Source organism: Schistocerca piceifrons, chromosome 1 (genome assembly GCF_021461385.2).
Source record: "Schistocerca piceifrons isolate TAMUIC-IGC-003096 chromosome 1, iqSchPice1.1, whole genome shotgun sequence".
Taxonomy (NCBI): Eukaryota; Metazoa; Arthropoda; class Insecta; order Orthoptera; family Acrididae; genus Schistocerca; species Schistocerca piceifrons.
Window position 1 is genome coordinate 568,749,853 of NC_060138.1, and position 108,143 is coordinate 568,857,995.

The 108,143-nt window shown below is 39.2% G+C and overlaps 1 protein-coding gene across 2 annotated transcripts; it reads left to right on the forward strand.

Annotated features, from left to right (window-relative positions):
* Positions 1 to 30,627: 30,627 nt before the first annotated feature.
* On the forward strand, positions 30,628 to 89,322 carry LOC124801454 (protein-L-isoaspartate O-methyltransferase domain-containing protein 1-like). Of its 2 annotated transcripts, XM_047263076.1 has the most exons (6): positions 30,628 to 30,980; positions 31,120 to 31,473; positions 31,547 to 31,681; positions 70,589 to 70,692; positions 81,633 to 81,786; positions 87,643 to 89,322. In XM_047263076.1, the coding sequence occupies exons 2-6, from the start codon at positions 31,167 to 31,169 to the stop codon at positions 88,179 to 88,181; spliced, it is 1,239 nt and encodes a 412-aa protein (XP_047119032.1). In that variant the 5' UTR covers positions 30,628 to 30,980; positions 31,120 to 31,166; the 3' UTR covers positions 88,182 to 89,322. The 2 variants fall into 2 exon arrangements, with proteins under 2 accessions (XP_047119032.1, XP_047119031.1); XM_047263075.1 differs by having other exon boundaries at positions 30,628 to 31,473.
* Positions 89,323 to 108,143: the final 18,821 nt, after the last annotated feature.

The window sequence follows — 108,143 nt, forward strand, 5'->3', positions numbered from 1 at the left end:
GGTGCAATCGATGTTGATGTAGCATTCTCAACATCTACGTTTTTGAGATTCCCGATTCTCGCGCAATTTGTCTGCTCTGCTACTGATGTGCGTATTAGCCGCGACAGCAGCTGAAACACCTACTTGGGCATCATCATTTGTTGCAGGTCATGGTTGACGTTTCACATGTGGCTGAACGCTTCCTGTTTCCTTAAATAACGTACCTATCCGGCGAACGGTCCGGACACTAGGATGATGTCGTCCAGGATACCGAGCAGCATACATAGCACACGCCCGTTGGGCATTTTGATCACAATAGCCATACATCAACACGATATCGTCCTTTTCCGCAATTGGTAAACGGTCCATTTTAACACGGGTAATGTATCACGAAGCAAATACCGTCCGCACTTGCGGAATGCTACGTGATACCACGTACTTATACGTTTGTGACTATTAAGCGCCATCTATCACAAAGCGAAAAAAGTGGATCAACTAAAACATTCTCATTTCTTTACGTACTACACGAATATGTAATAAAAATGGGGGTTCCTACTTTAAAAAAAACGCAGTTGATAGCCGTTTGACCACTGGCAGCGCCATCTAGCAGGCCAATCATAGCGCCATCTGCTTTCCCCTTTGAAGCTAGACGAGTTTCGTTCTTTGTAGTTTTTTCGTTTGATGCTTATTTCGTGAGATATTTGGCCCGGTCACTATCAATGGACTGCCCTATATATATCATTTTGAACCAGAAACTAAATGGCAATCGGAATGGCGCCAGACCACCTCTCTCCTCCGAAGAAAATGTTCAAAGCCGCACCGCATCCGATGAAACCACGGCCGTGGTCTTCTGGGTCTCTGACGGGGGTTATTCTGTTTGATGTTCTCCCGCAAGGGGCAATGATCAGTTCTGAAGTGTATTGTGCTACCCTCCCGAAATTGAAGTAACGCCATCAGCGTGTTCATCGCCGCAAATATGCAAACACACTTCTCCTTGTCCTTGACAACGCAAGGCCTCGCAACAAGTCTGGGCACCTAAGAGGGGCTCACAAAACTACACTGGACTTTTCATCCTCATCCGTCCTTCAGCCCGGATCTCATACCTACCGACTTCTATCTGTTTGGCACAATGAAAGATGCAGTGCATACAAGCTGGGGAGGTTGTTATTGATACAGGAAGACGTTGGCTCCGACGTCGACCAGTAGAGTGGTGTCACGCCGGCATCTATGCCCTCCATGTAAGCTGGCACTAGGCCGTCGCATTGAACGAAAATTATGTTGAAAAATAGGGCTTTGCAGTCAAGAGAGTCAGGAATAATATAGCGTATTGAAATCCTGGATGAAACCAATCTGCTTTCAGAAAAAAAACGTGTTTTATTACTTACTGAACGCCCTTCGTAAGACAGATTATTAACGCAAATGGCTGTAATCTAAAAAATGTGGTAGAATACAGAAGGGGAAGCAGCGTGTTGCGAAAAGTGGACGTTTGAAACTAAGCTGTAACGTCTGAAACGCCGACAGGAGCCAGCTCACACAGAAGTACAAATGCTCGGAAGATACAGGCACTTCAGACAACACGGCAAGAAAACGCTGGAGACAACACAAGTCACGCAGGAAACAATGGAAGCGACGTTATGAAATGTTACAGGATTGTCAGGAAGACTGACTATAATTGGTACGACAAAAGTGTAAATATCGTAAAAATCCAACGAACCATATAAAACTGGTGACAGCCACAGCTGAGATAAGAGATGGCACGCAGAAATGGAAAAGAAGTTTATCAGTACTGAGAAACTCGCGGAAGCTGCAGTGGACAGAAAGGCCGCCATCCCTGGTTCCAACACGACGTCTGACGGTCAGCTGATTAATGTGACCACGCCTGATAACCTCCGATGTCGCGCTGTTATGTTACAAGCGGCATTAATGCCAAACAGCAGATCAGCTTCTTTCCAGTTGCACACAATCAGCCATATAATAGCAGACTTAAGATTTGTGTTTACATAAATATTAAACATTAAAATTGTTTTACGATGTTTATCAGCAAATGAAAGGAACGAAGCTTATAATTCTGAAACGGTATATTTCCATATAAAAGTCCCTTGATTTACCTTTCCGTATCACCATTGTCAACTACCGTACGTTTTTAAAAGCTAGGCGTCGAACGAGCTTTGTATTGCATCGCAGTAGAAGAAAGGGAGTGGGCAGATTAAAATTTAGAGCTGTTCCTGCTCCTCTTTCAACTACTTTATCAACATCTGTTGAACCTAATCGTAACCTTCGGAAGTCAAAACAGACTTATCTTTATTTGAGAAAACAATAAAGATTGTACGAAAGATGCGTGAAAATTTACTGCCCAAAGTACTGCAATTTATTCTATGTGCGCTACGTCCAGTGTACATATAGCAGGGTATAGTAAACGAATACCCCGCCGTAGAATTCATCGTCATTGTTCTCAAAACAACGATGCAGTTTTTGTAACTTCTTATAGCATCCAGTACATAGATTCGATATTGTGTACCCGAAGCAAGAAGTCGGCAGCAAATGATAATTTTCCAACGCATCAACAAATGTGTGCCGTGATGCTTCCGGATGACGTTGTAGCTCTGGATTTTTATGCTACTCGTTTGTGGCTTCGAGCCACTCATTCTCATGTAGTTTTGTGTGGAGAAAATGAAGTTTCAACATTCATCAAATACAATGCAGTGGAGAAAATAATAATCTTTCGTCACTGTCAGACTTTGCAGTAGGTACTTTGACAGCAAAACACTGCTCTAATGTCGTTTCCAAAACGCTAAATCGAAGTTTAGTAACGGAAAACTCGAGAAACAGTGGCACAGATACTGAAAAATAAAAATTGGTGCCTTATTTACAATCAAATAACTAATGTGCCGAGATACCACATTGTACATCACGATGACAAGCATAATAAACAGGACCTCTCTTGCTTCAAACTGAGCGAGACGCCATAGTGGTAAAATACTGGACTCGCAGTCTGGAGGACCAGATTTCAAATCGTAGTCTGGCCTCTAGATTTGGGTTCTATGCTGTTTCTCTAAATCGCTTAAGGAAAACGTCGGGTTCGTTCCCCTGGAAAAAAAACCGGTAGAATTCCTTTCCCTATTTTTTCCTGGCATAAGCTTTTACTGTTTCTAATGACTTTATTGTTGACAGGTATAATCTGCTAGTCTTTGTTTCGTGCTTCAAAAGGCAATATGAAACAAGTATCACATTAGTAATGCAACTGAGAGGCTTCGGCTCGCTGTAAGTATAACTGGAAGCTGGTGTTCATCAACTAAAGAGGTCACTTAAGGAACATTCATACAGTCAATATTGAAATGTGATCCGGTGGCTCAGTGGTCCTCTGTCACCAATAAACGAGGTGCTAATGAACAAAATGATTTTGTTATGTTAGCCAGTACAAGAAAGTGCAAGATACGCTAACCACAAAGAAATGTCGGATACGCATTACATATAGTATGCTCAAGAACAGGGGTTAAGACTAAGATGAGATAAATGCATGGAGCCTCGACTAACCCTTGGAGTACCAGTGGTTTCTGCCTGAAACCACTAATTTATTAATTTTTATTTTTGAAGTACCAGTGCCGTTTGCATTAAACCAGCGATGATATTGCAAGGTAGACATCTAGTGGAACACTGAAGTACTTCTACAAATGGAGTGCATTGTAGCAGTCATCGTGTGCAAAGCAACAGACGACACAGAGATTTCAAAGTGGTTCCAAAGTGAAACGAAAACTTTAAAACAATTGGTTGTTTCCTTTTTGCCGATTTCTTCTTGTATTCGTTGCTTGCTGTGATAATAAATATTAATTTTGTGAAAAATTTTAACATTATATTCCAAAGTGGAACCACCTCCTTAACAATTATTGATTGTTTACTTTTTGTCAATTTGTTCTTGTACTCGTTGCTTACTCTGATGGCAAAAATCAGTTTTGTGAGAAATTTTAAATTTTTTTATATTGTTGGTTAAAGACACTAAACACTGAATAATCTCGCCTCTCAAGGAAAACGCACCTGTAACCATAAAGTTGTAGTTCTGATAATAGATCAATTTAGTTGATTCGAATATAACGTTTCAATAGGAAGGATTAAGCTTAATTTCATTTGAAAAATATACACACATTAGGAAACGGAAGAGCTTCTGCTACCTAGGAAAAATAAAAATGTTTTATTCACATATTTGTTTTCTGTACTTGAGACTTGGTTTAAGATGCAAGAGGGTAGATCGCTTACCTTGAAGCAGCAATAAGGGCATGAATAGGTCCATAATACCATAAAGAAAAGAAAGAAGAAAATAATGAGAAAAACTGTAGGAAATAAAAGACAGATAGTATTTCAGTTACTAAATTTCATTGACAGGTCGTTAAAAAAGATTTAAGAGTATAGTTACATTCTCATGAAACTTACTTTTCAGGCGGCGGCAATTAATACATGTTGTATTCACCTAAACTAAACAAAACAAACTGTCTGGGCAAGTGAGCTCAAATGTCGGCGGAAAGCAGCGGCATGTCGCTTTCAACGGGACTATGCCCAGTAGATCGGTATTGAAACCTACCTTTTGGTTGATGATAGCATGTTCAGTATGACATTCTAACCCTCTGTGATCAGGTTCCTTGAGACAAACACTTCGGGAAACAGATACGCAACATAGAATACAAAGTGATTTTTGAGGAGTCTGAGAGCTACATTCGTATTATTCAAGGATAAATTAGAAACCTTCTGCGACAATCAAACGAAGATTGCTATACAAGCAAACGTTCAAGACATACGTTATCACGCAATAAGCCTTTACCGACACTACACCCGCCGTTTTGCAACTTTTAGAAAAAGGAAAGTTAGTGTTTAACGTTCAGTCTTCAATGAAGTCGTTGGAGACGAAGCAAAAGCTCGTATTGTTGTTAGGATGGAAATCAGTCTCGCCTTTTAAAGGAACCATCCCGACATTAGCCTGGACGATTTAGGAAGATAACGGAAAACGGTAATTTCGGTGGAGGACTCGCATTTGAACCATCGTATTCCAGAATACGAGTGCAGTGTGATGACCTCTGCGTCACCTCGCTCAGAGCACCTTTTCGCACCATGAAATTGCTTAAAACTTTGCAGTCGTAGCCTTGAAGGAATGACTTGTTAGAAAGCAGCAAGCAAAAAGCAATAAAAAAAGATCGCCTCAGTAAAAAGCAATCATCCTCATCGTTAACGCAGATATCACATTTGTAGGCGGAAACGAACGTGTCTGAGAGGTAGACAGCCCACAGTACTCTAGTACACGTGTAAACCGATATGCTGACAATATAGACCATTCAGCCAGATCTGGAGGTTAGTACGCCCATGCAATATTAAAAGTATTCCTCCTCACACCATAACTGCTGGACCACAAAAACGATCATGTTCGACAATGTTCCTGGTTGCATTACATGTTCCGTAACCCTCTGTTGAGCATTAAAGTATTTTAGAAACGATTTCCCGTGTACTAATAGTATTTGCTTTATCGTAAGCTGTTTCTAATTTATGATTGATAACAGATTTGAAGTCACTACCTCTCGGGTGTCTACCTCTTTCAAAAATCACTTTAGACATTAAAAACCTTCGTGGCATGGGTGAGATAAATCTACTGCCTGAGTACATATGCTGGGTTGCCTCCTGGAAGCACAGTCGTCACGTAACGAGACGAAGCTGACTGGAAACATCATAATTACCTACATTAATATCCATATACTGACGTTCAAAACTTAACGTCAAAAACGACTATCGCATGATGTAGCGCTGCCAAATAACACAGCTCGGTGAAACTTGGACCATACATACAAAGAACTGCTGCAGTATAGCACAGAAGGTGATTGACAGAAATAAGCAAGGAGACGAACAGAAATGACACGTTTATTCAAAGCCAACAATTAAACTGAAGTAAACGTAATTTTAGACGGTCCCCTCGGCATTACAGAGGGTGGTACGTGGTTCTTAATATGGTGAGTCAGTGCATGCACGTCCTGCAACGTGCTTCCACACTGGCAACAAGGTTGGTTAGGAGTATTTGCGGTAGGGCGTTCTATTCCTCCATCAGCACAGTTGACTCGTGGAGGAGGGTCGTTGGTGCATGTGGAACTGCTGCAATACGTCTATCCAAGGCATCTCACACGTCCTTGATGGGATTTAAGTCGGGGGAGCGGGCAGATCAGTCCATTCGCCGAATATCCTCTCATTCCAAGAACTCCTCCACCTGATCCGTTCGATACAGTCGCGCATTGTCATCCATAAAAATGAGGTCAGGTCTGAATGTACCCCTGAAAACAAGCACATGATGAAGGAATACAGTTTCACATTAACGTTGACTGGTGAGTACAACATGTTCAAAGATGTGGAAGGCAGCACTTTTGCAGCATTACGAATATGCCTCCCCACACCATAACAGCTGGACCCCAGAGACGATCAAGTTCGACATTGTTCCTGGATACATTACGTGTTCCCAACTCTCGCCATATGAGGGTACAGACAGAATCGCCGGTCACACTGAATCTGCACTCATCCGAGAAGAGCGCACATCCCCACTCCTCATAGATCCAGTCCCTATGCCTAATACAGATCTTGTGAGAGGCCGAAACCCTGAGAATGAATTCATGCCAAGACGAGTGGGACAACTGTGATTTGTTTTTTCCTTTATTGTAATTTCAAGTCTTGTACGAGGCGGACCGGCAGCGGCCTACATACGCCGCCCTTCGGCCAATAGATACAACAGATACACATAGAAGACATAAAACATAAAAAGCATGGTAATACATGATGATGAACATTACATGATAGATTAGAAGCTGTTCGACAGAAGGCACTGTGCACACAAAGGTGGTCAACAGTAGAACAGACAAAGACATCCAATTGGAGACACGAATGTAGGAGGAGACTGACGGAAACACTGTAGCACAAAACGAAGAAACACTGACGCACGGAAACACTGGTGACGATCATCGGCGAAGCACTCACAAACACAATGATGAAGGGGGGGGGGGGCTGCCTCTGGGTGGAAGGGAAAGGTAGGAGGATGGGAAGGAGGGGGGGATGGAGCCAGTGGGAGAAAGAAGGGAGAGTGGGGGGAGTGAGAGGGGAGGGGTTGGAAGCTCAGGGAGGGGGTGGAAGTGGGAGACGTAGGAGAGAGGTGGGAAGGGAGAAAGGAAGGTGAGGAGGGAGAGAGGGAGCCCTGGCGGGAAAAGGGGGGGAATTGGAGGGGAGTCAGATCTGATGACAACTGTGAAAAGGCCTATAGGGATATATCCATTCTTCCCCAACACCAGGAAGCGAGTGAAACATGTTAATCCCAGTCGGAACATGGTTCATTTCTTAACCAGTGGTGGGCCATACCCCCTTTCCTTTGCTGCATGTAAATTTCAGTCACGAGGCTGACTGTCCAGTGGGAGAGAGAGAGGGATCCCAGAACACATACTTTTGTACTGTGACCATTGGTCATAGAGAAGACGACTAGAGAACTCACGTGACAAAATAACACAGTCACTTAGAGATCAGACCTTGTCGGCTGATCTTAACGACTTTGCAGACAATATCTAGAGCGCTGCGTCAAGTGCACTTGCAGCAGTAAGAGTACAACAACAACAACAGGCTTAGGCAAAAAATGATTCGCAGACAACGCTAGCGAGACAGATGGCAGTAGTAGTGGCAGCATAGTCACTAAAGTGTCACGAAACGAAGTGCTCATATGACATTAAAACTATATTGTCAGAGAAATGTAGAAATAGAAGGCAGCACATGCTGCTGTGTAAAGTAACGTAACGTAGATGTATAATCACGTCATCTCAGGGCGAGAGGTTCGAAGTATTGTTGAGGTTCTCGTCCTCAGATGGCGAGTGGTAGTAGATCAGGCAGGAGCTGCCCAATAGGGGGATGCTGAGTGTCGTTCTGAGGGCAATCCTTACTGGACGGTGTCGGTGATGGTATTTTATAAATAAAAACTCATTTCTAATTTTTATAGTCTTAACACATACATCGTTAATTTTAAATATTTGCTGACCAGTTTTAAGTTTACAAGTATTTAAAACTGCAAAACTGTTAAACTTAGTTAAAATAAGAAGAAACCAAATATTCTATATGTCCTGTAAATATACAATTTAATTTTGTGGAAACTCGACCTGTGGAGCGTAAGATTGCGCGTCTTACAGTCCCGTCAAATGTGCTCGCAATTGCATTTGCTGTTTGACATGGGTTCCTTCTTGTCTGTCGCACAATGTAGCGATCATATGCTGCTGTTTATGACCATGACTGACCACCTCCTTTCCTCTGGGTAGCAAGCTTGTGGTCTGGAAAGTTCCCCACACCTGCGAAACAATGCTGTGAGCAATACCACACCTGGCCTACACTCACTGCTCTTTGTCCTTCTCCCATTTCCCGCAGATTTTTCCCGATGTGAAGCAATCTAACTGTTGTCTCAAGACCACACTCTGAAGAATACCATCACAAAGCATCATAGCTGCTTGCTAATTGACACACACTATCTTTTCCTGTTCCATCGACTGTCTCGTGTTGCTGAGCCAGTGCCTGATGCTGACCACACGCCATGTTATGTCCAGCTTCCTGTGGACAACTACAGAACTTGTCACAACACGCTCCTGCACTTTCGTTAATTTCAACCAGTTTATTAATATGTTACTTTATCTGCCTTATTAGATACACAAGGATTTATTAAGTAAACATTACTAATATCTTTTCCAGAGCCTTAGCACGGTATTACAAATGTCAGAAAGTTTAATACGTTTCTAGTTAGAGCATGTACAAACGTCGCACGACTGTAGAAGGAATATAAATGTGGTCATTGGTTCCAACAACACTACCAACTAATAAGGTGGCGTACCACTCTGCCTATACGCCATATCTTTAATAAGAAGTGAATGCCACCAAGTTACGGGTAAAAGTGTTCTTCACCCTCTTATTTTGGAATGGCTGTGCTGAGGTGCTAGCAGCTGAGTGGCTGGAAATCCTGTGTGGTCAGTGGAAGGCTAATTTTTCACTTTATTTGCTCTTAATAAGGACTGTGGACTCTGGGTCCTTTAGCCCTTATGATGTGTTGATTTTTCAAGTCTGATGGTATTGTAGAACTTCTAAGATGGCCCTTGGTGCTCTGACCTGTTGCCAGTGTCTGGGTCCTACTGATCCTGTACACTCGAGATGTCTAGCTGTAGGTCTCAGGGTGTCGATTTTGTCCAATAGCTTCTGCATCATCTGGATGATAGCTCCCAGGCTGCTGGTTGTTGTAGTTCTGGGTATAAATCCAGAATCCTTGCCCACCTGGGGCACCGAAAATAAGACATAGGCACCTGTTTTTCAATGTCTGGATCGGCACTAGGATACAATGGCAGCATCTGGAAACTTCTTGGGAGGGCCTGAGTGATGCAAGCACCGGAGGCAAGTTGGTCAGCTCCTAGCAGCTCTGTGCCCCTGCAGAACTGTGGCCAGCAAGATATATGGGCCCAGCAGCGTGCATCACAGTACTTGTACGAAATTTCACATGTTATGATTGCCAGCAGCCGTCTCCAGTGGGTAGAGAGCTACTGCTTCAGACAATTTTAATAATTCTTAACTGCCTGTTTAGATACATGCTAGCTCTTGATAACACCTGACATAGTTAACAGCCTTAGTGGGTACAGTCTCTCTGACTAACTGATTTCCCGAAGCCCTGCATGGAGCCGAGCATTCATGGTGTGTAGTGGGCAAGACCACTAGTGTGACGTTATAAGTTCATCATGGGCCCATTTCTTGTGGGCGCCGCAGAGAACCGACTGATATCAGATGGCGCAAGGGCTAGTGCAATGTTTGAAACTGCAGTTCCCATGGCCTTACGAGCATCAAGTAGCCATCTTTGCTTTTTCTCAATGTCCAAAGCTCACCTCCATTCCCTGCTAAGTGTGTACCCTTGGTCTTTTTTTAAAGTTGTTGCTTTTTATTCTAATTTCGCCGCTGCTTGTGTACCACAATCCAAATGTGATGGTGCTTCAGCTAAAACCCTCGTCTTTTCAAATCGTATTTTGTGCCCGTTTTCTAGGCAATTTCAGCCCTGAACATCATCTCAAGTTCCCTTTGTTTAATACATAATGAGTGCAATGCAGAATGTTCAGGAACAGTGTGAATGGTTGGACCTACGTAAATGCTACCACATTCACAGGGGACTCCGTAAACATGAAGACCTGTCTTGTCTTAGATGTGGGCCACAACACTAGTCTCAGTCCATGTCTCTTCAGCACGCTAGTAGTGGCTTCACAGTATGGAAGGAATGCTGCCTGCTTAGCCTCTTCCACTGATTCATGGTACGTGTTTCATCATTGACACCTGAAAGACTTTGCAATTTCTCTCTTCCTGTAACCATTTTATCTGAAGTTAAAACTATTTGCACTATTGCAGAGCATTCACGACATATTATGCAAAGGGAACTTGAGAAGCCGGCAATGGCTGAACATTGCCTAGGAAACAGGCATAAAATACAATTTGAAAAGACGAGGGTTTTGACTCAGACATCATTATATTGGGATTCTGGTATAAAAGAAGTGGTGGAAATTAGAATAAACAGCAACATCACTCTGGCCTTCTCTGGAAGATTCTAGACATCTCTTACAAGCAAAACACCATTCCAGCCCTGGTAGTCAGTGATTTTAAGCCTTGATGACAATGGCATTGACAGCTATCGAAAGCTCGAGTGTTTGAATAAGTCATGCAGCTTGAAAAGCGATAAGATTTTATTGACACAAGTGTAAGTAGGCTGTTTAGGTTTTTTTTATTGGTAACGCCACCTCTGTATGAAAATCACTGGCTGTGCTGTGTGCAGTCTGTGGCTGCTTTGCATTGTTGTAATACTCGCCATTGTAGCGTTAGGCAGCTGGCTGTGAACAGCGCGTAGCGTTGCGCAGTTGGAGGTGAGCCGCCAGCAGTGGTGGATGTGGGGAGAGAGATGGCGGAGATTTGTAATTTGTCATGAACTGCTATATTTATATATGATGATATCAAGGTAAATACATTGTTTGTTCTCTACTAATATCTTTCATTTGCTAACTATCCCTATCAGTAGTTAGTGCCTTCCATAGTTTGAATCTTTTATTTAGCTGGCAGTAGTGGCGCTTGCTGTATTGCAGTAGTGGGAGAAACGAAGATTATTGTCAGGTAAGTGATTTAGTGATTTGTGAAAGGTATAGTTTAATGTTAGTCAGGACCATCCTTTTGCAGGGATCTTTGAAAGTCAGATTGCGTTGCGCTAACAAAATATTGTGTGTCAGTTTAAGCACAGTCATGTATAATTGTTTTAAGAGGACGTTTCATATGTCGACCCTTAGCCTAGGATACCTCACTGGAATCTTCTGATTTTTTTTTCTTGTAGTTTGTGTAATTAGTGTAGCTATTGTTTATTGCTAGCGCGTAATTATAGAGAGAATTTCCTTTGTAGTTGTAGTTTTTCATTGTTGTACAGTAAAACAGTTGTGGCATGCATGTAGATTTGCACCAAGTATTTCGCAGCTGCGCTGGCAATTAAGTAGACATTATTTCCATTGCTATGTTATTTTATTTTGCTCTTCAAATTGCGCTTTTCTGTGTTATCGTGTGAAATACTGTGACAACAATGGCGTGTGAAAAACGTAATACTAGGCTCCAAAGTAAACTGAGAAATGACAGTGAAGACGAAAGCAGTGTGTTAGCGCCGCAGAGTAACGAATTAACTAATGTTCAAAGTAGTAATTTGGTAATTGCGCATAGGGAAATGGAGCGGCCGGCAAACAATGGTGTAGACAGTGAAACAGGTAGTGAACAGGGAAGCGTTATCGATCGATTGGTCGGCAACAGCTCGCCTCAGGAATCGGGAATGACAGAACACAATATTGCAAATACTGCAGACTCAGGTTTTGGGTTCCCACCGTTTTCTCAAATGAGTCAAGACACATTTTCCGCTTGTCAAAATGTGAATGTTGCCGGCGCAAATTCACTGCCGAAAAGCACTGAGGAACATGTTTCAGACACCAGTGCGTTGTTATTACAATTAATGCAACAAATGGGACAAAAGCTTGAAAAGTTAGACACAATGGAACAACATCAGAGACATACACAGCAACAGTTAGACACAATGGAACAACATCAGAGACAAACACAGCAACAGTTAGACACAATGGAACAAAATCAGAGACAAACACAGCAAAAGCTTCAAAAGTTAGACACAGTGGAACAAAATCTTAAAAAGTTAGACTCATTGGAATAAACACTTGAACAAACACGTGAAGATTTAACTACTGAGTTACATAACATTGAATCGAAATGTCAAAAAGTCTGTAATGACGTAAAAACACAAATTTGTGAGCATTTTTAACCTATTTTTTCGCGGCATGAAAATGCATTACAGAATCACGAAGCAGCCATAAAAGAACTGCAAATTTTTGTTCATGAAAATCATGAGACCTTGCAAGCTAAATTTGACTCAGTTGCATCTACCGATTCGGTTACGCAACTTGCAAAAACTCAGGAAAACTTTAAGGACACAGTAGATACTCTGAAACTTGGTTCAGAAAAACACACTGAAGAAATAAGGACACTATCGGAGAAAGTAGCCGAACTTTCGGATCAGGTCACTAACTTATCTACAAAGGTAGATGATGATCTGAATGACACAAGAGCCGTAGCCTTCACTGACACAGAAGAGTATGAACAAATAAGAAAATTCAAACAAAATCAGAATCAAATTAATACACAACACCAAAGAGAAATCCGGGAAGTACAAGATCAGCTGACACAGGTAATACAAGAATTACGTATTTCAGAGGACACTGGCGCTCCAACACGGGAAGAGGGACTTAGAAATACGGAAAAGCCGCAAAATAATAACACAGGGCATTTCGGAAGTTATGAAAGAAATTGGCAAGGTGCACCGAATTTTGAAATGGAACCGCCGAAACGACGTAACAATGACCGATATGCGACTCGCCGACATGATGATTTTGACTATAAGCTGTTCATTACTACACGTAAATTCAAAACATTTAAGAATTCTGCCAACGACATTCATCCACAAGCATGGCTCCATCAATTCTCTCATTGTTTTCCTCCCACCTGGTCGTTAGAACACAGATTAGAATTCATGTGTGGCTATTTAGAGAATGAACCAGCTGTAAGAATGCGATCGGTCATTCACGATTGCCACAGTGAAGGAGAATTTTACCATGCCTTCCTCTCAGCATATTGGTCTCAACCCACACAAGACCGAGTAAAACATGGTATCATAATGATGAAACATTTCGAACAATCTGAATTCTCCAGTCTTGTGAAATATTTTGAAGACATGTTGCACAAGAATCAGTACCTGTCAAACCCATACAGCCCCTCAGAACTCATCCGCATTTGCTTAATCAAACTGCCTGAACATTTACGACATATTATTTTGGCAGGACGTTGCAAAGACGACATTGAAGCATTTCAGGGACTCTTACAAGAATTAGAAATTGACACTGACAATCGCAGAACGCGAAACCAGGAACACAACAATTACAGGTCACATCCGTCGCAATTCCGCGATGAAAGAAGTAATAACTTGACACGACAAGGCTATTCTTACAACGCAAATCGTGATCAAAATAGACACCACCCGTACGACAACCGTTGGCAGAGTAGTAATAATTACAGGGAAAGATCACCTCTCCGCGGTAGTGACTATCACAGAGACTATCAGAGAAACAGGCAATATGGGAACCAAAATAATTATTATCAAGGGAGACAGAATAACTTCAGATGCAACGGTCCAGCTCGCAGTTACGATTCAGGGCGAAATTCTCCACCACTTAACCGACAAGAAAGAAACTACAGGAACTACCGACATGACGACAGACGATATATTCGTAACGACAGACCTGAATTGCATCAGAACTGGCGGGATTCAAACAGGGCAGGGCCTTCTCGTCAGAGTGAATTTGTAGAAGTTAGGTCTCCTAATCCCAATAACGACGCGCGCCAACAAAGGAACAGACAATGACTCGCGCCGCAGGCACCCACGTGCGCCGGCTGGCTCAGAGAAAAATAACATAGAAGCTAACCTTGAGAAAAATTCCAGTATTCTTTACCGATGTATACAACATGATAATTGCTTTGAAGTTGAAACTCTGTGCACTAGGAAGAGTAAAGGTTTACACCACATTTCACATGTAAAACCATTTATTGAAAGATAATCTGCTTTTTAACTTTGTCTTTGCCACAAAACTTTTCACTTTACATTGCTAGTATGCTTTGTCAGACTTAGAATCTGTTAACATGCAACAATGTTTGAAGTTAAATATCCAGTCTAGAACCTAGGGAACATTTTTAAACAGAAATTACGAATGCATTGTTATAGTGAACAGACCACACAGTGTTGCATTTGTACATTCTTGCTTGTTAGTTGCACGACTACGTAACGACTATCAGGCTTACATACTTAGGACACATACTGGTACTGCTAATGAGATTTTAATGCAACATTTTGGTTTACTTGAAAATACATTCTGGGTTTAATGTACTTTCTGTGAGATACCAGACGACACAGTGGTTAGTTTAAGTGACAACTACACGGTTTCATCACGACGCTACTAATGAGTGAAAATTTACAATGTTGCTTTTGCAGTGTTTCTGTTTTATATCTGCACAGTTTTCTGTTTTATTCTGGAAAGTAAAACATGTTTTAGTAGTAACTTTTGTGGTATAGCTACAATGAGACTGCCTTTTCCGTAGCACAGCAATACATTACAGCACAGTACTTTCTTCATCATGGCAATAAGCGTAATAACTAAGATATCTATACGCAAAGCATTTCGCTTTTGTTTATCATGAGGTAAGTACATTGACTTCTGCAGAACTTAGCTTTCGGAGGACGATAAGTACGACACTTCCACAGAATTATCTTACAGCAAGACGCACATTTAGCGCTACAGGACACGCATTTGAGTGATTAATTTTGTACTTAAAACATTTATTTTTAAAGATATTTGAAGTACACTGATACAATGGTTTTCAGTGATACATTTCATTTCATTGCTGTAATCTGTAACACCTGAGGGTATAATTACATTAATCCTCAGGGGGGTACACGCTTACTTTGTGTACCATGTGTGTGGCAACCACAAGGAACCCTAGCTAATATGGTATTTGCTTATACAACTTTACACATCGGTACCATATTTCTCCAACACAGAATTACACAGGTATGTGATCATTTAACAGAGAAAAAAACTTTTTTTTTACTACATCAGTGACAGATGTTTACGTAATTACACAGTTGGATAACTTCACACTTATGAAATTGTATTTTGTCTGTACTTTTTGAACTGTTCATATTTTTTCGGAACCATTGTGATACTGTGAGAGCTTTGAATGATGTATTTGGTAAGGGAGCATGATTTTAAAGTACGTTTGAGGTAGATGACACTATTGAAATGAGCAGAGAATTTTTTTTAGGTTTTGAAATTATTGCAGAAAGCTACGACGTTTTTGAGATTTGACTGAGGTTTTATGATGTTATTATTACGACGACGATGTGTACTATGCTGTTGAGATATGTTTATGATCAATAAAATGATGCTACTGTATATGAGGAATAAGAAGTATGTTGGAAACCAAGAATCGTACTTTAAGAGTTATGAAACGTGCGTAAATGCGTGACTGTATCACAATGCTGACGAATATTTTATTTGGACACTTATATTTATAGGATTTTCTTTCTACAGATTTGCAACGCTAATTCTTGACCTGTGAAATATTTTTATGTGAGACTGTCACTGTAGCGGAAGCTGCTGTCGTAAATATTTCCGTAAGAAAGTTAAGTGACCACCTGCACGTAATGCGTCGCGAGCACCCACCTGGGCGACGGCCGCCCGAAAAAAAAAAAAAAAAAAAGCCATTAGCCTCTCAGCGGCACAGGTAGAAAAAAAGGGGAGGCCATTATAATGACAAGTGTCTTTCTACGAGAGTTGAGAGCTACTGACTTATGAAATGTCACATGACTATTGAATGATATTTTTATGCTTTGCTTTTCATAGTTGCTTATTTCATTTGATATCTGGTTTCCAGCTGTGTTGCAGCATTGCTTTTATAAAATGAAATGCATTTGCTAATGTGAACACTTTCTGTCAACAGATCTATTAAATAATTATTTTATGATCCACATTCTTTAAAAAAGGAGCACTTGGAAAGGAAAGAACAATAAGAAGGAACTAGTAACAGTAACACATAATTTTCTTTTCAAGTACATGGTAATATTCTTTTTACAATAAGTTGTTGTGGTGCACCACTTTAATTACATAGACATTAAGATGTGAATATACATGTCCCTTATCTGCATTATTGTTTTTACTGTAATATTTTTTCTGCTTGAGCTATGTCATGTTTAGGTATAAGTTACTGCTGTTTGTCAGGTATAGTGTTACTGAATTTGACTTTGTGTTACTCTTCTAAGCTAGTTTTTCTTGTTTCCTGCGCATTGCCTCATATTAGTTGTAATGTTGAATTGCTTGGTAATTTAGATTTACTGTAGCTTGCTTTGCGATTTTCCATTTTTTTGTCATTGCTGTTTGTGTTAATTGTTTTGTGCTGCTGCATTGCCTCGTCCGTTAGTTTAATATCTGAGCTCAGTAGATTTAAGTTAGCTTAAGAGGGGGTAGACTATATAAGAACCTAACTATGGAGAATAGGGAAAGAATGCTTTGAAAGTTATATGAAAACGATTTGGGCCTAAATGAGTATTGTACAATGAGCCATATTTCTTTTGAAAGAAATATGGTTAGAATACAGAAAAGAGGTACAGATAGGACTTTTTGGGAATAATGATGAACGAAGGGAGATCTCCAAGAACAAAAAAGGTTTTGTTCGCAAAATACTGCAGTACCAAAAGTTACACTGAAAACGAACCCTGTCCTTTCCATTGTGTTATCCCCCTATGTGTTTGTGTACCCTTGTGTATTTGTTTTCTTCCTGTCTCTGTGTACTGTTTCATAGAACATTTTTCTCTTCTAATACTAAGTTACATTCACTATGATGAGGAATACTGTTATCCTCAAATATAATTGGCATTAATAATGTGTTATTTACTTTGTAAAGATGTTTAGACATTATTTATTCTGTTTTGTGTTAATGCTCATGTGTGAAGTTGGTGTTTCGAAAGTTATTCTGATCTTTTATGTATGTACTCATGTCATAATTCCTGGAACACTGACGTATATGTTATTTCGATTCTTTTGTAAAGCCTGTACTACAAATGTTATCTGTATTATTATGTTCTTTAATGATGTATTTTGTACCTTTGTTATTGTATTTTTATGTTACCAAATTGTAATTGTTACCAGTTCTTCAAATTAAGTAACATTTCACTGCACACGTTTCTGTTGGTCATAGTACATGGACAATATGTGAGAAGTAGGGACTGATAGTGTTTGCACGTGTGTTAATGATTCAGCAAGGGACTGGATAACAGCATTGCTGGATCTAAGGACAATTCCAGAAACTTTGTGAGTGCACAAGTGGTGGTTTATGGACTTGCTATATTGTCCGCAAGACTCTTCGATGGTAATTGAGCACCTGCACATTTGCAACAGATGGCTGCTGGCCGTCTCTACCAGGACTACAGTGGGTCTGCATCTTTGATGGCCCGCCAATTGCTACAAGGACTGCAGTGGGTCTGGACCTCTGGTGGCCCACCAGTACCGTAATTTCTACCAGGACTACAGTGGGTCTGCTCTGTGATGACCTAACTACCAATATTCTTCAAAACGTCGACTGACTCTGCTGTGGGTTTCCTCTGTTGTGGCCCATTACCTGTCTGCACGTCGAGAGTCAGCACTCTCTTTCCGTTGGAAGGACAACACTACTTCTTCAAGACTGCATGGAAATCCACTACGTCTGTGTGCATTGTCTTTTACTGCTCAGACTTTGAGAAAAACACTGCAATTTCACTGTGATGAATGATCAGGACTGTCTTTATGGACTGTGAGAAAATTTTAGCTTTTGACCAACATTGTATCAATAAGTGTGTGCATTTGATTTCTTTGTTATTGTAATTACGATGGTGAAAAATTTTAACAAATATGTATTGGCCGCTGCCCAAAAATATTTTGTAAAATTTTTTGTGGGGAGCATGGGGGCTATGGAAGTAGGCTGTTTAGGTTTTTTTTATTGGTAACGCCACCTCTGTATGAAAATCACTGGCTGTGCTGTGTGCAGTCTGTGGCTGCTTTGCATTGTTGTAATACTCGCCATTGTAGCGTTAGGCAGCTGGCTGTGAACAGCGCGTAGCGTTGCGCAGTTGGAGGTGAGCCGCCAGCAGTGGTGGATGTGGGGAGAGAGATGGCGGAGATTTGTAATTTGTCATGAACTGCTATATTTATATATGATGATATCAAGGTAAATACATTGTTTGTTCTCTACTAATGTCTTTCATTTGCTAACTATCCCTATCAGTAGTTAGTGCCTTCCATAGTTTGAATCTTTTATTTAGCTGGCAGTAGTGGCGCTTGCTGTATTGCAGTAGTGGGAGAAACGAAGATTATTGTCAGGTAAGTGATTTAGTGATTTGTGAAAGGTATAGTTTAATGTTAGTCAGGGCCATCCTTTTGCAGGGATCTTTGAAAGTCAGATTGCGTTGCGCTAACAAAATATTGTGTGTCAGTTTAAGCACAGTCATGTATAATTGTTTTAAGAGGACGTTTCACAAGGTATGAATATGTGAACACTACCACATGAATATCGAAAAAAAGACACTAAACGAATTTCAGTCTAAGGCAGGTTCACTGTGATCATAGATGGGTGTGGGTAACGTGTGTGGTATTAGTATGTTCGTCAGAATATCTTGTCATCGATCAGGCCTCCTCCTTTCAGGGGAAGAATGGTCCAGGCAAGGTCAACGTCAGAGTGACGATGCATGGTGGCTTTTGTCAAGGTGGACACAAGCCACAGGATTCCTCTTCTCAACATATGTGCATCTCATGAGAGTTTCTTCAATGTTCACGAAGAGAACAAGTGTTTATTTTCTATCAGTTCTGCACGGTCTAGCAAACTGCACGCTGGAATTTTGAGGTGTGCTTCTTCTCTGCACTGACAACAGCGAGATGCCAAAGTAGTGTCTTGACAGACAAAAGGAAAGAATTGTCTGTGGAGTAATGCTACAATACATGGTATTGCTATCCAAGAGTAGCTTTTGATTCAGGAAAGACTTTCACAGTGCTTGTGTATGTGTCACAGCTAGTGAAAATTCTCTTGAGGAGATAAACATGTGTAAATGTTTATGGTAAGTGCTGCCATGTATGGCAGACTGGCCAATATCGTTGCCAGAAAAAGGAAGATGTGTGATCTTTGTGGGTCACCAATGTGGATTTTATCCAGGGAAAGGACAAAGACAATGACTAATAATGGCATGGTTGCACATAAAATGCGTTTTATTACTTACAGCAGTACAACCAAATTAACATCCATACAGCTGTAAAGCTCACACCACACTACGCTCCTCTCTGGATACTCCACTCACAACTGCTGTTGTGCTGGACAGAGAGTCGTACCACCTCCCAACATCTAAAATTTTTTTCATTGTACAATGGCTTTTATATTTCTCTGCCTCATCAACCATGAACAAAGGGGTGTTTAGGTCACTGACCACTGTTGGTACTGAGATCTCATCTGTTGTTGAAAAGAAAAAAAAACTACAAGCAAATTATGTCTCCTGTAAATTAACACAGGTCTGTGCCCATAACCTGATAAAACATTTAGCAACGTATTAATAAGATAAAAGAAATCAAATGACATGGAATCCAGGTATCAATAACAACAGAATAAAAATATAATGCATTACAGATTTGCCATCAAAAAGGGAAGGACAAACTGAAAAAAATTAAGCTGAGAGGTTTGAATAGCAACGCTCACAATTTCTGTCCATCCGTGGGCAATATAAATTGTGTGGATGATGTCGAGAATACACGTCTTTTTTATGTACAGTTTATGTCATTGTTCTTTTGTATAGGGGATTTTTCATAACAAGCAAAATTCCAAGATGACGTTCATTCAGACTGGTATTTGTATAGGTAATCAATATTTCTTACGAAATATGGGTAAGTGATTTTACATAAGATGCAGAATGTGTTCATTGTGCTTTTTACCACTAACCGTAAAGTATCCGACATTTTCATACCATACTCTGCAGGAATGCACAAATGCAGGAATGCACAAATGATCAAACAGTTTGTCAAATTGTACTCTGTTTGCTAAATATTTGACTATGTACAATTTTCTTGATGTGTTTTTCAAAAATAGAGTGCATCTGGAATGTTAGAGATAAATTTTGATTGATGGAAGATTTGACAAGTTGGTGGACGTTTCTTATGTCGCTGTGCGAGCTGTAGCTTCTTTCCCAGCTATATATTATGCAGTATGAGGTTAGAGTATATCAGTATTCTCTGCACAACATACAAGCAGGAGTGCAGTAAGAAAAAACGAAGTTCTTCAATTCTTCAACAGATAATGTAACCTACTGTATTTTCCTATGTAATATTTTAATGAGCTTTCATTAGAGGCCCAAGTATAACAGAAAAAATTTTGGTATACTGGTCTCTTTTTCAGTGTTGGGGTGATGTAACTCTGGAAATGGAAATGAAGTTCCATGCTTCTTCACAGAGCATAGGGGAACGATGAGGGTGACCCCCACAACCGTACTAGGCAAGGTCCTAATGGAGGTGGTTTGCCGTTGCCTTCCTCTGACCGTAATGGGGATCAATGATGATGAAGACGACACAACAACATCCAGTCATCTTGGGGCAGGTGAAAATCCCAGACCCCTCTGGGAATCGAACCCGCGACCCCATGCTCAGGACGTGAGAATTTGGTGAAGTAACTCTAAACAAATTATTAAAAGTTGATGTAATCATATTCTGAATGTAACATTTTCTTTAACAGATCCTCATGTGCACATTTCTCTCTCGTTTTAAACCATTCCCTAGAACAGTGTCTTGGTTACTACTCCTTCTTTGAACAAAGTGCCAGAGTCAGTGCTAGAAATGTTTTATTTGCCCTTGTAGCCATTCCCACTAGTGTCTAAATATAGCTTACACAAACAACATCTGCTTCAAAAGTGACGCTAAACTGACAAACTTTGTTGATGTGTGAACAAGCATGTTACACAAGTGCATGGCTATGTAACAGGGAATTTGACAGATCCGGTTGATCATTAAAAAGGGCCTAAAGATCAAACAATTTATCAATTGCTACTATGTTTGCCAAATATGCAGCAATGAAAAGTGCTGTTTGATATGTTTGTCTGTTCTGGAGTGTGGCTGTCATATTTGCCAGAAATTTTGACTGGGGGAAAATTTGCAAGATGCCAGACATTGTCCGAATCAATGTTTCACTGCATGTGTTTAGTGAAAAACAGTTTTATTACAATTTATCTCCATTTTTAGTGAGTTTCCACAACAATGGAAACTATAATCAATGACAAAAAGGAAATACCAGTAGCAATCACCTAAATGGTTGTGATGTTGCATCTTTCCCAGCCACATATCACACAGGATGAATTTAAGAAGAAAATCAAAATTTTGTGCACATCAAGTGGGAGTGCAAAGAAACTAAAAAAGATCAAAGTTCTCCAGTTTTTCCACTGATGATGTAGGCTATATGTTCCCCAGTTGTAGTATTTTAATGAAATGTCATTAATATGTTTACAATATCATTCTGGGTCCAACCAAGGACACATTTCTGACTTAATTTAAAAGTCTCAACAGTTTACTGAAACAATGAACTTTATCAATTCAGCTCTACTTTTTACTGGACATGGCTTCTTTCAGAAATGGTATTGTAGAATGTGCATTGAACAACCAGTTCTAAAACAGATCTGGAAAATCATTTTGAACTTACCTGGACACATTTTCATTCCCTGTTCTCCTCGCACTACTGTAATTACTGCCAATGTTATCAGCTGTATAACAAGACAACTTTTCTTGAAGTTTGTATTTTTTTCATACACTGCAAAAGATACCAAGTCAAAATTTGAGCAGTTCCAATTGACACTTCATCGAAATTTAACAGTTTGTCGTGAATTCCCTCCTTCAGACTGAAATACCTTACAGCAATCGTAACATGTTTTACTTCACATCTCTTTGGAGTACCCATCTTTTCTGTTATATAGGGTGTAACAAAACAGTACAGCACAAATTGCAGGACACATTCCTCATGTGCAGACCAAGAAATTATGTTATATGAATTTTGAGAATTCTTTGTTTCCATGTTACAACTCATTTTCTCCAACTCATTAATCATGGGAAACACACAAGAACAGAACGTTAGCATCAAGGCACCATGCACTGTTGAAGATGTCTGGTTACATTGTGCACTTCCAGTGTTTTGTTTTATGTGTCCCTGTTGCCATGTGGCGTACATTATTGCTTGTTTACAGTTAACATCAACTGTTCCAGCGATCAGTGAGCCTGTTGCAAACACATGGGTTACCAACGGGTTACTGTGTAGAGCTAATCACAAAATTCGCTCGTGCAATGGCAGTATACATGAATGGGCACATGGCAGATGCCCATTTGATGTATGGATTAGCTGATGGCGCTCACTCTTAGTTTTCGTACTAGGAGAGATTTCCAGAATAAAGGTGCACCAACAGCAAAACTGAGGGAGGCCAAGAAGGATGACGACACTTCAACAGAAGGTGCAAGTTTCATGCTGTTGATGACAATCCTAGTGTCAGTACAAAATGTAGATAGGTAAATATCAACCAATGCCCTGGCCTGCACACTCTCCAGACCTAGTCCACAGGACTTTTATTTGTGAAGGCATTTGAAAGCTCTTGCGTATGGAAGCTCAGTACAAGCTGTTCAGAGTCTCTGTGCCTGTATTATGAAAGGCTGTGTTACCATATGCAATACTTCAGGTATACATAAATGCATCCGAGATTCACTTTGACAGTGGGTTGATTCATTTATCAATGCCCATCGAGGGCATATTGAACATCTCCTGTGAGAAAGATTTGCACATGGTATGCTGGTGTCTTCTATTCATGTGTGTTTCCCGTGATTTATGAGTTGGAGAAAATGAGTTATAACAAAGAAAGAAACAGTTACCAGACCCATGTGCACATAAAATAATTTTTTCGTCTATGTGTCCTGAAATTTGTGCTGTACATTTTTGTTGTATCCTTTATAATTAATATTTTCCAAAGAAGTCGGACACTACCAAATACTTTATAAATGGTGGAAAAATTTTAACAATAATTGCCTCAATTTTGGTTCTAGCATGTGAAAATTTTGGATCATTTAAACTTTTAGCCAGTTTAGATCTACAGTCTGATCTTTTGAAACTGAATTCATGTGTAGCAGTGTGGTATGAAAATGACACCTCTTTAGCTGCACACTCAAGCTCACAACTCCCTGAAAAAATATCTTACGTTTAGTGAAGCAGCAGTATTAAGGAGCGTCCACATGATGCCTTCTTTCTTTTCAACTTTGCACATGCACATGTATTTCCAGCAGCATAACTATGTATGCATGTTTGTTCATGCATAATTTCCTGTAAATGGAGGCTGTGCATTAAGCATTTTACTTTCCAACTTCAGTGGGAATGTTTATGCTCTTTGGCAGAAAACTGGCAGCTGGGGCCCATGTGTGTTTCATTTTCTAGTGTGTTGAGATTATGCTGCGAAGTGGTTTATGTACACTAATGTCAGCTGAGTCCAAAGGAAGGACTTTGAAATGTATAATTGATCACAGGACAAAGAAACGCAGTACAGAATGCCACTTCTAAAGAGTATTTAAATAAAAATTTGAGATATGATGCTCAGTGTCTCTGATCACATTGCTGTAAAAATAAGATACCGTAAATTTTGAAGTAGGAAAACAGAAAAAAATGAGCCTAAAATTTATGAGAAGTATATGAAAACTCGAAAAAATTTCATGCTATGGCGACTTACATCACAGCTACTGTGGAGCCAGGCATCTGAAGAAAAGAAATGCTAGAGTATGTGTAGCTCCTCAAGAAGCTACAAGAAAATAGAAATGAAGGACACTGATGATGCTAAAAGTTCCAAATTGGACATCACATCATCTGTGCTAGTGGATTTTCGAGTCTATGAAATTCCCAGAATTGTCGAGTCAAGGGTATTAATCTACATGTAATCTTTCAAAAATTAAAGCTGTGTAAATAACTTTTTTTATAAATTAAAGTACAAATAACACACTGAAAGATAATTAAACTTCACATAACGACTAAGAATCTCCCTGAAGTATTTCACAGTTTCAGGAATGATCACTGAAATGCTTTGTTCTGAAATGCGAAATAAGTAGTTCAAACTGGTGTATAAGAAAATCTCGCTGTGTCCTCCTGAAACTTGCAATCAAAACTTCGTTGTCACTTTGTATTTCTCGCACCTCTGTTATTTAGATAATTATTTATCTATATTCGCTTTTGCATTTTCTTCTTCTGTAGTCTTTTCAACACGATAAACGCAGCTCAAGCTCCCAAGCAAAGAAGGGGCCCATAGCAGATTGCTTATGCATTGAGGAAAGATGTGGACATGAGAATGCTCATACGTACATGTGTACTTCCCACAAATTTTTTCACATGCTCTTTAATGCCCATGCGTCTGCAATTGCACATGGGGAAAGAGGCTTCGTGTAGTCACACCTTTAATAGCAATCCTATGTTTAGTTGTTATCACTTGGTCTTTAATATCACCCTTTCCTGTAAGTGTAACACAAGATACATAGTACACAATAAACACGTTTGTTGTTACTGTCATTACACAATTTAAAAAATTTGTATTCCTGTTGCATTAAACATATAACTGTGTACGATGCTGTTCCATGTATTTGTCAAGCATGGATCGTGTCTGGCGTGTTTGCAAGAAGTTCTGATTGATGGGAAGTTTGACATTATGATGGACATTGTTTGTGTCCTATATTTCGTCGCAAATGTTTAGTGAAAAATAGTTTTATTACAATTTGTCTCACTGTATCGTGAGTTTCCACAACTATTGAAACTACAATCAAGGATAAAAAAACAACACTGGCAGTTATCAAAATGATAGCGTCTCTCCTAGTCATAATTGCCAGTAAGTGGGAAGAGGTTAAGAACAAAATCATTATTGTACCCATAATATACAAGCATGGTCGTTTCTACCATTTGTGAAAGACTCGGCGACCGCCAAGGGTGGCAAATTTTAGAAACGGCAAAGGATGGACAAAATTAATTTCAAACCAAACAGCGAAACAACTGACCAATGAAAAACAGCACAAGACCGAATTGTTTTCAAAAGCGTAGTGATGCTTACTTGATAATTCTTTACTTACTTCGACGAAAGTAAACACATTGTCTCTATAAACTTCAAAACTAAAGCAGCCACTACTGAGTACGAAACGGAAGCAAACATGATTTTTATTAATGTCTGTCTAGTGCTGGAGCGGTGCACGTGCTCTGTCTTGCTGTTATGTTATGACTTGATACCACACCTCTCTCAGTCCCTCGCTTTAGTTTGATTATTAAAACTATAACAAGATATTTGAAGTGTTGTACCGTCGGATACTGTTGGAGATGGTGGAGGGGGGTGGGGTATCGAGGAGACCGATGCTAGTTTTTTGGAGTGGCGTCAATTTTCAATCCTCACCTAGCACGGCAAAACACCAATGACCCTATACATGTCCAATGGAATAAAAAGTATCTAAGTCATCCACTTCTTTTACAAACAATGTGCACTACATATTTCCCATTGTGGTATTTTAATGAACTTTCGTTAGAGTACCAAGTAGAAGAGAACAAGTTTTCATATACTTGCATCTTCCTCTTTTGGTGTGAGGGCGAAGTACTGTAACTACAAACGAGTTTCACTGTCTTTACTCAGAAAGTTGATGTAGTCACCATGTTCTGAGTGCAACATTTCTTTAACAGGTTTTTTGTGTGTACATTTCTCTCTCATTTTCAACCATTCCCTAAACCACCATCTTGTTTACTTCTTCTTCTTCTTCAAACATAGTGCCGGACTCAATGTCAGAACAGCTTTATCTGCATCTGTAACCAGTACTGTCAAAATACAGCATACACGAAAAGCATCTGATTCAAGAATCAAGGTAAAATAAATGAAATTTTGAGATGGAACTGGTAGCCATGCCTCGCCATCGATGCCAGTGTTTGCTCATAAGTCAGCTGAGAGAGACATGGCAGTAAGACAATGTTTAAAACCGCAGTGTCGAACATAACAGGCCTAAACCTAATAAATCCTCGACAGTCATAAAGTTTTCAAAACTTACACATTTTTGAACGCTGGATATTGCTCAGACAGAACTAATCAAAAGCAGAAGTATTCAGGTAAATCCCAGATGTCTGGTAAGCCTGGTCATTAGATGACCAATTGCAAAACAATCTCGACAGTAAAGAAATTTTCAAACCCCAGACGTTTTTGCTATGCTGGGTAGTACTCAGACAGAACTAAAAAACTAGGACTGTTCAGGCTAATCCCGTATGTATGGAAAACCTCATCATTAGATGAGCACATAGAAAAGAATAAATTTTCATGTACTTGTGTCTTCTTTTTCAATGGTGACTATAAACATGTTATTGAAAGTTCCACTGTCCAACCACAGAAAGTTGACGTAATCATCAGATTCAGAGTATAACATTTCCTTTAACAGTTTGTCATGTGTGCAGGTACATTTCCCTCTCATTTGAAACCATTCCCAGGAACAGCTTTGTGTTTTCTTCTTCTTCTCCTCCTTCTATTTCTTCTTCTTTAAACACAATTCCAGAGTAAATGTTAGAAATACTTTATTTGTACATCTGGCCATGACCACTAATGTCAAAATAAAACATAAACATAAAGCGTCTGCTTGAAATGTAGGGATGAACTGACGAACTTTGCTAGCTTGTTTGACACATCCATGGTTAGATAAGGGTGAATTTGACAAACAAGCCTAAACACTGTCAAAGAACCTGTCAGAATTCAGTAAATTTGTCAGATACTGACTGTGCATTGTGCTGTTTTATATGTTTGGCAAACATAGACTGTATTAGATTTGTTAGAGAGAAACTTTGATTGTTGACTTATTTGACAAGATGGTACATGTTTCTTTATTGATTTACTCAATCATCAAATGTAGAGAAGTGTAAACACGATGTAGAACATGTTGAACACATGGTATGAGGACATATATGGACACAACATTGTTTCTTATAGTATTAAGTTATATTACATAAGTATTCATAATAATATAAGAATAACTTCAAATAATAATGCTAGTTATAATCAAACAGCAAAAGTTCATTAATGGACAATAGGTCATTTCTAAGAAGACAGTTTAGTTTTGAAAGATAATCAAAATATATATTGATATGATAGATGTCATTCAAGAAAATCTTGTATTCTGTAAAAGCAACATTTTGTTGGAGTAATCTTTCATTTCTTTTTTAAATTTTGTTGGTTTTGAATATTTTCTACTCCTCTTTGGGAGATGCCTATACAGTCTGATTCCCATACCTTTAACACTATTACTATACAGTTCAGCAGAGGAACTGATTTTAACATTTTTTATTTGCCTTGAGTCATGGTCCATGACTGTCCAGATTCCTGTGCAGACTATTGACATTTTGTTTAATAAAACAGAGCAGTTCCGAGATACTGTGTATTGACTAGGGACAAGGAGTATGCTTAATATTCTAAATAGTGATTTACAGGTTTTTCTTTGCTGTTCTGAATAGTAAGGATGGTTAGGCAAAATGCCTTTTTTGTATTGAGGGGCAATCTGTTTGGTGTAAGCAATGAGTCTAGTTGGCTGTATTTATATTAACTACTATTCATCTGTATTAGAGATAAGGACACTGTTATTGTCAGCAAAGAGAAATGTCTCACTAGTTGATAGGGTGGATGGGAGGTCATTTATATAAAGTAGAAATAACAAGGGACCTAAAACCGAGGCCTGTGGTACACCATGTCTTATGACTTGTGTGGGCGAGTGCACCCCACTTAGAATTCCTGATTGGCTGACTTTATTTATATGAAGGTATTTCGCTTGGTCTTTGGAATGCAAAAGTATGTTGCGATTTACCAAAAAAAAAAATGGCTCTGAGAACTATGGGACTTAACATCTATGGTCATCAGTCCCCTAGAACTTTGAACTACTTAAACCTAACTAACCTAAGGACAGCACACAACACCCAGTCATCACGAGGCAGAGAAAATCCCTGACCCCGCCGGGAATCGAACCCGGGAACCCGGGCGCGGGAAGCGAGAACGCTACTGCACGACCACGAGCTGCGGACTGCGATTTACCATGTCAAAAGCCTCTGTGAGGTCAAGAAAGCCACCTTTAGCTGGGTATTTCTTTTCAACAAGATGTATAGTGGTAACAAGAAATTTGTGTATTGTATCAGCAATGGTTTCATTTTCTCAGAAGCCATAGTGAGCAGAAGAAATAGTGCTATTTTCTCGCAAAAATGATTTTAGTCTGGCAGCCATTGCATATTCAATTATTTTCTAAATATAGACAGTGCTATAACTGAATGGTAGTTTCAAGGATCTTCTTTAGATCTTTTTTATATATGAATATGACTTTTGCTATTTTAAAGTTTCTTGGGAAAATAAAGTATTTATTACATGAGACAGCGTCTTATTAATACGTTTGCTGCTTCTATGGGGAAGGAAGCAGGGGATCATGTCTTCCCTGCTGATATATTTTTCTTTATTTTACTACTAATTATCTTTTATATCTTTGTTCCCAATGTTGGTGATAAAAAAATTTGTATTGTTGCAGGTCCCATATTTAGAACTGATTGAGGGCAACTATCTTTTATTTTTTAAATTCCTGAGCTACCTCCTCTTGGTGAGTAATCAATCTGCATTTACTTTTGAAGTTTAATGTCACTAAAACTGTTCTTATTCCTAAATGATTTTTCATTAATTGTTTGCCACATGCATTTGCTTTTATTACATGAATATTTCAGAAGGATGTTATTTTGTAGGTTTTTGTTGCAGTATTAGCCACATTTTTAAATATTCTTTTGTATGCAGTGAAGTTCTTAAATTTTTCACTTATGCCAAGATTTGTCTTGCTGAGCAAGAAAATCTCTATCTCCCTATTTTCCACTTTGCTGAGATATACATGATGTGATCCCATTGGAGGATGCCCTCTTGTTATTTATATTTTTGTTTTTAAAGGGAAATGGTGGTTAAATAGTAACAGAAAATGTTTGAAAAAGTGTCAGATGGTTTATATACTGTTTTCTCTCTGCATGTGGGACAAAAAGTTAAGGACATTGCTTTGAGGAAAACATCTGCTTTGTATCCTCATTTTTCTGGGTTGATGTTTACTTTTAAAAATGACTGCCTTTATAATCAGTGTATTATCGTCAGGAAATCCCAATTTTACAGACCTGAATGAACAATGCAAGATATTAAGTACTTGGTCAAGAGCGCTGAAGTTTTGGTTGGTTTTACCCCAGATAGGGATGTTTCCTTCATATTAAAGTTGTGACAGTTCATAACACTTTTTAAAAAACATTAGCCACTGACCTTTGCCTTCTGCAAGAAAATTTATATTAAAATCACACAGATTATGCCCCATGATGGTTTTCTTTTTATCACTTTTTCTGTATAAGGAGCAAAAGCTGCCCAAAGGAGATCTATAAACTGATATTACATAAACATCGATATCTATGATGCCCAACAATACTATGTCGTTTTCAATGAGTGACAGCTGCATGTGTCCAGCATTGAAACCACAAATCTGCCTTTTACAAATACGCAGCTTCTCCACCTTTGAAGACTTTCTGTGAAAAGTCGATTAGTCTTTCCCTCCTACATACTCCATATATTTTCCACGCACAACATACAACCGGGAGCCCAATAAAATAATGTCGAAGCTCTTCTATGCTTCCATGAACGATGTATATATTGTCATGTGGTGGTACAGTATTTTAATGGACTGTAGAGGATCAGATAGAAGAAAGTGAATTTTCACGTACTTGCTTCTTCTTTTTCAATGTGGATATGCAGTAACACAATAATTAAAAGTTTAACTCTCCATTTGGAAAAAAAAAATTGTGTAATCATCAGGGTCTTAGCGTGATATTACTTTTAGTAGATTTCACGGTTAGATTATTCTCTAAATTGCAATCGTTCTCTGGACCAGCGCTGTTTTCTTTATCTTCTTTATACACAGTGCTATAGAATGCAAAAAAAAAAAAAACGCTTTGTCTTCATTCGTAGATATTCTCAATAGAGTCAAAATACTTCACCAGACGAACAACGCCTTATTCAAAAGTGAGATTGAATTGACAAGATAAGTCTCGTTGGTACACTTACGCCTACGAACTTATTTGACAAACTCAAGGATCAAACTAGAAAGGGGCGAATTTGACAACAGGCTTGACCCTGTACGGGGTGGTTAAGAAGACAGCTTTACATAGCATATTAACATTTAGCCACGAGAGTATATGCGATTTGTATGATCGATACTCACCATTATTTTTTAAACTTTTTTATGTTCGTGATATTTCAGTATTGTGTTTAAGCAGAAATTGTAAATAGAACCACAATATGAATAATTATTTAATTTACTGGAGCTGTTTCCGTGTGTGTGATTTTTTTTGTTTATTTTTTCCCACTCCGCGCAGTTAGCGCCTAAGAACTCTCAAAGGCGGTGGGATAATTGTCAAGACTGGCGTCTGAAAGTTTTGTGTTGTTGTGTATCTGTTTACTTTTGGGTTGAAATAGTTTATTCTATTCCGGGATCTATCGCAGGAATTTAAGTGCGTTTATGTTTATTAGAAAGAACATTGCCTAGGAAAAATAGTATTTTTAAATGACGCGTTGAAGATCTTCGCCTTTGACGTTTTTTAAACTCAACCAGCTGATCGACCTTGAACTCATCCCCTCAGCTTGTACATACTACATATATTCAGCTGTTATGAAGATTCAGTACATTGGCAGTTAACACTGCGTAGGTTTCACGTGAACGGTACAAAAACATTTAGTGAGTAAATAGGATTTGTTGGCAGATTTCGATTATATCGTAGCGAATCATACAACATGGAGTAACAAAGAATAATACGTACAGATACGACGTAATGAAGAATGGAACATAGCTTTTAAAGAGAGTGTTTATTTTACAGTCCATTGATAGTGAGGGAGATACACTGATTGTGTACGACGGTTCACCATGGGAGGTGCTGTAAGTGCTGGAGAAGACAATGATGATTTAATAGATAACTTGCTAGAAGCTGACTACATCAAAAGTTCAGTTGTCGAACGAGTTTTTCGAGCCGTTGATCGTGCACATTACTTCACACCAGATTTTCAGGACACAGCATACAAAGACGTTGCTTGGAAAAAAGGAAATCTACATTTGTCTGCTCCCTGCATATACAGCGAAGTGATGGAAAGTTTGCGTCTTGCCCCCGGTTTGAGTTTCCTTAATCTTGGTTCGGGAACTGGCTATTTAAGCACAATGGCAGGCTTGATTTTAGGTATGAACTACCATAACTTGCTTCAGTTGCCACAGTAAGTTTAAATATTTTAAGTTACGATTTATATTTTCAGGGCCGTATGGTGTAAATCATGGAATAGAAATTCATGAGGATGTATTGGCGTATGCCTGTGTGAAATTGGAAGAGTTTAAAAGAATTTCTCCTGCACTTGATGAATACGAATTTTGTGAACCAAAGTTCGTGAATGGTAAGCCGTAGCCTAAAACAGTTTGGCTTTTATCTGTAGGGTTGAGATGTATAGTGAGCAACACTCTGTCGTGCAAAATATCATATATCATCCCGTTGTCTGTATACTTTTTTGTTGCGACAGCCTTTTACAAATCGTAAATAAAGTAACTGTATCACCATATGTTTGGAGAAGAAACATTTGCACAAATGTTATCACTGGAGGAAAATGTATCTCCAAAATTATCCTCAATAATAGAATTGTTGAATTCCTAGATTTCATAGTATTACACTGTATTGGTACCAGGTATATTACATGTGTAACAACAAAATTAAATTACATGCAACTTGAAAAGTACTTGGACAGGACAAAGTCAAACATTGCTTCCTCAAGCCATATGATACTATAAAATATTGGGGAAAAATTATTTGAAAACTTGGCACGTGTGATTGCAAGTTATACTATATCATGCAGCTGCCAAGACTAATTAAATTCAAATCTCTATTAAACAGGATTGATTGTTGTGGTTGTGTTACAAGAATTGTATGTACCTGTAATTCCATCAGTGGATGGAAGTTGTTTTATGGATTCAAAGACTGTGTTAATTCATAATTTACAAGTGAATTTTACCTGTGACCTCTCACATGGTAGCGCAATGAGTGCCAGAAATGGGTTCCAGTTCGATCCTGCAACTATTTACCTTGTATCTGTCAGAAAATTGTTCTGTGATGGAACTATCCATTGTCAGATCTGGAACTAGCTCTCCTGCTTATCATCTTGTTGGATTTAGTGAAGAATGGCATAGCCACAATGTGAGTGGGTTCCATAATGAATTGTTAGATCTTCGCAGAATGTAGCGTAGCAGTGTCACTTACTGATAAGTGGATAAGTATAAATTATATGTCAAATTGTGTATCCTGTCAGAGAAATAATTTCTATGGCAACTGCTTTATTACTTAAGCTGTGGTGCAAAATCAAAGACTCATTCTGCAGTTCGTAGAACTGAGGGATGTGAATAAGTCCTTCCACCACCCCACACATACTAATATTACTCTTATTGTGCAAATGGTTAGACCATTTTGGTTTGAAAATGTAATTAAATATACCATTGAAAATTGAAGATGATTTAGACAGAAGAAAGTTTAATTTTTATTGTTGAAAACACAGTAATCAGCTGCTAAAAAGTGGTACTTAAGAAGTTTATTTACCAGTCATAGTACAGAAATCACACATGCACAAAGAAAGCTAGAAAATAGCCCTGACAATATTTATTTTGCTTCTACATTATTTTTTGGAATGTAGGTTGTGGTGATAGATGAGTCTGCTTAGATTAGTTTGAAAGAGGGCATTTTGGTTGTAAGTGAATTTGGCAAAGGTGTTGTAATGACGATAGCAGTAAAATTTTACTGCATGTATTTTATGCATGTAAGGTTTTTGGAGAATGATTTATGTATGTCATTTTGATGACATGCATCAAAACAGATGGGTGGGATTCCTTCACTGGTCAGGGGGGGGGGGGGGGGGGGGGATGGTTGGAACAAATTAAGCTAAACATTGCTTGGATGCCGTGATGTGTTGCGTGACATCGTTGGACTGCAGTATGTTCGTTTTAGAATGGAAGTGAAATGTAGTAGAGGCAGTGTGCTCTTGTGGTTTGATTATGTGGTGTGTTTGTGAGGTATGTTGTGTCATTTAGTGTGCTACATTCATCATAATGTGGACTTCACAAAATTACAAGGTGGCAAAATAGATTATAGTGTATGGAATGTTCTCATGTTAGAGAGAATAGTTAATAAAATGCAAACTGTGCTCTTAGGTGCCTGTGTAAGCACTGAGTAAGTGGATCAATTTTTTTTTTTTTTTTTTTTAAGTAAATTACTGGAGTAGGTTGGTAGATCAGTGTTTATTAATATATATCGAATATGTGATTCTGTTATTAATAAGCATTGATAGCAATGCTTTGTCCCCTGATTTAGTTAAACATTGATCCACTTAGCGACATTTATCAAAAACTATTTTCTCACTTATTTTATTGTCTTGTCCTATCTGACTCATTCTATCTCGTGTTCAATTCCCATCATTTACCGTGCATGAAGTTACCACCAATTGCAACATGCAACAGAAAAGCCACATACACCATAAGTGCACATTTATTCTAGGTTAACTCAAGATTGTGATACCAGCATTTGGAGTGTGTGTTGTGTGTGTGTGGGGGGGGGGGGGGGAGGGAGAGATATTAGTATCCTGGTCTAGAGTTGAGTTGTATAGATGAACTGGAGATCAGGATATGGCTTTAGTTTTTGTAGTAGTGAGGAGGGGTTTATTGGTGTACTGTACTGGTCTAGGATTGGGCTATGTAGGTGAACTGGAGATAGTGATTCCAGCTTTTGTAGTTTGGGGGAGGGGGGGGGGGTGTTACTGGAAATGATGATGTTTGGTTTGTGGGGCACTCAACTGTGTAGTCATCAGTGCCCATGCAAAGTCAGTTTTTACACAGCCCCATTTTTGTACCCAGTCCAATCTAGCCATTGTCACGGATTATGATGATGATACGAACACCTGGTCCCTGGGCATAAATCATCTCCAACCCGGCCGGGGAATTGAACTGGGACCCTGTGCTCCAGAGGCAGCAACACTAGCACTAGACCACAAGCTGTGGATCCTGGTCTTGGGTTGAGCTGTATAGACTAACTGGAGATTGGGTACTATTATCTTTTGGTGTGATTTATATGATTTGTCAGATTTTATTTTTTGGCAGTTTAGAGAGTTTTGTTTTTTCAAAGTTTCGATTTTAACGCAGTCATTTTTATTATTGAATTTTTAGTTTGTCTCTATCCAAAACACCTCTTTCATGAGTTGTCCTGCTAATTTCATTGAGTTTAGTCAGTGAATTGGTTTACATGGTATCTGTATTTTTGTGGGTGTTGCGATCACTGTATTGCTCGCCATGTTGGATATATACAAAATAGGAGTTTTCGGCATGGGATGACGTTATTGGTCAAAGCAGCTTGGTGTTATCCCAGTCTCGGGTAAGGCCCATGACTTTGTTCATACAAAGGACACTTTGAAGATCAGTTAACTGAAGCCTGTGGTTCCACTTCGCGAACTTACAAGAAAATTGTCATCTTTCAACCTAACCTATATCTCTTGCTATGCTATGGATCAATCAGCCAATGCAAACAACATATGAAAAAAGTAATACTGACACAAAAAATATTGTGAGTGTTTGTGTCTCTTTGTGTTTGTGCTTGTATGATGCCACACACAACATCATTTGTGTCTCGGCACAAAGTTGTTCAGTTGGACCTCCACAGCTGGTCTTCCCTTTTCTGGCGATGTCTGCCCCCTGCCATCTTTCTCCCTTGATCTTGGACTTTTTCCATGTGATGTTCATGTCTCCTAAATGTTACAAAGGTGTGCTTCACTGTAGGAATAAAAAATGTTAGTCGGATAAAGATGCTTTAGATAAAACAGACATTGCCAAAGAGACCTGTTTTTTTCCACTTGTAATTCCCCACTGTTCTTCTAATGAACTAAGGTTCTTAATTCTTACTCATTTTCCAATACTTTTGCTCCTTAATGGTTTTTGTTGCTGATTATAAAAATCAGTTTCGGCTGACTGTGGTTTACGGAATCACAGTAAAGCACCAACATATTTTTCATGTAGATTTTGCCTCCTCGTGTAACGTTCAGAATGGAGATATATATACTGTTAGGATGGTATTAAACAAGCTGCTATCTAGTGTAAAACAAGAAATTAGCAATCACTACCAAAACAAAAGAAAATTTTAAAAATACCTCATTACCTAATGTGTGCACAAATTATCAGAATTCGCAGATTCGAGATAGAAAATTTTGTTAGCTCCTGTCCACATCCCTCCATGTCCCTGATCCTTCCACCCCCTTCCCTTCCTCTCCCTCTCTTTTGGAGTATGTTTTGTGTCTACATCCAGAGACGGACACTTGTGACTGTAAGACATGGTTGCTCTTCTTTCCTCTCTATAGTGGAAAGTCTCCGTCTTCCCTTTGTCCTTCTCTTTTCCTCGATTCTTCTCTTTACCTTCTCTGCTGCGGCATTTGAGACCTCTTCTCTTCTTTCCTTTTATCTGTTCCTCCCTTTCTCTTTCTTTCCTCCCTGTGTGTGTCTGAAGGCCTACCTATGCGTAGCCGGTGACGGGGTAATGCATAACTCCTTGCCCCGGGTGGACAAGGAGGACACACATGTACTCCCTGGTAAAGGCCAGGCCTAGGGAGGGTGATTACTCAAGCTGGTATCTTCTGAACTTGCCGATCAGTCCCTCCATCCCTTTCTCAGGAGATGTGACTAAAGTCTGGACAATCACCTAAGGCGGTAGTGCCCTCAGAGAGGGCCCCTGCTAGGAAGGAGCACGCCATTGAAGATGTCAGTAATCATGGGGGATAATTCCACAATGGTTTCCTCTACTTCTACAACTTCTGCCCACAAGAGAAAGCTAGATGCGTCTCAGCCATGGACAATTCTTCCATTAGTGCCAAAGTTTGTAGTTGTTTCTCTGTCTGGCGGAGGTCAAGACTTCTTTACAGTCAACCCTTTCATTATTCAGAAAGGTGTCGCTGCAATTGCAGGCCCTGTAAAGTCTTGTTCCCGGTTATCAAATGGCACCGTGTTGTTTGAAATAGACAGTGCCCACCAGCCACATAAGCTGCTTCGAACTACACTGCCACACACCATCCCTGTCCGGGTGGAAGCACACTGTACTTTAACTCATCGCGTGGGGTGGTTGTAAAAGATCACTCAATGGATTATCCATTGAGAAAATTCAGAATTACCTGTCTGACCATGGCGGAACGGCTGTACATAGTCTTGAAAAGGGTTGACAAGGAATTGGTACTGACCCGCACTCTCATCTTGACATTTGACAGAATTCAACTTCCATCGAACATTCAAGTAGGATTTAAGATCATTTCAGTTCGCCCTTGCATCCCCAACCCTATGCGTTGCTATCAGTGTCAGCAGTTTATTTATACCAGCGTCATGTTCCATTGTGGTCAAATGTGTTACATGTGGCAGGGATGCTCATGAGGGTGATTGTTCACCTCCATCCTGTCGTTGCATCAACTGTATGGGCAACCACACTGTTTCCTCTGGCGATTGCCCTGCTCCCAGTGGGTAAATGTAGCACTGTCCTTGCCTCTCCTTGACCTACTAAGGAGGTAGCCACACAGACTTGCGATCTCACCTTTAGCGCCATGGTCGTCAGATTGGCCAGCCCAAAGATTGCCCGTTCAACCTCCCCACAATCACCTGCTCACTCTAATGCTCAAACTTCATCGGCTTCTGCTAAGTCACAGGCCCCAAAATCAGATGCCCGGACTTCAAGAGCGAGCCTACTTGTGAAGATTTTTTATGTACCCCGACCTCACAACCATCAACTCCTCCTTCATCTCAACGACCTGCTTCCAAGAAGGCGCAAAAGGCACAAAGTTCCTCTCCTTCTCGGCTATGGCGTGTCTCTTCTACAGCGCAACCCAGCAGTAGCCGCCCTCGGCCATCTTCCATGTCGCTGAGACGCACCGATGGCGGCCAATCAACCAGACAATGACTGGTGGCAGGAGCTGCCCCCAAACACCCTAAGGATCAGGATCTTCTGCCTTTGGCTGAATGCTGTTCCATGCCGTCGGCCCCCGGCTCTCAGTGGTTGTTGAGTTGATGGCAACCATGGTGAGATTTTTCCCTTTCCTGTCCACCCTATGTCAATTATCCACTGGAATTTGCTCCATTTGGGATAAATAGTTGACCCTTGTATGATCCTACTCCCCGATCATCTTCTGTCTTCAGGAAACAAAGCTACATCCCCATAATCACTTTGTCCTTCCCTCATTTCCAGTCAGTCCAGTTTGATCTCCCCTCTGTTGATGGCGCTCCAGCACATGAGACTTATGATTCTTCTTGATGATACTATCCATTATTACCCAATCCCCTTAAACAGTTCCTTCCAAACTGTCGCTGTACGTCTATCCCTTTCTGGATACAGCTTCTCTCTTTGTAGTGTATACATTCCATGGTCCACACCAATGGCAAGAGCTGATCTCCTTGGTCAGCTCCCACCCCCCTTATTTGCTGGTTGGGTTTTCAACACCCACCACCCGCTTTGGGGATCTCCACGTCCTTGTCCGAGAGGCTCCCTATTGAGTGATCTCTTGCACAAGCAGAACTTGTTTGGTTCAACACTGGGGCACCTACATTTTTCTTTCCCTCCATATCAACCTTCTCTCATTTGGACCTTTCGGTCGGTACTGTTCAGCTAGCTCGGCACTTGGAATGGTTTGCTCTTGCTAATACACACTTGAGTGACACATTTTCCATGTGTCCTTAGATTACAGCCGCAAATGCCATCTATGCACCAAAGACGCTGGAAGTTTTCCCAAGTGATAGGACACAAATCTCCTCTCTAGCAACATTTGATGACCGTCAATTTCCTAGCATAAACAATCAGGTTACTCATGTTACGGAAGTTATTCTTACAGCCGCAGAATGTTCAATACCTCATACCTCCCCTTTGCCCCAGGACCCCCAGTTCTTTGGTGGAACGAGGCGTGCCATGACACAGTACGCGAGCAGAGACGTGCTCTTCGTGTTTTCTGCCACAATCATACATTGGCTAACTGTATCCGCTATAAGCAGTTAAGTCCATGATGCTGTTGCATCATTCACGATAGCCAGAAGGCAAGCTGGGACTTCTTTACCAGCTCCTTTAATCTGTAGTTTGGAGTCGAATTCAACGGTTATCCGGCATGTCTAGTGTCTCCCTGATCTCTGGGCTAACTGTCGCACAAGTTACCTTAGTAGTCCCAGTCACAATTTGTATCTCATTGGGTCAATACTTTGCTGAGATTTCGAGCTCATCAAATTACCTGCCAGTCTTTCTCCCGAAGAAACACCAGTGGAATTGTGACTCCTTGCTTTCTCCTCTCAAAATTGTGAAAGCTATAATACCGTTTTTTCTGTGCAGGAACTCCAACATACACACTCTTCCTCTCGCTCTTCCACCCCAGGACCTAATAGCGTCCATGTCCAAATGTTACTGCATTTATCATACCATAGTCTGCATTACCTCCTCATCCTTTATAATCGAATTTGTCAGACAGTACCTTTCCCAGAAGATAGCGGGAAGCTGTTGTCATTCCTGTTCCAAAACGTGGAAAGGACAAACATCTCCCCTCTGGCTATTGCCCCATCTCTCTCACGAGTAGTATATTTAAGGTTTTGGAGTGTACGATACATTGCCATTTAGGCAGGTGGCTGGAGTCCTGAAACCTTTTAACACCTGCCCAATGCAGTTTCTGAAAGCATCGTTCCACAGTTGACCATCTTGTTGCTCTCTCCACTTATATCATGAAAAATTTTCTCAGGAAACGCCAGACGGTAGCTACATTTTTTTGATCTGGAGAGGGCATACAATACCTGTTGGAGGACAGGTATCCCCCACACACTATTCTCTTGGGGCTTTCAAGGCCAGCTACCCCTTTTCACTCGTGAATTTATGACAGAACACACATTTAAGGTGCGGATGAATACTACTCACTCCTGTACTTTCTCCCAAGAAAATGGGGTGCTCCAGGGCTCCGTGCTAAGTGTTGCACTGTTTGCCATTGCCATAAATCAAATTATCGATTTTCTCCTTCCCGATGTCTCGAGTTCACTCTTTGTTGATGATTATAGCTCTCAACGGACCAGCCTTCTTGAACGACGTCTTCAAGGATGTCTTGATCGCCTCCATTCATGGAGCACCGAAACTGACCTTAGATTTTCTCTCAGTAAGACCGTCTGTATAAAGTTTTGACATCATGTGGAGTTTTATCTGCCATTCTTACGTCTCGGCCCTATCATCCTTCCCTTCACAAACATCGCCAAATTCTTGGGTCTTCTGTTGGACAGAAAACTGTACTGGTCTTCCCACTTTTCATATCTTTCGGCTCGCTGTCTGTGATCCCTCAACACCCTCCGTGTTCAGAATGGTACCTCCTGGGGAGCGGACCGCCCTAGTGTGCTCGCAATTGGACTATGGAATCATAGTTTACTCCCCTGAACAGCCGTCTATTCCTCAACATCTTGACTCTGTCCACCATCATGGATTGCTTTTAGCATTTGCATCTTTTTAACCAGCCCTGTTGAGAGCCTTTACACTGAGACTGCTGAACCTACGCTGTCAAGTTGGTGAGCTGTCCTTCTGAGTCGTTACACTAGTCATCTTGTCTTCCACGCCTACTCGTCTGACCCATGCCCTTTCTTTCGATGCCTCCTTGGATTTAGGGTCTGAAGGCCGCCCTTCCTCTCTACTGCCACCGGGAGTCCACTTCTGTCAACTGCTACATTCCCTTCACTTCCAGTTCCCTAAAACTTTCTTGACAAATGGGGGTATGCCGCCACCTTGGCTTCACGCCCAGACCTGCCTTCTCCGTGACCTTTGCTAGCTTCCCAAGGATAGCACCCCCCCCCTATAGTTTATCGTCGGGCATTTGCTGCTTTGTGCACACAAATGGAGGATGCCACATTTATTTACACTGACAACTCAGAGACCACATTTGGTGCCGGGAGTGCCTATATTGTTGGTGACAACCCTATTAGATTTTGGCTTCCTGACCAGTGTTCAGTTTTTACTGCAGAACTTTGCGCTGTTCTCCAGGCTGTCCAATACCTCCGTCGCCATAAGCGGATACAGTATATTATGTGCTCAGATTCGCTCAGCTCTTTTCTCAGCCTCCAAGCTCTTTATCCCTACCACCCTGTGGTCCACGGGATTCAAAACTGCCTCCACATGTTCCAGTTGGAGGGTGTCTTTGTGACATTCCTCTGGATCCCAGGGCACGTTGGTATCCACGGAAACAAGGCAGCCGATATAGTGGCAAAGGCTGCAGTCTCTCTTTCTTGGCCCGCTGTTCGCGTGGTTCCCTTTGCCGATCTACAGAGCGTTTTGTCATCATGTTGCCCTTTTATGGCACACACATTGATCTGCACTTCTCAGTAATAAATTACGGGACGTAAAACCTCTTTCCTGTGCGTGGACCTCTTCCTCCCTGCCTCGACGTCGGGAGGAGGTAATTTTAACTAGACTCCGGATAGGGCACTGTCTTTTTATCCATCGACATCTTTTATGTGGCAATCTTCCCTCACTTTGTCCCCACTGCTCTCATCTGTGCACGGTGAGACGCCTTTTATTTCAGTGCCCCTATTTTAATCCACTACTCGCTCTTTTACAGCTGTTGCCTGATATATCTTCCCTTTTAGCAGATGACCCGCACTCAGCCGATTGCGTCCTTGAGTTTATCAGTGTCAGTGAGGTGACATCGGTCATTTGTAGCTTTTTTTCGGTGGAAACAACCCCTCTTAAATAGCAGATTTCCTTCCATTTTTTGTTTCCCTCCTTCTTGAGTTTTGCTCCCATTGCTGCTGATTTAAAATTCGGTTTTTTACCCTTCCTAAGCCACAGAATGGGCACCACCATAACAGTTCTGTGCCCCAAAACAATAAAAGAAAAATGTACAAGTGTGTGCTTGTGAATTAATGCTCAAAAACAGTTCACTTTTAATTGTAGCAGTATATAGATCCACACTGGGAAATTTTCAATTATTTATGAGGAACATAGATTCCTTACTGTGCTATCTGTCAGACATCAGCAAGCAGTTAATAGTCTGTGGTGACTTCAATGTAGATTTTCTACAGGATTCTGGTAGGAAAAATGATCTGGAAACCTTATTTGGATCCTGCAGTTTACTCTCAGTAGTTAACTTTACAACACAGGTGGATAAAGACTGTAGGTCCCTAATTGATGTCTTCTTTGATGAGGCAAAAAGCAAGAAAATAACTGTTTACCCAGTGACAAATGCTCTCTCTGATCATGATGCACAGTTAGTCAGGCTAAATGACATAGTTCCTTACTGCATGTACACACCTCAGTGGAAGTCGGTTAGAATCATTACAGACTACAGAGTAAGTCTTTTTTAAGAGTAGTTTACAAGAAACAACCTGTGATGGAATTTTAAAGAGCCAAATGCCTGTATAAAATTTAATGTATTCCATGATAAATTCATATCAGTATTTGAAATTAGCTTTCCGCACAAGCTAATCAGAAGGGACATTAAACAGCCATGTAAAAAACCATGGATTACTAAGAGGATTGAAGTATCTTGTGAAATGAAAAGGGAAATGTATCTTTTGGCAAGAATAAGTAGAGACCCTGCAGTAGTTGTGCGTTACAAAAACTCCTCAAAATTACTAAGAACAGTTATTAAAAAATCAAGAAACATGCACATACTGTCAAAACCCAGTACGTCTGACAGCAAAGTTACGGCATTATGGAATATAGTGAAGAAAGAGACAGGACAGCCAACCACAGGAGAGCATAACATTACTATTGAATTGAATGGAAGGGTTATAAATAACAAGTCACAGGTAGCAAATGTATTTAATAATCATTTCTTAAACATAGTAGAAAGCATAGGGATCAACAGTTCAAGAGAAAGATAACAGCAATATGTTGAAGAAGTAACTCTCATAAAATTACATCATATGAATGTACCACCAACTTCTACTTCTGACATTAAGAGGATCATACATTCTCTCAAGAACAAAAGCTCTTCCGGTTCTTATGGTGTCTCCAATACCGGTTCTTATGGTGTCTCCAATAGAGTACTAAAGATTTGTTCCCATATAATAAGTCCAGTATTGTCCAAAATACGTAATACTCGAGACATTTTTCCAGAGAGACTAAAATATGCCATTGTTAAACCCCTCTTTAAGAAAGGTGATTCGAGAGATGTCAGTAACTACCGATCTATTTCACTACCAACATCATTTTCCAAAATTTTTGAGAAGGCGATGTATTATAGAATAGTATCTCACCTTGGCAACAATATCATCCTCAGCAAATCACAGTTTGGGTTTCAGAAGAGTTGCTCGACAGAGAATGCCATCTACATGTTCACACACCAGATGTTACAAGCATTAAATAAATAATAGCACCAGTAGGGGTTTTCTGTGACCTATCCAAGGTATTTGATTGTGCAAATCATAGTATACTCCTAGATAAATCAAAGTTAATGGGATTAACAACCATTGGATCATAGCATATCTAACCAAAAGAATGCAGAAAGTTGTACTTGGTAGTAATTCAACCAACAGAATACAGGGACATAATTCTGACTGGGGAGAAATCGCGTGTGTAATTCCCCAGTGCTCAATCTTGAGTCCACTACTGTTTCTCATATACGACGGTTGGAACTTTAATAGTGGCGACTATTTATTTACAGCTTGTACAAAATAGATGTGTGTTTCAAAGTTTTACTGGCCTTCAAAGTAGTCACCAGCATTGTGTATAACCCATCGCGAGCAATGTGGAAGTAGTAGGATACTCTTAGCAGTGCCAGTTGTGTTGACAGTTCGAGCAGCACGGTCTGTTGCTCGACGAATTTGTAGCAGTTCTGAAGCGAGTGCCGTGAAGTGTTTCCTTCAGTTTACAAATAGTAGTTGAACTCACGACGGTTTAAGTTAGGGGAGTGCATTAGGTAGTATAGCACTTAGCAGCCCCATCACTCAAACAAATCAGTAACAGCTTGCACTGTACGTGCTTGAGCATTGTCCTGCAAAATGATGGTAAAGTCCTGCAGAAAGTGTCATCACTTTTGTCTGTATGCTGTTCATTTTTGGAACTCAACCTACAACCATCTTAGAGACAGAAGTGATGACACTTTCTGCAGGACCTAATCATCATTTTTGCAGGACAGTGTTCAAGCATGTACTGTGCAAGCTGTTACTGATTTGTTTGACTGATGGGTCTGCTGTACTACCTACTGCACTCTTCTGACTTAAGCCCTCATGAGTTCAACTCAGATTTCTAAACTGAAAGAAACACTTCATGGCATTTGCTGCAGAACTGCCACAAATTCGTCAGGCAATAGACTGCGCCGCCCAAACTGTCAACACAACTGGCACTGCTAAGAGTAGCCTACGGCTTCCACATTGCTGGCAATGGGTTATAAACAATGCTGGTGACTACTTTGAAGGTCAGTAAAACTTTGAAACACGTACCTATTTTTTACGAGCTATAAATAAATAGTTGCCACTATTAAAATTCCAACCCTCGTATGTAAATGATCTACTGTCTAATGTACAACAAGCAGAATTAGTTCTTTTTGCAGATGACACCAGTATTGTAATCACTCCCAACATACATACAGAAATGGTGAACGAAGTTCTCAAAAATGGTATTCTGCGAATGGTCTCACCTTGAATTTCACAAAGACACATCATATTCAGTTCTGCACCCCAAGGGTTACTGCACCAGTATAAGTGTAACACGTGATGATGAAATAATATGTAGGGTGGAAACTTCAAAATTCTTAGGTGTCCATATTGATGAGAATTTAAATTGGAAAAAATGCATTTTGGAACTCCTAAAACAACTTAGTTCAGCCCTATTTCCATCTAGAATCATAGCAAATTTTGGGGAGAGAGAAATCGATGTTGTTGTTGTTGTCTTCAGTCCTGAGGCTGATTTGGTGCAGCTCTCCATGCTACTCTATCCTGTGCAAGCTTCTTCATCTCCCAGTACCTACTGCAACCTACATCCTTCTGAATCTGTTTAGTGTATTCATCTCTTGGTCTCCCTCTATGATTTTTACCCTCCATGCTGCCCTCCAATACTAAATTGGTGATCCCTTGATGCCTCAGAACATGTCCTACCAACTGATCCCTTCTTCTGGTCAAGTTGTGTCATGAACTCCTCTTCTCCCCAAGTCTATTCAATACCTCCCCATTAGTTATGTGATCTACCCATCTAATCTTCAGCATTCTTCTGTAGCACCACATTTTGAAAGCTTCTGTTCTCTTCTTGTCGAGAAATCAATAAGTTGACATATTCTGGTTATTTTCATTATTCAATAATGTCATGTGGAATAATGTTCTGGGGTAGCTCATCTTTAAGAAAGAAGGTCTTCATTGCACAAAACATGCTGTAAGAATAATATGTGGTGCTCGCACACTATCATCTTGTAGACATCTGTTTAAGGAGTTGGGCATTCTAACTACTGCTTCACAGTATATTTATTCTCTCATGAAGGTTTGTTATAAATAATCCACTACAGTTCAAAAGGATTAATGAGGTACACAATTACAATACTAGAAGAAAAAATGGCATGCATTACTCAACATCAAGGTTGTCTTTAGCACAGAAAGGGTCACACAGTGCTGCAAAAAAAATTTTTTTGACCTCTTACCCAGTGATATAAAATGTCTGACAGACAGCAAGGTAAAAATTGAAAATAAATTGAAAAATTTCCTCCCTGACAACTCTTATTCTGTAGAATAATTTCTATGTTTGTAATGTGTAAAAGTGGCAGGTAGGAACTGCTAACTCAATCTGTATCTCTTGTGTGTTTTTTTTTTTGGGGGGGGGGGGGGGGGAAGGGGGGGAATAATTATATGGTGGTGATTAGAGTACATGTAGATGTACAAATTAATATGTAAAATTACTCGTTCCATGTCATGACAATTTATTGTGCAAAACAATCCGTGGAACACGAAAGTAACTACCTTACTTACCCACCTGGCCTTAATTTACGTCATTTTCTTCCGTCTCAGCATTTCTTCACTGCAACTACTCTTTGATTCACTCCATTTTAGTTTTTTTACATCTTTCATTGTCTTACCAGTCTGTTTTTCACTCCCCCCCCCCCCCCCCCCCTCCCACCTCTGTTACGTACAATGTACTTAGCTTTTCACTCCTATTAACTCATGCATGATGTTTAAGCAGTAATCTCTGTCTGAATATTACCGTGTCTTCACTTTTTAAGTCCTCAGGTTTTCAAATCTCATCTGATGCAGTCCCCGAAAATCAGTCTTTATTTCTCACCCTGTATGGTAAGTCTGCCCTGACACACAGTTTTGGGCCACTTTTCTGAAATCTACCCCTTTTCCTTCACCCCTCTTCCTTCCCCTCCAACCCTTCTGCCATCAGTCAAACAAATCAGTAACAGCTTGCACAGTACATGCTTGAACACTGTCCTGCAAAATGATGATTAGGTCCTGCAGAAAGTGTCATCACTTCTGTCTCTAAGATGGTTGTAGGTTGAGTTCCAAAAACTGAAAAAGGAGCCACTGACTCTGTAAGCTTGTCAATTACAACTGTCTTTTGTGTGTGTTCTGCTGCCGCTTGGTGAGTACAAAATATTGTTTGGTTAATGTGTTAGTAGTCAGTGTAAACACAGTGGGCAATATTTTTCCGTGTCAAGTGTTAAAATTTTTTCAATATTCTGCATATTTCACATCACTGGATTTCTAGTGTAAAATATGCATTTTGGCAACACTGTTTCCAGTGTTCTTCTCTTCTGTTTATAACATACGAATGACTACCATTCTGCATTGAGTTTTGAGTTCAGTTTAACTTTTTGTTAGATACAATTTCAGTGAGGAAATGCAGTAGTGGAAATGTGAGGCGAAAGAAGATACAAGAAAGTGGTCTTTAAGAAAAGTGAAAAACACTTCACAGTTGTTGGAAATCTGGCAGAGGTATTACAGAAATATCTTGGTCCTCAAGTAACGGTATTACCATCACATCCATTGTGCAGGAGTTGCTACACTCACTGCAAGAAGAAATTTAGTGACAACCCACCAGAAGGATCATCACCTGAATGTGAAACTGAAGAAGACAGTAAAGATGTTTATATTCCTGGGTGTGAAGTTATTGATGCATCGAATGTTATCGTTACTGCTGTGGCCTACTATATCCCCCGTAAATGTACAGGAAAAGTAAGAAGCACAAGAAGGAAAAACAGTATGTGAAAAGAAAAGTGGAAGAAATTGAAATAAGTTTTACACACGCAGCGTCTTCAAAATTTTGTTAAGCGTATAATATAGATGCTCTTGGTGCAGAACCTGAAGATAGTGATATATGCCCAAAATGTGATGTGTAGTTTCAAAACCTAAATACTGCTGTCTTAGTAGCCACCTAGTCTGAGAAGGTACAGTTACTGACACTGATATCAGGTAGCTATTCTAAGCAGCAAATACATAAATAATACATACCAACTCTCTCACATCATTTGGTTTCAAAAGCTTGTAAAAATATGAGAAAGGTATTTCGATGTGCCCAGATTCTTACTGTGGGCATCCATTGCAAGATGATACGCTTACCATTGCTCTGTAATATTAACTAAATGATGACAAAAATTGCAGCTGGCAAAGTACTAACCAGATTGTTGATATCTCTGTTAGTGAAAATGGTGAAAAAGGTAAAATGATATATGAAAAGGCCAATAAAAGAAGCAATCTCATAATGAAAAAGGAGAATCCTAGTTTAAAAATTGATGCATTGTGGAAGGGAGGATAGTTGAAGAAGACAGTAAAGTGAGAAAAGTTTGTTACAGAGGTTAAGCATTGCATCATGAAAGTAATAGCTCACCATCATATTCAGAGGAAGGTCATAGCAAAAGTAAAATCAGCCTTATCTCGGAATACAGACACATTAGTTTCATTTCGACTGTGCGGAGAAACTGTTCTGTCCCTTTGCAGAACGAAATTCGAAGTTACCACTGGCACACATCACAGATATCAATATTCACAGGGGTTGCTCACTTCCTTGGAACATCACATTGTTTTGCTATTGTCAATGATGATCCCATTCACGGCAGTGCATGTGCATGCTATGCTGTCGGCATGATAATTATGTCATAGCATCTAGAGGGCACGCATTTTCCTATAGTGTGTATGTAACTGATGGTGGAGCATCTGATTTTAAAAATCTCTTTGAGCTTTGAGCTTGATCAGCACTTTAGAACGGGGGGGGGGGGGGGGGGGGGGGAAGAAAAAGAGGGGTTGATTTTGAACACCGGGGCGAATTTGGACAGTATGGCTTATTTGCTCTTTGTCACTGCAATAGAAACAAAGAGTTACTTATTTTAACGTCCGTGCGCCAGTTATTTTAAACGCAAGATTGCATTTATCGCTTTCCACAACTGTTATTTTGCATCAATTGTTTCCGTAGGTGAGTAATTGACAAACAGTCTCAATGTTAAAAATCTATGCATTATCATAAAGTGGAAACTTTCTATTGTTGCACCGAGCAGGAAGTTATTGTAACCATAATTGTCTATGTGCTCAGTAGCTAACAGCATTGAGACAATTTATGTAAAAGTTTGTAGAGTTTTCTTGTGTAAGGTTATAAAATAACAATGGGTTTTGTGAAACTGTGTACTGTGTGGGATGATTTCGGACAATGCCAAGAACATATAAGAGCAAGAGAAGTGCTACAGTAGGGTGTAATTATGACACAGAACTTTTAGATAAAGCTGTTCGTGATATTCAGAGTGGTAAATTATCGTACAGAAAAGCGTGTGATATGTATGGTGTACCTAAATCAACCCTACATAATAAAGTGCAGAAAGCACATCCAAAAAAAAATGGGAGGACAGCCAGTGCTAAATAAAGAAGAAGAATAAATGTTGAAGCAAAGTATCTTGAGAGCTGCACATTGGGGATTTCCCTTCACTAAACTGGATATTAGATATTTAGTTAAAGGCTACCTTGATAAATCTAACGGAAAAGAGAAGAAACTTCGTAATAATTTGCCAGGGGAAGAATGGGTGCATTTATTCCTCAAATGACAGTCAGAAGATCTTTCTGTTCACTTAAGCAAAAATATTAAACAAGCTCGTACAGACCTTATCTGTAATATATCAAATTCATTATATCATTCCATATCATTTATTCATAATAAAGGGCTACCTTAAAATGTGTAAAATGTCACCAAAATCGAATAAAAAGCACATAGAATTAATAAAAAAAAAAGGCAGTAACTGTCCGAATTCACCCTCTATGTACTGTAACTTTGGACAGAGATTTAAAAAACACGTGTGTCCTGAAATCACCCCAATCCATGGACTTTGGACACTTTAACTGCCTCAGATAAATCTACCTACACATACACTTTCTGGTTCTGGGATATTTTATTCGTTATACATATACCCTACCATTTCCATAACAATCAATTTAATCTAACAATATATACGAAAGTTACAATCAAAATAACGACAAAACTGTCCGAAATCACCGCATTTGACTGTGCGTGTGCGTGTGATGTTTTCCCCACAACGGAACATGGAAAAAGTGCATGTGATGGGGTAGGAGGGCTCTGTAATCTCCAACATAAAGCTGTTGATGCTGTTAGAGATGCTACAGGGTTTGTACACACCGTATCAACATTAGTCACAAACGTGACACTCTTAATTCTAAATGAAAATACATTAGGGGAATTCCATTTAAAAAAGAGAGAAGAGTTTTCTGCTATGAAGCCTGTGGTAGGAATTCAATCAAGTCACTACCGGGTTGCATCCCGGAGTGGCACATACATTGCAAGAACGGTTCTCCATGAAGTGCAGCTTGTTACTGTCTGTGAAATGCAGAGACTACAGTATACATAAGAAGATTGTGTAGCGAGCCACTTCATTTCTTGTGTGTATCACAATCAGTGGTGGGTGGGACAGATAATAAGTGTCTCTCATGAGCTGCAAAATATAACCATCTCCTTTATGATCCCTCATGGCCCTGCTAATGCTTTTAGAAGGCAATCATCAAAAGATCAGTGTGCAGTTTCCATTTCCAAAGTACTGCTTTTGTTAGATCATTGTGGTCCGTGTACAAATTCAGCTCGGCTATATAAGTTCAGTGAGAAGCAGATAAAAAAAGAACTCTTTTCGACAGTGCAGTGTTGATTGTTACATTGTAGGCAATTGTAATTAATGAAAAGTCATGAAGTAGTAAAATCATGACAGAAGGCAATAATGATTTGGTGAACAATATCACAAAAAGAAAAATGGGTATAAATATTCTATATCTCATTTTTGTTATAAAATGCTTTTGAACAAAATTATGAATTGTTTTCCCACTCACTTAAAATGTTGTAAATTAATTATTTCGATACAGAAAATACCATTTTTGCATGACATTTACTTAAAATCAGTGATCAGTTTAAATAGTTAAGTGTCCATGATTTTTTTGACCTTGAGAGGAGAGTTAGGTCTATCTTAAAAATTGTCACATATTTTGAACAGACAAGTATTGCCTACTCTGATTGTACATTCCCTAAGTGCAGCGACCAGCTAAGGTATCATGAAATTTTTAGAACATGCAGGTATGAGGGTTTTTGGAGAAAATAATTTCTAAATAATGAAAAAAATTTCAGATTCTTTCATGTTTATGTACAAGTATTTTGACAGTTTAAGAATTTCATGCGTTAGTGTCATAGCTGACTATTAGCAATCCTTCCATTTATCATTTTTTCAAGACAGTTAACATCCTGCGATTATTCATATTTTCAAAACATAATTTTGAAATTCGCAAAAAAGTTACCAATTTTCATGTTTATTTTTCCAAAAAAATGAAAAAAAGCTCAGTGTGTATGTATTAGCTATGTTTTATAGTATTGGGAGCAAAGTATTTATTCTGAATAAATCCAGATGTCTATCACTTTTGGTTTCTTTATTGCAATTTTTCAATTTCCCCTTTTGTTATGGCATTTTCATAACTACTCTCATTTAGAGAGGTCTGCAGCATTATAACAAATTATCATAAAATCAAAATATTGTAGTTTGAGAGGTATCATGTGGAATTTCAAGATATATTTTTTCAGCAAACTCTGAAATAGTGATGTGACACATTCACTCTTGACCTGTATGACTTGAGATGAAATCGCTCAGTAGTGTCCATCATTATTGCCTCTAGAGCATGGCGTTGTGGGTTTGATTCCTGGCTGGGTCAGGGATTTTTATTTGCTCTGGGCTAGGGGTTTGTGTTGTCCTAATCTTTTCATCTCGTCCCCCAGGTGCCAAAGTGACAGAGAGAAAGGCTTGCACAAGTCAGCTGAACTATCGCAGATTGGGTGTCTTGGGCGATAATGCCATACAATCATTTTATTTTCATTATATAATTGTAGAAGAGGAACAGATATAGCCAAAATGTCAAGAATGTTTGGCTGTTTCTAGGGAAATTGTAACAGCTGGGCTTTCTATTTAGCAAAAAACATTATTACTTGGGTAATAGACCAGATGTCTGGTTTAAAAATGTCAGGTTCTTCAACAGGCATAAGAGGACTCTCAAAATCCAGACATCTCAGCTAACTTCAGTACTTGTGAAATTTAGTTGTCAACATAGGGCATTGAGTTAGGACTGCAGGAAAGTATAAAGATGACCAGGATGGTGTGATAATTAGGTACAGTATACAAGAAGAGAATGGTGCAGAATTCCTATATTATTAACATCAGGTAACAAACACTTTTAAGCAAAATGTAGGGCTCTCCCACGTTTACCCGATTTCAGTTCTCCAATGGATAAACCTTGAGAGGGATGGTCATATTGGTATTAATGGGGTGCCAGACAATGGTTCAGATCACATCTGTGATTATGCAGCCAAGTGTTTCAGCTTTGGTATGACTGGAAATTATAGTCACATTATAATAAAGATTGTTGCTCTTTGATACACTGGTGTGAAAAAAGCTGTGGATCAATCATTCCAGTAACTTTTTACACAGAGACAGAAGACTCATTCATGAGCACACGGGTGTGTCTAACAAGAAGTATGAAAATGTAATATAAATGCAGATGAGTGGAAGAATAAACATAATTTCAGCACGTTTTCTAAATGTATCATACCATCACATTGACAATTGTGAAAGTTAAATGAGAACTCTATGGTGGTAGGAGTGCGGGTAGGCTACTACAAACTGCATAGTGAACGCATTATTGTGGCCAAGATAGACACGAAGCCCACGCCTACTACAATAGTACAAGTTTATATGCCAACTAGCTCTGCAGAAGATGAAGAAATTGATGAAATGTATGATGAGATAAAAGAAATTATTCAGGTATTGTAGGGAGATGAAAATTTAATAGTCATTGGTGACTGGAATTCAAGAGTAGGAAAAGGGAGAGAAGGAAACATAGTAGGTGAATATGGATTGGGGGGAAGAAATGAAAGAGGAACCCATCTGGTAGAATTTGGCACAGAGCATAACTTAATCATAGCTAACACCTGGTTCAAGAATCATAAAAGAAGGTTGTACACATGGAAGAATCCTGGAAATACTAGAAGGTATCAAATAGATTATAGAATGGTAAGACAGAGATTTAGGAACCAGGTATTAAATTGTAAGACATTTCCAGGGGCAGATATGGACTCTGACCACAATCTATTGGTTATGAGCTGTAGATTAAAACTGAAGAAACTGCAAAAAAGTGGGAATTTAAGGAGATGGGATCAGGACAAACTGATTAAACCAGAGCATAAGGGAACAGTTGTCACAAATGGGGGAAAGAAGCAGAGGATCAAGTAGGTAAAATGATGAGGGCTAGTAGAAATCCTTGGCTAACAGAAGAAATATTAAATTTAATTGATGAAAGGAGAAAATATAAAAATGCAGGAAATGAAGCAGGCAAAAAGGAATACAAACGTCTCAAAAATGAGATTGACAGGAAGTGCAGAATGGCTAAGCAGGGATGGCTAGAGGACAAATGTAAGGATGTAGAGGCTTATCTCACTAGGGGTAAGATAGATACTGCCTACAGGAAAATTAAAGAGACCTTTGGAGAAAAGAGAACCACTTGTATGAATATCAAGAGCTCAGATGGAAACCCAGTTCTAAGCAAATAAGGGAAAGCAGAAAGGTGGAAGGAGTATATAGAGGGTCTATACAAGCGTGACGTACTTGAGGACAATATTCTGGTAATGGAAGAGAATGTAGACGAAGACGAAATGAGAGATATGATACTGCGTGAAGAGTTTGACAGAGCACTAAAAGACCTGAGTCGAAACAAGGCTCTGAGAGTAGACAACATTCCATTTGAACTACTGACAGCCTTGGGAGAGCCAGTCCTGACAAAACTCTACCATCTGGTGAGCAAGATGTATGAGACAAGCGAAATTCCCTCAGACTTCAAGAAGAATATAATAATTCCAATCCCAAAGAAAGCAGGTGCTGACAGATGTGAAAATTACCGAACAATCAGTTTAATAAGCCACAGCTGCAAAATACTAACGCGAATTCTTTACAGACGAATGGAAAAAACTAGTAGAAGTCAACCTTGGGGAAGATCAGTTTGGATTCTGTAGAAATACTGGAACACGTGAGGCAATACTGACCCTACGACTTACCTTAGAAGAAAGATTAAGGAAAGGCAAACCTATGTTTCTAGCGTTTGTAGACTTACAGAAAGCTTTTGACAATGTTGATTGGAATCTCTCTTTCAAATTCTGAAGGTGGCAGGGGTAAAATACAGGGAGCGAAAGGCTATTTACAATTTGTACAGAAACCAGGGCAGTTATAAGAGTCGAGGGGCATGAAAGGGAATCAATGGTTGGGAAGGGAGTGAGACAGGGTTGTAGCCTATCTCCGATATTATTCAATCTGTATATTGATCAAGCAGTAAAGGAAACAAAAGAAAAATTCGGAGTAGGTATCAAAATCCATGGAGAAGAAATAAAAACTTTGAGGTTCGGCTATGACATTGTAATCCTGTCAGAGACAGCAAAGAACTTGCAAGAGCAGTTGAATGGAATGGAAAGTGTCTTCAAAGGAGGATATAAGATGAACATCAACAAAAGCAAAACGAGGATAATGGAATTAAGTCTGGTGATGCTGAGGGACTTAGATTAGGAAATTAGACACTTAAAGTAGTAAAGGAGTTTTGCTATTTGGGGAGCAAAATAACTGATGATGATCAAAGTAGAGAGGATATAAAATGTAGACTGGCAATGGCAAGAAAAGCGTTTCTGAAGAAGTGAAATTTGTTAACATCGAGTATAGATTTAAGTGTCAGGAAGCTGTTTCTGAAAGTATTTGTATGGAGTGTAGCCATGTATGGAAGTGAAACATGGACGATAAATAGTTTGGACAAGAAGAGAATAGAAGCTTTCGAAATGTGGTGCTACAGAAGAATGCTGAAGATTAGATGGGTAGATCACAAAACTAATTAGGAGGTATTGAATAGAATTGGGGAGAAGAGGAGTTTGTGGCACAACTTCACAAGAAGAAGGGACCTGTTGGTAGGACATGTTCTGAGGCATCAAGGGATGACAAATTTAGCATTGGAGGGCAGTGTGGAGGCTAAAAATCATAGAGGGAGACCAAGAGGTGAATACACTAAGTAGATTCAGAAGGACGTAGGTTGCAGCAAGTACTGGGTGATGAAGCAGCTTGCACAGGATAGAGTAGCAGTCTCAGGACTGAAGACCACAACAACAACACGGTGGTAGCTAACATACTATTGAAGAATTAGTAAAAGAAGAGAGGAAGTGGTTATGTGTAAAGTACTGTGTTGAACACCTAATTTTACACTGTTCCACAGTAATGGATATTAAAAAAAGAAGCAGGCCAGCAGTGCTGACAATGTATTTTGTACCAACAGTACATAATTCAAATTTTATCACCCAGAATATTCGTAAGATTCTCTAGAATTTAATAGGGAATAATTTTAGGGAATTTGATACTGATAATCTGTTAAACAGTGCATATGGAATACTAACAATGTTGTCCATGAACAGTTACAATCACAACCTTATAAAGATTAAAAACATGGTTTGTCAATGATAAGTTTTCATATCCAACAGCATCCAGTGATTTGGATGTAGAAAGTATTTATAAATGGTTTGCCTAGCCATGTAATTATTAACGAAACCCACTGTTCACATGAGTTTAAATATTAAAAGAACATAAGACACAACAGAAAGTATTTATAAATGGTTTGCCTAGCCATGTAATTATTAACGAAACCCACTGTTCACTTGAGTTTAAATATTAAAAGAACATAAGACACAACAGGACCATTTAGCCAGAATATTTAGGTATAATTTGCAGGTAGAAGTATGGCAAGAGATTAACCAAGCAGATATGAGAGATACGAATTTTTAACTCCCTTTTTAATTACATTTGTACAGCAGTATCTATTGTGTCATCGATTAAGACAGTCACTAAAATTTAATAGAAACATTATTAAACGCTGTATAAACTATTAAATTTAGAATCTTCTGCCAGGAAGATAGAACTCCATTTCTAAAGACTGGCTCTAATCAAAGAATGAAACTACTTTTCCTACAGTACTCCAAAAATAATTACACTGAACACAATAAGTATTACACAAAGAACTAACTGAAACTAGTCAAATATAAGCATAGCGAAGAAACAGATAAAAGCAGTAACACAGAATAGATTTATTTGCCAGATGACAACTGTGTCAAGTTACCAAATTGGAAAGTTGGTCACTAAATGCCGTGACCTCTTCCTAACAGTGACAGGGAATGTAGAAATTGGCAATACATAATCATTATTTTCGCTCTTGGACCCTATAGTCATGACCAATTTCAAACAATGGAAAGTTCAGATTGGAATACCAACAATATTATGAAAAATATTGATGGCTACTCACCATAAAGATAATGCATTGAGTTGCAGACAGGCACAACAAAAAGACTGCCACACGCTGAGCTTTCAGCCAAAGCCTTCGTCATAAAAAGGAAAAAAAACACACACATTCACAGAAGCGAGCACACCTCACATACATAACGGCTCACTCAGCTGCAGCAAGTGGAGGCAGCAGTCGTGTATCCAAGAATGACTGGATCATATTGCCAATGTGGTTTACTGAGTCACCAGTACCTTCATGCCAAAGTGTTACGGACAGCTCCATGTTGCGGCAAGTAGCACTCTGCAATCAGAGACAGGAGTGCTTCTGCATGAAGGTTGAAGTGCATACCAGCTACTGAGAGCCTTGTAGACTTTTGAGTGGTAAAGTAGCATGTCATCAGGAGATTAATGTGAACAGGAAGAAATCTGGTTGTAATTCATTCCGCAAAAATCATTGATTACAGTGGCGTACATCACAAGGATCTCAAAGAGCATTGTGATATGCCTCATTAAAGTTATAACAAGGGATGCTTATTCATGCGAATAAAGCAAGCATTGCCCAGAGCACAGCAGAGTAATTCTTCTAGATTGCCACCAATACCCCCAGAAGCCACCTTTCTTCTGCTACAAGCAGCTGCAAAGGGTATTGGTTGGAACTTCTCTTGTATTGGCAACAAAGGTTGTAGATGCCCTTTATCTACACGGTAACAGGACACGGTATTGTCTGTGGCATGTTATGTTTCAGTGGCTGGCAGCCTGCAGTTCACAGCCAGTCCCTCGAAACTTACCTTGTGCATCCTGCAAAGCTATCATTATTTTGGTCTGATACATAAGATGAAACTACCAGAGGTTTCATATGTTTTTTATACAAAAATATACAGTCAGAACTGGAGCCAGTAGGTTCAATGCAGTCAGTGTGCTTCACTGTTAACAATGACACCACATTTATATTTTTGGTCGCAGACTAATGTGGGACCATCCACAGCGACATGATTACAAAAGTAAAATCGGGTATTACATTTTTTTAATGTTTGTCATGCAGCACAAGAGATTTATTACAAAGAAATGTATAGTATAGAAGTGTTTCTTCTTCAGGTTGCAGTGCCTTTTTCACCAACTGCACTGCACTGTAGTTAGTCAACACTTTTATGGATGCACTTCAAATGTTGCAATAGCAATATAATGAAAAGGATAGTTTCTGCTTACTATACAGAGGAGATGCTGAGTCACAGAAAGGCACAACAAAAAGATTGTCACAGTCTCTGGCACCTGGAGCCCGACTGCGAGCAGCAGCACATTATGGGAGAGGCAACCGGTGGTGGTGAGGGGGAGGAGGCTGAGGCAGAGAAAGGGATGGATAGCAAGGTAGGGGTGGGGAACGGTAAAGTGGGGGGCAGGGAGAGACGGGGGGGGGGGGGGGGGGGTAGCAGAAAAGAAGTAAAGGACTGGGTACATTGGTGAGGTGCCGCAATGGGAACTGTGAAGGGGCTAGATGGGAAAGGACAATGACTAACAAAAGGTGAGGCCAGGAGGGGTATGGAATCATAGGATATATTGTAGGGAAAGGTCTCACCTGCACAAGTTAGAAAAGCTGGTGTTGGTGGGAAGGATCCAGATGGCGCAGGCTGTGAAGCAGTCATTGAAAAAGAAGGATGTCGTGTTGGTGGCATGCTCAGCAATAGGGTGGTCCAGTTGTTTCTTGGCAAGAGTTTGTCGGTGGCCATTCATGATGACAGACAGCTTGTTTGTCATGTCCACTTAGAATTTAGCACATTGGTTGCAGCCTAGCTTGTAAATCCCTTGACGGGTTTCACAGGTAACCCTGCCTTTGTTGTGCTAGGTGACATTTGTGACTGGATGAGAGTAGTTGGTGGTGGTGGTGGTGGTGGTGGTGGGAGGATGTATGGAACAGGTCTTGTATCTATGTCTATTACTGGGATAAGAGGCAAGGGGTTGGGAGCAGCGGTTTTGTAGGGATGGATGAGGATATTGTGTGGGTTCGGTGGGTGGCGGAATACCACTGTGAGAGGGGTGGGAATGATAGTGAGTAGGAAATTTCTCATTTCAGGGCGCAGCAAGAGGTAATTGAAACCGTGGCAGAGAATGCAGTTCAGTTGCTCCAGTCCTGGGTGGAACTGAGTCTCTCTTGAAATATACAGAGGGCCTCTCTGAGGCCTTTACTGACTGTAATTACCCTCCCAACCTTGTACAAAAACAGATCTCCCATGCCTTTTCTTTCCAGTCACCAAACACCTCCCAAAGTCCCACCATATGACCACACATCATCCTCCATTTCAATAACTGCTTCACAGCCTGCGCCATCTGGATCCTTCCCATCAACACCAGCTTTTCTGAATTGCACAGGTGGAAACTCTCCCTGCAATACATCCTATGTTCCCGCAACCCTCCTGACCTCAACCTTTGCTAGTCATTATCCTTACCCATCTATCCCCTTCCCTGTTCCCATTGTGGCACTTTACAGCCCTCTATTCCGCCAATGCACCCAGTCCTTTACTTCTCTTCTTTTCTGCTACCCCGCCCTCTGTCTAACCTCCCGACTGCACCTAGCTGCCCCTACTGTCCACCTTGCCCTGCATGCTCCCTGAGCACTTTACCATCTACCACCCCTCCTTCTTTCCGCCCCAGCCTCCTATTCCATACCACAACCGGTTGCCTCTCTTATAATGCAGTGCTGCTACAATTTTTGTGTGATAGCCCTTCCTGAGTAGTCACTGTCGTCTGTAATAAGCAGTTTCAAACATTGATTTTGCCACAGCTATTATTCACAGATAGAATTTAAATCCAGCATCAACTTGTGTGGAAAAGAGCTGTTATTTTACAGCCTAATCTAAATGGTGTAAAAAATTTTATGTAGTTGATGTTTATTTCCTGGTAGATTTTGCAGCTGCTAATTTACCAGTGTTGCTCAACATCTTTCATTATTTCATCAACTTGGTTGAAATTTTGACCTGCATCTTTGATATAAAAGCATTCTGTCAAGAAAATTTTGGTTGGCTTTATGTCTCATGCATTGGTACCACATGATGTACAAAACTATCAGAAATCTTTTGGGTAATGTGAACCTCACTCATCCCTTTGTTATAAGTAAATTCCAAAATGTATTTGCTTTTTTCATATTTTCACTCAGATTTAAGACACATTATCTTTTCTTGGGTACATTATGCCGAGGAGATGACTGATAGAAATAATTTTTCCAGAATTATTCAGTTGTGAAGCCATCAGCTGCGAAATAAGAAGAAATTTGCTTTCCAGGCTTTTATGTTGGTTTTTTTATTTAATTTGCATTGATGTTGATGTGTAAATTCTCTCTTCTGCATAGCATGGCTGCTGACAGTCACCATAATCTGAGAGCAATGGTGAGTTGCATGCTGACAGGCTGTAGGTGTGGCCAGCATCGGCCAACGCATGGAAAACTTTGACAAGACGCAGTGTGAAGACTGGGATATGGCTTGAAGGAAGGGAAAAATGTGATCTGTAGAAAAAGAATAGGTGCCCACAATGGCAGCACAAATAGCAGTGACTCTTGTGTGTCTAGCAGCAGAGATGTTGCCACATGGTTCCATGGTGGCTGCAGGAGGTGTAGCTGACAAGAAATGCAGTATGCATATGTTGTGGTTGAGCTGTTTATCTTGCATCTCCTGCGGCGGTATTGCCAGCAGCCTGAAAGCAGTGGATCCCAGGGGACACAATATGCCTTCCCCCTTAAAAAGAGGCAGCTCAAAGGCAGAGCAGCTGCCGCTGGGATGAAGCGGTCTGGGACAATTGAACCAGCAGTGGCCTTGACAGGCGTTGGTGGCCCATGACAGGGCAACACTTGATCAGTGACAGTAGTCTGAGATCTGACAATGCCGACAGGCCAGCAAGGCATCCGATGTGGAATTGGTGCTGCTGACAGGAAAAGGCTGCCATGCCAGGGACCTGAGCATGTTCATCATGAAGGAAGGCAAGCCAGCTGCCGGAAGGCAATGACACTTGATGAGACCAGGTGCTGCCTGGGTTTGCGTTGAAACTTCCATAAGCACCCCACCACGTGCCGGAGGAGGAGGAGGAGAGGTAATGAGATGGTTGTCTCAACCAAGGGAAATATGGCAGGAGGCAGCAATGTAGGAGCAGAAGAATGAAATGATGCAGAAAACACAATGGTGGCATCGACATATATAATGACAGTGGGGAGTATGGCAGCAAGGAGATGGGGGAGGGGGAGTGCGCCAGTTGCTTTGGGGTCAGTGTAGAAGGAAGCATCTCCACAGGCACCCTATTCAACACCACTGTAGCAACAAGGGTGGCTGCAAAGGAGCCTGTGGTGACAAGGCTAGCTGCAGTAGGGTGCATAGTGGCAGCGGTGGCCAGAGATGCGTTTGAAACCAATATTGTTAGAAGCAGCAGACGACAGAGCAACTCTGCAAGTGTCTGATCAAACACCAGTGCAGTGACAAGGGTGGCTGCAAAGGAGCTGGTGGTGGCAAGGAACACAGCAGCGGGATGCCAATTAATGTGCCCAAGGTAGCTAGAATAAATAAACTTCAAGTATGCTTAAAACTGAATACAACAAAAGAGTCATTTGGACGTGAATCTGCACTGATGTAGCACTGGAAACTTCTTAAAAGGGCAATGTCAGTGCATCCCTATCAGTGAGGAGCAGTAGAGCTCGACAATAGTCCAGGAGACACATTCTGGTGAGGTTAAAGCTCGTAAACAGTTGGAGGTAACGTGGTTGCCATAGAGAGAGGGGCTCCATCTCACAGACCACACATGTTATCCAGGAGTGATGGCAAGTTGTGCACTGATGGGCCATGGGTGCAGCTATTGTCAGCACCAGTGTGGAGAATTCGCACAAGGTGCAGGTTGTACCGGCACATGTGTAATATGCAGATTGGTTCTTTCCTTTCATGTGTAACAGTATATTTTGCTTCCAAGAAAATTATATTATTTTTGTTAAGACTGCATTGTATTTTGAACCCCCTTTTGTAAGTAATCTAGACATAAAGTGAATTAGTTTAGTATGAACTCCAGTAGTCTTGTTTACACTGCTGCAGAGCAATAGAGTAAAGGAGGAGGAAAGTAACTTCCGCATGATGTTTTTTTGCCACGCATGATGTTTTTTTGCCAAGTAATATAACTTGATGCTAACAGAACATACATAGAAAGAACTGCTGCAGTATAATGCAGAGAGTAACTGAAAGAAATATGCAATGAAATATACAGAAATGACACTTTTATTCAAAGACAATAATTACTCTGAAGTTCCCATGATTCATGATGGACTACTGGAAAATATGAACAGTGGGAGATGGTGCTTAATAGGGTTGTGTTTGATCTCATGGGCGACAATGCTAGATGGATCATCATATGGTGACAGGTCGGAACACACAATGCACCCAGGAAATTGTCGAACATGATCGCTTTGGTGGTCCAGATGTTTTGGTGTGAGGAGGCATAATGTTGCTTGGGGTTAAAGACTTACTAATCGTGGGACACAGTACCCTCGCCAGCCAACATTTTTGTGACCCTGTACTCCTTCCCCATGTGTGTCTTTTCATGAGTACATTCATCCTTGGCTTTATCTTTATGGCATTGAACTGCACAGTGTGCAGGTGGTGGAGCTCTTGGAATGAGAGAATATTATGCGAATGGACTGGCCTACCTATTCCCTCAACTTAAATCCCTTGAAGCACATATGGGGTGCATTGAGTGACATATTCCAGTAGTTGTCAACTGCTCTGGTAGAAAAAACCTCAAGAACTTTTTACCAACCTTGTGATTGGGATGGGAGTACACTTCAGAACATGTATTGCCATCTGTGGTGATCACACACCATATTATGAACCATGTCTTGCCTTTTGTGTATATTGGGCCACCATCATAAATTGCGGTGACTGCAGTGTAATTATTGCCTTTGAATAAAATGGTAATCTCTGTTCATATTGTTGCATATTTCTTTCAGTTATCGTCTCCATTACACTATAGCAGTTCTTTCTATGTATCACCCTTAAAGTTACTTTCAACTGTGTATTTTTCTGAATGCTCTTCTAACTGTTGAGAGATAAAGAAAACACTGTCATATTGAAATACTTTTTTTCATGGTAAGGTGCTTCTTAATTGATTATCCGAAAATCCAATAATCTCACAGATGAGCAATGTTATGTGTCAGTAAACGGAAGGTGGGAAGAATAGGGTTTAACATCTTGTCAGTGACAAGATGATCAGAGATGGAATACAAGCTCAAATTGGGCAAGGATGAGAAGGAACTAAACTGTGCACTTCCAAAAGCACCATCCTGGAATATGCCTTAAGCAGTTTTGGGAAATCGCAGTAAATGTAAATCTGCATTGCTGGATGGTCATTTAGATTAGATTAGATTAGATTAATACTAGTTCCATGGATCATGAATACGATATTTCGTAATGATGTGGAACGAGTCGAATTTTCCAATACATGACATAATTAGGTTAATATAACAACTTACTTGAGTTAATATAACAACTTACTTGAGTTAATATAACAACTTACTTGAGTTAATATAACAACTTACTTGAGTTAATATAACAACTTACTTGAGTTAATATAACAACTTACTTGAGTTAATATAACAACTTACTTGAGTTAATATAACAACTTACTTGAGTTAATATAACAACTTTATTTTTGTGTTTTTTTTGTTTTTCTTTATTTTTTATTTTTATTTTTTTAATATTTTTTTCTTTTTTTTCTTAATTTATATCTAAAAATTCCTCTATGGAGTAGAAGGAGAATACTTGTTGGTTATCTGTCAGACTTTTGATACTATTTGGTAAGTGACCAAAGACTTTAGTGCCAGTATAATTCATCCCTTTCTGTGCCAAAGTTAGATTTAATCTTGAATAGTGAAGATCGTCCTTTCTCCTAGTATTGTAGTTATGCACACTGCTATTACTTTTGAATTGGGTTTGGTTGTTAATAACAAATTTCATAAGAGAGTATATATACTGAGAAGCTACTGTGAATATCCCTAGATCCTTAAATAAATGTCTGCAGGATGATCTTGGGTGGACTCCAGCTATTATTCTGATTACACACTTTTGTGCAATAAATACTTTATTCCTCAGTGATGAATTACCCCAAAATATGATGCCATATGAAAGCAATGAGTGAAAATAGGCGTAGTAAGCTAATTTACTACGATGTTTATCACCGAAATTTGCAATGACCCTTATTGCATAAGTAGCTGAACTCAAACGTTTCAGCAGATCATCAATGTGTTTCTTCCAATTTAATCTCTCATCAATGGACATACCTAAAAATTTGGAATATTCTACCTTAGCTATATGCTTCTGATTAAGGTCTATATTTATTAATGGCGTCATACCATTCACTGTACGGAACTGTATGTACTGTGTCTTATCAAAATTCAGTGAGAGTCCGTTTACAGGGAACCACTTAGTAATTTTCTGAAAGACAGTATTGACAATTTCATCAGTTAATTCTTGTTTCTCAGGTGTGATTACTATACTTGTATCATCAGCAAAGAGAACTAACTTTGCCTCTTCATGAATATAGAATGGCAAGTCATTAATATATAATGAGAACAACAAAGGACCCAAGACTGACCCTTGTGGAACCCCATTCTTGATAGTTCCCCAGTTTGAGGAATGTACTGATCTTTGCATGTTACGAGAACTACTTATTTAAACTTTCTGCACTCTTCCAGTTAGGTATGAATTAAACCATTTGTGCACTGTCCCACTCATGCCACAATACTTGAGCTTGTCTAGCAGAATTTCATGATTTACACAATCAAAAGCCTTTGAGAGATCACAAAAAATCCCAATGGGTGGTGTTCGGTTATTCAGATCATTCAAAATTTGACTGGTGAAAGCATATATGGCATTTTCTGTTGAAAAACCTTTCTGGAAACCAAACTGACATTTTGTTAGTACTTCATTTTTACAGAAATGTGAAGCTACTCTTGAATACATTACTTTCTCAAAAATTTTGGATAACGCTGTTAGAAGGGAGATTGGACGGTAATTGCTGACATCAGATCTATCCCCCTTTTTATGCAAAGGTATAACAATAGCATATTTCAGTCTATCAGGGAAAATGCCCTGTTCCAGAGAGCTATTACACAGGTGGCTGAGAATCTTACTTATCTGTTGAGAACAAGCTTTTAGTATTTTGCTGGAAATGCCATCAATTCCATGTGAGTTTTTGCTTTTAAGCAAGTTTATTATTTTCCTAATTTCAGAGGAAGAAGTGGGTGAGATTTCAATTGTATCAAATTGGATAGGTATGGCCTCTTCCATTAACAGCCTAGCATCTTCTAATGAACACCTGGATCCTACTATATCCACAACTTTTAGAAAATGATTATTAAAAATATTTTCAACTTCTGACTTTTTGTTCGTAAAGTTTTCATTCAATTTGATGGTAATACTGTCTTCCTCTGCTCTTGGTTGACCTGTTCCTCTTTTAATAATATTCCAAATTGTTTTAATTTTATTATCAGAGTTGTTGATTTCAGACATGATACACATACTCCTGGATTTTTTAATAACTTTTCTTAATATAACACAGTAGGTTTTATAATTTTTGATAGTTTCTGGGTCACTACTCTTTCTTGCTGTCAGATACATTTCCCTTTTCCAGTTACAAGATATTTTTATACCCTTAGTAAGCCATGGTTTGTTACAAGGTTTCTTACGAGTATATTTAACTATTTTCTTGGGGAAGCAGTTTTCAAATGCATTTACAAAAATGTCATGAAATAAATTATATTTTAAATTGGCATCAGGTTCACGGTACACCTCATCCCAGTCTAACTGCTGTAGGCTTTCCCTGAAATTTGCAATTGTTAAATCTTTGACTGAACGTACTACTTTGGAGGACTGTTTAGTATTGCTGAATGGAGCTATGTCATATATTGTAACTAGCTGTGCACCATGATCAGAAAGACCATTCTCAACAGGCTGAGCATTTATCTGGTTAAACTTATCTTGGTCTATAAAGAAGTTATCTATCAGTGAGCTGCTATCCTTTACCACCCGAGTAGGAAAATCAATAACGGGTGTCAAATTGAAAGAACCGAGTAATACTTCAAGGTCATTTTTCCTATTACCCTCTTTCAGAGAATCTACATTGAAGTCCCCACAAATAATAATTTGCTTCCCCCTGTCTGACAGATAGCACAACAAGGAGTCCAAATTTTTCAGAAATAGATGAAAATTTCCTGATGGGGACCTATATACAGTTACAATTATAAATGTGCCTTTATTTAATTTAAGCTCACAGTCACATGCTTCTATATGTTTCTCTAAACAAAACTTTTTTGTTTCTATACTTTTTGCACAACGATAACTTTTGACATATATGGCAACTCCTCCTTTCTCCATATTTTCTCTCATTACATGTGCGGAGAGCTTATAACCACTTACATTTACCTTATCCGTATCAGTAACAATGTGATGCTCAGACAGGCATAGTATATCTATTTCATTCTCAGCTTCTAAATGTTCTAAACAAACCAGAAGCTCATCTACTTTAAACTCCCAATATTTTGATGAAATTTACTTACATTATTTTTAATTATACTTTTATGAGAACCTTTCCTTATTCTGACATTTGCAGTACTCTCCTGTCTGAGTTTCTCATTGTGCTTAGGCCTAGTTCCTATACCAGTGGTCACATGGTGTTCAGAGAGTCAGATTATGTCAACTGGGTTGGGTGACTTTAATTCATCAATGCAATTACCTAGGACTGAGATACAACTTGGTGGAGATAAAATTTCTGGTGATTGGTGAAAATTTATAATTGATAGCTGTGATTGGTGATCCAATGTGCTAGAATTGTGCTGTTTAATTTCTTTCCTAAACTGAAGATTTGTTTCAATCCTGACCTCTCGTAGAACTTGACATCTTTCTGTCTTACCTATCCTAAAAAAGGTGCTGCTCCAACACCTGTAACCACTGGTATTTTACCATTCATGGCAGTGCCTCCCCCCCTTAAGTTTCCTGCTATTACCCCAGCCAGTTTCCCCTTCCCTTTCCTGTTGAGATGTAGGCCGTGCCTGGTATAGTCCCACCTACTGAGATAATCAACAGGAACCACACCAATATGAGTCCCCGCACCCGACCCAAGCAGCTGTTCCAACTCCAAATTAACTCTCCCAACAGAAGAGTTCAAATGAGGCCGGTCATGGCGTCTCAGGACAGATACAAATTCAACATTGGTGTGTCTCGATGCCGACGCAATCTTTACCAGGTCACACTCTATACTGTACCCAAGATCTCTGTCGATGCTGTTCCCTGGCCCTCCCATAATAACCACGGTGTCTTCCCTGGTAAATCCTTTACAGAGTGAACCTAAATCCTCTGTCACCTGATCCAGACTAGCACTTGGTTTGAAAAAATTTGTGACCTGGTATTCTGGTCCTAATTCCTCCTGCAGAAGTTGGCTTACACCTCTGGCATGAGAACTGCCTAACAACAAAACTTTCTTCCTTTTCGATGACTTTCCTACATTCTTTTTCAATTTCCTATTGAAAGTTTGTTGTGTCCTGTCTACACCTACCTCTGCTTGAGGCTCATCAGTTTCTAACTGAAGCAACAGGTCAAACTTATTTTTGACATTCACCACAAAACTGTCAGACTTAGTTCTAGGCCTGTTCCTTCTGCTACCTGTTGCCACTTCCCACCTCTCTTTGCCCTTCTCCCTCCTTAACCTGTCCAGATCTTCCCTAGCCTGATCTAGCTCAGCCTGAAGGGCAGCAATTTGCCCCTCCTGTTCCACTATCTTCCTATCTCTGCTGCAAATCCTAATAACCACTGATGAGCCTGATCCACTTTCCCAACACCCACGCCACTGCAGTCCTCCCAGTGAAAAAAACTACTGCATCCATCACACCAAACCCCGGAACTAACAATACTATGGCAAGTCAGGCACTTCTCACTCATGGCAAAAATAATACTTTAGCTAGAATAAATCAATTAAATTACCGAAAATCAAAAAAGACGTTACAAGAATTAAGCCTATTCACAAATGTATATAAGCAAGTTTCTGATTTAAAATTCCGCTGTTTTTCTGAGATCTGTATTAAAACAACGAAGGTATACGCTATTTATTATATATTTCACTCGATGGAATGAAAAAAAGGACAATTAAATGAGATACTTTAACTTTGATTCTCCAAAAACGTTACGAGAATTAGGCCTATAAACAAATGTATATAGGCAAGTTTCTGATATAAAGTTACGCTGTTTTTTTGAAATCTGTATTAAAACAATGAAGTTATACGCTATTTACGGTAGTTTACTTATTTGTTACCGAGAAACTAGTTAAATTACCGTGAAACAAGAAACAAACACGTTTACAAAATTTAAGCCTAAGCGCGACTTCGCGAAGTTACGATCTTTTCGTGTTTTCTGAAAAAATACGCAAAGAAAAGTCAAACCTTTAACGGCAAGACTAAACGATACACTAATGCACGTATTTAATTTGTTGTCGGCGTTAAACTAAATTACACTCCTGGAAATTGAAATAAGAACACCGTGAATTCATTGTCCCAGGAAGGGGAAACTTTATTGACACATTCCTGGGGTCAGATACATCACATGATCACACTGACAGAACCACAGGCACATAGACACAGGCAACAGAGCATGCACAATGTCGGCACTAGTACAGTGTATATCCACCTTTCGCAGCAATGCAGGCTGCTATTCTCCCATGGAGACGATCGTAGAGATGCTGGATGTAGTCCTGTGGAACGGCTTGCCATGCCATTTCCACCTGGCGCCTCAGTTGGACCAGCGTTCGTGCTGGACGTGCAGACCGCGTGAGACGACGCTTCATCCAGTCCCAAATATGCTCAATGGGGGACAGATCCGGAGATCTTGCTGGCCAGGGTAGTTGACTTACACCTTCTAGAGCACGTTGGGTGGCACGGGATACATGCGGACGTGCATTGTCCTGTTGGAACAGCAAGTTCCCTTGCCGGTCTAGGAATGGTAGAACGATGGGTTCGATGACGGTTTGGATGTACCGTGCACTATTCAGTGTCCCCTCGACGATCACCAGTGGTGTACGGCCAGTGTAGGAGATCGCTCCCCACACCTTGATGCCGGGTGTTGGCCCTGTGTGCCTCGGTCGTATGCAGTCCTGATTGTGGCGCTCACCTGCACGGCGCCAAACACGCATACGACCATCATTGGCACCAAGGCAGAAGCGACTCTCATCGCTGAAGACGACACGTCTCCATTCGTCCCTCCATTCACGCCTGTCGCGACACCACTGGAGGCGGGCTGCACGATGTTGGGGCGTGAGCGGAAGACGGCCTAACGGTGTGCGGGACCGTAGCCCAGCTTCATGGAGACGGTTGCGAATGGTCCTCGCCGATACCCCAGGAGCAACAGTGTCCCTAATTTGCTGGGAAGTGGCGGTGCGGTCCCCTACGGCACTGCGTAGGATCCTACGGTCTTGGCGTGCATCCGTGCGTCGCTGCGGTCCGGTCCCAGGTTGACGGGCACGTGCACCTTCCGCCGACCACTGGCGACAACATCGATGTACTGTGGAGACCTCACGCCCCACGTGTTGAGCAATTCGGCGGTACGTCCACCCGGCCTCCCGCATGCCCACTATACGCCCTCGCTCAAAGTCCGTCAACTGCACATACGGTTCACGTACACGCTGTCGCGGCATGCTACCAGTGTTAAAGACGGCGATGGAGCTCCGTATGCCACGGCAAACTGGCTGACACTGACGGCGGCGGTGCACAAATGCTGCACAGCTAGCACCATTCGACGGCCAACACCGCGGTTCCTGGTGTGTCCGCTGTGCCGTGCGTGTGATCATTGCTTGTACAGCCCTCTCGCAGTGTCCGGAGCAAGTATGGTGGGTCTGACACACCGGTGTCAATGTGTTCTTTTTTCCATTTCCAGGAGTGTATATTCCTGTCTAAATCACTTAACTTTCTGGAAATGGTTTCTGGCGTCACTTACTCGGCGGCCATCTTGGAACAGCCATTCTCTCAAATGAGTCCTGTGTCTTACCACTGTGGTATCTCACTTGCTTGTGTGTCAGTAAAGGCTGTCTACCTTCATTACAATCTCAAGTTAGTTAACTAGAAAGAATAGGCAAAAGAAATATGTAGGTAGTAATTTTTATTGTAGGAGCAAAACTTTTTCAACTGTCTATTTTCTCATAGTGATAGCTCTTGACAAGATGTTACAGAAGTTTGGAAAAGAGGACATAGTAAGAGAGAAAGATAACAAGTGAAATTACAAAAGAAAAAGTGATGTAAAAGACCTCTTGTGCGATGTAGACAATTCGTTTTCTATGCCATTTTTTCCCTCTCTTTCCTTTTCATCTTATTACACAAACCCGATTCATCTCGCCATGTGTCTAACACTCCAACGAAGTGAGTTGATTATGATACTGGACTCGTATTCATGTGGTCTGGGATTCATTTCCTGGTCCGGCAATACAGGTTTAAGTTTTCTGTGATTTCTTTGAACCACATGAAGCATATGCTAGGATGGTTCCCGTGAAAATAACACACTGTTTTTTTCCCAACCTTCTCCACACCGAGTTTGCGCTCAGTCTCTAATGACCACCTCATCAACATGACATTAAACATAAAGCAGCCTTTTTTAATCCTCCTTTTTCCACACTCTGTTTATCAGCTAATCTTTTGCTTGCTTTATACACTAGATTTCTACTATGGTCCCTCAGTTGTTACTCCACTACCCTTTTTGAAAATGAATGTATTTTCCAATACGTATGATTGGAAATGGCTTCTGAACTGGCACATTTTTTTCTCATTAAGATTGAAATAACGTTCTGTTTTTCTTAAAGTGGCTTTGTGTGTCATTATAGAACCATCTGACGTAATGGAAACATTTCCCTATTTTGCAGTCATTCTTTCATTTTGATGTTTATCTGTACAGTTATACGTATTCACTGAACCTGCCCAAGAACTACCCACTATCTTGTAACTACAATACATTGAGGTGACAAAAGTTGTGGGATATCTCGTAATAGCCGGCCGGAGTGGCCGAGCGGTTCTAGGCGCTTCAGGCCGGAACCGCGCTGCTGCTACGGTCGCAGGTTCGAATCCTGCCTCAGGCATGGATGTGTGTGATGTCCTTAGGTTAGATAGGTTTAAGTAGTTCTAAGTTCTAGGGGACTGATGACCTCAGATGTTAAGTCCCATAGTACTCGGAGCCATTTGAACCATTTTTATCTCGTAATATCTTGTCTGACCTCCTTTTGCCCAGCGTAGTGCAGCAATTTGATTTGACATGGATTCAACAAATAGTTGGAAGTCCCCTGCAGAAATATTGAGCCCCACTGCCTCTATAGCTGTCCATACTTGTAAAAGTGTTGCCGGTGGAGGATTTTGTGCACAAACTGACCTCTCGATTGTCTCCCATAAATGTTAGATGAGATTCGTGGTGGGCAATCAGGGGCCAAATCATTCACACACATTGTCCAGGGTATTCTTCAAACCAGTCATGAACAATTTTGGCCCTATGACAAGGATCATTGTCGTCCATAAAAATTCCATATTTGTTTGGGATCATGACATCCATGAATGGCTGCAAATGGTCCCCAAGTAGCTGAATATAACCATTTTTAGTCAATGATCGATCAGTTGGACCAGAGGACCCAGTCCATTCCATATAAACTCAGCCCCCATTATGGGGCCACCACAAGCTTGCACAGTGCCTTGTTGACAACCTGGGTCCATGACGTTATAGGATCTGCACAACACTCGAACCTTACCATCAGCTCTTACCAACTGAGATCATGAATATCTGACCAGGCCACAGTTTTCCAGTTGTCTAGTTTCCAACTGATATGGTGTTGAGCCCAGGAGAGGCACTGCTGGTGTTGTCGTGCTGTTAGTAAAGGCACTCTTCTCAGTCATCTGCTGCCATAGCCCATTAATGCTAAATTTTGCTGCTCTGTCCTAATGGATATGTTTGTCATTCATCCCACATTGATTTCTGCAATTATTTCACACAGTTTTGCTTGTCTGTTAGCACTGACAACCCTATGCAAACACCGCTACTCTGGGTTGCTAAATGAAGGCCATTGGCCACTGCATTGTCTGTCGTGAGAAGTAGTGCCTGGAATTTGGTATTTTTGGCACACTCTTGACCCTGTGGATCTCGAAATATTGAATTCCCTAATGATTTCTGAAGTGGAATGTCCTAAGCATCTAGCTCCAACTACCATTCTACATTCAAAATCTGTTAATTCCCATTGTGTAGCCATAATCACGTAAAAAATCTTTTCACATTAATCACCTGAGTGCAAATGACAACTTTGTCAATGCACTGCCCTTTTATACCTAGTGTATGCAATACTGCTGCCACTTGTATATGTGCATATCTCTTTCCCATGAATTTTGTCATCTCAGTGTAACTTTATAGTTCGTTTTGATATTACCACTAATATCAGTTTTGGTTATCATCATCATAGTTTCCATTGCTTTCTTTTCAGGAAACTGTCTGAATCTGGGTTCAGATGTGCGGCAGTATGACAGGGTTTACTGTGGAGCAGGATGCCCAGAAAACCATGAGAATTACATGAAAAACCTCATTAAGGTAATTTGTCTTTCCATAGCTTCAGAAGTTAAAGTTTACAGCAACTTCAGAAACTCATGGTACTAATGATGTAACATACTAAAATAATTAAGAATAGAATCACCCTTGATACATGACTGCTAAGGAAGACTATGGCTGTTTGGGATAACAAAAGTGATTATACACTATTAGGTTTATATTATCTTGTGCAGCTCTCTGTACATGGGTAAGAGCAACACGATAAGATGTAATAGGGACTGAAAAGCATATTATGGAGGTCAGATGGAGCAGTACTGCAATCCATAGTGGCACTGTGCAAGAACACTTGTACTGAACTACATCAACCTACCTGAGCTGATTGAGGAGATTCGCTTGCATGCTCTCTCCTATGACTCATTCAGAGATGTAAAGGTATCACAATATTGCTGGTGTATTTTTATCTGACCAGGTAAGCTTTCATTAAGTTTAAAATTGTGAGGTACAGAATGCTCAAAATGAAAATCATTGTAATAGTATAAGTGAAAACTCATCTAACTTTTGAGTATTTTGTTGAAAGCAGATGGATGTTACTATAAAACAGAGTAATCCACCTCAAAGAAAAATAGCATTGAATTAGGAGAAAGACCACATAAACTCACTTTCAAATCATGTCACCTTACCATGTACTTTATACTCATGTAAGTGGCCCTTTCATCAAATGTTACCTATGTAGGTGCTACGTACTCCAACTTCATTGCCGGCAAAACATAAATTACCAAGGGATTATGGCTCACTGTATATATATTGTCTTAAGCATTGCTAAGTTGTCAGTCAGATTGAATGACAGCTAATAAACTCTATACACTGGCCTCACCCAATCTCATGTTCCTTAGTGTGCTGCAGGTAACAGCAGGTATGCTGGTACGCTCTATTTTGCTGCTTGGTTCTCATAATCCTCCCTCACTGCACTAGCACTTCCGAACATCAGAAATGGGTGTCCCAAGCACATGCTTGACTCTCGCCATCTGTGTAGTGTTAATTTATGGGAGTCCTTTAACTTTTGTTTGTGTTCCTTTCTTTAGACTTCCTTCCTTCCTCACCTTTTCTGTTTCCATTCTCAATTATCATTTTTTTGTGTTCCTCTGCAAAGTTAAACTCCTTTCCTTTTATAATTTTATTTATCTTTCTCATGTTTGCCACTTCTTCTTTTTCTGAATTTAATTTCCATTTCTGCTTTATTGTTCCTTTAGGCTTAATGCTCATCTTTGACTTTCTGGCTATCAGTCTATTACTTGTTCTGGAATATGAATGTTACCTATTAAAGTCTGAATCTTTTCTATATACTGTCTCACCTGGTTCATAGTTTGAGCTACAACACCTATATGCTTATCTTTTCCATTTGGCACTTAGCATATTTCTCATAAGGATGGGATTCTAAAAATTCTGAAGTTAGGTATCACTCACGTTTCAAATGTGTATATGTCAGCTTCAATCCAATTGCTCCTCTAAAGACAGCTGGGGAGTAGACACTCCTCTTCTGTCACAAATATGAGTTTGTTTGTTTATTTATGTGTCATAGCCAACTTTATTGAATCTTATAAGTGCTGCACTACTGTCATGTACATCATCAAATCTGTTATGTATTTATACAAGATATTTGGAATAAATATTGTGTATGTAATACAGATTGACAGACATTCTGGATGAAATGTATGTGAATTTAAAATAATATAAATGTGTGTAAACAGTTACATTACACATGCATACTTCATAAACAGAAAGTAATACAGAATGTATTTTTATGGATTTTGTATGCTTTTCAGTTATTTTCAGTAGTAGAAATATTTATTTAAAAAAATGTTCTATGTCTATGGTAGAATGTGAAAATAAAGCTTTAGTGTTTGGTGCTAAGTGATAAATATCGGCATTTATTGTAATGAGTAGTTGCACATCAAGCACCTTCAGTAAGGAAGTGGGCTTGGTTGCAGCAAAAAAAGTATCCAAATGGACAGTGCAACAACACCTGGAGTACCACAGGCAAATGTAGTTTCGATTTTCCTTGTTATGGCAGCAGAGAGAGGCCCATGGACACTGATGTGCCCATCAACAGCAGTATCCTCAGGCAAATCTCAGTTTTGTTTACGGACATATCTTTGTGTGGCAGCTTTAAGGATAATGAACATTGCCATATCACATTTTTATTTATCATATGGCCATGATGATATGGGATGATCACCTCTGGTAATTTTTGACAGCAGCCGTTACGTGTGGTGGCAGTGTCCCACCTTTGAGGCCTCTGTGACATTATCTTTTAGCAAGATAGTGCCATGGTGAGCACATTGTCCAGATGTCTGATCTGTTGATAACATCTGGTCACTTCCAAACAGTGTGGGATAATGTACCTGTACGTACCAGGCAAACTCAATTCACCTCTCTGCCTACCTGGATTAGAGCTGTTTCACCAGGGGTGGCAACTATGTGTACTAAATTTTGCCCTCTGAATGCTGCAGATCATCTACAAATTTGTTTATTCTTCATACTATACTGATATGCAAAATATGTAAAATTTCATTACTTGCTATCCATTCTGGTGTTGATATTTTGATGTCCAACAATGGACAAGAGCAACAGTTTGAGGAATGAAAAGAGGCTGAAACAAGAACCATACATTGTTATGTGTTGGGACAAAGATCCACACAAATGTTATCTTAGTTTGTACAGACCATTGAATCAAGGTATAAAATCTGTACAAAAACTGTGATCTTCAGATGAACAACTCTAATTTATTGCAAATCATATCCAAAAGAGGTGAAACGTTGAATAAGGAGAACTGCTGTACGTAGCGTAAGTGATTTCACTTCTCTTCCCTCACAGTGGAAGAAGCGAAGAGAAATATTGGCTGGTTTTTTCTTATTTATTTATTTTTATGAGAGATGATGGGAAGAACTCTTTAAAAATGCTGTGATAGTTATATTGAACAACACAGATCTGGCAGACACTGGCTACATAACACACTGTCAGAGAGTTAAAATGATCGTACAAGGCTGCAAGTGAATTATTTCTTTGTCGAATCACACTGCTGTTAGACAGGAGTCATCTGAAAGGTATCGTGATTCAAGCTTGCACGTATCAGTAATGTACGACAACTATGTAGTAAAATCATAAGAGGTAGATTGCAAGGCAGCTTTGCTTCCAAATTACAGGCAAATATTCTAAGAGTACAATACAGTGTGTATCAAAAAAGTGTCATCTGACTTGGCATTTCTATATTTCTGAAACTAATAAACATATACAATGAATTTTGTTTTTTGATGGATGTGAAACTCCAAAAGTTTTTCATAGGTGTTCAGTATGCCCCCCTTGAGGTGCACAGCACAGTTCAGTGTGGTATTCAAATTGTTCCCACACTGCAGCAAGCATGTCTTGAGTTACAGCTTCCACAGCTGTGTTATGTGATGTCTCAGTTCATTCAATACTGTTGGTAATGGAGGCACATAAACAGAGCCTTTTATAAATCCCCAAAAGAAATAATTACATATAGTCAGGTCCAGTGACCTCGGAGGCCAGTAATGTACGGCTGAATCATTTGATCCAGTGCAACCGATCCATCTCTCAGTAATTCTTTGATTTAAAAATTCCCACACTTCCAGATGCCAGTGTGGCGGTGCAACCATCCTGTCGGTAAATGAAGTCATTTGATTCATGCTCCAACTGCGGGGAAAGAAAGTTCTTAAGCATATCGAGATATGTGCTTCCTGTAACAATGTTCTTGGAAAAGAAAAGTGGGCCGTACACATTTTCCTGTGAAACTGCACAAAACAGATTAAATTTTGGAGAGTCCCTCTAATGTTGAACAGCTTCATGTGGTTGTCCCGTGCCCCTTTTCTCGCACTGACATTTCAGCTTTCTATTTAAATGGAATGTTGTTTCTATTCAAATGGAATGTTGCCTAATCACTAAACACAAAGCGTGGAAGAAAACTGTCATCCCCCATCTTGCCAAGAACAAAATTTCGTAACACCAAATGTTGTTGTTTTCGTGAACAGCTTGCAGTATAGCTGAATTTTGTATGTAAACATCGACACAAGACGTACCAGATGGATATCAGGGACATGTTGAGCTGCACGGTGAATGGATTTCTGCTGTCTCCATGTGAAACTATGGCAGATGCGTTCAGCATCTGTGTCAATCAGTGATGGCCCAGCAATTTGCCTTGACACAAAAAACATGTTTCTTAAAATTGTTCATGCCATCGTCTAATGCTTTGTGCTGTAGGAGGAGCTACACTATACCTAGTATGAAAGCCATGCTGAACAGTTTACTGATCCACACTGTGCAAAACATAGAACACAAAAGACTTCCTGTTGTCCCGACACCATTTTTAGTAGAACTGAAGTGGTCGCACACTGCTGCTACTTAGCGGGAACCATGTAAAACTCGAGTGTTTGCTCTTTCCAATAGTGTGTTGTTCATGCACATATTTCAAATAAAATAATAGTTATGATTTTTTTAAATCGGTGATTCTTTTTGATACATCCTTTATATAGGAATTTTTAGATTGAAAAAAATATGTCATAAATGTTTTGCATTCAATATTATAAGAGTAGTAGGAGGAGAAGGAGAAGCTGTTGACATAATATGAGGTGATAGTCATTTACAAAGAAGAGACCTGGCTTCAAAGAAGCACAGTGAAGGAAAAATGCAAGCAAATCACAATTTAAGCGTTTTGCCAGTAAATTCCAATCTATTAGCTGTGTTGAACACTCCAAAGGACCTGTTGATCCACCTGAGCAAATGACAGTGTATAATTTGACCACATACTAAATCAAGACAGCAGTTACGGCATTTGTTACATGTGGGATGACTTACAGACGTAAAACATGGCCAGTGGCAATTGATGAAATGTGTGGATCAGTAAAAGATCTCTAACTTTGTTTCTATGTGTATTCTGCTGTGCAAGAACCATCCAAACTTGTAGTCTACTTATCATACATTATTTGAAGTAGCACAGAAATGGAGTTCAACTCCATCCATTGCAGGAGAAAGAGGAAAAGTATGTGCTAGTGTACCATCCTGAAATATGGACACAAATCGTCTGAGGTTTCATGAAGAATATTCATTCTTTCATTATCACCATTGTTCTGTGTGGCAGTTTTCACAACTTTAAATGTGACAAGAAAGATGTCCACAAAATTCAGTGCACTGTGTTTGTTCAATCCACTGTAGTCTCGACCTTTGATACATGTTTGCTCCCACCTTCATATTACAACTCCAAAATTTAAAGATTTTTTGAGAGTTGTGAGAAACAGAAGCTTCCGAGGGAATTCCATGAACGTTATGCGATTCGTTGAGTGATGAAACTGTGAGTAATGCATTGCCTAAACGAAACTGTAAATAGTACTCTTATGCAAATTAAAGGGCTGCGCAAATTTTTTGGTGAGAGTTTGATTGTTGACTAAATCATTTGTTTGTTGTAACCCTTAATTTTTCACACTGTAAAAGTTATTTTTGAAGCAATAAAATTGAAATTAGCAGCTAGTATGTGTTATTAATTTTTAGTGCCTATGTGAAAATCCAATAACTCTTCTTCATGCTATAATAAAGAATCTTTGAAACCCCTCAAAGTGAGCAAATAGCTTTATGAATCTCATAAGTTAGTATTTGTAGTTTCCTAACAATAAGTCAGCTGTAAAACAATTCCTTCAACTCCCATTGTTGATGTCTATTGTGCTGTGAACAATTGCCATGTGTGTTTCAAAACTAGTGAAATGCACATCCATTTTTTGACATAATACTGTTGTGTGGACCAAAATTAATACTAAATCTTGTTACATTTTGTTATTAGCAATGATTGGGTTTTTATTTCCCATTGTTATCACAGTGAATAGATGATGAGGGGATAGGATGCACCTACCAAATGCACAAAATAACTTTGCACCTTTTGGGGATGCTGGAAATGTAAGCCTCCCAATCACCTCTTAGTACATTTAATACTATGGGGAGGGGAGAGGTGTGGGGGAAACAAGTCTTTACCCTCTCCTCACAGGGCATGCAGCACACAACAATTATATATAGCTATAGCATACTGCATTTGTATTACTAAATGGCTATCCCAGAACTCGTGGCACTGTACCCAGACCCATTTGCAGTTGCCTATTTAATGGCTTCTAGGGGCAACAAAAATTTTGTTTCCAATATTTCGTGCAGTTATTGACCAAATTTAAGAATTTGGTACGATCTTATGTTAAAAGTTTAACACAATAAGACAAGTATTGCGGTTATAAACTGTGTCTTTGTCTTGAGATAAAAAACTGGTAGCATGCAAATACCTTGACTATATTCATCCAGTATTTGAGAATGAGAAGACTTAGTGACTTCCAGTGAACTTCATATGTAATTTCAAAACTTTTTCTCATTGCCGCCACCACCACAAAACGATGAAAGGAAAAAGTTTATTGCTTACTACATCCGCCATTCATTCAATAAAACTGCAGCATCAACATGACATTTTAATTTATTATATCTCCATGTAAACATTGCAAACCACTGTGAGGTGTATGACAGTGTGTATGTCCCATTGTACCAGTTATTAGGACTTTTTCCTATCCCAGTCACGTATGGAGCAGGAGAAGAATGACTGCTTTAATGCCTCCATGCATGCTGGAAGTAATTCTGATCTTGTCATCACGATCCCTATGGGAATGATATGTAGGGAATTGTAGTATATTTCAAGAGTCATCTTTCAAAGCTGGTTCCCGAAACCTTGTAAGTAGTCTTTCTCAGAATATTTAAGTCTGTTTCAAGACTGAGCCAGTTCAGTTTTTTCAGCATCTCTGACACACCCCCAGGGGTCATACAAACCTGTGACCATTTCTGCTGCACTTCTCTGTATGCATTCAATATCCCCTGTATGTCCTAGCTGATGTGGGTCCCACAACCTTGAGCAGTATTGAAGGAGTGGCACATAAGTGATTTGTAAGCAGTCTCATTTGTAGACCACTTACACTTCACCATTATTCTGCCAAGAAATTGAAGTCCACCACCTGCTTTGCCTATGACAGAGCCTATGTGATCGTTCTATTTCATATCGGTACAAAGTGTTACACCCAGGTATTTGTATTAGTTGACAGATTTCAGCTGTGCCTCACTGGTACTACCATAATAGAATACTACATTCTACTTTTTTTAAAAAAAATCTGGCTGAATGTTCATGCAGCTTGTTTCAGACAGATCTTCATTATAGATAACTGCATCATCTGCAAAAAGTCAGAGGTTACTATTAATATTGTCCGCAAGTTCGTCAATATACAACATGAACAGCAAGAATCTCAACATACTTCTCTGGGGCAAACTCAAGTTTACCTCTACACACGTCAGTGATTCTCTATCCAAGATAACTTGTTGTGTCCTCCCTTCCAGAAAACCCTCAATCCAGCCACAAGTTTTGCTTGATACCCCATACAGTTGTAGTTTTGATAATAATGATAGATGTGGTACTGAGTCAAATGCTTTTTGGAAATTGAGAAATACTGCATCTACTTGACTGGCTTGATCCAAAGCTTTCAGTATGCTATGTGTGAAAAGTCAGAGCTGAGTTTTCGGAATCCATGCTTTAAGGCTTGGAGAAGGTCATAGGACAAGGTCATTCTATTCGAGATACGTCATTATGTTCGAGCTCAGAATATGTTCTAAGCTTCTACACCAAATCAGTGTCATGGATGCTGGGCTGTAGTTTTGGGAATCACTTCTGTTATCCTTCTTGTAGATGAGTGTGACCTGTACATTCTTTCAATTACTGGGCATGGTTTTTTGTTTAGGGATCAGCAATAGATTATAGTGAAAGAGGGTCCAACTCTGCTGCAAATTCATTATAAAATCTGACAGGGATTCCATCAGACCCTGGAGTTTTCTGCAGTTTTAATGATTTCAGCTGTTTCTCAATGCCACTCATTCTAATACTTATTTCAGGCATCATTTCAGTAGAATGAGGATTAAATTAGGACAGTTTTCTGTGTTTTCCTTTGTAAAAGAACATTTGAAAATGAAGTTAAGTGTTTATGCTTTTGCTTAGCCAATGTCAATTTCAGTTCCTATTTCATCCATGAGTGTGACTGGACACTATCTTTGGTGGTGCCACTAACAACCTTTACATATAACCAGTACTTCATTATATTTTTTGAAAGATTGTTTGATAGTATTTTGCTAAGATAGTCATTGAAGGCTTTTCTCTCATGATAGCAAAACACTTTTCACTCGGTACCTGTGCTTTGTTTTATACCTATTATGCAGTAATCTCGGTTTCTTGAGAAGTTTCTTTACAGTGACTGTATACCATGGTGCCCCCCGCCCCCCCCCCCCCCCAAAAAAAAAAAATCATGAACTGTTCTGCTGGATACTTTTTTTTTCTAACTTGAGGCATAATTCCCATACATGCCTCTGTTCTGTTCTAAAAGTTTGTTTCCTCATTGAGATATGACACCACTGCTTTTTTTCTCTAATTTACGTATAATTATTTTGGCATTTTTAGTGGCCCTTTGTACTTCGATAATCATTGTTGCTAAACTGCCTCATGGTCATTGATAGCTATTTCAATGTGGACATCCTCTAAGAGGTCAGGTCTGTTTGTTGCCATTAGATCTGATATAATTCCGTAACGAGTGGGATTGTGAACTATCTGTTCTAAGTAGTTTTCAGAGAGAGCAATTAGTAATGTTTCACAGAATGTCTTGTTGCACACATCTCTAACAAATCTGCAGTTTTTGCAAGTGAGTGGTGGGTGATTGAAGTCTCCACTAGTGATCACTGTATGATTGGAGAACTTGCATACAAACAAACTGAGGTGTTTTCTAAAGTTTTCAGTTATATCAGGAGTTGAGTTTTATGATCCATAGAAGGATCCAACTACAATTTTATCCCCACCCCTCATACTGAGTCTTGCCCAAACAGTCTCACAAGTAGCTTCAACTTCTATCTTGATGGAGATGAGTTTCTTGTTTACTAGGACAAATATACCACTTTCATTTCTCATTAGCCTATACTTTCAATAAATGCTTAAATTTTCCCTAAAATTGTCACTGCTATCAACTTAAGAATTTAACCGGATTTATGTACCTACCTAGTTGCATGTGGGCTCCACTACTTTTTAGCAGCATTTCAAACTGTGGCACTTTGTGTGAATGCTTTGGTGGTTAACTACTGGGATTTTAATACTCTTGCCTCAGGGGGGTACTCCTTTGTGTCTTTGGCACAAATCTAGGAAGTCACAGCATAGTTTGTCACAGAATCTTCGATGTTTCTGGTTCAGTCCTTCCACTTGACTCATAACAAGGTGGTCATGGTCAGTCCTGGGGACAATGCTATAAATTGTGAGCTTTACTTCTTTACTACTAACTCTATTATTCACAACACAGTTTGCAGGCAGTATTCATATATACCACTGAATGTACCTGCAGAATTATATCATTGTATGGCACATAACTCAGGAGACATGAAGTCATAAACATTTATGGGTGAAAAATTAGCATTCATTTGAAATGACCTGCAGTAAAACTTCATCACTCATGATATCTACATTTATTACTTGTTTACTACTAACTCTGTTGGTGACGTACTGTGCAGACAGTATCTACAGGGTGACAATTATTGAGCTATACAGAAAAAATGTAAATTACTTACAAACTACAGTGTGCACACAATTTATTCAACATGTAAATGTCACTACAGATATTCGGATTTAGGTTATGACATGTTCGATGCGCCTTCCATCATTGGCAATGATGGGGTGCAAACAAATAGCGAAATTCTGCATGACCCACTGTAGTGTTGGAACATCGATGCTGTTGATAACTTCCTGAATGGCTGTTTTCAGCTCAGCAATGGTTTTGGGGTTATTGATGTACACCTTGTCTTTAATATAAACCCACAACAATGAGTTGCACGTGTTCAGATCCAGAGAGTATGGTGGCCAATCAAGGCCCATGCCAGAGGCCTCTGGGTACCTCAGAGCCAGAATGTGGTCCCCAGAGTGCTCCTCCAGGACATCAAACACTTGCCTGATTCAATGGGGTTGAGCACCGTCTTGCATGAACCACATCTCGTCGAAATCAGGGTCACTTTGATAAGAGGGATGAAATCGTCTACCAAAACCTTCATGTACCATTCATTAGTCACTGTGCCATCACGGAATCTTGCACTGAGTATTTCATGACTTGCCACTGCACACCACATAGTCACCTGTTGAGGGTGAAGAGGCTAATCAATCATGAAATGCAGATTCTCAGTCCCCCAAATGTGCCAATTCGGATTATTGACGAACCCATCCAAATGAAAAATGACTGACAAAAGTAAGGCACATGTGCATGCACATACTAGTTCCTATCATGGCCCGCAAGCAACAGTGCAGTTTGAATGTCTTAAAGCAAACTATTTAGAGGTTATGATTATTTTTATTTAATGTAGTTCAATAATTGACACCCTCTACATGTATCAGAGAATTTACGTGCAAAATTATATCATTGTACTATTCTTAATTGAGGAGATATGACATCATAAACATTAAGCTAAACTAACTTTTGTTTGACATTTCACACAAATTACCCAGTTTATATTCATCCAGTGCTTCATAATGAGAACACTTAGTGACTTGTAACGAACTTTATAAACATAATTTCAAACTTTTTTAAGCTTTTTCTCACTTACATGCTTAAAGCAAATATAATGCAGAAATCATTTGTAATCAGACATTTGAAGTTGTTTTATACATGGGGGTTTGAATCCTTAAGGAACTGGATATTTGCTGGTTGTTTCCTAAGTTTAGAATGGGCAGTAGTAATTCGTACCAACCTGAAGTCGTCCAACTTACACCTATTCCTCTGCTCTCCTCTTTATTATAATCAAAATTGTATTTTCTTTCTCAGTGTTGCCTGTATTGTAGTTATAAGGAAAATGTTGGCCAAACAATTTTTTTTTTGTGATGTTTGCAGGTTGGAGGCATACTAGTAATGCCATTGAATGAGCAGCTTCTCCAGATTTCTCGCACTTCAGACACAACTTGGGATGTGAAATCAGTACTTCCTGTGTCATTTGCATCACTTTTGGTACCTGACCAAAAAGGGTTCAACCACCAAGTAACTCTACGTAAGTAGAATTTTGTAGAGGGAGGCATATTCTTGCAGTAATTGGGCAATATAGCTATGTAATTGTTTAAGCATTTCTGATGCTGTTTCCTTTATGATTAGAAAATGGTGTATCTGTGTATACCTCCAGTTTATTTTATATTCCTTTCTGTAAAAGATGTGAAGGTGTAGTGTAATGTCCCTGCAATCTTCTTTGATAATTTCTTCAATAAGTACACTGCTGGTTTCTTTTTCCCTGCAGCCACGCGTCCCCACTCCCTACTCATCATTAAAGGAACTCTTGAACCCATAAGGTTCCATCATTCTTCCACTTAATGGTATCCTGCATATCAGTTTTACTCTGAGGATGAATGTATTGTCATTTAGCTACATAATGTATAATAGATCCTATGATCACTTTGTTTCTGTGAAGCTGTGTCTATGACTACTTGTTATCATTCATATGGATTACATTTTTAAAAATTAATAACATTTTTCTTACTGGATGACAGTGCAGAAAATTACTAAAACTCTATGAATTAATATTTAAGTACAGTACTGCTGTCCTCAGACTGAAAGTTTATCTTGTGCTTTACTAGACTCATTTTTATTGGAGATAGTATGTGCTTGTTTTTCTCTAACCTTTATCTAGCTCTTTCCCAGCTATTTGTGTCTCTTAATGCCTCATGCCTTTGTCTCTGCACATACGAGGTGCGACAATAAAGTAGTGAGACCGATTTTCTTTGCAAGATGTGGTAACCCTCCAGGCTTCCGTAGGCACAATATCTTTGACCTTGGTCTGTAAGCTGCTTCTAGTCCAAGCTGCACATTGATGCAACTGCTCAGTTGTGAGTTGTGCTGTAATAAGTTAACACGTGTTTGTGTCTCTCGTCACGGAAATGGAACCGCATAGTATTGCGCAACGGTATGCCGTTTCTTTTTATGTTAAATTGGGTGAAAACGCTACAACAACTTACGGTAAGTTTCAGAAGGCTTTTGGAGAGGAGGTTATGTCAAGAGCTAAAGTTTTTCGTTGGCATAAAATGTTTAGTGAAGGCAGAACGAATGTTGAAGATGAAGACTGCAGTGGACGACCATCAACATCACGGACGGATGTCAACTTGGCCAGGGTGCTTGAACTCATATGATCTGATCGACGATTATCCATGAAAATGATTGCAGAACTGCTGAACATCAATCAAGAAATGGTTCGTCTTATAATAACTGCAGATCTTGCTATGAAAAAGATTTGTACAAAAATAGACCCCAAAAATCTCACACCACAACAGCGAGAAACACAGAAAAATGTGGCAGCCAATCTGTTAGAGTAAACAGAAATCAATCCAGAATTGTTGAGCCGTCTTATCACTGGTGATGAAAGTTCGTTTTTTCAGTACGATCCAGAGACAATACGCCAACGTTCGCAATGGTGCTCAAAAAGTTCGCATGTCGAAGTCAAAAGTGACATGCATGCTTGTGTACTTCTTTGATACCAAGGGAATTATTCGTAAAGAGTGGGTGCCTCCTGGACAAACAGTTAACCAATATTACTACAAAGAAATTTTAGAAAGACTTCGTAAAAAAGTTCTTCATGTCCATACCAACATTGCTGATAATTGGATTCTGCTTCACAATAATGCGCCATCCCATACTGCTCTGTCAGTACAACAGTTTTTAACCTCAAAACAAATTTCAGTACTACCACAGCCACCTTATGCACCAGATATCGCTCCGTGCAACTTTTTTCTATTTCCAAGAGTCAAAACGGCAGTCAAGGGACACTGTTTTCAAACAACACAAGATGTCCAAAAAGCAGTGGCGAGGGTCTTGGAGAATATTACAGAAGATAAGTTCCAAAAATGTTATCATCAACGGCAGAAGCGCTGGGAAAAGTGTGTGCAATCAGAAGGGGACTATTTTGAAGGAGACAACACTAAACTTGACTAAAATGATAAGAAACATTTTTTTTTTTTTTTTTTTTTTTTTTTTTTTTTTTTTTTTTTTTTTTTTTTTTTTTCCGCATCAGTCTCATTAATTTGTCGCACCTCGTATGTGTGTGTTTTAGGAGGTGGGAAGTGGGCTTAGGATGAATATTGTCTGGAATCCAAGCCTCTCTATTGCTGCAAGTCATCTCTGTTCTCAGAGTAGTGTTCCTCTTTAGTGAATGATGTATCCTCTAATCTCTCCTGTCAAAGATTCCCACCCATTTACCATCTGGATTCTTACTCATCACTTTTGATGCCACTTCTCTGTACATCAATATCCACCATGTCCGTGACCTTATTGCTGTCAAACGTCACCTCTCCCAACCTTCTTTGATTCCCAACACACTCAGTCATTCTTTAGACATTCAGTTAATTACATCCTTACACATAATGACTTCTCCTTTGAGGAGAAGACTTGTAAACAAATCCTCAGCAAGTCCAATGAGCACTCACACAGCACCCTCCTATGCTAATCTATTTATGGGTCTTCTGGAGGATATCTTCCTAGGTTTTCAAAATGCCAAAATCCTTGTTCAGTTCAGGTTTGTTGATGATGTCTTCATGATCTTGATTCTGGGTCGTAATACCCTATCCTGGTTCTTCCACCGCTTCTCTCAAATTTTCTGCACATTGTCATGTTCATCCCAATGTACCACCTTTCTGTCTGTTGATGAGCATCTCTCTAATGGCTTCTTCATACTTATGCCTATATCAAGCCCACCAACAATCAATAGCACATGCATTTTGACAGCAGCTATCTCTTCCACACTAGAAAATCACTCTCATACAGTCTGGCCACCCTTAGACAGTGCATCTTCAGTGAAAAGAATTCCATTCCTCAGTATACTGTAGATCTCATCAACGCCATCATACAGACACTATCCCAAAAACAAAGTTCACAAATGGATTTGCAGTGCCACAGCCTCGCACACCCTACCATCCCCAAGAACTGACTGCAAAACAGAACACACTCATCACTTTATATCATCCCAGACAACAACTGACCCAAATCCTCACTAGGACTTCAACTATCTATTATCATACCTGGAAATGAAGAACATCTTACCCACATCTTTATCACCCCTCCTCGCAAGGTATTCCACCACCCACCCACCCAACCCACACAATATCTTGGTCCATGCCTATGTCTCATCCTCTCCCAAACTCGTGGCACTTCGTTAAAACGTCTGTGGAAGATCCAGGTACAAGACTTTTAACTGATTCACCACCAAACACATCCTACTTTGGTGCCATCACAGGCTTATCCTATTCCATGAGAGCCACCTGTGGAAACAGCCATTTCATATAACAGCCCTGCTGCAATTACTGCACAGCATTTCACCTGGCCATGACTCCCCAACCAACTGTCCACCTAAATGAATGGCCACTGCCAAAATATGGCAAAGAGCAGAGTTGACTGCCAGTGGCAGACGACACTGCTGAGCACAACATGCACGATTTTGATGGCTTCTTTACAATCCGTGCTATCTGGATTATTCCCCCAGCCCACAGCTTCAGAGAAACAAAGTGATCATAGGATCTATTATACATTCTGCAGTTGTATGGCATACATTTGTCCTGAGAATAGATGGGTGTTATCCTTGCAACATAGCCTTTGTTCCCGTAATCCTTCTGGCATCTACCTTTGCTAACCCCTTGCACCCTTACCCTCTTTCATCATTGTCTCTGCTTCCTCTGCTCTGTCATTATCTCCAAATATACTCCCACTCATCATTATCATTATACGCTGCACAAACTCGCCATTTCAGAAGCACATGTCACATTCCCATCCCATGCATCTGCTGCCCCCCTCTCTCTCTCTCTCTCTCTCTCTCTCTCTCTCCCTCTCTCTCTCTCTCTCTCTCCTGCATTCCTATCTTGTACACTTGCTGCCTCCGTCCAAGCCATCAGTAACCCTTCGACAACCCTCCCTCCCACTCTCCTTAGTTATTTTCATTGTGACAGAAATTTCCATAGCATATTTGCATATTTATTCTCATATTAGGTTTCCAAAGGATTATATTTCAAGTTGTCAGTAGTGGCAATATAATGGCTTAGGTTAGCTTTCATAGAATCCCTGTAGCCATGTCACTAATTTGCCCATAGAATTTGTTGTCCCATTTAGTAAGTTCATGTGAGACAATATTTATCTAGATCTACCATATCCATTGTGTAAATACTTTCCAACTCTGACATCACCTCATTAAGAGGAACCACTGTCTGCAAGACATGGTAGTGCACACCATTTCTTGCAGACAGTGGATGGGGAAGCAGGTGGGGCATAGAGGAGGGGTATAATTTTCTGTTTTTGTTTCCTGTGCAAGATGTGGTCAAACTCCATATAATCATCTCTGTTGTTCATTACTTCGCACACTGTGTCTTCCTACATATTCCCATTTTCCTGTATTCTTTAAGCTATTTTGTTTTGTTGAAGTTGTCTTTGTATTCCATATAGACTGTAGTTTCAATAGTTAAGGCTTTCTTTTAACTGGTACTTGTATTACTATCCATGTTTAACACCCCTTGTAGCAGTCTTATCAAATATTGTTCATGTCTAGTACTAATTTTATTTTATTTTATTAGTTTTGTTTATTAATATAAACTATTATGTAGATGTGTTACTTCTCTTCCAATGTCATTTGCAAACATTGTGATAATACTCAGTAAATGTCTGAAGATGGCCTTGTAAGCAAAAAACAGGTTAACACAATAAAAGTAATATTGTTGAACAAAAGCAAACTGGTGCTTTTCATTTATTATAATGTTGTTCTACCAATAACCGACGGAAGATTCTGTTAACATAATTGTGTCAACATATTTATATCTTCTTACAAGGCGGTAGGGATTAATTTACCAACTTGATGAGCTCTCTGTGTTAGCAATCAGATGAATGTGGTAGAGCTTTCATTAAGTGTCCAATACAAATTATTATGGTGCAAATTAGTTTTTGTACATGATTAATTAGCTGTATTTTCTGTAGTTCATATTTTTGGTTACTCCAAGCTAATCCAACTCTGTTATAACTGCAACATTCAGAACAAAGACCAGATTTTAAGTCATACATTGTCTGTGGTTGGATCTGATTTAGTGAAGTTTGGTAAGAAAGAAATGAATTGAGAGTTGTATTAACGAAGTCTGTGAGCTATAAAATAGTCTTGGATTATTTTAGCAGAGGTATTGATATTACAAGCCCTGCCCTTCTCTCTCTCTCTCTCTCTCTCTCTCTCTCTCTCTCTCTCTCCCTCTCCCCCCCCCCCCCCCCCCCCACACACACACACACACACACACACACACACACACACACACACACATGTATCCAAAATCTCATCAGGTAATGAATTGTGTGCCAGTCTAGCTATAATTTGGCAATTGGAAAGTCTTGGACAGGATGACACAAGAACAAAATTTTAATCATTTTCATAATTTCAGCCATAACTGTAGAATATTTCAACATTTATGAAGAACACGAGAGCTTTATGTAGTTTTTAAGTACATTTGAAATTGGCCGAAAATGTAATCCATTATTTTGATTCCTTCTTGCTTACTGTGAACCGTTTACTTGTTCTTACATTTTGTAATATGCATAACCAGATGCCACCTGTTGTCTTTGGTTTTACCTTGCACTAGGACAAAGCCATGTAAATTTGTCTTTTGTAGAGAAGCACATTGTAAGATAGTAAAGCTTATGTGTGCTTCTGATGGAGACTACTGTTGTAGTATTCATAAATATATGAAATATCTCCCCAAAGCTTATATTTCTGTTCAGAATTAGTCAGCTCTCATATGCAGAAATATACTTACGGGTTCTAAAATATTTCTGTTTATCATTAGATATAGCAAGACATTTTAAAATCTAATTAGTGGCATACTTATAGTTGTGTTGTTTTGCACAGCTGATACAGCGCCACCAAGCTTGCAGGAAGCATGCCGAGTAGTATTACGACGGGAGCTACGCCGACTGGTGGAAGCAGAATTACCACCTCCACCACCACCAGCTCCACGCCGTCCTCGATCAAGAGCCTCTGGTTTACGCAGGCATACATTTGGGCAGTTAATGCTTCCATTGCTTGATGGATCAGTAGAGGAACTGCGACCTGTGGCAGGTGTTGTGCGTCTGCCTGCTCCACCATCTGGTTTCAGGAGTGGGGGACGAGGTGGAAAACGCCGCAAATCTGACTCGGGCCTCGGAGATGAGGAGGACGCTGACATTGAAATTTCAGGTGATTCACCTTCAGGGGAAGAAATGGCATCTGGTTCTGACCTGTCTGATGCAGATGGAGATGACTCACCACCGCCCCCACGTCGCCGTACTCCAGCTACAGTACGAACTCCACCTGGTGCAGCTTATGCTGCAGGTATGCGTGCCAAGATCCTTCAGTTGCCACTCCCTCCTACTCTAAAGAGTTTTCTGAACCTGAACAGGGACTTCTAATAGAGTGAAAGTCCTCTTTTACATTGGTGAATTTCTTTTATTATGTGGAGATTGTTGTTTACATGCCCTTCTACACTGAAATAAGATCGATTTATAAATTACTTTGGTTTCCTTTGCTTTTCATTAATTTCTGAGGCTTTCAATTGTTTTGTGTATAAATTAAAGGTATATGCCAAAATAAACATAGTGGCCAATAACATGGTGCCTGAAATTTTACTTTCTGTGAGATTGAAACAAAATACCAGTAAAATTTTCATTATTATGATTACACGAGGAGTATGTCATAGCCTTGATCTCATCGACAGATTTTATATAGTATACCTGGGTAGGAAGCAGTAACTCTCGTTACATATCCTGCCAAGCACTGTATGAATTTGCTCCAACAGATGCTTACAGCTTACTCTAATAACACATGAGTGGAATTCCAGTCCTCTAATCAGATTCTGCCATGGAATTTGACTGTATCATACTAGCTGTTATTTTATAGATGGAAAATTAAGATATTCTAGAGTTCTCAATACTCTGGTGTTTGTTTAATGTGTTTGTCCCCATTTCTTGTGAAGTTACCTTCAGTAGTAGCCATTTCTAAATGAGATAGTACAGTGGTCATTAATATGCAGCTTATTTATAGCTAAGCCTATAGTTATCAATTCATTTGATAAGTTTGTTTCTTCTAGCTTTCAGTTTCATGTGGTCCTATTTACACTTGACTGGCCAGCTAAACTTTCATTTCTATGTGATAAACTTCCCGGAAAAACATAGGGCTGCTGAAAAGTGTCCATATTTATTTTATCTATAGGTTCTTCAGAAATTGTTACTTGTTGTTGTAAATCTCTGTATAGATGTAGGAAAAGAGTTACAGAAAAATATTCTGAGAAAGGGAGGAATAAAAGTGGAATTACATGTGTAACTGACAATACTGGAAATACAAGATACAGATCAGAAGAATTAACTTTAACACACATTCTGAGAGTGACAAGGGGGGCTTTGAAAAGGAACAAGGACAATGTCATGACAGTTATAATAGTAGTAAAATATCTTTTGCGCAGTCATTGTATTACATGTTGTGTGTGTGATTTTAGTACTTGATCACTTTTCTCTGGCTGCCTTCATATTCTGGACATTCTCAATCATTTTGTATCATTTTGTATTATTTTACATGGGAACTGCTGGTTTGTAAATGATGCACATTATTACTTTCAGGCTTACAAGTGTTGTGCAGGATTTACTTGTGGTGTAACTTAAAAATAAATTTGGTGTATTCCTGATTATTACTTGCTTGTTGATGTAAATACTTCATGTTTTGTCCTTTGTGTTGTACTGCTTTCTTATTGGAACAAATCAATTACTTTTTTAGATTGTGATGTAAGCCACTACGAGCTGCATTAATTGAAAACTGTTGGTATTGTGTAAGTCCCATAAATCACTTGATTAAATTTCCCTGTATAAAACCAAAATACTCTGTTGTTCTTGGTAGTTCTGAAATATAGGAGGTACATAATGTGTAATAAAGTATCTTGCAAAAACATTGTGTGTGTTCCAGTGTAACATATTTTCATGAAATAACTATTTTTAGTTCTGTTACAGGCTTGCTCCGATTTTGCCATATATGTACAAACCTATATGCCAGAAAGATATATAAACTTGGTCCAGAGTTACTGATTTCTCACACAGAAAAACCAATTTTGTTATAAAAGATGTTTCTGTACTCCCTATTAATAAAATTTTAATTATGTTGTACTTAATTGCTTATTATGATTCAATGGATTAACCTCCACCCATTGAAGAGTGCTAGGTTTTGAAAGTTCCTAAGTTGTAAAAATTCCTTATATGTATGTCTAACATGTCATCAACCTTGTTAAAAATCTAAATGATAAATTGTGGTCTGTGAAATACGAATTGTGTATTTTAGTGTAAAATATCAGTTTTGTTTGGATATATTTTATATTTTGCTTATGAACTTGTATTTGTAGCAACGTTAATAAATATTTTAGACATCAAATGTGTGTTTCACTGTAATTACATGAAGAATATGGCACACATTTGTCAGAAATGGGTTGCATGACATATGCCAGCATTCCCCCCCCCCCCCCCCCCTCTGCCATAACGTATACATACATAATGGAAAAAAATTGCAACACCAAGAAGCAGTTGTGCAACATAAGCAAAAATTGATTGAGGCATTTCTACATCTGGAAGATAATTTCTATTCAAGTTTTGTGCCAGTCTCATATGAGGTTGCAAATCAGATTTGCTTTAAATACACACTGTAATGTTCATGAGCATTAGTTATCTTCGAGATTGGACGTGGTGGCTTGATGTCAGTCAAGAATGCCTTTAAATGTAACAAAAACCCCATTGTCCACACATTACTGAGTTTGAACGAGGTCATGTAATAGGACTAGCAGAAGCTGTTCCTTCTGTGATATTGCAGAAAGACTCGACTGGAATGTAGCCACTGTACATAACTGCTGGCCATAATGGTCAAGAGAATGTTCGGTCGCAAGAAGACCAGGCTCTGGACAGTCAATGGCACTACTGAGAAGGAAGACCATAGTGTTTGGCATATGGCTCTGGTGTATCATACTGCATCTGTAGCAGAAATCTGAGCAGCAGTTGGTACCACAGTGACACAACAAACTGTAACAAATTAGTTCCTTCAAGGACAGCTCCAAGCCAGATGCACGTAGCACATATTCCCCTGTCCCCAAATTATCACCATTCCGACTTAAATGGTGTGAAGCTGAGGAGGGCAAGGTGGAGATCTGCTATGTTTTCTGATGAAAGCTGGTTGTGCCTCGGTGCCAGTGAAAAAGAGAGAGAGAGAGAGAGAGAGAGAGAGAGAGAGAGAGAGAGAGAGAGAGAGTGTGTGTGTGTGTGTGTGTGTGTGTGTTTTTAGGAGAAGGCCAGTCGAGAGCCTGCAACCAACCTGTCTGCATGCTACACCCGCAGTTATGGTGTAGGGTGCGATTTCGTGTGACAGCAGAAGCACTCTTGTGGTAATCCCATGCACCCTGACTAAATTTTTACGTCAATCATGATTTTACCCGTTGTACTGCCATTCATGAGCAGCAGTCCAGGGTGTGTTTTCCTATAGGATAACAGTCACCCAGATACAGCTGTTGTAACATAACACAATGTGCCAACATGTTGCCTTGGCATCCTTGAGCACCATATCTGTCTCCAATCGAGAACAAGTGGGACATTATCAGATGACAACTCCAGTGTCATTCACAAACAGCCTTCGACATCCCTGTGTTGACCGAACAAGTGCAACTGCCATGGAACTCCATTCCACAGACTGACATCCGGCACATGCACAACACAGTGCATGTATGTTTGTGTTCAACTGGCACTTACACCAGTTATTAATGTACCAGCATTTCACATTTGCAATGGTTCATCTCGTGCTTACATTAACATGTAATCTTGCAGTGTTAATAAAAAATATGTTACCTAGACAAATTTATTACCAAAATTTTTGTTACTCTACATTAATTATGTTTTAGCAGCATGATTTTTTGTGTGTAAGGGTATTTGGGTATTTTCCGTGCCTTTGTGATTTATTATGATAAGACAGGTTACTACCACCTTCTCTCTCCTCCTCCTCCCCCCCCCCCCCCCTCTCTCTCTCTCTCTCTCTCTCTCTCTCTCTCTCTCTCTCTCTCTCTCTCTCTGCTGGATCAAGCAAGAGCACATGCCTCCTCCAAGACATGGCACAGATCTCAGCTTCAAATCCTAATTGGTCACATAGCTTAAATCTGCCAGAAAGTTTCAAATCGGTGCACAGTCCTCAACAGAGTGAAAATTCATTCTGGGGTTCTCTAGTCCTTGGGCAAGACATTTCTGTGCTATATCCTCTCTTCCAGGAGTGCTAGGTATGCAGGACAACTTGTAAGAAACTTCAAAAATAGGAGAAGACGTACTGGTAGAAGCAAAGCTGTGAGGGAGTGTCATGAGTTGTCCTTGTATGGCTCAGTCATTGAGCCCTTGCCGGTGAAAGGCAAAAGTCATTTAGCTAAGTCCCGTCCATCACACAATTTTGATGTGCCAAGCATTGAAAATCAGCACACACTGCTGCAGAGTGAAAATTCATTCTGGAAATTGTATACTTAGCCAATTCCAAATCAATATTATTATCAGCAATAATGTTGTCTGTGCATATAAACATTTTGAAAGTTATTTTCCACTTTGTTTTTAAATGCTTGCTTTCTTCATAAAAGCTTGAAAGGAAAGATATATTGTTCTCCACCTGGAAAGATATATTTAGCTTGCTGGGTTTCTCAGATATATCTCTCGGGTAGTATAATTTGAAGAGCAAACTTGCACTGTAAAATAAATTGACATATTTGTAAGTATTTGAGACGAAAATAGTGATACTTCATTTTTTTTTAATAATGAAAGCTGTTTAAGAGTGTCCCCTTGACAGCCATCACATTTCCGTTTGCAGTTAAAGTGTAGTGAAATTCTATTCCATTTTACCACATAAGTAAGCAAAGAGACAATTACTAATTGCGTGACTTTTAATCATGATAAAATTAGATGCTTTTTGTAATGCAGTGCTAGGGTCTGCAGAAATTTTCTTAGCCACTAAAGCTTCCAGATGAATCCTACAACAATAAAAGTAATTGGATCTTTGCTTGCAGATAAATAAAACACAAAATCCTGCTCTTTTTCGTGTTATCACTGCTGCACTGCTGGGGCATATTCTTATCACATTTATTCCATTCCAAGCCCATTTAATTGCAAAATCATCCATATTTTGAAAAATCTTTTACCCATAATGTGCTCCACAAACAACCAGCAAAATAATCTTTGTGCACACACTCAGCGATATGATTGCTGACTTACGCCAACAGTTGTCAGGTTTTTAGCATCACTTGGTTCATCCACCCGAGCTGCATATTTCAATCTTTTTCAATTCTTGCATTAAGTTGCTGACACTGGTCATACATTCTCATACAGTGATCTTAGCAGAGTACTAAAGCCTTGTTTAGAGTTGTTAGGACCACCCTTGAACTGTGATTGTAACCAGATAACAACTCAGGCATATTGCCTGAGAGACAAAAGCAAGCTGAAATGACACCCATCTATAAACTATGGAAATAAGAAAACCATGTCCAATCACAGACCCAATTCTCTTATTCCATTGTTTTCAGAATTTTTTGAGAAAGTAAGTTTGAGAGCATAACTTGATAACTCTTTCAGTTAGTCTCTCGAATACAGAGAATGAGCTCAACTACCCTGTTGGAGTATTCCATGGCCTTACCAAGATCTCTCCTTTTTATTGGCCATAAAATTCTTCTTATTGAGGTAACATGTTCAGATATTAATGGCATCCACGTATGGAGTTTTACCTTTGTAACAGGTCTTAACTTTGTAATGGAAAAGGAGAGTGTAACATTGACAAACTATGCCAGATGAATAAAATTAAACTCTGAAGAGAAGAACGCCGGCCGGAGTGGCCGAGCGGTTCTAGTAACTACAGTCTGGAACCGCGCGACCACTACGGTTGTAGGTTCGAATCCTGCCTCGAGCATGGATGTGTGTGATGTCCTTAGGTTAGTTAGGTTTGAGTAGTTCTAAGTTCTAGGGGACTGATGACCTCAGAAGTTAAGTCCCATAGTGCTCAGAGCCATTTTTGAAGAGAAGAACATGAAGTCCAGAGTTGTGGAACATTCCATACTTCTTTTCAACTTGGGTAAGCATACTTCCAATGATTTTTAAAGAGAGTTAAAAAAAACTGTAATGTTTGGTAATGATAAAAGCATACTAGTAAGTAGTGCTCACTCAAACATGACTGGCAGAGGCCCTACACCTGATTCCTGACAGTCTCTCTTACTCTCATAGTTTCTTGTATTTTGCTATTTAAAATGAGTAAAAATGGCTTGCAGGTACCAGATAGGGACATTAATGGTCGTACACTAAATGAGACACTGCTTAAAATTGCTTGGAACCCACTTGAGCAACAGGGTAAAATGTAGCTCACACAGAGATAAACTAAAAATTAGATCACTTCGTATGGTTAGCAGTGTGAAGTATTTAACTTGTGTTGCCTTAAATATAGTGTGCCTGAGCATGGTGGCACAGTGTCTATCTCACTGGACTTGCATTTGGGAGGACAGTAGTTCAGATCTCATTCCAGCCATCCAGTTTCAGGTTTTCTGTGGTCTTCGTAAGTCACTTAAAGCAAATTTCAGAATGGTTCCTTTGAAAAAGACATGGCCAGTTCCCTTCCTTCCCTTTCCTGCCTTAATCAGAGGTTGTACTCAATCTCTAATATCCTCATCATAAACAGGATGCTAAACTGTACTCTTCATTTGTCCTTTGAACACAATGTGTTAGCTGATTCTGCTTACTTTCACTCCTTGCTGTTTCTTGAAACCATGTTTTGGGAGTGCCACAAAAATGTTGAAAGCTTTTAGTCAACAAAAGTAGTTAGTAACATTATTGTGTATAGTATGAGGGGCATTCAATAAGTAATGCAACACATTTTTTTCTGAAAGCAGGTTGATTTTATTCAGGATTCCAATACCTCATATTATTCCTAACTCTCTCAGTAACAAAACCCTAGTGTTCAACATAATCTCTGTTCAATGCAAAGTGTTACACCAACTTATTGGGAGGGCCTGTATGCCTGCATGGCACCACCCTGTGGGTCGGCATTGGAGCTGCGACAATAATCTCCCTATCATCCACATACTGAGTGCATCCTTCATTAGGCCAAACAGATGGAAGTTGAAAGGTGTGAGATCCAGGCTGTAGGGTGGATGAGGAAGAACAGTTCAATTAAGTTTTCTGAGCTCCTTTCAGATGTGCAAACTTGTGCGAGGCCTTGCATTATCATGGAGGAGGAGAAGTTGTTTGCATTTTAGTGGTGATGCACATGCCGAAGTCATTTCTTCAATTTTGTGAGGGTAGCACAATACATTTCACAGTTTATTGTTGCATCATGAGGGAGGACATCAAACAGAATAACCACTTCAGTGTCGTAGAAGACCATCACCATGACTTTATCTCCTGAGGGTGTGGCTGTGTTCTGCACAGGTAGTCCTTCGTTGCTCTTTGTGGTCTTCTGATAGGCAGCGAGGAACCTGCTAGGCATGCACATTTGAGTACCCCAACTGATGGTGTTGTGTGTCGGCACTACCAACAGAGACGTCCAGTTGAGCAGCAAGGTGTTTGATTGTGATCCATCAATCACCTCAAATGAGAGTGTTGACACGTTCTAACATTGCAGGAGTTACAGCTGTGTGCACCCAGCCAGCACGCTTGAGATTAGGCAGGTTCGTGTGACTTCATTGCAGTAATGACAGACACCTTACACAATGACTCACCATGCTTTTGCTCACTGCCACGTTTCCATAGATATTCTGCAAGCATTTCTGAAGATCTGTGATGCTCTGGTATTCTGCTAAAAGAAACTTGATGATAACACTCTACTTGAAATGAACCTCCATTACAGACGTCACCTATTGGAACTATATGAAACTATAGGGGCTGAAGCAGAGATATTCCATGGTGTTTCACAACAAATTCTGTATTTTTTTCAGCTGGAATTGGCCAAGAAAAAAATATGTGTTGCTTTACTTATTGAATGACCCTTGTAGAGAATTGCATATCTGGCAGATTCCTCTTCAAATATCTGTAAAATTGTATTTCTTTTTTGGCAATATTGAAAATCCAAGGATAAGAAGAACCCAATACTTCTTCAGCTTTATTAAGATACTATTCCATCATAGATAATGATGTCATCTGCAAAAATACTGAGAGATTACTCTTAATATCATCTATCAGATCATTAATGTGCAAAATGAAAATTAAGGGACCCAACACACTTCGTGGGGGCATACCTGAACTTAATTCCACGTCTACAAATGACACTCCAGCCCAGATAAAGTTCTGGCAGCTCCCTACCAAAAAATCCTCAATGCAGTCATTATATTTCATTTGATACTCCATATAAATGTACATATGTTAACAGGTGTTGGTGTGGTACAAAGTCAATAGCTTTTCAGAATTCAAGAAAAACGGCACCCACCTGTTTGCCTTGATCAGTGACTTTAAGGATGTTAGGTGAACAGAGAGCATGCTGGATTATGTATGCCTAACATTTCTGGAATCTGTACTAGTTGGCAGCAAGGAAATCATTTTGTTTGAGCTCTGAATATGTTCTAAGTCTGTGCAACTTGGGGATTGTAGTAATATTAGCTGGTAGCTGTGTGGGTCATATATGCTATCCCCCTCAAATACGGTTGTGACCTATGCTTTCTTTCAGCCACTGAGCAGTTTTCTGTTATAGGGACTATGATATACAGGTTGGTTGTAAATTGGTGTCCATAAATGAAGGGATATGTTCCTTTCATCAAAAAATTACAAAAAGTCAATATGAACAAGGGTCCAAAAATCCTTTTTTAGAGAGCTACAAAAGGAAATCACATGTAACATTACCAATAAACCCATATAACTCCCAAATGAATGATTTTGGACCCATATTCATATGGACCTTTTCTAATGTTTTGGTGTTGTGAAACATCCCTACATTTATGGACATCAATTTACAAATGCCCTGTGTTATGCTTAAGAGGAGGACTAACTCAGCTGCAAATTCTGTATAGAATCTAACAGAGACCTCCGTCAGGCCCAAAACCTTGTTCAGTTTTAACAATTTCAGCTGTTTCTAGACACCACTGGCACTAATATTTATATTATTTATCTTTGCAGTCTTAAGACTTACCTTAGAAGATAGATTAAGGAAAGGAAACCTACATTTCTAGCAGTTGTAGATTTAAAGACAGCTTTTGAAAATGTTGACTGGAATACTCTCTTTCAAACTCTGAAGCTGGCAGGAGTAAAATACAGGAAGCGAAAGGCTATTTACAGTTTGTACAGAAACCAGATGGCAGTTATAAGAGTTGAGGGGCATGAAAGGGAAGCAGTGATTGAAAATGGAATGAGACAGGGTTGTAGTCTATCCACAATGTTATTCAATCTATATATTGAGCAAGCAGTAAAGGAAACAAAAGAAAAAATCGGAGTAGGAATTGAAATACATGGGGAAGAAATAAAAACTTTGAGGTTTGCTGGTGACATTGTAATACTGTCAGAGACAACATAGGACCTGGAAGAGGAGTTAAACAGAATGGACAGTACCTTGAAAGGAGGATATAAGATGAACATCAACAAAAGCAAAATGAGGTTAATGGAATGTAGATGAAGTAAATCTGGTGATGCTGAGGGAATTATATTAGAAAATGAGACAGAATCTGACTAAAAGAAGAGATCAGTTGATAGGACACATTCTGAGGCATCAAGGAATCACCAATTTAGTATTGGAGGGTAAAAATTGTAGAGGGAGACCAAGAGATGAATGCATTTAGTGGATCCAGAAGAATGTGGGTTGCAGTAGTTACTCAGAGATGAAGAAGCTTGTACAGGACAGAGTTGCATCAAATCAGTTCCTGGACTGAAGACCACAACAACACATCTTTGCAATGGGGCATGAATTAAAGTGGGGCCTTTGTTACCCTCAATTTCAATTCCAGTGTCACCTGTGAGTGACTGCACACTATGTTTTGTGCCACTGACAGCCCTTAAGCATGTCCAGGAACTCCTTGGTTTTTGTGAGAACTGTTTGAGATTCTGATATGGCAGTCATTGAAGTCTTCACATGTGCCTTTTTGATAGTATATGTGTTTCATTTAGCATCTGTCTATGTGCCAAATATTTATAATTTTCTTCATAGAGAAACTGCACCTTGGAGAGACCCTCCCTTTACAAATTTTTTACTAGGTACACATTTACATCCAACCTTCTATAAGGTTCTGTAGAGGAACTTTCACTCTGCAGTGATTGGACCTTCCAGTATCATATTAAGTATTAATGCAGTTTGCAATGGCTCAACCTCTTCATTAATGTGTATCTGGACTTGTTCGATATCCGCGGAGGTTCCCTTTAATGATGGAATGTGTGGAAGATATGCTGAAACTTGCTGTATTGACTTATGCCTATAGTTCAACATGAACCACAAAACACTACTTGTGATTTATTCTTTTCTCATTCCTCACAATATTTTTCCATTCATCCACCTTGTCTTCTATATACTTTAGTGAACATTCTTCTGCTTTTACCTTTTTTCTTTGTTTTGAATGTCATCATCCAGTATACTTATTGAATTACCTATCTTTACTCTTGAAATATTAAAAAAATTATTAATCTTGGTTCCTCTGTCATTTTCATATGTGTAAGAAGCGTAACACAGCTCTTCTAAATCAAATCTGAGTGTCTCAAGACAGTCCTGTAAACTTCTTTCTCACTTTTCATATTTTTTACCACAGATTTTTGGAAGGCCTTTTCTTTATGGGTGTTCATTATGTAAGGAGCTTTATTTGCATTCTAAGGTCTAATTTTTGTATGAATTTACATTGCTGTTTTTTAGTATAGATGTTCTTACAAAGTTAGCATGTCATCTCAAGTTTAAAGATTCTAGCACCATTCATATATTAGTGAATGACAGTATCTGAATTACTCAGCTGAGGTTTACAAATTTTTGGGTTTTATTGGACTTTTTGCAATTTCAATCTTTGGCATTTTGAGTGCATCCTAAATGTTGATCTTGAACTATTCCAAATGTTGAGATTTGAAGGTCTGTTTCCTTTGCAATTTTTTCCAAAAGATGTATCTGAATAATGGCTGAATATGTATTTTGAACAAATACTCACCTGCAAAAGCCAGATGTATAATCCAAAACCTTTGTTTTTGGTTTCCAGTTTGATTTCATTATCTATTTATGTTTCTTATAATACCATTTTCCATTCTCAAAATAATTTTTTCCATGATATAGTTAAAGAGATGCCTGTCTCCTTGGAGCCTTGTTTTATTCCTGGATGCTTGCGATAATTTTCTTACAAATTTCACTTTGGAGTCCATGCATTTGTGAGGGATTGTATGATTCAGTTTGTCAGTCAGTTATCTATTTTGAATTCATGGTGTGTGGACAGAAAAGTTGAACTGTCTACAGAAATGTATATTGCTTGGAAGACAATGGAAGTGATGGAAAACTCATGGTATTGTTTTGTCTGTAAGTAATGTCCGGTTAATGTGAGGTAGTTGAATATTTGTCTCATCTTCCTTGTGGCATCCTCCCTGATGTAGCTGTCTATCAATCTGGCTTTCTAACCAGCTCCATATGGCACTTTATAGGAAATTAGTTTGTTACTGAATGGATCACTCATTCCCAATATTTGATTGCATCCATTTTGTCTTTCCTTTTGTGAAGCTTATGAATTAGTTCATCTTTCCAGTCTTGTGATATTTCTCACACTTCCAAATTAAAAAAAAAAAATTGTAGTACAGGACTCATTTGTTAGCTTTGGACAAGTAAGTGCCCATGTAATTACTTGTATTCCATGTTCTCTTTTAGTTTTAGCTTGTTACCATTTTTCTACGCGTCCTGCCATCCTGATTTAGGTTTTCTGTGATTTCCCTAAATCGCTCCAGGCAAATGCCGGGATGGTTCCTTTGAAAGGGCATGGCCGACTTCCTTCCCCATCCTTCCCTAATCCGATGAGACCGATGACCTCGTTGTCTGGTCTCCTTCCCCAAAACAACCCAATCATTTTTCTTACTGTTATGGTCTAGGTGGTGAAGAGTTCACATTTTGTCTCTCATATGATTTAAACATTAATTCCTCTTTGGTTCCTTCCCAGTTGGTAATTTTTTAAAGTTCTTAGCTAGTAGTGTACAGTTTTGTGTGTTGTTAAGTGTTAAACCGTCCCCTTTTCTTTTCTAAAGCACAGTCTTGGAGGCAGGTGTAGTTCCTTCGTGACTGTTTCAAAAACTTCTTCACTGGGTGCTGTTGTTACTTGTTAAGTGTTTTCTTTGAAGTTATTAGCCTTTTTAGTTGTTGCTTTGCTAATCTTCTGGAAGTGGTGGTAATTTTATTGGGTTTTATTCAATTTCCTTGCTCATATTCTGTTATTCAGGGCTTTGTGACATGTACCATCTGTGCTTCATAGTTCATCTTATAGCAGCAGTTTTGCCAGCTATTAATTTGAAAAATTGTCTGAATGTTATTGTTAATTAATTTTAATTTTTGGCGGAATCATCATGCTGTTGTATACTTTTTTCTTGTATTATCTCATTTGGGAAGCATTTGGATTTTTATTTTAGCCAAAAAGGCTTTGTTCCCATATTAATTTCTATTCTGATTTTTAAATTCACAGTTTCTTTTTTATTTTGAACCTATATTGCCACATATTTAAATTCTGAATACTTTGTGTATGTTCTCTGGGTATCTTGCTTTCTGGGAAGGTATTTGGTAAAAGTAGATGTCAGTTTTAGACTGAAGACTTTTGGTTTGTCCTATGTAGGATACTCTCATACTATCTTCTTATGCATTGAAGTCTCCAAGTAGTTTCTTGACAGTGCCTTTGGGAATTCATTTATTTTGCCTAACAGCCCTTTGAAGAATTTTTGTGATATTCTATCTGAATTTGTTTCTTATTTCTTAGTTATTGGGATGTGAATGAATAGAAGTGTATTTTTGTATACATGTGACAGTGACATGTTTCCCCAGATGTAAACCAGAATTTGTTGATGAAATTCAGAATTTTTTACATTAAATGTTTCTGGTACTACTATATTTTTAAACAGGCCTTCCTAATATGAAGAACCGGCAGTAACGAGACCACTGCTCAATAAATGACTAGATTTAAGTTCATTGTAAAGAATGACTTTTTTGTCCTTTCAGTTGATGCAATTGTTAACCCTACAGATGGGGCCTTAAATGCTGCTTTACTGTGGAGCCAGATGAAGCCTGGTTACTATAACAAGTTGTTGCCCTCCATTACTCAAATAATCTTGAGATGGGCAATGATGCCTCTACAGCATCATCATCACCATCATCCGTCTTTTGACACACACTGCTGGATAAAAGACTCCTGTAGATTTTTTCATGCTTTATGATCTTCATATATTTCCTTACATTTCTCCTGCATTGTTTGTAATGTCATCTGCCCATCTTCCATGAGGTCTTTTTTTCTTTTATTGTCTCTAGGAATCAATCAAAGAACACCAGCAGATCAACTGCCATCTAGATATTCACCTGGCTGCATGTCTAACCACATCTTTCATATTTCATTAGAGTCATGGCTTTCAGTCTAGTCTCTCGTGTGATCCATTTTTTTGTCGTTGACTTCATTTGTCAAAGATTTGGTTTCCTGTCATTCCAACAATTTCTAACATGCACTTCTGAATCACTCTCTGGGTAGTCCTTGTTTTTATTAATAGTTTTTGCATTGAAAATGTATGCCTAAGTGCTTTAAGTCAAAACAGTTAATAGGTGCTGGTTGTAAATTTTGCTTTTCAAATACACTGGGAAAATAGTTTTCAAGCTCCTGTTTCATTACCAAAAGCATTCCAGACCATTGTACTCTGCCTACTTATTAAGTTTCTTCTTACTTTACTTTACAAGTGTCTAGGGCCTTATCAACCATACGCTTGCTCTATAAGCCTCTTCCACTTCTGTCTGTCCAATGCACTGTTTGTCCAGTTGCTGTTGCTGTTCATCCTAGTTGTGTTCTCTCGAATGTTATCCCATCATCTGATTCTGGGTCTTCCTCTTTCTCTTGTTCCATCTAGTGTTCTGCTGAATGCCATTCTACGTAGTCTATTCTCTGTCATTGTTGCTATATGGCCTGCCCAATTCAACCTTCTCCTCTTGAGCACTTCGATGATGTTACGGTATTTGTATGACCCTCTTAATTCTTCATTTTTTTCTTATTCTCTATTCCATGTTATTTTCGTCATATACAGGTCCAAAAATTTTCCTTAGTACTTTTCTTTCGAATATTAACAGTTTTTCTTCATCTTTCTTTCCAAATATTAATGTTTCACATCCATATAACATCACAGGTATAATGGTCGATTGATATAAGTGGATTCTGAAGTTACTGCTAAGTGATCTTTTCCTTAGAATTTTGATGAAACTAAAAAGTGTCTTGTTTGCTGTTGCTAAACAGGCATCTATTTCTTTATCTGTTCTGTTGTTATTACTAAAAAGACTTCCCAGGTACTTGAAGTGGTCAACAGCTTTGAAATTGAATTCATCTACAGTCAAAGGTACATCTTTTCTGGTTTTCTTACTTATGGGCAGGTATTCTGTCTTTTCTTCATTAACATGTAATCCTGTTTTCTCAGCAATTTTGTAGTAATTGTGCATCATTCTGATTAATTCTGTTTTGGAACTACTTATCAGTGCTACATCATCTGCATAGGCAAGTGTTATAATGTTCACATGCTGCAGCTGGATCCCTTGTGGACTGGTTTTAGAAAGTTCTCTATCGATCATCTCTAGTACAAGGTTAGATAAAATAGGTGAAATGGCATCCCCTTGTCTCAGTCCAATGCACACCTTAAAATCTTCAGTTTCTCCTACCAGTGTCTTTATGCGACATAAAGTTTCGTCTATACACATTTTAACTAATCTGATTAATTTTGATGGTATTTTAAGTTCCTTCATTATATGTAGGAGTGTCTGTCAGTGTATGCTATCATAGGCCTTTTTAAAATCTATGAATAATATGTGGACATCTACAATGAATTCCCATGACTTCTCAGTTACTTGTCTTAGGATGAATAAGTGATCTAGTGTGGATCTGTTTCTGTGGAAACCACATTGGTAGTCCCCAATCAGTTCTTCTGTTATTGGTATCAGTCTGTTTAATAGGCAGCTTGATAAGATTTTGTAGGTGACATCCAGTAAGGCAATTCCTCTGTAGTTACCACAAACAAGTGGATCATTCTTCTTAAACATGGGGCACACAATTGCAGTTTTCCAATCTTCAAGAATGGTTTCTTTCTTCCAAATTGTTTCTATTAACGCCTGTATTTCTAATTCCAGTTGTGGGCCTCCATTCTTTAATTACTCAGTGTATATCTGGTCTTCACCACAAGCCTTGTTATTCTTTAATTTCATTATTGCTTGCTGTATTTCATTTACTGATGGGGTAGTAACTGTATCAGCTGTCTCAATTGTACCAGGTTCTTCCAATTTAAAGTAAGAATGTGGGTCATTGCAGTTGAGAAGTTGTGAAAAGTATGTCCACCTTTTTTGTATGTCACTTTTGTTGGCCAATATTTTCCCATACTGATCTTTTGTAAACTGTTCCCTTTTATTGAATTTACCAAATTTTTTTTTTTAACATTTTGATACATCTGCCTTGTCCTGTGATGATGGAAATCATCATCTGCTTCTTGGATCATATTGTTATAGTATTCCCTTTTCTCTTGTCTTAGGGTTCTTTACGTTTCTTAGTGGAGTTTATAGTATCTTTCCTTCAGTGTCATATTGTCCCTTTCTCTATTCCATGCATTCCTTGCATTTCTTCTTTCAAGCACTTTTTCATGACACTTTGTGTTAAACCAAATTTTATTTGGTCATTATCTTTTACCTATGATTTTGAAAGCTGCTTCTTGAATACAGCCCTTCAGGTGTCTCCACCTGCTTTCAGCATCCTGTGGTTCTGTATTGGTCAGTCTCAGTTTTGTTAGATTGCTCTCAATTTCTTTTGTAAAATTTTCTTTTATATTTACTTTCACCAGGTTTCCTATGTTATATCTTGTAATTTCTTCTCTATTTCTATTTACTTTCCTTTTGAGTTTCACTTTCATTTTTGATATGATTAACATGTGGTCTATGTCACAATCCTCTCCCCTAAAGGTTCTGACATCTTTAATTCTGTTTTGGGATCGTTTCTGGGTAGCTACATGATCTATTTGATTGACTACCATTCCATCTGGGGATACCCATGTTACTAAACGAATGGGTTTATGTTGAAATTTTGTGCTGCATTGCAAAGTTTATAAGCCGAACCCCATTATCTGAACTTTCCTCATGTAAGCTAAAATTGCCAATGGCTGGCTTGTAGATTTCCTCCTTTCCTACTTTGGCATTAAAATCTCCTAATACTATTTTCGCATTGTGCCTACTTAATGAGTTGTATGTTTGTTCCAGTTGGCTGTTGAATTCTTCCTTCATATTGTCATCCTTATCTTCTGTGGGTGTGTGTGCATTTAGAAATGTAATGTCTAACCACTGCGCCTGAATAGTTATGTATGATATACAGTTATTAACATGTTTGAACTCCCTTATTGAGTCATCTATTAATTTATGAATGTACAAACCGGTTCCAAATTCATGGCGCTGACCACAGTCTCCATACATTATCATCCCGTCTGCTATTTTCGGTGAACCTGTTCCCTGCCATCTTACTTCTTGGAGAGCTACCAGTTGCACTCTATATTTTCTTAATTTGTTTGCTAGTATTTGGGCAGTTCCAGGGCGATACAGGATTCTAATGTTCCACGATCCAAAAGAGAATTCCTTGTAGCTTTGCCAGTTTTTGTTCCAGTAAATCCTGTCCTGTTTCCAAGGCTGGCATTGAGTATCCTGACCATTTCGTATTTTTACACGAGTGGGTTGGTAGCCCTCTGCACAACCCCCAATGTGAAGGACCAGGAGTCTTGATTTTGGGATACTCTACCCCTAGGAGGGTTGCCTTCACTGTGGCTGAGTGAACCTCTCCTGCCCGTGCTAGTTTTGGTCCAACCTGGGTATTTTATTTCCCCGGTACCCTCTATATCTAGAGAGCATTTCCCTATCCTCCACCTGGGGAGGCACCCGATGAAGGACTAGCAAACCCCACATAGGATTAATTTTCTTCAGTTGCCCTAAACACAAAACCTCTATAACCCCATTGTCAATGTGTGCAAAATTAATTTTTATATGTTGATTATAAATTATTTTAGACTTTCAGTCCTACTTTCAAGCTTTTCTCTATGAAGTTCTTTCATTTTTGTTGAAGTTCATCTGCACCAAGAGTAAACCATACAATATCCCCAGCAAAACAAAGGAAATATTAATGTGCTAATTCAGATGCATTCATCCTTCTTTCTCCCAGTATAGGGCTCTGAAACTAGGATGGTAAAATTACTTTTGTTGATACTGAATCTCTGTGCTGACTGATCTACCAATTCTGAATTTCTTACTGTTTTGATGAAGTCTGATGGGAGTTGTGATATTCACATAGATGTTCTTCAGTGTATCGGTATAGAATGAACTATTGGTAAGATTCTGAAGCATTGTTAGCATACACTTTATTGAAACTAAGTGAAAAGTCTTCTGAAAATCTGTTAACACCAGGCAAAGTGGTTAATTTGCACTCTTTTCTGCACTTCATAGTTCTATCCTCAGCTTGAAAATCGTCTTTACTAATTTACATTGCTTGCGAAAAACAAAGATTCTGGGTTCAAGTCCCTGTCTGGCGCACAATTTTAACCTGCACCTCTGCAGCAGAGTGAAAATTCATTCTGGAAAATGTATTAATATTGCTTGTATGTAATGTAGCTGATGGCTAGCGAAATCTTTACTTCACAAAGTAAAAGTCAAAGGAAATTTGTACTGTACAAGTCAAAGGAAATTTGTACCATACTAAATGAGAGAAGCAAATAAATCTCTATAAGAAAATTATGTTTTAATTGACTATGAATATACACTATCAATTCTTTCCTGGTCCTTAATATTGCAATTCAATCTTGTTATGTAAAAATATTCCCATTTAGATACTAACTTTGACTGGTGGACTCTTGGAGAAAGACACTCATGAAAATCTGTGCACCCAGTTCCAAGATAAAGTTTTCAATGCAGGAATGATCTCAGCTTCCTCTGTCTGCTTCAATAGAGATTTTGAAGGCAAAATTAGACTAACAAAAACTCACAAAGTGATGTATAAACAATCATTTAACTTACATTTTATCCACAGATAAGAACACACTTTAATGTAGGTCAAAATAGGAAATAACATCCAGCAAGTATTTTGTGGTGATTTGCTAAGTATAGATTCAGATCAGAAGTAAGTCTCAAAAATATCAATGTCAATGACCTCACTAACATTAAACTGGAATAAAAGAGCTGTTGATTAAACTGTAGGCTCTGAGATTTTACTCTGTTTTTTTTTTTTTTTTTTTTTTTTCCCATAAGGAACTACTGCTTCATTTCATTCACTAGTTCAAAATAACAAATTATTCCTGTTGATTAATTTTGTGTCTTCCACATGATTCTCTGATAAGCACAACACACATTCTAATACCAATGTTCCTGTTTACCATCTTGGATTTAAAAATATTTTGCCTATATATTCAACACGCCTTCTGTGTTTTGTTGCAGTATGTAAACAAGTACTTATATATACACTTAGTTTTGATAATTTTAAACTCTAGTATTTTGTTTGCCTACAGCATCAACTGCAACTGTCCCTAACCGTAATATCTATCTTGTAGAATAATTTTACTCTAAACAATATCGAGCAACTCATTAACTTCAGTGGGATGGGATGGTTAGCCTAACCTATCCAGTGACAATCAATGTATCTGGCAGAAGTCATGCAAATAAATCCTGCCTTGAAGCATTTGGGTGCAATCCAACCATGTATGATGTCAATGAATGAGAGGGAATCCAACTGTCACATCCATGTGTGAACATCCTGGTCTTTTGACAGATTACTCAAACCCTACATTTACATTACTACCAGAATGTTTTTACCATGCTGTGTCACATGGCTTATGAAGCATACTTCATCACATTAGTGTGATAAACATGCCCAGTGATGTTCTTCAGTTACACATATTTACATCACCATCTCTACGAATTTTCCTGTGATATTTGACTGCTTCCCTCCTTTTACTTTATAATTGTAGTAGTTGGATTCATGTCAACGGAAACGAAGATTCTGGTAATTGTTGTTACTGTTCTTTGTCATTAACAAGACCATCATATTTTCTCCCTGTTCTGAACCGACCAGAATGTGTTTTGGCAGTCGCACAAAGTACCAAAATCGTGTTATTTATGAAGTGAAAGTCTGGGTCCAATTAATTAAATTGTAGGGAAATATATCTAGCGACAATGAATTTTTTGCAGACTTGTCGCATTTTATTTTTTAATGGCAGATCTAGATATACTTCACAGTTGCAGTAAACAGAGGATTTGACGAGATGTTACAGCAGCCCGGCAGCTATATTCCCATCAACAAATGAACAGGGTCTAAACAGGAGAAAGGAATTAAACAAAACATAAAACTAGACGAGTTGGGGTAACCTGCCAATTCCGTCTCTGGTCAGCATATGTTGTTTCAAAGACAAATCTACTAACCTATTAAGTTCCTCGGTGTAACATAATTATAAAATACAGCATCTAGACATAGTGTAGATGCAAATGTTGTGCGTGACTTGTGTTCGAATTGAACTTCCTACTTTAACATTTATAAATATACTCTTTCCCGCCCTACTGAAGATAAATGCCATAAAAGAAAACTGGATGTTGCGCTTGATACGTGAAATGGGGAAGACATATTGCTGGAGTGTAATAATATTAAAGAAGCGGCAGCTAAGACCGGAAATATCGGCGCTATGTTAAACAAAAATGCAGTTCTTTGTTTAGAAGTTTTATTCGACATATTACAGGTTATACCCTGTGCCAGGGATATTACATAAACCTGGGAGCATGAATTTAAAATTCTATGGCGTAGTGCGAAACGTATTTCTTTCCCTCGTCAGGGCCTGAGCACTGAGCCGAGGTGACAGGTGCTGTCATTTATCCAAGAGGATTAGAATAGTGTATGCGTCATTTTGCTCCGTATATCCTCTCAATTAAAGCAGCAATCACTGAAGCGCTAGTGAATGCACTCACTAAGTCAGCGCGTAAAAGTTCGTTAAAAACTTGGCAGCAGGGCAATCAAGTCATACAAACTAAGCCTCCTAGCAAGTCACGTTGATCTCTACATTATTACGATCAGTTTTATTTTATTGTCATAAGCAAAAAAGTTATTTCAATAACTGAGAAGTTGCTGTTCAGATAGTAACTTCGTTCCTGTGTAAAGTAAGCTGAAAATAGTGTTATCCGTATTT

Coding starts and splice junctions, on each gene's coding strand:
- LOC124801454 (XM_047263075.1), top strand. CDS start 31,167: ATGGGAGGTGCTGTAAGTGCTGGAGAAGACAATGATGATTTAATAGAT. Junction 31,474..31,546: donor AATGGCAGGCTTGATTTTAG/GTATGAACTACC, acceptor TTATATTTTCAG/GGCCGTATGGTGTAAATCAT. Junction 81,787..87,642: donor CAACCACCAAGTAACTCTAC/GTAAGTAGAATT, acceptor TGTTTTGCACAG/CTGATACAGCGCCACCAAGC.